This window comes from Columba livia, chromosome 3 (assembly GCF_036013475.1).
Source record: "Columba livia isolate bColLiv1 breed racing homer chromosome 3, bColLiv1.pat.W.v2, whole genome shotgun sequence".
NCBI classification, from domain to species: Eukaryota; Metazoa; Chordata; class Aves; order Columbiformes; family Columbidae; genus Columba; species Columba livia.
In genome coordinates, this window is record NC_088604.1 from 3936045 (window position 1) to 4076553 (window position 140509).

The 140509-nt window shown below is 48.9% G+C and overlaps 5 protein-coding genes, 1 long non-coding RNA gene and 1 other non-coding gene across 13 annotated transcripts; 3 read left to right on the forward strand and 4 right to left on the reverse strand.

The window, feature by feature from the left end:
- Positions 1–38502: 38502 nt before the first annotated feature.
- Positions 38503–42884, reverse strand: LOC110362397 (uncharacterized). Its single transcript, XR_010471074.1, has 2 exons — positions 42731–42884; positions 38503–39567 (listed from the first exon to the last, which is right to left on the reverse strand). It is a non-coding gene; the product is annotated as an uncharacterized LOC110362397 (long non-coding RNA).
- A 140-nt stretch (positions 42885–43024) lies between these two features.
- Positions 43025–75746, forward strand: GATA4 (GATA binding protein 4). 6 transcript variants are annotated; one of them, XM_065055631.1, is made up of 7 exons: positions 43025–43159; positions 43664–43905; positions 64203–64372; positions 67984–68109; positions 69308–69395; positions 69629–69774; positions 71121–75746. In XM_065055631.1, the coding sequence occupies exons 2-7, from the start codon at positions 43797–43799 to the stop codon at positions 71301–71303; spliced, it is 822 nt and encodes a 273-aa protein (XP_064911703.1). In that variant the 5' UTR covers positions 43025–43159; positions 43664–43796; the 3' UTR covers positions 71304–75746. The 6 variants fall into 6 exon arrangements, with proteins under 6 accessions (XP_064911703.1, XP_064911702.1, XP_064911701.1 ...); XM_065055630.1 differs by having other exon boundaries at positions 43034–43159; positions 43530–43905; XM_065055629.1 differs by having other exon boundaries at positions 43037–43159; positions 43438–43905.
- A 648-nt stretch (positions 75747–76394) lies between these two features.
- Positions 76395–85094, forward strand: NEIL2 (nei like DNA glycosylase 2). The gene is made up of 5 exons (XM_065055633.1): positions 76395–77240; positions 79143–79323; positions 80599–80927; positions 82747–82943; positions 83705–85094. Exons 2-5 carry the CDS (start codon positions 79186–79188, stop codon positions 84019–84021), a joined length of 981 nt encoding a protein of 326 aa, XP_064911705.1. The 5' UTR covers positions 76395–77240; positions 79143–79185; the 3' UTR covers positions 84022–85094.
- A 1518-nt stretch (positions 85095–86612) lies between these two features.
- On the forward strand, positions 86613–101750 carry FDFT1 (farnesyl-diphosphate farnesyltransferase 1). Its single transcript, XM_005513640.4, has 8 exons — positions 86613–86822; positions 87980–88077; positions 92954–93137; positions 94560–94688; positions 95693–95884; positions 96863–97039; positions 97725–97877; positions 100128–101750. Exons 1-8 carry the CDS (start codon positions 86721–86723, stop codon positions 100347–100349), a joined length of 1257 nt encoding a protein of 418 aa, XP_005513697.3. The 5' UTR covers positions 86613–86720; the 3' UTR covers positions 100350–101750.
- Positions 101751–102287: 537 nt separating this feature from the next.
- CTSB (cathepsin B) lies at positions 102288–115676 on the reverse strand. 2 transcript variants are annotated; one of them, XM_065055634.1, is made up of 10 exons: positions 115548–115676; positions 109539–109690; positions 108906–108991; positions 108383–108497; positions 107951–108069; positions 107201–107286; positions 105742–105888; positions 104802–104918; positions 103820–103948; positions 102288–103733 (listed from the first exon to the last, which is right to left on the reverse strand). In XM_065055634.1, the coding sequence occupies exons 2-10, from the start codon at positions 109662–109664 to the stop codon at positions 103636–103638; spliced, it is 1023 nt and encodes a 340-aa protein (XP_064911706.1). In that variant the 5' UTR covers positions 109665–109690; positions 115548–115676; the 3' UTR covers positions 102288–103635. The 2 variants fall into 2 exon arrangements, with proteins under 2 accessions (XP_064911706.1, XP_064911707.1); XM_065055635.1 differs by having other exon boundaries at positions 115465–115603.
- A 9942-nt stretch (positions 115677–125618) lies between these two features.
- TRNAW-CCA (transfer RNA tryptophan (anticodon CCA)) lies at positions 125619–125690 on the reverse strand. Its single transcript has one exon. It is a non-coding gene; the product is annotated as a tRNA-Trp (tRNA).
- Positions 125691–138228: 12538 nt separating this feature from the next.
- LOC102084620 (gallinacin-13) lies at positions 138229–139830 on the reverse strand. The gene is made up of 2 exons (XM_065055636.1): positions 139713–139830; positions 138229–138506 (listed from the first exon to the last, which is right to left on the reverse strand). Exons 1-2 carry the CDS (start codon positions 139771–139773, stop codon positions 138385–138387), a joined length of 183 nt encoding a protein of 60 aa, XP_064911708.1. The 5' UTR covers positions 139774–139830; the 3' UTR covers positions 138229–138384.
- Between the last annotated feature and the right edge of the window lie 679 nt (positions 139831–140509).

A 140509-nucleotide genomic window follows, 5' to 3' on the forward strand; every position in this document is an offset into this window, starting at 1 on the left:
CAACTGTCCAGTTGCTTTTCTGAACCCACATGAACTTCTAGCTGGGCTGGAGTTCAGCTTGCCGGGTTTGATCCCTCACCCTGGTGTCACCGGGCCAAGCTTCTTGCAGACATTCTTTTTGAGGATGCACTGGGGGCCAGAGGAGCCCTATCAGCCTTACCGGGCACTGAACTCCCGCTGACACCAAAAGGAGCCAGCCAGACTCCCCGGGATGCTGAGCACAGGGGAACTGCGCCCGTCACATCCCAAACAAACAGGAGGGAAAAGGCAGAAATTGGTCGCTGTAAAAAATGAGAGGGGGAAGTAAGGGGGCAAAGTGAGAAGGGAAACGTCTGATTCATTATGCGCTTGTTTTGCTTTTGTCTTCTCCAAGGAGGAAGAGGATGGAGCGCCGTTGAAGACAGAGACAGAAGGATGTTTCCGGGCTCGGCCTGGGAGAGGATCAGATAATGGGCAGATAACAATAGAAATGATGACTGAGACAAAATCACAGCCACTCGCTGGGCAGAGAGATCAGCCAGCCCCATTGCAGGCAGCCAGAGTCTGAGGAGGAAGAGGTGAGAGCACAAACAGTTTCAGACCATGAGCTGGTTGGTCCAGGTAGGACCTCTGTGAGCCGAGACACCCCCAGGACTGCTGCACAACATTGCATGAGTGCTTCCAACTTTTTATTTGGAGTCTGAGGACACAACAGTAAATTCAAACCACAGATGTGGAGAGGGTCCTGTTGGAGAGGGGCGAGAGGAGCCCCAGAAATGATCCAAGGCTGGAACAGCTCTGCTGGGAGGACAGGCTGAGAGAATAGGGCTGTTCAACCTGGAGAAGAGAAGGCTCCAGGGAGACCTTATTGAGGCTTTTCAGTACCTAAAGGGAGCCGATAAGAAAGATGGGGATAGACTTTTGAGCAGGGTCTGTTGTGATAGGACAAGGGGTGATGGTTTTAAACTAAAGAAGGGAGATTCAGGCCAGACATGAGGAAGAAATTGTTTAAAATGAGGGTGGTGAGAACCTGTCTCAGGTTGGGCAGAGAGGTGGTGGATGAATGATCCCTGGAGACATTCCAGGCCAGGCTGGACGGGGCTCTGAGCAACCTGAGCTGGTGAAGATGTCCCTGCTCATGGCAGGGGTTGTACTGGATGAGCTTTGAAGGTCCCTTCCAACACAAACTATTCTAATGATTCATTCTGTGACTCCAGGATTCATTGTGGTTGGGGATGTGCAGTAAGCATTTACCATGAATGCTTCTGCTCACCATGATTCATGTTTCTACTCTTGCTTTCTCTTTATTATACTTCAGAACTGCCACCTAAACACTCTATTGGAACCCAGGCCTGTCAAGCTTCCATCACAGTGGGTTTTCTATTAATAGGAGCAATAAATCAAACCAACTGTGAAGGTCTTCTCAGAAAGATCTGTTTTGGTTTCTCCATTGCAAGTAAAACATGCTGTGGTCTTCACACATCTCCAGGGGTCAACATGCAAACACAGTCATCCAGGGTATGCAAACACAGATGTAAAAGTACTGATAGGCAAATTCCAAAGTCCCAGTCTGAAGCCTGTTGGGTATGGATGAAATGTGCTGTTGTTCGTGTCTGAATGAGTGTCAGACAGGACACACTGCCATGTATGAGGCAATTTCTAACATCAGACCTCTATGGAAACTGCTGCAAGATGTGTATGTACGTACCGTTAATCTTGTCCAGGGAAAGCATGTTGTGTGTGAGTCCTCCTGCAGCTGGAGAGCCATGTCCCCCACACTCTAGACAATGGCCCAGAGGATGATAATCACAGGTGTGCACAGAGTTTGCCTGGGGTTAGTGTTTGCAATTCATTGCAAGTTCCTTTTGTCTCAAGGACAAACTCTGAAGGGATGCAAACGCGTCCCAAGCAGCTTTTCGGAGCTCCAGACTCTTCCTAAGTACCACTGAAATGCCTGAGTCTGACTGTAGCTATTAAATGAGAGTTTAGGGGTCTGTAGCAAGACACATGATTGCTTATCCTTCCACACCAAACAAGCCTGCTGACCTGACACCAAAGCTGCTGAGCCGCTGGAGTGATGGAGGTGCAACAGAGACCTATCTAGAGCCACACAACACAGCCCTACATCTGAGGTGAGTCAGCCAGTGGTTGAACCCAAAGTCCAAAATCAATACTGTCCTCTGCTTGGTCACACTGTGAACCCGACACTGGTGAAACAGTCAAAGTGTGAGTCATATCAGGTTCTTATAAATTACATATTAATTATTGTAGGGCTTCCACAAGCGGCTACTGGATATACGTACTTTATGAGGACATATCCCAGCTGCAGGTTCTTTAAGAGCCTACTGGGCTTGAGTGAAGCAAAATAGGAACAGAACAATTTCATTATAAGCAGTGGAAATGCAAGCTGGTGTGTGTATCCGCAAGTATCTTCTGTTTCTACCTTCGTTCATGGAGTCAGGGAGAAAAGATAGGTACGAAATCTCTCCAAGGAAGGAGGAAAAAGCACCTGAAGTGGCCCACCCCTCTCACATCAGAGACTGCTCCAAGAGGAACTTACAGTGAGTGGTCTGGAACATCCTGGTCCTGCTGACCTTGGCCAAAGGATGGTCACACAGCAGGGCTGCCATGTCGGATGGGGTAGCTGTGAGAAACCAGACCGCAACATAGAATCATACGGAATCATACAGAATTATTTCAATTGGAAGAGACCCTCAAGATAATAAAGTCCAACCATTAACCTCACACTGGCACTAAACCATGTCCCTAAGGACCTAATCTACATGTCTTTCAAACCCCTCCAGGGATGGTGACTCCACCACTGCCCTGGGCAGCCTGTTCCAATGCCCAGCAACCCTTTGAGGAAGAAGTTGTTCCTAATATCCAATCTAAACTTCCCCTGTTGCAACTTGAGGCCATTTCTTCTTGTTCTATCACTTGTTACTTAGAAGAAACCAACACCCTCCATGCTCCAAGCTCCTTTCAGGCAGTTCAGAGATCAGAAGGTCTCCCCTCAGCTCCTGTTCTCCAGCTGAACCCCCCAGGTCTCTCAGCCGCTCCCATCACACTTGTGCTCCAGACTCTTCACCAGTTCTCAAAGGTGATGCTTAGGTATGGTTCCAGATGGCTTGTGCCCTGAGTTGACAACCTCGTTGCTGCTCCTACTACCGATGGGTAGGCTAAACCTAACACACTTAATCCTACCTGCCCATACACCTCTTGTTTCTGTATTAACATAAATTAAATGTGCTTCTCTGTTCCCATGCAGCAACTGAAGTGATTGTGTCCCGGTTGCTGTAATGGAGATGGATCCTGAGGGTTTGTTTAAACCTCATGAAGCAAAACCTATGAGGCCACCTTGCAATGTTATTACTTCATGCAGGTAGCTTCATCTGTCCTTCCCATTCAACCCCAGAATTTTTTAAGCCATTGACCAGCTAAGGATGCCAATTTGATGGCTGGTTTTTGAGAACAGATGTCTAAAGATGTGAAGAAAACTGGGAGAAAACCCACAATGGAACTCAACTAGTGTATCAGTCAGTGAAAAAGTCACCAAGAAAGTGCTGTTAGGTATGACACACACAGTGGGACAACTCTGTGCTCCCCTACCACCAGCAGCTGGGCCAGTCCAGCTGCAGAAAGACATGTCTGCATTTTCTGGGGCTCACAGAAGAAACCAGAGAACCATAGAATCACAGAATATTTTGGGTTGAAGGGACTTCCAAAGCTCCCCCAGTGCCACCCCTGCCATGAGCAGGGACATCTTCACCAGCTCAGGTTGCTCAGAGCCCCGTCCAGCCTGGCCTGGGATGTCTCCAAGGATGGTTCATCCACCACCTCTCTAGCCAACCTGGGCCAGGCTCTCACCACACTTAGTGCCAAAAATTTCTTCCTCACATCTGGCCTGAATCTCCCCTCTTTTAACTTGAAACCGTTACCCCTTGTCCTATCACAACAGGTCATCATGACAAGCAAGCACTTTGGTTAAAAATATTGTTTGGAGGGGGGTGTGGGATCAAAAATTATTTTTCTTAAATTGCAAATATTCTGCTCAGCTGGGTCTGGTATCCCCCTCTCCACCACCCTCCCTGCTCCGTGCAGGAGAAGGGCTCCTATCTCCTGAGAATCCTGATAAATCCTCCTCTCGCGCCCTCCCCTTCCCCCCCCCCCCACCGAAATAAAAGTGAGCTGTCTTAGTGCTAGGATGCAGAAACCACTTCCAAGCCAGCATTACATCAACATTGCAGCTGATAAAGGGATGCACAATGGAGTGTTAGACTAATAGAAAAACACAGCTCAGATAAGGCAGGCTCCTGATAGCCTGGGCTGATGTAAAATGCCATTGTCTCCCTTTCTGTCAGCTGAGTCACTGAGCGATAGGGAATTCCAGTGGCAATGGGCAAGTCAGGGGTCAGAAACCACAAACCATGGGCAATGCGGTTCCCCCGGCGTGGGCACCGGTGGGCACACAGAGATGGGGTGGGAGGATGTGGCTGAGGGTGCAGGTGGTGGCAAATGCCCCATGGCTGCAGGGATAGGGAGCAAGGATGGCAAGGGTCCAGCATCCAAATGGGGGACATGGTTTAGTGTCAGAGTTAGGTTAATGGTTGGACTCGATGATCTTGAGGGTCTTCTCCAGCCAAAATGATTCTATGATTCTATGACACTGTGTGAAGATGTACCCAGCGCATGTCCCTCAGCAGCACCAGTCCTGGCATGAGACTCATCAATTTTAGCATTTTTCCCTTGCTTTTTCGCCCCCCTCCCACTACCTCATCCATCTCCTGTATTTTCCCCAGGTACTCCAAGTCAGGGAGGCTGGGAAATCAGCTGGAGAAATTCAGAGGAGGGGATACTGCTGGCACTGCCCTGGGTAACTGCAGTCTCACCAGCTCTTTTGGGTCAAGATTGTCTCCTCCGTCAGGCTTGAACAGCATCAGGCACAAGAGGGCCAGTTCTCATCTCGAGCTGTCATCTCACACTAGTCCGAACGATAAGGTGGGAGAGGTATGGAGAAAGACACCATGCCCACACCCAGACCCAGCGGAGGATGTCTGTCTCCATCCCTCCTGTGAATGGGAACTCCCCAAACCCTCCCAGGGCTGCCACCAGTCCCCCAGCCAGGGGGTGAGGGTGTTTTTCCCTCTGTGGGCTCTGCTCTCCTTTTCCTGTGCTGCCCTTTGATCTCCTCTCACACGGCCCCAACCCGTTAGGCTGCCCCAAAGGAGGAACTCCAGATTACGTGACAGGGTTATGTCATTTTTCCAGCGGACGTACTGGCCTGGCTTTTAAGTCGAGAGGGTTTTTTTTTAGTGCCGGCGCTGTGCTCATTGGTCAGACAGGTCCCAGAGAAACCCTGCGGTGGGGATGCTGCAAAGGCCCTGGGCCCCAGTGAAAATCTGGAGCAGCCAGATGAGACCAAGGACAGGCTCAGGATCCAGCCCTGGTCCTTATGTTCATGTTTTCTCACACTTCCATGGGAATACAAGGAGTTGAGAGCCTGCAACGACCTAGCTGGTGCACGACCAGACCTGGCCAAAGCCCTAGTCTAAGGGCAGTTTTGTGCTGTGAAATGGATCCTCCCTCCCATCCAAGTTCTTGGAGGTGGAGCAGAGCTACAAGGATGTTGCACATCAAAGGGCTAGAAACTCCAGTGATGGAGAATCTTAAAAATCTTTAAAATCTTTCTCTTCTCCCCAAACTAGTGGGCTCTCTTAGCAGTCTGAACACTTGGAGACCGCTTCATCATTATCCAGAGGTAGAAGCAAAACTCAAAATGTTGAAGAGTGCAAAAAGAAGTGGATGGAGGCCCATCAGCCATGCAGTTGTGAAGAAGCCAAGATGGCCAGGCAAAGGTGGAAGATTGTGTAGGAGACCTTGTCATGTAAGGAGCTCTGACTCTTGTATCTTGATCCTACCTATACTTTCTTTGTTTCAATACACTGACCAGCTGAAGGATCCCCCCATGTCAGTACCACTGCAAACTCTTGAGAGTGTGGAAAGACCCAACCTGAACCTAGATTCTGATACCAGCTAGATGGATGGAGGGTACCTTCTTGTAATATTGTCTCACCTTAGTACTAAGGTATACAAGGAAGGACAGAAGGTCCCCTCTATTTGGAAGAAGAAAGGGATGTTGGCTCAAGCTCCTCTTGCTCTTCAGGGTGACTGGGGATACGGTTTGTGGCCTGGTTGCACTGGTTTGTAGAGGTGTGTTTGTGAAGGACCAAGACGATTTTCCAGAAAGTGCTCCAGAAATGCTAAAGGCTTCTTCTGAGTCAATCAAGATGAAGTGGTGTTTCAGAAGTTGACCCATGCTCCCTCAAAATTCAATATCCTCCTGAAGGTTCCCATCCCCTGGCGATTCCTTCCTCTTGTCTGTCATTGACTGAGGCAAACATGGGCCACAGTCCACATGCATTGCTGTGGATCAGGGCTTGTGGTTTGCCAGCACTGATTACCTCCAGAACAGAGCGGTAGAAGAGGTCTGGCTTTGTATGGAAGCTCCAGGGAGATGTTCACAGGAGTAATTAATTATCTGCTCTGGAACACCCCCAGCGCAACTGCCACCTCTGTTCATATTGGGAAAACTTCAATGACCACATATGTTGCAGGAAATTTTCCATGAAGAAAGGACAACTCCACACAATTAAAATCATCACCCCTTCAGGAATGAAAAGGTACCTGGAATAGCCGCTCTCTTCCAAAAGAAACCATGCCACCTTTGACTCAGGACTACTTGAACAAGAGGGGCTCTTCAGGGCTGAACTGCGGCCCAGAAGAGGAAGGTGTTTGCTGTGACACATTTATTTGTTGAAAAGAAAAAAGCTGCCCAAGGGCTCAAACTACAGTTGAAATTACTTCAGTGTTGTGCTCTTTCCCTTCCCTGACCTCACCAATTCTTAGATCTGTCTTTGGAAGGTCAACGCTGTGTTGTGTTAGCTCCAGATGTGCTGGAGGACTGGGGAACAGGCTTCAGAGACCCAGAGACAGGGAATGAGGGGTAGATTTTGGATTTCAGGCAACAGAACAGCCTGAGTCTGGTTTCCAAATTCTTGCAGATGCCCAGAGCTGTGTTTTGGAAATGCTTCAGTAGGAATAGTTATGAAACACAAGAGCTTCCAGACTAGTTCCTCAAAGACCTTTTGAAAACAATGGTATTTTCTTATTGATATGACTGCAGGGGTATTGTGCTCTCCTGAAAATTCCTTTACCTCCCACAGCACAAAACCCATGGAGGGATCTTCTTTACCTGCAGAGAAATGCACAGAGCTTACCCTCCTGCAAAAATCTTGCATGGGATTCAACCAAAAGATTCAGGAACCTAAATTCAGGGCTTAAGATGGTTGTCCTTACTGGAGATGCATTAGAGCAGCTTTATCCCTTTCCTGTTTTCCCTCCAGATGTGTAGCTGCAGAACCACATCAGCTCAAAGCTTGCAGGCCACAAAAGAGCTCCAACCACAGTGGCGACCTACTGGTCACCTACTCCCACTGTAGGTCTGTTTACATGGAAGAAACCCACTACTGGGCCTTATTTTCAAGTCATCTCCAAAACTGTTTAACTCATGCATGGTTTTGGAGAGGAGCTATGAGGATAAACCCTGGAAAGCGCAGCTGGGCTGTTGCAGATGGTTTAAATCCTGAGAGACAGGATCCCACCCATCATCTCTGTTTTCAGGAGAGACAGGCACTGCTGGGTTTCTGCTGGGGAAGAAAAATACAGTCTGGCACTCAACCCTTGAAAGGCTTCCGGCCCTTGGATTAGATGACCTCGGTTTGCCTTTTTTATATCTACTACTGCAGATATAGGACTAACTTGAGCCTGCTGGGAATTTTTGGACAAAATTACTCTTTTACTTATTTTTTAATGGAGAAATTTTATTTAGCATTATTATTATTATTATCATTCCACTTTTTTTTTGTGGAAAAATGCTTGTTCCAGTGAATCCTGCAAAAGCTGTCAGTGTTGTATGGAATTTCTGCTCAAAATTATCACATTCCTTACCCTACAGATTTGAAGACCTCTAGAGTCCAAATCAGGCATTTCTCAGTTTCTCTGTGCAGGGATCAGCTTTTACTCTTTGGACATCTCATTTTAATGTTTCCCCATGACAATCCAGGGCTAGGCACAAGGGCCTACTCCTTGTCAAATAAATGGCCAGAGAACGGCTTTCCCACTTGAAAATGGTCTCTGGATTTCAGAGTTCTGCACAAACCCTTTTTCTTTTATTTGCCTGTCCTGAAATAAAATTGAAAGAAAATTCACACTCTGTGAAAAAGCAGCAGCTCATATTGGGTCTCATATCCCAAAGCTCTTGATGATAGTGTTGTTTTCTCATTTTTCTTCCTTTTTTCAATGTTTTTTGGGGAACAGAGGAACCAAATGACTCCAGTCCTCCACTTGCCTGCAAGACAGGTTGTGGCTTGCTGCTTATGACCAAATGTTAAAGCATCTTGGCTCCTTTCCCCAAACCCCTCATAGCTCAGTGGTCCTGGCATCCTGTGCAATACCAAGTCCTCTGGAGGAGCCACGGAAAGGGAGGACATTGGTGGCTTGGAGCAAACTGTGGTGTGATCCCAGCTTCTGTCCTCAAGGATTAAAAATGGCTCAGACATGAACATTTAGGACACCTGTCAGCTTTGCAGTGCTGTCCTCAGCTTGGTGTAACTCAGCACCTTTTCACCTGCATCCTTTTCTGTATCCTCAGACAGTTGGTCCAGTCTCTATCAAAGTCAATGGAAAGTCTTCTACAGAGCACAGCTACTGTTGCTTGCAGATGGTGCCTTTCCATGATGTCACCTGCATAAGTGTGAATACAGCATCCATTATGATGCTCTATAACACAAGATTTCTATATTATTTATTATGCAATCTGAAATTACCTTCCTTATGGAAAACAGGTTGACTTTAAAAGCTGACTTCAAAAGCTGACTTCTTTTGCAAAGTCATCATCTTGGTATGCCTTAAAAACATCTTGTTGCCATACAGTACCAAACATATTCTCCTGCCCTGAGAGGAAATTGTGAAGTGGCTGGAGTCAAACCTCCCCAATGTCATTACTGAAAGCCTTGATCCATTTCCAGAAATTGATTTTCCTGAAGAAGACACCTCCCAGCCTGAGTACCACCACAATCAGCCTCCTGAGAGCACCCGTGGGGTTAGGAGTGACGTCAGCAACCAGAAATCCACTTTTTGACCAGACACATAAAAAAAGAGCTAGTAAAAATCCTCCACGTGGCAATCACTGCCCCTAAAAACACACCCTTATGAAAACCTGTCCGTGTGACAATGTCCTATCTGAACCCAGGCAAGTCGAAAAGTCCAGGTTGTATCAGTTTGTTTTGCTTTTCAGAGAGGGAAAAGAGTTTCATTTTCAATCAATATCTTTATGTCAAAGTTTGGAGTCAAAAAGTCAACTTGTGGTTCAAATCAATTTGAAACTGCCCTGAGAGAAAAAGCACAAGGCAGATACACTCTTTGGAGATATTGCTGTTGAATTGCCCTTTTCTGGTTCCTTCCCCAACATGCCAAGACCCACGGGGGTCATGGTGGGACAGGACAGATATAACATCGGTTTGGGTACTGGGAGTTGTTCCCATCACCCCAATGGGAATATCATAGAACCACAGAATAGTTTGAGTGGGAATAGACCTTCAAAGCTCCCCCAGTGCCACCCCTGCCATGAGCAGGGACATCTTCACCAGCTCAGGTTGCTCAGAGCCCCGTCCAGCCTGGCCTGGGATGTCTCCAGGGATGGTTCATTCACGACCTCTCTGGCCAACCTGGGACAGGTTCTCACCACCCTCATTTTAAACAATTTTTTCCTCATGTCTGACCTGAATCTCTCCTCTTCTAATTTAAAACCATCATCATCTCCTTCCCGTGCAGCCAAGGGGAAAGCATCCCAAAGCTGGAGGTCATGGCCCAGAAAGAGCATATTAAAGGGGGGATATTAGGATGGAGAGAGCAAGGGGAGAGGTGAGCTGTATCGATTGGTGTGTGAAAGGCCTCCCGGGAGCCCCGTTGCTGAGAGACAACCCTGGGAGATGCAAGGCTGGAATTAATAACTGCTCCATTGGGGCCCTGTTTGCTCTCCTTGCTCAGAGCCAGGGGACTTTGGTCCCGGCTTATCGCCCAGCCGAAAGCCCCAGGAATGCAGTCACAGGCAAATGTGCATGTTCACACGACATCTATTAATCAAGAGGCTCCCCCACCCTTTAACCCTTTGCAGGTCAGGGAGAGGGGGGAGGTGAGCACAGCTCTGCTTTGTCTAAAATCAGGGTCCTGGGAGTCTCTTTAGAGCAACCAGAGATAAGAGTAAGTCTCCTCTGAACTTCAGTTAAGATACCATCCCCCTGTTTTGTATCCAGGGGTTTCCTAAAACAATATCCCCCACTACCTTCAAAATTCCTGGGGAACTGATTTTGGTACCTGCATCTGAAGATATCCCTTTTTGGTGGGAGCTAGGCATCTAACTGCTTCAGAATGCCTTGAAAGTCACAATCATTGGCTCTGAAAATTTATCACAGACTTTTCTTCCTCTTCACTCTGTTTCAAATTTCAGGTGCTGTTTTCCCTTTACACCATGGTGGTTGTTGTACAGCATCTTGGAGCTGCCTGTGGTTACGGTTCCTCTGCTGCTGTACACATCCATAATGGGACAATCTCTACTCTAAATAGCACAAAGCTAATCAGACACACTCTTTCTCCCCATATTTCAGCTGGGGATACAAAACATCACAGGCAAATGGCTCTGCTGCAGCCTACAGCCATCAGAATTTGCCTCAATTTGGTATCTCTATGGCAAGACCAACCACCTTCTTCCATTACTGTTGAGCATTTTAGTCTCAGCAGTGTGCAGCAGAGTGTCTTCTTGCCTTAACATGTGAAGTTGAGGAAGATTTTCAGGCTGTTGACTTGTTAGCAGTTATTTAACCAGCTGTAGACCCTCCATGGAGAAAGAAGAGACAGTGGCACCTCCTGAGGGCAACTGAGCACATCAAGGTTGGGTTCCTGCTCCGTGATATCCCCTGGAAGACCCTGATGACAGAGACCCCAGGAAAGCGTCACCTGCTGAATTAAATATTGCAAGCTGGCCAGGATGGACATTGCTTCATTGGTTACACTGAAAAGTCACCTCCTCTTTGCCAACATCCTGACACCCACAGTTTGGATCAACAAGTCAATTGAACATAGGCTGACAGCAAATAGACCCTTCAGGAAGGCACCAGGCATGCTCCAGTGCTGTGAGGTAGAGATGAGCCCTGGAGACGTCAGTGGGGCATTAGAAGATGGATCCTCCTCTGTAGAGGAGTGAGGCTCTGGGATGGCCTCCCAGGAGGAACAAATGGGACAAGAAGCCCATCCAACTTACAGATGGACCCTGAGCAGCTTCTGGTGCGGTGACCTAGAGTGGAGGCTGATGCTGCTCCTCCCTGTCCTCTGTCCCCTGTTCCTGGATAAACACTGCCCATTGATAAGGTGCCCATTTGTAAAAGGGGTGGGGACTGAGCAGCCACAGAGAGCATGGTCAGTTCTCCATCATCTGAAGATTTCCACCCACATTGGCATGTCCACCCCCAATGCCACCAGAAACAGTCATGGGTTCATGCTGGGTGACAGGGTGAGGCTGTGGCTTTTGCCACTGGTTAATGGGGTGGGTCACTTTCAGCCTTCCCAAACCAGGAAGGAAAAGGGACATTTTTTTGTGCATCATGTCTTGAGAAGCCTTCAGCCCTGGATCCTGTCCTGTTTATCTCATGTGAAGAGGAGCAGCATGAGCTGAAGAAGAGGCTTGAATGAAGACAGAAGGCATCATCTCAGAGGTGGGATTTGGGGTGTTTTTACCAGCATTAGAGATCCTAGCCTAAGTTGTGAAATTTCTCAGGCTAGGCTCTCACAAGCCAAGGGTGCCAGGACAACAGGCCCCTTCTCATCAGGGCAGGTTTCACCTGTAAAAGACAGTGGTGGAGACAAAGCAGACTGTTACTAGCTAGCATTTTTAGGAGTGCAGAATTTTGGGTTCTTCTAGCTACCAAACAACCGAGCACATCTTTTGGGGTTGAATCAGTTCATTTCTGAAGCATCACCATTTTGCACTTTCTTGTTTAGGTCTCAAAAAATTCCCCATCAGATAAAGCTGTACCTAAAAACCTGGATTCCTTCTGAATGAAACTAACCCAAAAGATACACTACAGCTGTTAATGGATCTTTCTGTCTATGGGACCAGAGCAGGGCTGGCCTAGATTAAAACTCTGCAGAAATAATGGAATCATAGAATAGTTTGAAGGTCCCTTCCAACCCATCCAGTCCAAGCCCCTGCCATGAGTAGGGTCATCTTCATCCAGATCAGAGCCCTGTCCAGCCTGGCCTGGGATGTCTCCAGGGATGGTTCATCCACCACCTCTCTGGCCAACCTGGGACAGGCTCTCACCATCCTCACTGTAAACAATTTCTTCCTCATGTCTGGCCTGAATCTCCCTCCTTTAGTTTAGAACCATCACCCCCTGTCCTGTTACAACAGGCCCTGCTAAAAAGTCTGTCCCCATCTTTCTTACCAGCCCCTTTTAAGTGTAGAAAGGCTGTCATAAGGTCACCCCAGAGCTTCTCTTCTCCAGGCTGAACAAAAACTGTGTGCAGTATGGACATTTTGTGCTCAAAGCCAACCATTTGGCTACGCTGACCCACTTCTAGATGGCCACCCCACTGGCTGATGCAAGTGTTTCTTCTTGCTATTTCATAATGTATTACACAGGACTTGCCACGTGTCTATGCAGCACCCAAAACAGTGGGACCTAATAGGGCCAGAGCATGAAAGACAAGCACTAATAAGGAATAATCGTATTATAGAATCCTGTTCCTCACACAGTGCACAGAGAGAAAGAGCTATGAACGGAAAAAATTCATTATGAATTCTGCAGTCTAACCAACAGCCAGTATATGAGCCATTAAGGAAGGGAAGGGTGGAAAACAACAACAAAAAACTCCAAGAAATTTGACACTTTTACCTGTAATTAATTATTCATCCAAACCCTAGCAATAAGCACATGACACTGTCCATGCAGATTAGGTGCCCAGAGGAGAAGAAAACCCTGCTTGCTTTCCCTCTTCCCATCAAAGGCTGTATTGTTCCCAAAGAGTTAACAGAAAAGCAGGACTGCAATTACCCGGGAATAATGGGGTGTGATCGGGGCACTAAAGGGTTGGAATTGATTTTTTTTTCAGGCTTTCAGCCCTAGAAGCCCCTCCCTGACTTCTTGGTAACTCATGACCAGCAGGGTCAATAGAGCAGAAATCCTTCTAAAGGGCCAATCTGTATTTGAATTATTTAAACAATGTAGTACAGCCAAGTTAAATGGGGCTTATCAAATGTTACACCTCTTAAAGCACAATTGGAGACAGAAGGATATTAACTGCTCAATGCTCCACCAATGGCCCCAGAGAGGGGAGGTGAGAAAACAGGGGGGAGAAAAAAAGAAAAAAAGAGGGACAAAGCAGACCGGTTTGTACAAGGGTGGAACAAGTGTCTTGCCTAGGGATGATCTCTACTTCCCTTTTGATATCCTCCATGCTTACCCAAACAGTGGTTGAATTTACCATCCTGATTCAAAGGTATTAAAAACCTAAACTTGGGATACCTGAAAGCTTCATAGAGTCATAGAATAGCTTGGGTTAGAAGGGACCCTCAAAGCTGATCCAGTGCCACCTCTGCCATGAGCAGGGACATCTTCACCAGCTCAGGTTGCTCAGAGCCCCGTCCAGCCTGCCCTGGGATGTCCCCAGGGATGGTTCATCCACCACCTCTCTGGGCAACCTGGGACAGGCTCTTGCCACCCTCAGGGACAACAATTTCTTCCTCATGTCTGGCTTGAATCTCCCCTCCTCTAGTTTAAAACCATCACCTCTTGTCCTATCTGCACAGTCTCCCTCCACCCAGTTGCTAGAGGATATGGGTCTTTTCTTCACCTTTCCTGGAGGAAGTGCAGGCAGAGGTTGTTTCCATGTCATGATAAGCTGTGGGTTATTATCCCCATGCACAACTTTGCCCTGAGTGGGTTGGGACACAGACCCGTCTACAGGGCACAGTGGAAAACACAAAAGCAAGCTAAAAATTTTCCTCCAAATTTGGGATCCAAACAAAAAAAATCTTATATATTGAGGGGGGCTAAGGACAACTAGGGAAACCTCAGCTTACCAAAAGATGTCTGTGAGTATTTTTGCCCATAAAAGCAATGAGTTTTCCTAGGTTTGAGAGCTGGGAATTTGTCCAGGAAAACAGCTAGTTATTTTCTCACAAAGGTGAAAGCAAACAGGAATCCACCTGGTCATTTTTCTGGCCATTTATCCTGCATTATCCCAACCCTTTTGGGTTGTTTCAGGTGACCAGCTGTGCACCAGGAAGCTTGGTGGGTCCTTGGTGGGACGCAGTGGGGTTAAATAGTTCACAGGTAATTTAGGCACTGACATTTTCACATGATTTATTTGACCTGGAGAGAAAACAAATACGTTTGCAACTAAGAAAGCGTGATCTGCCAACAAACTGCAAACAGGCCCCAAAGGAGCCCAAATTCACTAGATGATGTATGGACTGGTGAGAAATAATTCAGCCACATACAACCATGCAGTCAGGATACAGGGTTTGTAAATTATTTGCCCACCAAAAATGTATAAATACTAGTTAACTGACCTGCAAAGTTTTTACTAGAAAGCCATGAGTCTAAAGCAACAGAGAAAAGCGGGAAAAATGTAAATTAACAATGCTGCCTTAATTACACACATCCCTTCATTAATATAGTTACTGTGCTAATCAATGGGGATTCAGGCTGTTTTCTCTGTGTTGTGTGCACAGAGGTAGCAGCACCCCAATAGCTGATTTTGCGGGGGGGGGGGGCTTTTCCCACTCCTGAGCTTAACTGCTGTGTCCAGGCTGAACCCTCAGCAGGTTGGGGACATGCAGAACCGGCCAGGAAAACGGGTAGGGAAAGGTTTCCTGCTGCGGAAAGCTCTCCCATCCAAAGTGGAACATTTCAGGAGACGTTACTGACTTCACCGTGTATTTAAAATAAAAAAGAGGGGAAGGAGAGGAAAGTTTTCCTGACTCTTTTCCGTCTTCTTTATCAGAAGTTAGGAATATAAGAAGGTGCCTCGTGGCTCAAATCCAGCCCAATGCTATCTCACTATTTGACATTATTTGTCATTTGGAGAAGAATTTAAAAATGTTTAGATTTCATTACAGTTCAAAATGAAGCCTCAAATTCAACCCTTCCTCCCCCTCCTTGCCAAGCAGCATTTGCCATCCTTCCCCATTCGCAATTATAGGACCATTGTCTGCTGCAAACCCGAATGGGTTTTTGGGTCAATGTCTGTAACTTCCAGCTCAAACAAAACCGGGTGCTGGGTTTGCTCATTCGACTGTGACAGATCCAGCCCCAGGATCCCTCTGTACACAGGGGGTTCCTGTCCTCATGGGCTCTGGACGTCACATCTCCAACGGGTTCTTCCACCTTGAACATCTCTCTGAAGGTCACCACCACCAGCAGACCCTGCTTTCACGCACTGCTTTCTCACCCCACGGCACCGCTCGACGTTGGAAAGGGACGGGATGATCACAATATTGAGAAAGCTCAGCCCAAGCAAATGGAGGATTTATAAACTCCCGGCCGAGCCCACGGGCTGCAAGGTCGTCCCTTATCTGGGTTTGCAGAGGGTTTGCAAAGTGCTGGCAGCCCTCCAAATATGTTTGGGAGTTTTTACTCTAAACCTAAGGCTGCCGGACTCCCACATTTGACATTTTCCAAGTGCTGTTAAATGACAAGGCAGCGACCGGGAACAATGTGTGATTATAACAGCTGGCTGAGGCTTTCCAAGAGCCGTAGCAAGTGTGAAGGCTCAGCAGTCTGTCTGTCTGCCCCGTGGGAGCCATCTTCACCAGGGATGCTATGGGCTGGAGGAAGGGGTCACGGGCAAAGCAGGTGCTTACCCCTTGAAAACCTTTCAGTCCTGGCCCAAAGGTGGAATAATGAAGTTTTGTGATGGGGGAAAATTTGGGGGAGCTTTGCCAGGGAGCATCCCTGCCTGGTTGTCTTTGCTTGGCCTGCAGACACCCTGTAGGATGCACCATTGTGGTGCAAGACCCTGCAAGTGATCCGTTGCGCTGCTTTCTGCACAAGCCAAGGGGTCTGGGCTGCCACCCCATTTTCACAGAATCACAGAATCACTTGGGTTGGAAGACACCCTCAAGATCATTGAGTCCAACCATTAACCCACCCCTGACACTAACCCATGGGCCTTATAAACCTCATCTACACATCTGCTCAACCCCTCCAGGGATGGTGACTCCAACACTGCCCTGGGCAGCCTGTTCCAATGCCCAACAGCCCTTTCCTGGAAGAAATTGTTCCTAATATACAATTTAAACCTCGCCTGGCACAACCTGAGGCCATTTTCTCTTGTCCTATCATTTGTTACTTGGGAGAAGAGGCTGACCTCCACCTCACTGTGACCTCCTTTCAGGTAGTTGTAGGAAGTGAGAAGGTCTCCCCTCAGCCCTTTGCAAGGAAAATAGATGAAAAGGAATGATACAGATGATTCAGAGTCAGTAAAGGAGCTTGTGGACTTGAACGTGTGATTTTCAATATCTGCACTAATACCCACATAAACCATCCTTCCCCTTTGTGCCTTAATTAATTAGCAAGGGCTAATAACCATTAGAGAGCTGTATTCATTAACAGATATGTTCTGTATTGCACAATAATTTAAAGGAGTCTTAATCCTCAGCTGGGAATATTTCTGTTATTTGGTGGAAAGAAGGGGAACAGAGGAAAACCACACTGAAGACAGATAATAAAATAAACAGGCTTGTTGTTTTATTTACCCTTTTTCTTCCTTTTATCTGTATTGGAAACTGACTGTGCAGGACAGGGAGTTAAAGAAAACAAAAAAAAAGAGGAAGGAAAAACAAAAAACAAAAGTGCTGTGTCTCCTTTCTTCCTCAAGAAAACAAGTTCAGAAAATTTCTTCCAAAACATATTTTTGAGAGGGGAAATGATGAAAGGAGAAGAATGGATGAGGAGAAGGGGGATGTGCTTGAATATAAATTGGATTGGAATTGCAAAGGGGGTTATTAGTCAGATAGGGAGGATTATTTTACATCTCCACCATGTATACAACCAAGCATGCCACCGCCTAAATGAAATGTTAGCTTAATCATCCTGGTCAAAGTCCCCTGGCTACAAGTAAGGCTTGTTGTATTAGAGATTAACAGGAAGGGAAAAAAAAATTAAGGGATACTATATATACAGTTTTTCTAGCTTTGGTTAAAAGCCCCAGGGTCAGAGCAAATCTCTGATTTCAAACAACTGTATTTTGAGTGATCCTGTTTATTCTGAGTGTCGGCTGAGGCTCTGACTCCGAGCTATTAATACAAAATAAATAATTTTCACACAAGCTAGTTTTGCCTCTGTTGCCAGAAAAATAAAGCCAGGCAGCCACAGAAGTGACATAGGAGTGAGACGCAGAGAGGGGCTGTGGGCTGCTGTGATTTTCTCGGCTGCTGAACGACACATGGAGCACCACTGGCAAAGGATGCTGAGCGAGACCGCCTCGGCCAGCACAATGAAGGATGCTTTTGTGACACATATGGGAGACTCCCAGGGAGTGTTAAACCATGGGTTTTATGGCGTCTAAATCCACTGTTGTTTGAGAGGGTGTGTGACCTGCAATAAAGGCAGCTTAGCCCCCGTGAGCGGTAGCTTCGAAAGCTGCCTGTTGCGGATCCTGCCAGGCAGATGTGAGCCTAGATGATGCAGATGTGAGCCCAGATGATCCAGATGTGCTGACACAACACCCTGCCATGGGTGCAGATGCCTCCAGAGGATGTTATTTATGTGTGGCTGGGTGTAAATATGTTTTTTTGGGAAGCAGCGTCCCACCACAGTGACCCCAAGTAGGGATCCAAGAGATCCCTCAAGAAATCTCATTCCCCACAGTGTGGGACCCAACCAGGCTGGCTGGGATGCACTTGGACCCACATCATTCACATCTCCAGGGCAAGGGAGCAAAAGGTCAGGAGATAAAGGCAGCAGGTCCCTGCTCGGCTGTGTTCCCAGCAGATGCCAGGGACGAGCTGTATTTGCACACCTGCAGCCAAGCCCCCTCCCATGCCGATGGTCGTACACTCACAGTCCGGTTACCTTCTCCGCCAGCTGCTTTCCTGGTCCCCTTTTTGGAGTTAGATGACCTGAGTTCACCAGGTCTCTGCACCTTGGTACCAGATTTTGGATCTAGTGATGGAATGAAATGGGAGGGAGGGAAAATCTCCAACAGATGAGGTCCTCAGTGATGGGAAATGGTTCTACAAAGCCACCACAGAGGCCACCTGGACTCCTTCTCTGGTTTAGATAAGGACAGCCTTGCTATTTGTCTTTAGGAACAGCTTTAAAGTCTACAACACTTGCTTGTTGTGCGTCCCATAATAAAGGGGCTTCACTGGGGTTCAGAGGTTCAGAAATTATGGCAGCCTTGGGTGGCATCAGCAAGGCAAGGAGAAGGCAGCTATTGAAAGTGCAAAGTGATTCCCTCTCAAAAATCACAGTTCTTAACCTACACCCATGCCAGGCATTCAAGTCTGCTTGGGGAAATTGAGATCTCTGCTCTCTGTTAATGTCATGGCCTCTCTGTCAAAATAAGCACCAGCTGGACCAGGAAAGGTTCTCCCATCTCTGTTGTGTAGGAATCATGGAAAGATTCAACCTGACCCTGAGGTATTTTACCACTTCCCAACCTGATCTGGGTGAAGATGTTCCTGTTCATTGCAGGAGGGTTGGACTAGATGAGCTTTGAAGGTCCCTTCCAACCCAAACTATTCTATGATTTCCCAGGGCAGTGGTGGAGTCACCATCCCTGGATGTGTTCAAAAGATGCATAGAGGAGGTTCTTAGGGACGTGGTTCAATGACAGTGTTGGGTTAGCTGTTGGACTCGATGCCGTTGAGAGTCTCTTCCAACCAAAATGATTCCATGATTCTATACTCAGACTCACACAGGCACAAGAAAAGACCTTCAAAGATGCCAGACACGGGACCTGGTGCCACAGGTTCCCTTGGGAGCAGGTGGGGGAATTGTTGTTGCTGAGATGTGGGGGGCGTTCACTGGAGTTTGAGAGTCTGCAGGGAGAGCAGGCGGCTGGAAAACTCTACCTGCCATCCACATCTGAGTCCTGGAGTTTAGGTGCTGTCTTTCAAGGATCTGATAAACTATTTATTCATCAATTTAGCTAGTTAGCTTAAATTATCAGGTTATGAAAAAAAAAAAAAAAACCCATACATTAATTTAAGCTGTAAGATCTCCAGGATAGAACTGTGTCTTACAAAGGGCAAGCATCACAGTGAGGTCTAACAGCCCTGTTAAACTACTGGGATGTAGAAGAAGCAGAGAAGGCTTTAGATCTGCAGGTGTTTCTTAAGAAAAAGAAAAAAAGATAAGGATTTAAATATATTTACATCAATTCTGGTTCTGGACATCCATCACCTGCAATTTTCTAGAGGCAGGAGGAGCTTACCAGGGGAAAATCACTACAAGTTCACTTCGGTCTCATCTTTTTCCACAGTTATCTGCCAACAGCCACTATTTTCAGTTTGGAGAAAGGAGGTATAAACACAGTCCATCACTGTCACAAATTATACATTTCAGTTTTCCATGTTTGGCAAAACCAGGGCTCAGAATCCCCTTGTGCAAAGCACCAACCGGATTTTACTGTCACTGTTGGAGATCCCAGGTGGCTGGACCACCGTTGTGTTAATAAGGTCTTGATCTCAAACAGAGCCCCTGTACACCCCATAATATGACTAAATACCAATCAAATGTTATGTTTTCTGCCCATCATTCCCAGTGGATCTCGGGGTCTGCAGCGTCCCAAAGGAAATCTGTGAATTTTGTCAAGCACTGGAACAGGCTGCCCAGGGCAGTGGTGGAGTCACCATCCCTGGAGGGTTGAACAGATGCAGAGATGAGGTTCTCAGGGACATGGGGTAGTGTCAGTGTTGCGTTAATGGTTGGACTTGATGATCTTGAGGTTATCTTCCAACCAAAATGATTCTATGGTTCTATGAATTACCCGAATCTGATGTCCCACCAGCACAAAGGCAGGAGAGCAGAGGGGGCCAGCTGCCTTTCCCAAGCCATGAGCTGCAGGCATCTATTAACAATTAGCTTTTTGGCTCCACTAAGTGCACTCAGCCTGACTTGGTTTTATTGGCATCACCCATCTCCCAGTAAAAGTGATAAGAGAGTCTGATTAGCTGCAGCGTTCAGACGGGGCTCTGAGTTGGTCTCCGGCACAGCTGTTTGAAGGCTTCTTACCACATCTGCTTTCCATGCCATGCTTCCAGGCCCAGAAGGGTCTAATGAAGATTGTCCCTGAACCTCATTATTTACTGTCAAGCAAACATCAGAATTAAGACTGATTTAGCTGCCCCTCTTCTTTTCTTTTCCTTTCTTTTCTTTTCTTTTCTTTTCTTTTCTTTTCTTTTCTTTTCTTTTCTTTTCTTTTCTTTTCTTTTCTTTTCTTTTCTTTTCTTTTCTTTTCTTTTCTTTTCTTTTCTTTTCTTTTCTTTTCTTTTCTTTTCTTTTCTTTTCTTTTCTTTTCTTTTCTTTTCTTTTCTTTTCTTTTCTTTTCTTTCTTTTTTCTTTATTTCTCCAGGCTCAGTCTAAACATGCATCTCAAGAAAGACACTTTTTTATTGCCAAGACAACGCGTGATAAGGAAAGATCATCTGTCTGCGAGAAAATTACTTCTGTGTGGTTCGGAAAGTGGTCCCAAGGGTCTGATTCCAGCACAGGCACAGCCCCTGGAGAACATTAAAGAATTATAACCCACATGATAAGGCACTTTCTTTAACAGTTGTGATTTTTTTTTTCTATTTCATAGCAATAGTCACAACTTAAAGATAAGAACAACATACATTTTGTTTAAATAGGCTCTTGTTCCTTGGTGTAGGGCTCACTGTGGACTGGCATCCATCAAACTCTTTTGTGATTTACATGAATACCTGATGCTTCTGATAAGGGAAAGTGTAAGTCAACACAGTTCTGTTGTAATTGGGTGTTACCTGTTTAGATACTGAACTGCTATCTCAGCATCAGTTCACAGGCAAGCTCGACTTCACCTTTCCTTGCTAGGTGCAGAGAGAATGTCTCTTGGTTTTACATTGGCCCCCAGGTGCTGCAATAAGCTGCTTGGAAGCATCTTTCTCTTCAGTCTAGTAGAGGTGGCCACAAGATGTTGTGGATGCTGAAAGTCGACGTGAATTCAAACAATGATGGGAAAAAAATTACAAAAGAAAACTCTCTAGTTAAACCCGAAGTCCCCACTTCAGATTTAGTATAATCCGTGGCCACAGACTGGTGGAGACCATGTAGTCTAGCAAAAAGCTACTACCATATCCTTATTTTGCTGATATAATTTTTTACCTTAGTGAGCAGCATTTCATGTTTATAGTATAAAAAACATGTTACTAATGTGTGTGTGACAGGAACAATCTTTGACCCTCAGCATAACCAGACTTCTTCGCACTTGATGATAGAGATACTAAGACATCTCAAAGCCTATAAGTTTGCAACCTAAAACCAGATCAGCAAAGGAGCCTAATAAAGGATTTGATGGCTGCCATGAAGCGCAACTTCTCAGAAGAGAGACCGGAGTTCCTGCCTTGGACCATTTCACCTTTAATTAGATGCCAGTGTCCCGGAAGAAAACTGCTTTTCTTCTAACAAAAATAAGAAAGCTTAAACTTCCATAACAAGTATAACTAGAAACAAAAAAAGAAAGGAGGCAAGATTACAAACAGCCTGAATCTCCTACCTATAGTCTCTGAGGGACAGAGGACTGAAGAAATGAAATGCAAATCCCTAATCAAAATGCTCATTTTGGGTAAGGAATACCTCAGAAGCTGCCCTGTGTTTGCTCTCTCTCTGCCTGATGTCTTTAGCAGAGCCAAGCTCAGGAGCCTGAAGTGGAGAAGCAGTGTGGAAGTTGGCCATTGGCAGGAACGCCACCTCTTCTGCTTCCATCCCAAGTTTTAATATCAGCCTACAACAGTTCATGACTTCTCTGACCTAATCCAGGACTCCACCAAACCCCATGGAGCAGCAGAGCTGTTGGCAGTAGCACAGGACTGCAGGGATTTATCAGGAGTTGCTGGTGGAAGAACCAGGAGACCATCGGTCGGTGGGATGCAGACTAGGAAGATCCCATACAAGGGCTGTGAAGAGCTGTTTGGGTGTATCTTCTTCCCAAAATAGAAGGTGAATCTAGGTGACTTGCCAGTTCCTGGCTGAGATGATACAGGAATGCCCAAAGGTCTTTTATTAGGCCAGATTCTCCTCTTGGTGTGAACCCACCTGATTGAAGTGAAGGTGAAGCAATGCTTTGCCATGAAAAGGGCTGTTCATGGCAGATCTCACTAAACCACAATGATATCCCACCACTGCCTAGATGGGAAGAATATTGCTTTCTGCCAAATACTCAGGATTGGATGAATTAGAGGAGCATCAGGGTAGATAGGAGCTTCTTCCCAGAAGTGAGATCCAGGTCTTCAAAAGGAGTAGGGCTCAAAGCCTGGTCCCTCCTCAGCCTCTGCAAAAGCTTCTGCTCTATGCAGAGTCTTGGCTGAGCCCCCTCGTCCAAGTGTTGTGCTCCAGGGTGCAGTAGGTCATGCAGCATCTAAACCATCACTTGGCCACGTTTGGCCGAGGCCCCTCTCTGTGGAGCTGGGTATAGGTTATGTGGGCACCTCCTGGCAAGCAGAGGCCCTGGCTCTATTGGCCTCAGGTGTCCTCAGAGGCTGGAATATTGGGAGAGACCTGAAAAAAATGTTCCAGGTTACATAGTTGAAAAGATAGCATTATATGGCCTTGTTTTTATTAGTTTAAAGGAATTTCTTGGCCAGTATACAGTCAGAAGGCAGGGATTTTATAGTGGCATAAAGACAGATATATAGATGTGTACATATATAAAATGCTAAATATACTTCTAGCACAGGAGAGCTGAGGTTTAAGAGGCTATTTCCTGGCTTAGTCTAATTCTCTCACTAGACGTTTTCCTTCACACTAAGTGAAATTCTGGCTGAATTAAAGAACCACTTTTCCTCTTATCTGCTGTTCCTGTTATCTAACTCCAAAGCAAAGGCTGGGAGCTGAGAGACAGAGCCAGGGCATAACCATTTTACAGCTCGCCTTCCCACCGGTCCCCTGGGTTTGCATCAGATGCCAGGAAGATTTGTTAAAAAACAGCCTGTCATTCTCAACCCAACCATACAAGGGGAACAGCAATTGGAAAGCCACAAAATAGGTGTCTTTGCTGGATATGTTGATTTTTTTTTAGGGTGAAGGCTCCCAAAATCTTCTACAGACCCCAATGAAGTGGTTGCAAGTCCCCGTGGAGCAGGGAGCACCCTTTCCATCAAGGGGTCCAGATCCATTCGCATGTGCAAATTTCTGAGGGTGTAGTGAAAAGAGAAACAATAAAAAGCATCAATCCTGATCATTATTTATTGTCACTACTTGTTTCTGGCTCATGGGCCAGGTTGGTGCAACCAGCAGGAACCAAGAGACCTCAGCTCCCTCCCTAACTCCACCACCAACTTCCTGCTTAGTCCTGGACAAGTCTCTCCACTTCTTTGCATCTCTTTCTCCACCTTCTTCTCTATGTTGGTTGCAGAAGTCACCAGTTTTGGGGGAGCTTTTATGTTTGTCCAGCACCAAATACAACTGAGGTTCCTACTTCCACTTGATCCCCTTCGTGCCATGATGAGAACTCATACCTAATTAGGGTAGTCCTAAAGTAAGAAACATCTTTTATCTTTGTATTTTTCATTAGTGTCTTGCCCTAAAGTTATTCACACACCTTTGAATAGGTTTCCTTCCAAATCCTCCCTTGTCTCAAGGTATCATCAGCCTCTTCCATGCTTTGCATTTGTGCATCCAAGACTTTGCAACTGAATTAAGTGTGACAAGAGCTGCACTTCTCCCTAAGGCCAGGTTTATTAATTTTGCATTGTTGTTGTGTGATATGTCTGTTTCCTAAATTAAGAACACACTACTAGACACAGGTGTTTAGTCCCCTTGAAACCAAAATAGCTACGATCCATTTTGCTCACATGCAGGTTCCTTAGATATGTCCTTAATTCAGGGTTCTTGAAGCCCACCTCCTTGCAGCATCTTCTTGTCTCTGGTGAAATCAAGTAAGAAAACAAAACAAAACAAAACAACCCCAACAAGGTCCTTCCTTGCAGGACCCAGATATCCTTCCAAGAAGTTTCCTGCTCCACAGACAGTGCGAAGTGCAGATGCCTCAATTTCAAAGGGGTATGGATGCTGAATCTCAGGAGAAGCTGCTATTTCCAAGGTTTTCCAGACCCAGACAGGACATTATATGCACAGGTCTACAGCAGACCACACGAGCTGCAGTTATGCACCGTGAAGTGCTGCCTATAGAGAAGTGTCTAAATAAATATTGCCACAGGTGAAACATGGCTGTGGTTGGACAGCTACTGGGGGACACTGTGGTGGGCTGAGATGGTGATGAGTGCCCAGATGTTTATCACCTCTCTTTTTCTTCTTTTTTTTTTCACCATCCTGTTGCACAGTGAGTGTTCCGTAGACCAGGAAGCCAATAAATCTCAAGAAGTGGAAACTGGCAGATCTACCTCTGAGGGAGCCAAGAGAATCATAGAATCACAGAATAGTTTGGGTTGAAGGGACCTTCAAAGCTCACCCAGTGCCACCCCTGCCATGAGCAGGGACATCTTCACCAGATCAGGTTGCTCAGAGCCTCGTCCAGCCTGGCCTGGGATGTCTCCAGGGATGGTTCATCCACCACCTCTCTGCCCAACCTGGGACAGGCTCTCACCACCCTTAATGTCAAAAATTTCTTCTTTGTGCCTAACCTAAATCTCCCCTCCTTTATTTTAAAACCATCACCCTCTGTCCTATTGCAACAGGCCCTGCTAAAAGGTCTGTCTTGGTCTGGATTAGAAGCACGACCTCATGTCCAGAGCCGTGAAGAGGCACAGATTCCTGCTTGTCTGCTCAGCTGTTTCCCTCCCCTCCTGGGGAAATTTAGGAAAGTCTCCTGCTTTGATTTCCTCTTCTGTAAACCAGGGGTGAAATCTGCTTCCTCTGAGATCAGCTAGTGAAAAGAGATGTACAGCACCATAAAATTATGGTGGTTAGAATGACATGCCTCTTCCCATTTGAAACAGATACAGATCTGGGCCAATAATTCCACAAAAAAAATCTCAGTCTGAATACCTTTAATACTCTGATCTGATGTAAAAAGAAGCAGAAACCTGGAGTTAAAAAGCAGGTGGGTTTTATCGCCTCTTTTATTATTTAATTTAGGTGGAATGTCTTTCTTTTAAGATGAATTAACCTTCTGCTGACAGCAACTCCCTTACTTTTTGCTTTCAAATCAAAATTGACGGGATTCTAGGGAATTTTCTGTTAAAAAAAAAAAAAATAAAAACCCCTTCCTCATAGCTGGAAGTGTGTTTAGCTGCTGTCATTAAAAATTCTGGCTAAAACTACAATATTCCTCTTAAATTCCACATAAATTCAGTCTGCAGTAAGGACAATGTTAAGTTGCCTGGGACCAGGTCAGCATCCCTGCACTTACCCACCACAATGTACTAATCAAGGCTTGGATATCTTCAAAGTTACACTGAATCAGATGGTGTGCACCTTGACCAATGCCACCAAAGCATGGTTTATCACCTAAGCTACAGGAAACTCTGTCTCTAAGACACACAGAACTTAGCACAAGGAAGCGTGCCATGGTGTGTGTCTTCCTAAGGCTGAGCAGTTGCTTGCACATTTCCAGAAAATGAGTGTATAACAGCACCACGTAGAATCACAGGATCATAGAATCATTTTTGTTGGAAGAGACTCTCAAAATCATCAAGCGAAACTGTTAACACTATCACTAAATCATATCCATAAGAACCTCATCTCCACAACTTTTAAACCCCTCCAGGGATGGTGACTCCACCACTGACCTGGGCAGCCTGTTCCAATGCCCAACAGCCCTTTGGGGAAGAAATTGCTCCCCACATCCAACCTCAACCTCCCCTGGTGCAACTTGAGGCCATTTCCTCTGCTCCTGGCGCTTGTTCCTGGGGAGCAGAGCCCGACCCCCCTGGCTCCAAGCTCCTTTCAGGCAGTTCAGAGATCAGAAGGTCTCCCCTCAGCTCCTGTTCTCCAGCTTAAACCCCCCAGGTCCCTCAGCTGCTCCCATCACACTTGTGCTCCAGCCCCTCACCAGCTCCGTTCCCTTCTCTCAACTCGCTTCAGCACCTCAAGGCCTTTCTTGACATGGGGAGCCCAAAACTGACCACAAAATTCAAGGTTTGACCTCCCCAGTGCCCAGCACAGCGATAGTCACTGCCCTGGTCCTGCTGGCCACACCAGTGCTGATACAAGCCAGGATGCTGGTGGTCTTTTTGACCACCTGAGCACAAGTTGGCTCATATTCATCTGTGGTCAGCCAACACCCCCAGGCAGATTTCAGCCACTCTTCCTCAAGCCTGTAGCACTGTATCACTATTTGGTGATACCTCCCTAACAACAGGCTCTGCCCTATCAACCTATCACTCTATGAAGTCTTCCCATATGAATCTGTGTGGCTAGGCACCTGGATAAGACAAATTAGCCATAAATTCAGCTCTAAGCCAAGTCTCACAGAGGTGTGGGCAATGTGACTTGCACAGATATGTACCACAGAGAGGTCGGCTGGTGTTTTTGCTGTCCAGCTTCCCAAGAGGTAACATTGCCAGTAAGACATCATGATTAACTTTGCTTATCATAGAATAGTTTGGGTTGGAAGGGACATCCAAAGCTCATCCAGTGCCACCCCTGCCATGAGCAGGGACATCTTCACCAGCTCAGGTTGCTCAGAGCCCCGTCCAGCCTGGCCTGGGATGTCTCCAGGGATGGGGCATCCACCACCTCTCTGGCCAACCTGGGACAGGCTCTCACCACCCTCATTGTAAAAAATTCCTTCCTCATGTCTACCCTGTTTTGACGAAGGTGTAAGCAAATGATCATCAGCAACAGTGAAGCAGGGCTAAACCTGTGGATCTCCAGTATTTGCTATATAATAAAATTATTTTTAAGCAGGAAGGATGTGGCTTCACCTCTAGACAGATAACCTGCTAAGCAGCAATGTGAGAGCTCAAAGCCTTTCATCTAGCAGAGCACAAGCTGGAGACATCAGAAACTTTTCTGAGCAACCTTGGATTTTCCCATTAAAAAATGATACAGTCACTTCTTCACATTTCTTCTAGCTCATCACATGGACTTGTCCAATCATCCATTGTCAATGCCTTTATCTCTGTCCTCACGCCCTTGGGGGATGCCAGAGCTTGGCCCAGCAGAGGAGAACCTCAGTTGACCCAGGAACTGTGTAAAGCAGAGCAGCAACCTGACAACCCCCAAAAAATACAACAGGCAGCTAAATATTTTCTTTAGACAAGGCATATCAGGGACAATTGGAGCACGGACTTTGCTTCTTCACACTGTGTGGAATATGGAGGTTTTTCTCTCTGCAGCAATAACCCGTGCTCACTAGAAGTAACCTCTGCATCTTTAAGTGCATAATTTGTGGGCTCTGCCAAGTGGGCAGGAAATTAATGAAGTTTAAATGAAGAGCTCTGCTCCCTTTTTTAGCCGTCTGATTATTTCTTTTGATTTAGTATAATCCTGGCAAGGCGCTCCTGATCTAATCACAGGAGCTTGCACTTCGTGATCCAATTACTGCCAAGTTTCTGGATGTTCGTTTTGCTTTGATGGGAACATTTAAATGTGTGAACATCGCAGGGGCTGGTTGACAGCGCTCAGAACTGGGATCTCATTTTAATTATAGACCCAGTGGAAACGGGTGCAAATTGGTTGTCCCAAAGCATAACACTATGAGAGCAGGTTTCTTTTCATGGGAAAGATAGAATACTTATGACTGAAGGAAAAGAAAATGAAATAATGTGATTTTCCACAGAACAGAACATCTACTTCACTTTTAGCCAGTCTCACAGCCTGTCCATAGCTCAGAGATGCAAACAGCTCCTGACTCAGCTTTGCTTCTAGAAAGAGTCCACAAATCCTGATACCTGGTACCTATTCCTACTCTTACCTACAAGTCTTCACTCCTCTGCCAAGTCTGGCTTGAATGAATCAGTAAATTTAAATACTATCTGGACAAGTGTGAAGCCAGCCCACTCACATAGTTTCTTTATTTTTTGTAAAAAAAAAAGATACAGACACAGAGATAACACTGAGCCTGTTCTCCAACAGCCTTCCCTAGTCCAAACTTGCATAAACTTGGGCTGAGAACACATGATTTCCGTGCACTGTGTGAGACAGTACAAGGCATTTGCTTTGCACGCTGATTTTACAGCCCTGTCACCCCAACACCATCATGTTGTAGCTTCAGTCTTTCATGACCTAAGGTTGTCGCTGTCACCAAATCCCTCCCAATGTTCCCAGATGGAGAAAGCAGCTTTGGGGGTCTACCTTGTGAAACAGTATCACCCCACCGGCTCCCAAAACCCTCCTTGTGATGCCACCGCCCAGTGTTTGCTCATGTCCTCGCATTGTCCCCAACCCTGATAACTCCTCTAGTCAACGTTATTGTCTTATCACCACTGAGTCTTGGGCTCTCCACATTTTGCAGGGAAGGCACCAAGCTCTAGATGCAGATAGACCTATCTATAATCCCATTCAGGGCTGTTTTGATCAATGGCTTAATCTCTGTTTGTACAGTCAAATCCCTCCTTCCCTTGTCTGCAAGCTGGGTGATGAGATGAACACCCCCTTGGCTCGTGCCATCTCAAAACCTGGCTACGTGGAGAGCACGTCACAGTCAAATATTCACCATTTTCACCCTGTGGGGCTTTATTAGCCTTGTTCTAACAGATGGGCAACTGAGGTCCCAAGAGGCCTCTCCAAAGTCTCAGGACAACTGAGAATTGAGCTAGGGTTTCCCAAGCCATTGGGACATTCTTCTCCTCCAACAGTGTTTTAAAGGACTGGCCAAGTATGGACATTATTGTGCTGGCAACTGAATGCAGGAGCCTTGGCCAGAGACAGTTTCCCATCTAAAGTCCCGATATCTTTTGAAGACGTGACCATTTGCTTAGCTTTATTTACCAAGCAACCCTCTTCCAGTCAATGGAGCGGAGATAAGCATGATCTTGATGAGATCAGGATTTATCTGAGAGGATGAGAACAGGGTGGAGAAGAAGAAAGAAAAAACAATAGTAATAGTAAAAGTAAAAGCTCATTGATGATCCAGGCTCCAAACCAGCCCAAATTTGAAGAGCAGAGTTGTCCCTCAATTACTTTTTCAAAAAATGGCAATGTCAGGTGTTTGGACTTCAGCATTGAACCAGCAGCAGAGAGAGAAAACATGAGAGCAGGGAAAAGAGAAACCAGGAAAAATGGAGAAAAATGGGGAAAAGCTCTTTATATTTTCACCTTTTTTTTTTTTTTTTCTTTTTCAAACAAGAAAAATGTGAAATTGGCCAAGAACTCTGAAAAAAAAAAAAAATCACCAAGCCTAGATGGCCTCACCCTCCAGTGTATGTTTAACATTGGTGGCCAACTTTATACAAGAAAAGGAAATGAAGTCCATTTTGCAGGAGAACGTGGCCTGGGGGCCCAGCTGGACCAAATTCAGATGTTTCTTAATGGTGTCTAAATTATTGTCAGTAACCAATGGAGATGAACAGTTCCTCTCCCTGAGAAGCATCCACCTCTCTGGAGTAACTGCGGAGGGACATTAATTCCGACAGTTCCCAAAGGCTCCTGGGCAGCTTGCAGCAGGGCTAAGGGAATTGGCCACATCATCCTCAGCTACACCAAGTAAATCAGGCTGGGTTTTTGGACAGGTGGCCACAGCCATCCTGTCAAACTCCAGCTCCCAATTCAGAGCAGCAACAGCAAAACTACCTCATGGGAACGGTCCTGACATGTTCCCACAAAGAGTTTGAGATCATGTAGAATCATAGAATAGTTTAAGTTGAAGGGACTTCCAAAGCTCCCCCAGTTCCCCCTTGCCATGAGCAGGGACATCTTCACCAGCTCAGGTTGCTCAGAGCCCCGTCCAGCCTGGCCTGGGATGTCTCCAGGGATGGTTCATCCACCACCTCTCTGGCCAACCTGGGACAGGCTCTCACCACCCTCATTGTCAACAATTTCTTCCTCATGTCTGGCCTGAATCTCCCCTCTTTTAGTTTAAAACCATCACCCCTTGTCCTATCACAGCAGGCCCTGCTCAAAAGTCTGTCCCTATCTTTCTTACTAGCCCCTGTTAAGTACAGAAAGGCCACAATAAGGTACTTCTCTTCTCCAGGCTGAGATTTGCTCATTAAACAGGTGAGTAGAAGAAACATCTGCAAGGACAGAGGATAGAAAAGTGCATCCAATGCAAACACATGAAGAAAAAACAAAACAAAACAAAATGCATTGGATCATTCTCTCTTTTATTAGTGTTTGTGGTGGGGAGCTGTGACTCCCTCATATAATATTTTTAATAGCATTTTCCATGGAAGATGAAAAGCCAGGACATAAACAGTTAAACAACAAAGGCTCTTTTGTTGTTTTTTTCTGTTACTGTGGGGGTTTTTTTGCCTGCAACAACACAAAATGTAACATCTTTTGCCCATTCTGTGTTTTTCCCACTGTATGCTGTTAACAGCCAAGGCTTTTCAGACTTGCAAGTATGCAATAAGAAGACAGAATTTTGAAAATGTTATTTATTCTCTATGCAATCCCCCCCCCAAAAAAAAGGACTCTTGAAAGGAGTACTTTTTTGCTGCAAGCTAAGGAAACCATTTCAGAAGTTTTACAGCTAAAACTACTAAAGCCCATGTGAATTTGTGCTCGTGTTATATTGTCCTTTCAAGAACAAAACCTCAACCCTAAACGTTGCTGAAAACATTTAGAAACATTTAAACTTCTTGCTTATAGCAGTTCAAGCCTAGCTTCTCTCGATAGTGAGTTTAAACAGCAATTCATCCAGAAATGTCTTCAAATCTTAAAAAAGGCAAACCAATGAAAATGAAATCAAAAATCCAAAAATGGAAGTGAAATTCAGTTAAATAATAATTTAAAAACACAAAAGAAACAAAACAAAAACAGAAACAAATACAACACCCCCCACCGCCACTATCTATTATACTTTGGAGCTTTGTTCAGCCAGAAACAAAAAACACTGAACCTTCCAGTTTGCTGGTTTTGTGTTTCTGCCTCTTCCAGATGAAAGACAAATGACATTTTCCATTATTTGGGGGAGATTTTCTACCAAACCAAAAAAATCCATTTCCTAATCAGTTTTATTTCTGACGTGTGTTTTTCTGGAGTGAACTTAGGATGTAAAGCTCTACCACAGTCTGTATGGAAAGGTACTAAAAATCACATTTTTTTTTCATCTTAGAAGAAGAAGACAGTAAATCAAAAATATATATTTTGCACAGGAACCTTCCACCATTTCTCCATGGTGGTTTGCATATCTTTGGGTGTTAAAAACTAGAATACGCTGCGATGCCTCCCATGTCCTACTGGCATTTACAGTGAGATTTCACAGCTGTTCTGCCAAAAATCCATAATCCTGTGTTAAGACCTAGGACTAAGTGCTTGGTGAGAGAGGGGTCCTGTCCTGGATCTGTGATCCCCAGAAAGCCTTTTAATCTTCCTTTCCCTTGTCTTCCCAGATAATAAGATCTACCTACCCCGCAGTGTTGTGATGAGGCTTAACTTGGTAATCTTTAGAAAGTGCCCAGGGGTCCTTTGCAAAAGAGAAAAGAAAAAGAAAAGAAAAAGGAAAATGGATGATCCAGCCCAATTTTGCTTTCACATGTCCAAGGAGCGACTCCCGGGGAGCTACGGCTGATGGACATTTGGAAACCCAAGATCGGCTGTCTCTCTTGGAGGTATCATGGAGTCAAAAGACCCTCAAGATCATTGAGTCTAACCATTAACGCAAGACTGACGCTACCCCATGTCCCTGAGAACCTCATCTCCGTCTGTTCAACCCCTCCAGGGATGGTGACTCCACTACTGCCCTGGGCAGCCTGTTCCAATGCCGACACCCCTTTTTGGGAATCAATTTTTCCCTAATATCCAATCTAAACGTCCCCTGTGAAAACTTGAGGCCACTTCCTCTCATCCTATCATTCCGGAGCACAGGACCCATCCTTCATTTAGCCTCTTGGGTACCACCAAAGGTGATGCAGCAGTGACACGTTTTTCCAGCACACGTGAAGACCTGTGCTTTCGCAACGTCTTTGCTGTTATGTGATAAATCAAAGTCTGCTTTGTCCCCACCTTGCTTGAAATGCTATCAGCACATCTTTACACCAGCGTAATATTCCCCTTAGGGTCAAAAATGAAGACAGTGACCATCTGGATGGTGGAGAAATGGAAGATCTCTGCCTCCATCCAGGACCTCTGGAGGGTCAAGGAATCTGCTCACCCTAAAAAATGGTGATGGCTCCCAGGCATTTTTTCCCCAAATATGTCAAGTGGTCTAATAAAAGCTATATCCTCCTCCTGCATTCCTCTTCCTCCTTTGTTACTGTTTTTATATTAGCAAGAATGTTAAGCCAAAGAACCCCCAGTCTGGTTATGGGGCAAGACCCCTTACAGCCTCCATCCAGCCCCTGGTACCTGGCCAGGGTAGGACAACAGGATCTGAGCCCAAGATGGTCTCTCCTGAAAGCCAAGAGCTTTATACCCCTATTTGAAGCACTGTCTGTTCAGCTAACAACACTACAAACTATGTAGCTGCATATACCAGTGCATCAGGCTTTATCTAAATCTATATTTATATTTTTTCCACCTGGAATGGTAGACAAGGTGATTGACGGATTGATGGACTGATTGACAGACGATAGCTAGCACTACAGAGAGATTCAAGTCCAGGTTCCTGTCACCTCTAACAGGTTTTTCTAATTTTTCCCAATAAAAACCTCCAAAATTCAAGCAATTCCTGGGAATCACTCTCACCCGCCTCCTCCACCACCAGGCACAGGATTCAGGGGGTTTCTCCTGATCTGTACAATGCACGAAAATTCAGAAGTGCATCTGTCTCCAAGCACAGATATTACTGTTTATTAATAGTATCAACACTGTATTAATGATCTAAGAATGAGGGCTAACTAGATATAAATTTGCCAACATACCTGAGTATTCTTTCCACAGTGTGCTGCACTGGAGTTTTGCTTAATGATAACAATATCATTTCATGATAAAATGCACTTTCATGTTATGGCACCTTTCATGATTACAACATGCTGTGTGTTTTCTTTGCTTTTTCCTCCCCAGAGATGACAAAATGCCACCTTCACCCAAGCTTTTCCACCCCGTCCAGCACTCCTAGGTTAGTGTGAAGCTTCATGCCGAATCTGTACGCCAAAGCCAGGCCAGATTTAAGGGATCACCAGCTCTGCTGCTCTCCAATAACACCAGCGCACCAGCAATATTAACACTAGTGATGTCTTCCTTTACAGCCCAAACCCAAAAGAGGAGAAGCAGAAGGGTGAGGAGGCTTTTCCCAATGGGAGAGGGAAGCTGGAAGCTTTATTTGTGCAGCCATAGGAATCTCGGCGGCATAGTCGGAATTCCTGCTGCCACGAGCGAGGACGGGGAAGAAGAACAGCAGCACCAGAGGTGCTTTGGGTGGATATTTGGTGGGATATTTCTGGAAAGCTGGCTGAACTCATAATTACGAAAGAAGAAAGAGCCCATGATGTCATCTCAACTCCAGAAATCGTTGTATAGATCACATGGAAATTAGATAAAATACAAAGCAGAAACTTGGAGATTAATGACTAATTATTTATTAGCACTAGCTCTGCTTTATCAAACCTCTGATTCTAAACATCCCCAGCACCCAAGGAGCTGAACCCTTCCCATGTGCAGTTGTCCCAACACCTCTGAGGCTTTTAGATCCCTCATTCCCATGGGAGTTCGGGTTCTCCTTTCCTTTGCAAAGCTGAGACCAGGGGATTCGGGGTGTGTGAGCATCCGCCGGGTCCCAGCCCAGTGTCCCAAGCACAGGGAATTCATCTGTGACAGATCCAGGTGAAGAGAGGAAGATGCCCAAAACACTCCCATCTGCCTGGAGGACACTGTCAGCCTGAGGTCACACACTCACCCTGTGCCTGAGGGTTTTTTCCGGGTTGAAAACAAACACTGGACATTTTTATGTTGGTTTGCTTCTTTTTTCCCAAGTTTTCCATTCTTCAAATTGTCAATATTTTGTGGTTTTTGACTGGCAATCTCATCCAAGGTCAAACCAACCTCCTGCCAGCAGTTGCCTTCACGTGGAACCCTTCTTGTCCTTTGCTGACGTGAGAGCATTTCACGTGGATTTGGCACTCGCAGCACTGAGCGTCAGTACGAAAAACTACCATTTGGCTTTGTGGTTTCGTTTTTATTTCTCTTTTTTATTTTAGTCTAACCAGAATAGGTGGATTAACTCAAACTCATTCAATCCCCCGATGTGTCAGCGCAGAGAGATAAAAGGGATTTTTTTCAGCGCATAAGGAAATCGGTGATGACGCCTCCATCCTGACACTGCATCTGCCACCCAGGGGTGGAGGATTTGGGTCAAGATTGGCCCTTTCTCATCACACCCAGCATCAGTTGCCACAGCCCAGTGCCCGGTGGGTGATGCTTGGAGGGGGAGCGGGGGCATCTCCTCCAGGTCCAGCCCTTCCCTTCCCGGCGGCGACGGGGCTGGCCGGGGCGCTGACCCCAGCGCCGGGGAGTCTGGAGCGGAGCTGGCGGACGCCGTTCCCCGCCATCAGCCCACACCTCATCAATAGGGGCTGACAGCCGCGGCCTCGCCGCCCCGACGGCACCGCTGACGGCACGGCACGGCTCGGCACGGCCGGGAGTCGGGGGTGCGAGCAGGCAGCCCCCCAGAGTCTGGGGTGCGGGCAGCCTCGTCAATGCGGACTTAGGGAGACCAGTGGTTTGGGGATACAGACAGCCCCATGCATCTGAGGTGCAGGCAGGGATGTGCGTCTGGATGGATGCAGCCCCATGGGTCAGAGATGCAGGCAGGGCTGTGGGTCTGGGTGGATGCAGCCCCACGGGTCAGAGATGCAGGCAGGGCTGTGGGTCTGGGTGGATGCAGCCTCATGGGTCAGAGATGCAGGCAGGGCTGTGGGTCTGGGTGGATGCAGCCCCATGGGTGTGAGGTGCAAGCAGGGGTGTGGGTCTGGGTGGATGCAGCCCCATGGGTCAGAGATGCAGGCAGGGCTGTGTGTCTGGGTGGATGCAGCCCCATGGGTCTGAGATGCAGGCAGAGCTGTGGGTCCAGGTGCAGGCAGGGCTGTGGGTCTGAGATGCAGGCAGAGCTGTGGGTACCAGTGCAAGCAGATCTGTGGGTCTGAGGTGCAGGCAGAGCTGTGGGTACCAGTGCAAGCAGATCTGTGGGTCTGAGGTGCAGGCAGAGCTGTGGGTACCAGTGCAGGCAGATCTGTGGGTCTGAGGTGCAGGCAGAGCTGTGGGTACCAGTGCAGGCAGATCTGCGGGTCTGAGATGCAGGCAGAGCTGTGGGTACCAGTGCAGGCAGATCTGCGGGTCTGAGATGCAGGCAGAGCTGTGGGTACCAGTGCAGGCAGATCTGTGGGTCTGAGGTGCAGGCAGAGCTCTGGGTACCAGTGCAGGCAGATCTGTGGGTCTGAGATGCAGGCAGAGCTGTGGGTACCAGTGCAAGCAGATCTGTGGGTCTGAGGTGCAGGCAGAGCTCTGGGTACCAGTGCAGGCAGATCTGTGGGTCTGAGGTGCAGGCAGGGATGTGGGTCTGGCTGGCTGCAGCCCCATGGGTCTGAGATGCAGACAGGGCTGTGGGTCCAGGTGCAGGCAGGGCTGTGTGTCCAAATAGAGGCAGTCCCGAGGGGCCCAGGGTACTGGCAGCAGCCCTGTAAGTCAGGGTACAGGCAGCCTTGTGGGTCAGGATGCAGGTAGCCTCATTGTTTTGGGGGGTAGGCCACCCTGTGGTTCAACATTCCCACAGGCAGCCCCATAGGTCTGGGGTAGCAGCAGCACCACTTGTCAGGGGGATGCAAACTGCCCTGTGGGGCTGGGAAAGACTCAGACCCAAGGGTCCAGGTAGCCCTGGATCTGGGGGGGTACAGGTAGCATCACTGGTCAGGGGGTGTGGGGAGCCCCACGGGCCTGGGGGGACAGAAAGCCCAGACACATAACAGACATCCACAGGCAGGGGTATACCAGTGCAGCCGCACACAGAGATGCGGGGACAGATAAGGACATATAGTGATTAGGTGTAGGCATGGAGACACATAAGCGTGACGTACACACACGGATAGTTATGTATAGGTAAATAAATAGGTACTTCCATCAGTAGATAGGCATAAACAGGCAAATAGACATAGGAATAACTAGAAAATTACATGGATATATGCATAAAGGAATATATGGATATATGGATGGAGGGATATATGGATAAAGGGATATATGGGTAAAGGGATAAAGAGACAGTGATATAACTGAGGTTCTGCCCTGCCAGGGCTCCAGCCCCTGCATTTCCAGGCAGCTCAGCCTTCTGCCTGGTGCAAGAGGCTTTTCCAGCCTCTCTGACACGGGAAGGCGTTTTCCATCACCGCTGCCGATACTGCCGGACACAAATGGCCGTGCCTGGGCCTGAGCTGCCGGCTGGTACCCAACAGCCAGGAAGGCGATTTCACAGCAGCGTGGTGACAGCACACTGCAAGCGTGCTCCATACGTGTGGTTTTATTGTCACCGCGGTGCTTTGACGTAATGACAATAAAAACACACGTGGATGGTGGTGCAAGTGCGTGATGGGAACCCTGGCAGTGATGTGCCCCCACTCATCCTGAGCTGGATGAAGATGTCCCTGCTCATTTCATTGGGGTTGGACTGGATGAGCTTTGAAGGTCCCTTCCAACCCAAACCATGCTATGATTCTATGATCCCCATGGGGCTCCCCTCATCCCCAGAGGCGATGCTCAGGAGCTGACCCATACTGTATTTTCAGTTCCCCCCACCGGGACTCCTCTGTCCCTGCAGCAGGGACCCGCCATGCACACACAGTGACACAGACACAGGTGGTGTCACACAATGACACGTGTGTCCACATCCTGCAGCCCACGTTTCCCTAAAGATCCCAGTTCCAAGTGGGTTTTGGATCCTGACTCTTCCCAAATCACCCCAGCACTGACCCTTATCCTCTCTCCCTTTTTGCTGCATCAGAGCACGAAACGCTGCTCCACGCACCTCTGCACCCACAGCTTTGTCCTTGAGGGAGTCGTTTGTATTTATTCCCATTGGGAGAAAACAAAACAAAACAAAACCAAAAGCAAACAAACAAAAAAAACCCCAACCAAATAAAACCAGAAAAAGCATTAACAAAATATTTGGAGGTGGGGCGAGGGCCAAAAAGGATTTAGAAATGGTCCTGGAGCATCGCTGAACAGTGATGCTCTTTGGATACCCTTCTCCCAAGCAGTAGTACCTTGCCTATGGGGGAGTATAGATTTTGGGGGGCCTCACATTTTAAGACTGCTGTCATCCTGTAAACAGATGTGACTTTTTTTAGGAAAGTGTCTCTGAAGGTGCGACAAGAGACTTTGATAATTTGAGGGGTGACAGCCAAAGCAGGGACCTCTCCAACTCTGACACCTGCCTGCCCACACTGTCCCCTGCTTGTGAGTGGGCGTATTGCCCCCTTGGTGCCCCCCCAGCTGTGGGGTCGGCTGCCCACAGTCTCCTGTGGGGTTTCCCTGGACCAGGACATCCTGACATGTGTCCAGGGGTGCAAGGGGTTCAAAGCTAACGGGTGGGGCACAGGATCAGTCCCCCAGGAGGTAAGACGGATTTACCCCCCCCAGCAGGGGTTTGGATGCTGGGGGGTCGCCCCCCTTGCTCCGTGTCCGCCAGATCGGGGGGGAGGGTAGGAGCGCGCGGGGAGGGGGTCAATGGTATCACCCCCCTCCCCATCCCAAACCCCCCTCCATCCCAACCCCCCCCCAAAGACGGTCAGGGGGGAGGCGGGTTCGTTCTGCCGCGGTGCCGCTCCGAGACGTCTCCTGGTTGGCCTCGTCCTCCCCCCACAACCCCCGGCCAGTTACCCCCACCCGGCCTCATCCTGCCCAAAAACCAGCGGGTGCAGCCGCATCCGGTCCCCTCGGCTTGGAAACACCCCTCCCGTTCCACACCTCCCACCCCCCAAATTACACTGGCTGCTCTAATGCAAGACAGTGCCGTGTAAACCCCACCGGCTGCACCTCCACAGCCCCGATACTTCTCTCCCTCTCTCTCTCTCTCTCTCTCTATATATATATATATGTATATATATGACATGGAGACGGGGGCACAGATATTTTTGGAGCCGAGTTGCTCACCCCGGGATGGTTCGGTCCCCCCCACCCCGCAGCCCATAAACCCCTCCAGACCCCTTCCCGTCTGACAGCCAAAGCATGGAACAAATATATTATATATATATTTTTTAAAGTTCAAAAATACCCATGCACGCTTGGCACAGCAGCAGTTTATCCCTTTTGCTCTGCTCAAAGCTGTTTCTTTTTAATTATTATTTTTTAAACCGTTTTTCCGTGATTTTTTAAAAAAATTCAATTTTCAGCACAATCCCGCGGATAAATCCCGCGGATAAAAACTCTCCCCCCCACAGCCCAAATTTCTCATGGCTTTACTGTCGCTGTTATTGTCGGTTTTTGTTGCTCTTTTTGGTGTCTTGTTGTTGTTGTTCGCTGCCACTCACGGACGCATCCATCAACACCCAGAGCTTTAACTCTAAAAGCGCCGCGGAATTAATTTCGATGCGTGAAATAAAATAAACGGTCATCGCATCGATTTATTTCGTCCCCGGGCGGGGAAGAAGAGTCTGGAAAGGAGAGCGAAAAGGCCGAGCTTTGCTCCGCAGGGTTATTTTCAGCCAAATTTCGTTAATCGCTTCTCTTTTCTGCCGGGAGCACTCGGTAATCGCAGAGAAAAGCAGCTCCTCGGAGTGCAAAGCGGGGATTTCTTTCTCTTGTCGCTGCTCTCTGCTGTGTCCCCATCCTCTGCTTTTTCGGGATAAAAAGTGTCCGAAATCCATCCTCACCCTCCCGGCTGTTGGTTTTCACCCGGCTGGGGCTCAGCTCAGCTCCTCACGGCGTTGATTTTTGGGGTGCGCACCCCACGGACCGATATTTCCCGGCTGAAGGAGGCTGGATGCGGCCACGCACACGCAAAACCGGCCGCGGGGTTATTTTTTTCTGTGTGTACGTGTTTTATTTTCCTGGAGGAGGCAACGCCGAGGCAGGTCCTTGAAATAGTCTCTGCTGCTGGTAGAGCTGCTCGGACGGTTTTAATTGGTTATAATTGGATTTTTGCCTTTTTTTTTCTTAAGGAAACGGTTGATCTTGAGTAGAAACTCAACGAAATTCAAGCAAAGCGCTGCTTTGGTAGAGAAAATCGAGAGAGGTTTTGCAGGGCGTGGAGAGGGAGATGTGTGTCCAAAACCCTGCACATCTGGATACACAGCTGCTTTGGGAAAAAATATATATAAATAAAAAGATAAAATCATCCATATATTTAATTCTCTCTTCTTTCGCTGCATAAACATATTTTTATATATACACACGCACACAACGTGGTATAAATTGCACTGCATATTTAGCTACGCATGTACATACATGTTTATACATAACTCACCTTCCTATAAACGTCTAATATACATTAAGTCCCATCTCTATGTATTATGTTTTCTATTTGTGTGCATACAATTACATATTTCTTATTACATGTCAGTTATTACCCCCGTATGCTTAAAGTATAAAAATCCGCAGCTCACACAGAGCCGATATTTCTCTGTGCTGTATATACGCGCTTATAATTTTATTTCCATACTCTCCTATAACCGCCTTCGTGTCCGTATTTTGTGCATTTGCCCGAATTTAGTTCTGTTTTTTGGCATCTGTCGGTGCACACACGCAGCCCCGCCGGGCTGGAACCCCCTTTTTGGGGGTTTCCCTGCCAGTGTCCCTGTGTCCTTTATCAATCCCCCCGGAGTAACGGGGCGGGGGGGATGCGGGAGGCTCTGGAGCGGAAGGATGGAGCCAATTCGCCATCCCCGGGACCCGCTCCCGGCTCCGGGGAACCCCCGAGCGCTCCCTTCGCCTTCCGACCCCCCCCCCACACACGCACTTAATAAATCGCTTCCCCTTCCCACTCCTTTTTTTTGTTTTAATTATTATTATTTCCACCCCACACCCCCCCCCATGTCTGACTTTTTCATACGGAGATTTTTTAATTTGCTCCGAGATTTGTTTCGTTCCGAGCCCCAAAAAAGCTGCTACTAGTCACCCGCCTCCCCCCCCCGCCGCCCCCTCGGCTGGGTAGGAGCCCCAAATTTCCAAGGGGAACCGGGGTGTAGCCGGGGTGTAGGAAATATTAAGGGTCCGAGCGTTATTCCCGGGTCTGTGGGACCCACCCCCCGCGGCGGCTTTTACAGCCTGGAGCCGCCCCAGAGCGAAATAAGCCCCCGGGAGATGGGGTGGGGGTGCTGAGCCCCCCATGGGCTCACATGGTCCACATGGGCTCGGTGCCGGGTGGGACCCCGCGTTGCAATGGGGTGCAGCCCCACTGTGCTGCACCATTCACCTTTAGACCCAGCGCACAGGGAGGCAGTGCGGGGGCAAGAGATGGATGTTAATTTTTTTTTTTGGGGGGGGGCACCCCCAAACAGGCTGGGGTGTGGAGGGGAGAGCGTCTGCAACCTCTTCGCTGTGCTCAGACCATGAGGGATTTGGGACAGGGACTCGGAGAAAACGCCCTTTGCAACATCCCCACGGAAAGGGGGGTTGTTTCCAAAGGGATTGGGAAGCCGGCGGGGTGGCATGCCCCCTCCCCCGAAAATACCCCAAATTATCTCTATGTCCACGGGTGTCCCTCCGGGTGCACGGGGAGGTGCGGAGCGGGGCTGCCCGGCTGGACTTTGCCTGCAGCGTGGGGCCGTGTGGCCATGCCCGGGGTGGTGCTTTGATTTTATTATTTTATTCCTTTTTTTTTTTGCACGGCAATGAAACCTGGCGCCCGGCTGATGGTGCAACAGATACCAGCCACCCCCCTCCTTGCCTCCTCACCACCCCCCCGCCACCTCTTTCCTCCCATCACCGCCCATTTCCATGTGACGTGGGCAAACCAGCCAGTGGGACTGGGAAGTCTGGCCACACTGGGGAGCCAAGTCGGGGGGCAGACAGAGCCCCATCGCCCCCTAATTCCCCCTCCCACGAAGCAGGAGCAGGCAGGAATCTCATAGCCCTGTGCTTTCCCCACAGCGAGGGGGTGTCCTCGCCCCCTCCACCCCTTGTCCCCCCAGCACCGAAGGTGGGTAGTGCTTCTCTGTCCCCTCGCTCCTGTCCCTTCGCTGTCACACCTGGTGAGCCCCTTCCCACAGGTCTCCCCTAAAAACTTCCTCCTGTTGTCTCCTCGGGCTTGAAAATTGACTTGATTTTGCTTTTATTTAGCATTGATTATGATTATTATCATAATCATCATCGTTTCTGTTTTTAAGGCAGGAAGGGAATTCACTCCTCCTTCTTTGCCCGTGGATCCTGCTCCTCTTTGGAGCGTCCTGTGGAAACCCTCTATCCCAGGCTGGTCACACACACAGAAAACAGCCGTTCCTCCATCCCCTGGGTTTTGAGGGGAAGCAGAGCCCACTCAAACCCCTTTTTCCCGGCTCGCTTCTGTCCTTACCCCTTCCCAACGCTGCCTCCGGCTTCTCCCCCCTTTCCTCGGCTGCCTGCCGGTCTCCCGCTGCCCTCCCGGGTATCAGGCCTTATCTCCTGGTTATCTCCTCTGCTGCTAAATTCAGCCCAGCGGAGGGGTTCAGCCTGGGGAATCTGCTAGTTAAATCTAAATCAGTCCCAAGAGTTATTTCTCCAGCCATAATTCCCCTCCATCCAGCCCTTCCCCGGCTGTGAGATGATTTTCTAGGATTCCTCCATGATCCTAAGAGAAAACAGCGTTTCAGATCATTTCACACCCCCCCTGGACCCTCCTTGGGAAGGATATTTCATCCTGACCCCCCCCACAACACACAAGTATTTTTGGGGGGTCTCTCTATCACAAGGCACCGATGGCATCCCAGGGCCTATGCAGTGCCCAAAAACCAGCTCTTCCACCTCAAAAAAAAGGCACCCGAAAGAGCCAAAGTCAGAAACCAAACCGACGTGGGCAAAAGCACCCACTGCACCCACTCTGCCCCGGACCCGTGACATCCCCGGTCCCCAGTGGGTCCCCACTAGGTTTCCAGCTTCTCCCAGTTCCCCACGAGGGAGAAGTGTTGTGGCGGGGAGGGAGGGAATGAAAAAATCTCAGACAGGAAGTTTTGTGGGTGCTGTGCGGGGTCTGCTCCCCACTTGTAAGTGGGTCTGGGCAGCGCTGATGGGGGCGTGCAGTGGTTAATACCCCCCCCTCCACGAGTTGGTGCAGACACGCATGGGGCAGGGTGGGAGGTTCAAGCCAACCTTCTTCCCCAACTTTCCCCACCGTCTGCCTAATTTAATTCTTACCCCCCCAAACCCTCCGCAGTCTCAGACACCGGGTCACCCCGCCCTCCTTTCCCCCCCCAACCCCGCCGCCATCCCACATCAAACGCCGGCCCCGGGGGCCCATTAACAACTTAAAGCACCGATCGTACCTGCGGGACAAAGGTTTTTTTGCTCCAGGCTTTAAGAGAGAGCATCGCTGTCTCTCACCTTCCCGGCTGTGTAACCCCCCCCTTTTCATCTCCCCCCTTCCCCAGGACTGCTCTAACCTCCTTATCTCCTCCGCCCCGGGGGGGGTCCCGGCCCGGCCGCCGCCTCCTCCTGCATCCCCGGCAGCATCTCCCCCGGGGGGGGATTGTTGGACGGGGCTTTGTGGGGGGGAGAAAAGTGGGGAGGAGACTGACCGAGGGTTTTAAACAGCCCAGCCCCATCGTGGAGGGTGTGGGGGGGGTGGGGGGGGCGGGAGGTGATGGATGGAGCCCGGTGGGAGAAGCTAAATCCAGGCGGGAGCTAAATCTCTGCTCCGGAGGGACCTGGACTTCTTGCTTAGGGTGTCGAAGAGGCGGCCGGACCTGTTGAAGGTGGGGAAGGTGGGCGGCGGGGGGAAAAAGCTGGGGGGGAGGTGGAGGAAAATTGCATCGCTGGTGCGTGTTCTTTTTGGTTTTCTTGGCTGGAAGGTTGTACCCACGCGAGACCACTCCGGCCACCGCTCGCCGCAGGGGAAAGCGGATTCCTGGGGTTTTTCACCCGCTGGATTGTAGCCGGGGACCCGGCTAGGGTTTTGGGGGGGCCCATCGCGAGATGTACCAGAGTTTAGCCATGGCAGCTAACCCCGGCCCTCCGGCTTACGAGGGGGCAGGTGGCTTCATGCACAGCGCGGCCGCAGCGTCCCCAGTCTACGTCCCCACCACGAGGGTCACCTCCATGATCCCCAGCCTGCCTTACCTCCAGAGCAGCGGCTCTTCCCAGCAAGGCAGCCCCGTCTCCAGCCACTCCATCTGGACGCAACCCGGAGCCGAAAACGCCGCTTACAACCCCGGATCTTCTCACCCTCCTGTGTCACCTCGGTTCTCCTTCTCCACCAGCACCCCCATCCCCGCCACCTCTTCCCGGGAAGCCGCGGCGGCTTATAGCAGCTCCTTGAACCTTTCTGCCAACGGGAGGGAGCAGTACGGCAGGGGTTTCGGCAGCTCCTATTCCAGCCCGTACCCGGCTTATATGAGCCCCGAAATGGCCACAACTTGGACTTCTTCCCCCTTCGACAGCCCCATGCTGCACAACCTGCAGAGCCGAGGGACGCCCGCAGCCGCCCGCCACGCCAACATAGGTGAGCGCAGCCAGCGTTGGGATAACGGGGAGGGAGGGTTTCAATCCATCGCTGTCCTCCCCAAATTTTTGTGCACACACCACTCTTTGTGTACGGCGAGGAAGCGCGAAGGGCAGGAGGGAGAAATGTGGCGTATTCGGGGTGTTGCTCCCAAACACGGGGGTCCCCGCGGTGCTGTAGTTACCCCCGTGCACACGCAATTCCTCTGCAAAACCACCACTTCCAAATGTCCTCAAGGACCACAGTTTCAAAAAAAAATCCCAAAACAACATATATATATATATATATATATATATGTATATATAATTTAGGGTAGGCCTGAAATGATGTGCAAGGGCCTGTTGGCTCCACAAACAGCTCCAAGGGGATCCAGGGGCTGCAGTTGGGTGTGCAGGACCACGATGCTCTGGGGATGTGCAGGGACCCCCTTCCCAGGCTCGTTTTAGATGTAAAAATGGGGAAAATTGTTTGGAAAATGGAGAAATCAAAAGTTTGGCCTGTGAAGCCCAGATCTTCCCTTTGGGCTGTTTCATCTTATGCCTTTTTTTTTTAATTTTGAAAGGTTGATTAGGCTAGAAAAAGGGAAAGCAAAGGGAAATTTGGTGCCGATGGGGGAGATACCAGGATGAAGAAGAAAAATAAATGAGTTTGCATTTATTATCATGCCTTTTGGGGAACTCGCAGGCGCATATGAACGACTCAACCATGTATTTCATGGTCTTCCTGCTCCAAAAAATATCTCAGCTCCAATCTTGGAGTCTTTAATTTCATTAAGTAGCCCTGAGTCCTACGACCAGAACTTGGCCTGAATGGCCTAAAATATCACTATTTTATTTTATTTTATACAGCAGAAGAGGGAGAATTGGGGAGAGCAATGTGGGACACATCTTTGTATCGCGGTTGCGTAAACCCTTTTTTTCCTTCTCAACTTCTCTCCGTGAAGGTATTTCTATCGGCTTTGGGGTTGGGGTTAACAAAAAAAATTACTCAAATTTGTGTGCTGATACATTTTAAGATTGCGTTTTTTAGCCTGAATTTTGGAGGGCAATTTTCCCATCATGTCTAGCACGATTTGCTTTATCTTTAGCATAATTTTAAGATGTTAAAGAATGTAAAGTTGGGCATCGGTAAAGGCTCGGCCGTGCCAATGCCTCTTGCTTTTCTTTGGGTGTTATGAAATTGCTTAAAATAGGGAATAGTTTATCTCTAAGGATAAAGTTTTGGCCAAGCAGACAATGTTTTTGGGAAGCCCTGAGAAGGTAGAAAGTGTAGGAAAAAAGCAGAATGAATCAAATAATCAAATAACGATTGAATATTATAAACAAGGACATATCCACATTTGTGCTTGACTACCGTGCCGTCTCTTCTTGGGGAAAAAAATGTTGCCTTGTTGAAGTGGTCTCAAAAGGTTTCTTGGGAGTAAAAATAACTTAAAACCAACTTAACACAAATGAAGAGTTGCAGCTGTAGAAATACCCGGCAGTTTTTAACGTGCCGGAGACGGACCTCAGTGATTTTGGGGTTTCAAGCCCTGTGTTAAGCAGCAGTTTGTGTTGCAGGTCTCTGCCTTTCGGTGGCAAAAAGTGGTTTTTTATTTGGGCTCTTAAACAGCACCGGGAAGCCAGGATGTGTTGAGCCAGTCCAGAAGGTATTAGCGGTCACTAACGAAGGAGGAAGGAGCTGAGAGTCCCATTCCATCGCCAGGTTCCAATTCGAGTGCTGAATTCACGGTGTCGCTTCGCGGGGGATTTATTAGTGTGGGTCTGATTACACGTTTGCCTGAGTGTGGAGATGGCCCTTGGGTTTAAATAAAATATGTTAATATTTTTTATCATTTTTTTATTTTTTTAAAAAAAGAAAGAAACTGCCTAAAAGTTGGCGAATTTTAAATTCAGGATTAAAATGGCCGTGGGGATTTCAAGAGGTTTAATATCCAGACATTTCCTCTTCTCCCCACATTGGGATGCGGCCGCTGGGCTGTTCCCAGCCGGGTTCCTTCTCAACGATGCTTTGCACAGGCTGCGGGTATGGAGGGGGTTAGATGAAGCATTTCAAGCCTGGCTGGTGGTTTCTGAGCGGGTAGAAGGCAAGTTTTTGTTATATAGTGGGTGGAAAACACCATTGTGGACAGTACCCATCATAGACACATCCAAGCCCAGCTCAGCATCCGAGTGGCCACTGGCACAGTGGAGTCCAGATTCCTTTCCTTAAGTCTAAAGATATTTATATTCTCCGCACAATGTGGAACCTCAAGGTGGAAACACAATCCTTCGTGCAAGGCTTGATTTAATAAATCACTCGATTTAATAAATCAAGTGATTTTTGCAGCGCTCTCATTTCCCTACGGTGATTTTGCTTCCCGGAGAACCACCACCTTTGGATAGCGCTAATTGCACAGCACCCCCGGGGATCATTAGAATATTAATTATTATAATTTTTCAACAATGAAGATCAAGTCTACACAGGTGTAGCTGGTCTGCAGATAAAGATACGCACTTTGTGCAATTTGGCATGGCATTTTTTCCTACTGTAAAGCAATGTACTGGGGAAAGAAGTTTAGGGAAACTGTATACAAAGATGGTAAAAAATGGAAAAAGCAATAAGATATTTATTTCTACTAAAAAAATAAATAAATATCTTATTGTTTTTTTTCTAATGGGAGGAATTTTGGCCTGGGTTGAAATGTGCCAGTGAAGCTCTGAGGTATAAAGTGGGAAGGGTGGGTGCATAAATCACACGGGAATATTCAAAAAATTCTCACTGGTGTGAGTTCAAAATGACAAATTTGAGCTTTTCAGAGTCAGTTTGGTGAATTATTTCATTACCCCGAAGGGCAGGATCAGACCCTGCAGTCGAGGCCGTGAACTTGCTCCAGGCATTGCCCGGGATGGCGTTACAGTGAATTCCTGACTTAATGAGGCATGAAAAGGACCCGCTGCAATGTCCCCTTTCAGGAGGCTTCCCCGCCAGAGCCAAAAACCACTTGAAATCCGTCCTAAAATTAGCAGTTTGCCCCTTTCCCCTTCTCCCAGGCAGAGGGGAGCGAGGATGGAGGGTGGCAGAGAAGCCCAAACGCATCCAGCCCATTGCTGCTTCTGCCTCCTGGATGTTTCCAGGTTGAGGATGGGGGGGTCAGATCCTGGTTTGCCATCCCCAACCTCTGCAATTTTGCTTTTTTTTAAACAAAACAAAACAAAAAAACAGGAAAAATAAATAAAAGCAGCGAGGTTTGGGTTTTGTTTAGGGTTTTTTTTTTGCAGTGCCATCAGGGTGGTTGAAGTGGTTGTGAGTAAATCAGGACAAGTCACTGTGGGTATTTCTGCTGGGTGCTCACATTTTGTTTTAAATAAGTCAGAGTTCCTCGCTGTTTGAACACGGCAGCAGCATCTGGGAAGATCAAAGCCCGGAGCAGGCGTTGGGTTTGGAAAAATGTCTTCTCCACTGCTGGTGGGGGAGAGATTGTGAACCAGATTTTCAGCTTTCCCATAGGGATGCGAAAAGATCTGTCCCGTAGCATCCCCCCCGGGGCCCGGCATTTCCAGTGACTCCTCGGCATTTGTCACAACCCTCTGCCCCACAAGCAGCTCCTGACCTTCCCCACAAACCTAAGGACAAGGCGATATCTCCCTGTGGGGCAGCGGGTGATGGGGAGGGATGGGAGCACAGGATGGATGGAAGGGACCACAGGATGGGTGGAAGGGACCATGGGATGGATGGAAGGGACCTTAGGACGTGTCCGCATTTTGCACGGGATCCTACATCCCCCGTTTTGCAAGCGGCTGCATTTCTCACCTCGGGGGGGAAAACCTTTGGTCCCCACCATAGGTTTCAAGTCACCTTCTGTTTTCCAGCCTAATTTAATTGTCACCAACCAGTCTGGGATTTAGGATGAAACCCACAGAATTAGGAGATACCAGGTTGAGCTCAATCACACAGCTTTTTTACACCCCTCACCCAAATCCCCAGACAGTTTATTTTAAATTATAAATAACATAAAAATAACAAATAATTAAAAAAATCACCATCACGGGCACTATATCATCCTTATTAATGGAAAACTTCATTGAAAACTGCACTTTATGACCAAATACTAATGCATATGCTGCATAGAATAGCTATGGTGTGGTATATAACATGTTATAAATGAATTTATAACATTTATATATATATATATAACAATTATATATGTTATATATATATATATAACAATTATAAATGAATTTATAATTTTTGTAAAGCAGTAAAACTTAAGGCAGTGGCACTAAATCCAAGACTTTATTGAGTGAGGATTAATTATTATACTCCTCCATGCGTCTCTGTCCCTGTAATAATAACAGCATTTTTTTTTTTTTTAAGACACATCCAATATTTTGCTTTCTCCATGTATATATCCCCTAATTTTGGAGGAAAGAGGCAAAACCCTTAGAAACAGATGAGCGTTTATCAGGCGGTGTTACCCAAAGGAAATCGGGTCCGATCCTGCTGTCTCCGTCCTCTTCTGATGATGGAGAAACCTTTTCTCAGCACGCAGAAGGGCTCCCCAAAATCGGTCATTCCAAACATGGTTTGGTATTTTGAATGGGCAAAACACCTCGCTCTGAAAAATTAAGGGTAACCTCACAAAGAAGAAAAAAACCAAAGCACCAAATGGCAAATCAAATCCCAAAATGGGTGAAAAAGCTGCAGCGTAGGGAGTTGGGCAAGTTTTTGTGCTTGAAGGTCGGCAGCCCTGTGTTGAAAGGCAGCTAAAATAAAGGTGGGAAAATACAATTTTTAAGGAAAATTTAATTAAAAAAATTGATAGTGTAGTTGCAAAACCTGCAGAGACCCTGTTTCTCATCGGCACAGGGCTTTGGGGTGAAAGTTCTGCTCCTCCAACCCTGCAGAGCTTTGTGTGCGTAGGAAAGAGAGGTGAAAATACAATATATTATCTTTTGGAGGTTTTGTTCCCAAATTCCCGGTGTGTCCTTCGCTCACTACAATTCCCTTATAGAAAAGGAGGTGCAGAAATGGGTTATTCGGGGTTCTCCCCCCTGCTCGGCGATGTTCCCGGGAGGCACGAGGCAGAGGAGATTCAGGGGATGCAGCTGAATGTCTCGAGTCTTCGAGGCTTTTGTGTCTTTATTATAAAAGGACTTAACGAAGCGTCTGCCTCTCATTTCGGGCTCACCACTGCCTGCAAAACCAGGTGGGGAATTGTGGTGTGAGCTCCGATTTTGAGCTTAAAGTGGCCAGTTTTGCTCACGCCAGGAGGGCAGAAATGCAGATTTTTTGCTGTGCTCTCCCCGTGTTACCGCGATGTGTGATCACCAAATAAAGCAATTATGTTGCCCAAATCCCTCGGTCATAATGGCAAGGTTGGGTTGTTAGGGATATAGTTTGCATTTTTTGGGGGGGATGTGTGTAATTATGGCTGCAGAAAAGGAGGTTGGAAATGCCGAATATTCACTTTGTCGACGGATCCCGAATTCACGCTGCTGTCTGGCAGGAAGGTGTAAATACGCTTTTGGTGCCTCAGTGTGAAATGCTGCCCGAATAACCAGGAAAATACTTGAGAACGTGCTCTTACCTCCAAAATTAATTTGGATTATAGAAGCAAATTTCGTTATAAGGTTGCATTGAGGTTTTATTTTTTTGGGGGAAGCAATAAACCTCGCGGGGCAAAAACTTTGCAGCATTACGAAAAAACATTAAAATCTCCCTGGCCTTTACAAGTCTTCCCCACATCATCGGTCACGGTGACCGCTCCAAGCCGTAAATACATCCGTAATGACAAATTAAACCCAATTATCTGCCATGCCTGAGCAGTGAGGTCTTTAGACACGGGTGCTTACACGTGCGTGACAGCGCTTGAAAATAATTCGATCATCGTTGCCTCCGCGGCGGCTGGTACAAGTGGAATTAAATACTCTTTTGAAAACCTTCACGTTTCTGCCGCACTGAGCGATGCCGACGTAAGGTCTTGTATGGCAGAAATGTTATTAGTTTTCTTTGCATTTTTTCTCAAGGTCGCTATATTGCACCCTTTAAAAAACCCTCAGGGCGCTCGGTGCCGATTTTCTTTTTCAATATGATAAACTGGATTTTCTCATCTGCTGGGCACAGATTTTTCCAAGCTGGATGTAGATCTGACCCCGACATCAACGCTGAAATATTTCAGTCTTCAGATTTTGGCAAGGTCTGGATTTTAAAGCCAAATTTGGGACAGTGTCAACTGAAAGCAAAAACAATTATTTTCTTTTCCAAGAAGCGCTCGGTAATTATTTTTTCCTCAGTTATTTGCTGGCACAAAGGGGTTTTCTTTTGTTTAATTAAGTAGACACCTAAATGTAGGATGCACCCTCTGACTTGGGGTTGGCAAAGTTGGGTCCTTCCCATGTTTTTTTGCCCTTTTTCTGTCTTTCTAATGCAAATCCTTCTGTTTCATCCAGATCAGGCCGTCCTGGAAAAAAGGTTCAGTATGGGCTATGAAAATAAATACAACCCTAAAAACCCCACTTTGCTTGTCCAGAGGTGAAACCGTCCCTGTTCTAAAGCAAAGGGAGTTTCGCCTGGGGCTGGCACAGGATCAGGCCCATGCGAGAAGCTTCTATGAGGAAGAAATACAAATAATATGGGGACTTACAGGTTTACTTGGGGAGGTAAAGGCCCAAAATCGGTGGAATTTTTCTTTTTCCCTCCTGAAAAATGGGCTTTTGGTTTACATGTTGCAGGATGAAGGGATTTGTGCTTTTTTTAAGATTATTTTTAGTGACCTGTAAGGCCGGTGGTTCCCTTATCAGAGCCAGCTGGGTTTGAACAGCTCGCGTCAGCCTTGGGAGTGCGCTCGGAAACTTGGGTGGGTTTTTTTGTGAAAGAACAAAATAATTCATAGAAAGTCAAGGAAAAAACACCCAAGTTTTCCAGTGGCAGCAGAGGTGGGGTGAGGGCAGATCTCCTGTTTCCAGCAGGGACTGGTACGGGATGCTGCTGAATCTGGGATAGCAAAAATCACCGCCTGGAAAAGTTTCCTCTTAATCCCTGGGAATTAGGTCGGTGTCTGCCCAGGGGGAGCATTTCAGGAGAGGTCCCGCCGTGGGACGTCGCTGCCTGGTCTTGGTTTTTTTCCCAGAACTCAGGCATTTTCCTCCGGTTGATGTTTCCATCCCCATCGTCGCGTATTTACAGGGTGCTGGGGTAGGGCTGTTGCCGTCAGGCTCTCCTAAAAGGTTAAAACCAAGCCCAGTGGGGCAGAGCTGGAGCTGGAGGGAGAAGGAGGAGACCACACCATTCCCTCATAGCAAGATTTTGCCAGTTCTTCCTTTTTATATATATACTTTTTAATTGTTTTCACAGCTCCCGCTTGCACGGTGCTCTCTGGTTGCATCTATAATATTATAAGCAAATTCCAGGTTGTCCTCTGGCCTCGAGGACCACGGGACTGAGTTGTCTCCTTTGATTCTGCAAACGTCTCCGTACATTTTGGGAGACATTACCCTCTCGTCTGCTTCTCAGGCAAAAATTCTTCTCGCAAAGGGCTATCGGGCATTGGAACAGGCTGCCCAGGGCAGTGGTGGAGTCACCATCCCTGGAGAGGTTTAAAAGGCGTTTAGACGAGGTTCTTAGGCACATGGTTTAGTGCTAGAGTTAGGTTAGGTTAGGGTTGGACTCGATGATCCTGAGGGTCTCTTCCAACTGAAATGATTCCATGATTCTATGATTCTACGATTCTATGATTCTACGATTCTATGATTCTATGCTCATCTCTGGCTGTTGTGGCTCCATGCGCCTTGGTTTCCCTTCAAGTCATGTTATCGTACAGCAGGGTGCTGGTTTTACAGGGAGGGAAGGAGAAGCTTTTCTGGGCAAGATAAAAGCTGGGAAACCCTGATTCCTACATGCTGAAACCCTAGAACAGACAAAAAAAAAACCCCAAACAACCTGAATATTTATTATTTAAATTCCTATGAATTTCCAAGGCAGGCTGTTAGGTTTGCAAGCCAGGGAGCCATTATTATTTAATATTCAGGATCTGCAGTGCTGGAGCTGTAGAAAATGAGCGAGGTGGTGAGCCCCAGACATCAGGACTCCTCCGAATGACATGTTTGGCCCCAGATGTCTGAGGTTATTTTGGGAAGGGAGGCCTGGCCCCAGGGGCTGGCTGCTTGGGGCCGGGCTGCTGGGAAGGACACTGAGTTGAGACATGTCTTGGTGATGTGGAGTATGAGAGGGGCAGATGGCTTGGGGGATGTCACCTCCTCGTGGTCTCCTTGTCTGGGATGATGCCCTGCATCCTGGGTATGACTGAGGCTTTTCTTCAAGGGCTTCCCACATTTGGTTCTTCACTGCTTCGGTGGGGCAGATCATAGAGTCACAGAATAGTTTTGGTTGGAAGGGACCTTCAAAGCTCCCCCAGTTCCACCCCTGCCATGAGCAGGGACATCTTCACCAGCTCAGGTTGCTCAGAGCCCTGTCCAGCCTGGCCTGGGATGTCTCCAGGGATGGTTCATCCACCACCTCTCTGCCCAACCTGGGACAGGCTCTCATCATCTTCATTGTCAACAATTTCTTCCTCATGTCCAGCCTGAATCTTCCCCTCTTTAGTTTAAAACCATTATGCTGTGATTTACCTGGACCTTTTGGATGTGAAGATCTGGCCTCAAGGGCTTTCCCAGATCCCAGTAAAAGCAGGACCATAAGCTGGAGGGTGAAATCCCCCTTGTACCCCATTTCCCTTTGCCTCCAGATGGGGAACGGTCTCACCTCGGCAGGGATTTCTGCCTCCCCGGCTCAGCCATTTCTATCCCCAACCCAACATCCCAGTCAGACTCTGTCACCTCCCTCCCTTTGCTTGAAATCAATAACAACGGGTGAGCAGGTTAATTATAATCACAGAATAAACGCCACGGTCTCAAAGTTCACTCAACTTCAGCAGCATTTCAAAACGAGAGGACGACGCCAAGAAACTTTCATTGATTCCTCCAGGGCAGGTGTGGGAGTTTGAACCTGTCCCCGAGCTGATCTCGATTCAAGACCTACTCCATTTTCCTCCTTATCTCGACTTTCGCCTATCTTATAATGCCTGTTATTTTAGATAAAAAGTCCAATCAATTGAGTTAGAAAAACTGCAAGTTATATGCTGCCCTGATAAGTTCGGTACCTGCCGTTTTATTGGCCTGGGCTGCAGTTTCTGTGCGAAATGACCTTTGCAGATGCTTTATCGGCTCCATCCTCCCACCCTGACCGGGGGCTGAGTTGACTTAATGTTCAGAATAACTAATAAAAGAGGAAAAGAGAAGGGCCAGGGGTTAGACAAACTGACTCTCCCCTATAATGTGATGAACCGTAGTAAACACCTTTTTTGTTTGTCCCTGGCTGGTGTCCCGCAGGGAGGCTGGGATCTGGACTAACTTATTTAGGCGTAGCTCCTCTGAGTGGTATTTATCAGTGTAACACCTCCGGGTTGCAGTCAGAGCCTGTCTAAATTAGTGAGCTAAAGAAAACTGGGGTGGGGGGTTGAATACACACAGGATAATCAGTATTTGTGCCGTCACGCTCAGAGCTCAGACACGTGGAGCAGTATATGCTTTATATATTTCGTATATTCCTACATATGGTATATATATGTTTTGTATATACAAAGTAAGTGGGGTTTTTTATATACATGCATATGTGTGTCTGTGTGTGTTATATTTGTGCATGTATACCTATCTATCTCTATATATGTGCATACACACAATTCTATGTAGCTGTGTTGTATATGGCTACAGAATAATAATTACAATAGCAAAACCAGACAGAATTGCTTAGAGATGACTCCTAGCTTGCTAAAATGGTATTTTTAAGGAAATGCTATAAGTGTCTATATATAAAAATATATAACTTTTTATATATACACTTATATGTATGCACATTTATACATACCCATGTATAATACACACACATCTTAACAATAGTAATTAATTGTATTCCTACATGTAGGATTTTCCCCATTTGACTTGTATAAATATCTTTTCTTCTGATCTGCACCAGTCTGGGGAAACAAAACCAAACCAAAACAACAACAATAACAACAACAACAACAAAACAACACCTTTGATTTTCTGGAGTTGCAGGATTGTAGAAATGCAGGTTGGAAGAAACTCTAGTCCAGCCTCCTGTTTGAAGCAGGACAACCAGTGGCAGTAGCTGAGGTCAGCTGTGGATTTGCCTGGATGAGACTTGGAAATGCCCAGGGATGGAAATTCCACCATGTCTCTGGGTACTTTTTGCTCCTGACCCATGTGTCTTCTCCCACTGCTGAATCGAGCTTGGCTCTGTGGCCTTTGTACATCTGCCTGTCTTCTCCAGGTGTCTTTGGAATGATCCCAAACAGCACCAGTGTCCCTGGGCCCAGAACCAGCCCTGGCTTTGGTCCACCTGGGTGCTGGGAGTCACCTCTGCAGACAGACAGATGGTCACCATCAGACAGACAGATGCTGCACTAGGATGTATGACCACAAAGCACTGGGTTCCAGCAGTTTAAGGAGTTTCAGCACATAGAAGTGTCAAATCATAGAAACATTTTGGTTGGAAAAGACCTTTAAGATCACCGAGTCCAACTCTAAGCCTAACTCTGCCAACTCCACCACTAAACCATGTCCCTAAGTGCCACATCATCAGCTGCTCTGCATGAGCCCAAGCAAACCAAGCGCAGGTGAAGGCTGTGTCATGCTTGATGACAAACTAGGGCCAGATGGCAACAATGAGAACCCAACAGACCATTCTCTTCAGTCATTAGTACGGTCTCTGGCGTGGTCCAAGCACAGACCATCTCAGCCTGACACAAGCACCTCCTGGTGTGAGTCCTGGAAAGTAATTTGGGTGTGACCACTGTAGACTGGAGTCTCAGAGAATATTAATGTGGACAGAGTCTTGCTAGGCAGGCTCAGGGTCAAGGTCGAGCAGTTACCCAGTAGCCATAAGGCCAGTTCCCATGGCTCAGCCACGGAGAAGCAGCTTGGCATGTCTCCACAGCACACCTGCTTGTGGTCCCCCGTGGGGACATCACATCAGAGGTGATCCACTGCCTGTGCCCAAGTCACAAAGTCACCCAGGTGTGAACATGGCACTGCAATAGGACAAAGGGTGATGGTTTTAAACTAAAGGTGGGGAGATTCAGGCCAGATATGAGGAAGAAATTGTTGACAATGAGGGTGGTGAGAGCCTGGCCCAGGTTGGGCAGAGAGGTGGTGGTTGAACCATCCCTGGAGACATCCCAGGCCAGGCTGGACGGGGCTCTGAGCAACCTGAGCTGGTGAAGATGTCCCTGCTCATGGCAGGGGTGGCACTGGGGGAGCTTGGAAGGTCCTTTCCAACTCAAAACATTCTGTGTTTCTCTGCCTCTTCCTTCGTAGTCATCAAAAAAGAGTGTCTAGCCAGGGCATATCCATTTAGAAATGGAACATATTTCAAGGAGGATAATACTGTAGTTGTTTTTCCTTTGTCAAAAGAGAGAAAGACCATTTCCAGGTGCCTCCTGCCAAGCAGACCCCAGGCTGTGGATGGCCCCATCATGGCCATTCCCTGGGCTCTCCATGCTAATCTAAGATTTGTTAAAAAATATTTGGACAGCCGATAAGCAGAGGAATCTCCTGTTTATCAGAAGAGCCTCAGATATTTACAAGTGTAAGAACTGTAAGTAGTAGTAAGAAAGGGGAGGTCACTTTGGTGGGTGGGATCAGACTTGCAATGCAGCAAAAGAAAGCAGACCTTGAACCTTCACACATGCACAACTTGACAGTCAGCAGAAGTTGCTGTAGGACACCAGGTTGCTATCAAAGGGATGGCCAGCAATTACTCCAACCAAAAGCACCTCAGGGGGCTCTGCATAGAATCATATAATAGTTTGGGTTGGAAGGGACCTTCAAAACTCATCTAGTCCAGCCCCTGCCGTGAGCAAGGACATCTTCACCAGCTCAGGTTGCTCAGAGCCCCGTCCAGCCTGGCCTGGGATGTCTCCAGAGATGGGGCATCCACGACCTCTCTGGACAACCTGAGACAGGCTCTCACCACCCTCACTGTATACAACTTCTTCCTCATACCTGGCCTGAATCTCCCCTCCTTTAACTTAAAACCATCACCCCTTGTCCCCATGCCTGTCTCCTCTGTAGCAGACTCTGTGCCTGTTGGATGTGGGACACAGTACTTCAGCATGTGGGTCAACAGTCTCTCCACTCAGCTCTGGTAAAACCATTGGGTTTGATGTTTTAGGCCTGGTGGCTCTGGTGTGCTGAAGAGCTGTCAATGTTTTTTCAAGCAACCAGACTGGCCAGTCCCCCAGAAGCATCTCCTGTCCCTTCCCGAAACAGATTGTCTGAATCTGCTTCAGAGGCGTACAGCCCATTTCCACACACTTTTCTTTCATCCACTGGTTGTCTCCACATCTATGGCTGTGGCCTTTGAAAGTTGACCTGTTGTCTCCCTGCACTGCGGCAGGGAAGAGCCTTTCGACCTCCTCTCAAGGGAAGAACAGTATTGCAAGGAGATGAAAAGCCTTGCTCAAGGGAAGCCAACTGCAGGGCCAAGACTAAACTCAAATCCCAGCCCGGGGTTTGACCCACTTTCCCATCATGTCTGTCTTGCACATGATGTCAGCTGGTCCTTTGGCTGCTTCCACCTCCACTGTCCTTCAAACTGGGGAAAACACACCCATGAAGGAAAAGAGCATTCTTAGCTGTTGGCAATGGTGTGTGCCATAGACCTTGGCTTGCCGCAGGCAGAGGAGGGAGCTTTGCAGGGGAGGGACACGATGTTCCCTTTGCCTTGACGTGAAACATTTGGCCTGGGAAGGGTTGGACAAGAACAGTCTCAATGTGGCATTTCACAAAGCAAGGAGAAAACTGATTTTCTTTGCCTTTTCAAAAGCAGCATGTGGCTCAGCCAGACTGTAGATTCAATGTTTTCCTAAGCCATAAATTGGGTCTTTAGGTTTGCAGAGGGAAAGGTGTTCGGTCAGGGCAGCCAACTGAGCAACCAACCATTTTCTCCACTGTAGACATGTCAGATAAACCCCAAAACATTCTGAAACAGCATCAAGCCTTTTTTGTGAAGCTTCACAAATGATGCATTTTGCTCGAAACTGTGTTGCTGGTTAACAGTGAGGAATTTTGCCCCTTCTACATGCCCTGCAGATCAGCAATCACACAGATGATGCTCTGTGTCAATCCAGATCAGAGGAGAGCTGGGAGCCACATTCCCACCAACAACCAACCCAGTGATGGGCGCTATTCAAACAAGCACTGTCCTGCTCTCCCCATGTCTAAGTCCCATCAGTTTCTAAAATAGTGGGTTCTTTTATTTACAGTTGCTCCCTGTCCCTTCTACTTTTGTCTCTCCTTGGTTTTCACTGCTGTGTTCCTTCCCAGTTCAGCCCTGCTCTGCTATGATATTGGAACAACCAGCATTTTAACTTCTCAGTGGGATTTTACCCTTGAAGCTTCAGCTTCTGGAGTCATGCAGTTCATGGCAGCATCTCAACCCATTCAAAAGAAACAGAAGTTGTGACTTTCAGCTCCACTAGCTGCAGTAAAACATTTATTAAAATGGCTTCTAAAGGCTTGAACCGTAGGAAGTATTTCGATGCTGTCACTTTTTAACAGAAATAGTCTTGGGATTTGGGGACAAACCATCCTGGAAATGGTAAAACTTCTTTTGCCCTGCCATGCTGTCATGTCTGCCCCTTGAAGAAGGAGGTGAGGTTCTCTTGGGTGGGATCCCAGAGTGTCCATGTGTCCATGGGGCCAACATCCTTTGCTTCAGCTGTGAGTGGCTGAGACTCCATTAGAAATTCATGTATACACAGGACCATGGCTCTCACCCCTTATCATAACAAATTGTTTTAGGAAACTGCTTCTCTGCGGGGAAAACCGCTCTCAGGGTCTGTTTAGAGCCCGTAAGTGCCTGGCGGTGTTTGAAGGACAGCTTCTCCTTTGCCGAGTTGCTTCGCTGGGTTGAGAAGACACTTCTGCAGGGGGAAATGTTGATATTAAATATCCTTCCAGCTATAAACAAAACTCCAGTGCTGTATTAATGGAAGACTCTTTCCATTCTTCTTCGCCCAGAGGGGGTGAAAGGCAGAAAGGGGCTAGAGGGCAGAAGAAGGTAGACAACCTGGTTCATGTTTCTCATGCAGCAGGGTCTGATCCAAAACAGTGCAGGAAGGGCTCCTTGTCCCCTTCTGGAAGCTGGTTTGGGAACAGAAACTTAGAAACTGGTAGTTGGCTGTGCAGGATTCAAAGTCTCTCTATCAGAGGCGCTTTTACTGTTATTATTCTTTTGGGTCCTGATCCATCAGGTTTACATGTTCAGAATGATCTCTCCAATGTTAACAGGTTTAGGGTTGCTAAAGAAAAGCCCAAACAAAACCAGAAGGTCTGGACCTAGGAATGAGCATGCTGTCAGGCTAGAAGATCTAAGGTTTGCAGAAATGGTGGAAGGACTCAGAGTGGGGAGCAGAAGCCACCCTTCAGACTCAAGCCCTGGGCAACCTCCCTCTGATCGCCAGATGACATGGCTGTGAGACGGCATCTGAGGCTATCTAGACATGAGGAAGAAAATTTTTACAATGAGGATAGTGAAAGCCTGTCCCAGGTTGGCCAGAGAGGTGGTGGATGAACCATCCCTGGAGACATCCCAGGCCAGGCTGGACAGGGCTCTGAGCAACCTGAGCTGGTGAAGATGTCCCTCCTCATGGCCAGGATTGGACTAGATGAGCTTTGAAGGTCCCTTCCAACCCAAACTGTTCTATGATTCTCCTGGTTGGGAAGGCAAAAGTACTCAGACTTTGGGTGGGCCATGTCCTTGATCTGAGATGCTGTCATGTCCTAGCCAAGCTGGAAAAAGTGCCTGTAGGTGGGGGCTGGCTGGTGGTGCTCAGATCTGCTTTCTTGTTGAGCCATGCATCGTCCTTATCAGTTGACCTCTATGGACTTGGTGGTCAATGTGAATAACCACTCCCAATGACTAAGAACTATGATGGCCATATCCAAGAATGCTTTTTCCCTAGCAGACCCCACTTAGGAGTTGCTCCTGGCTCCCTGGCAACTGAATGTCCCATTGTGGAAAGTATTTTTGACATTACCATGCTCAAGGCCTCACCCAAGTTTAGGAGAATGTTGTGCAAGACACAAGCGACATTTGCTGCCCTGTGGACCTTGCAGGCCTCATAAAGTGTATGTGTGAGAGGAGAAAGACCTCCTTTTATACAGCAAGCTGATGACCAGCTTAGGGGCAGGACCTGGACCATCCTCTCCACCAGCCAAGTCACTAAGTGAGATTTTGTGATCTGCTCTCATGTGAGAAGCTCCTTCATGGACTAAAGGCAGAGTCTTACGAAGAATTAAGTAGAAGATCATTAGCATTAGCCAGCATCAGGGACCCAACCCATAAAAAGGACAGAATGATCCCAAGACTGATAGTATCCAAGATAAGGGCTAGTCAAAGGCACTTGGGACACCTGTACCTTCAAAGAGGAAGATGTGACCACTCAGCACACGAGGCCACTCCAGCCATGGGCTGGTGTCCTCCTGAGCCCAACCAGCACACGTTACCCTTTCCTAAACGCTGTTCCAGTGCTGGCCATACCTGGCTTTGGGAGAGGGAGTAAATCTCTCCAGCAGAAAGGCTATTACAGAGGTCACCGGATGGACCCATAAATCTCCATTATCAGGCAGGGGCTCCTGTGCCACAAAACGGAAACTATTGCCCTGAGTGTGACTGGGGGAGCTTTTCCTTCCCCCCGCATTGTTCTGAGCCGTCCAGGAGCCGCTCGGGCAATTTGCTGCCTGAATAAATGTTTCCTTTCCCGGCTGCTGAGTACAAGGAATAAGTGTCAGGGGATCTCATAATGCCAGGATTTAGAGCTCCAGCCCTGAGACAGAAGCCAAGAAAACACTTTGCTGCTTCACAGCACCTTAATCCCCATTATTAATTACAGTGGCAAATGAAACAATCACTGCACTCAAAGCCCAGTGACCCCTGTGCCCAATATAGCTCAGCCTGTTGGTGGATAACAGTTCCTGAGCCCTGGGAACATTTGGGTTTCCTAGCTCTTGGAGATCCATCCATGTCAAACTGCACAGCCTGTAACTTCTTTTTTAGATTGGGTATTAGGAAAAATTTCTTCATGGAAAGGGCTGTTGGGCATTGGAACAGGCTGCCCAGGGAAGCGGTGGAGTCACCATTCCTGGAGGAGTTTAAAAGATGTGTAGATGAGGTTCTTAGGGACACGGTTTAGTGATAGTAGGAGGTTAATGGTTGGACCTGATGATCTTGAGAGCGTCTTCCAACTAAAATGCTTCTATGATTCTCAGGTGATACTTTCTCATTATTTTGTAGACACTCTGGTTTTCAAGAGCAGCTGGGTTGTCTGAGATATGTGGACAGAAGGTTGCCTTAGAAAGCTCCCCTTGGTGACTTCACTCATGAGTTTAGTGATACTGGGAAATTACAGCACCCCTTATAGAAAGAAATCCAGTCCCTTGCCTTCCACTTCTCCACCGGTGTCAAAATGACCTTTTGTTCACTGGAAGATGTGCACTGCGCCTACGTTGTCTTCTCTGAGCCAGCATCCAGTAGTGCGCGATATATGTCCTTTGCCATCATCAAACACACTTTGAAGCAGGAGAGCATTTTTTTCCTCCAGGTGAGATGTCTCGAGGTCAAGGAGCTCCCTCTGCTCTGCCGGGTTCCAGGGGTGGTTTTAATGAGGTTGCACTGTTAGATGTCATCTTCCGAGTCAGCACCGGCTGGTGCACGCAGGGGACGCACCCATCTGATATTGCCCCACGAGGGCTGCGATTAGGGGGAGCCACCCATTGCGTGGAACCTCGGTGTGCCCTGGGAACAAAGTCTGGTCCTTCCCCATCTCCAGCACCAGTAACTCCTGCTTATTAACACTCGTAAACATCACCTTTGTCTGCAGCTGAGAGGGGGAAATCACACAAATGCCATTAATACAGAAGCAGAAGAGGATTTTTGGAAACTTAAAACCAGTAAAAGTCCCTCAAGAGAGAAGCTCCATTCCAAATCCCATGGAAACCTAAAAAGTAAATCCCAAACCACCAAACAAGTAGTGAAGAATATAGCTCAAACAAATAGGGATGAAAAAGCAGAGATCTCAAGACTGCTTTGTAGTGGTGTTTGATTACAAACCAACAGGGAAAATAATGTGGATGGTGGAGCTGGATGTCACACAAACTCTTAGGAAATAACACTCCAGATTCAGCAGCAAATTTGCTTTTTGTCAGAAAAGAAGAGATTTGCCATTTGCCTGGTTTCAACTCCACATCTACTGTTTGTTTGCTTGTTTGTTTTTTCTAAAACCAGAATTATACTTGACATTTCTTCTTATCACACCCCCTTTGAGGGACCTTCTTATTCAAGAGCTAGTCCAACTCTTCACAATTCTGAGGGACTGTTGGGAATTTTCTCCTTTTCTTTTGATTGAAAACTTTCAGATTTTGGCTCTCTGGTGGGAAAATCTCCAGGAAAGCTGGTATTTTGTAATTAGTCACAGACACAACTCAAATCGGTCAAGAGTTTTAATGGTTACCTTTGGACTACCTCTGCTCTGGATTATGTCAACAGCTTTGTACTGAGTTATTTTCAAAGAGAAAGGGATTTTTCTCATAGGACAAAAATCACTGTGAAAATAATTTGGCTTTTCTTTGGGAAGTGATAATCAAAAACCTCAACAACTTCTAAGATGAAAAAAAAAATATAGTGAAATGTTTTCTTTTCTTGAGATTTTTCAAGGAAATGAGTTCTTTCCTGACCAGCTGTTCCAATCCCTTCTCTTTTCAAAGGGAGTTTATTTGATCTAGATTTTGGCTGTGACTCAATGGTGATTTTAAAGGGGAAAGTGAGGTGTTATGGTTACGGTATCACTGAATCCACGTGTACAAAAAACACCTGGAGGGATTCTCATCTTTCCTAAACCACCAGAATTTCTCAAAAGTAATGAGATTTCCCTAAGCTGCTGAAAAGATACTGGATTCCTTCTTTGCTGGCTCCAGAGCCTCTTGGGTACATTCATTCACTGTTTTCTAGTATTTCCCCATGGCCACACAATGTAATCTCTTGCCATTTTTAGCCTGCTTTTCTAAAGAGAATTAGGTTCACGTGCATCTTTTTGTCTCTGTTTACTGGCGCCACTTTAGTAGTTTTTTTAATCCTTTGTCTCTTTCAGGGTTATGTAGTTTCCTGCAGATTTTCCAAAAATATTCTGGAGAAAAGAGAAAATGAGGCCGATGTTTGAACGTAACCCTTATTAGCTATCAGAGAATCCACACGGGATTGAGGCATAGAGTGGCAAGAAGCCAAATTTTGTTGGTTTGCTCTTTGGGGAACTATTGTTTTCCAGCAGAAAGCTAAGATACTTGTATAAAAAGCAGGTGGACAAGCAGAAAACATCGTGAGATGCATGATAACGTTTTAAAAGTTAATGTTATGCTTGTCTATAATGGTTAGAGGTCCTGATGCAAAGTTCTTACTGTCCTCCAAACATCTCCTGTGCGCTGCAGCATGTTGGGATTTTTTTCCACAGCCTGGTTTATTCCCAGCCTATGCTAAGTAATGGAGCCCTTTGCTGTAATTTGTCATTTCCTTTATCTCTACCAATTATTTTACCATCAGGAATACACACTTCGAAGGGCCACGCCAGCCGGATGCAGCTATAATTTACATCACAGCAAGACCTATAGCTGATGCTTATATTTTATTAGGTGAATTTCTTGGCTTCTTTAAAGCATTGTATCCAAGGGTGAGCTGACCTGTATCTTTCCAAATTATCATGCAGACGAGGTGTTTGCCTCTGTGCCACCTTGTAGATGATATGGACCTGTCACAGCCAGAGGTATGGTTGTCCTCACCCTCACATCACAGACACAGCTGGGCCACAGTGCAGGGTGAACCAGGAACACGGTGGGTGAATCAGGAATGTGGTAGGTGAATGCACCAAGCCCTGGAGAGTGACATCAAGCATGACAGAGTTTTGCGTCAAAAGCTGAGTCTCTGACATCCATGAATTCCTCAGGATGTCTGTCAGGTGGCAGCCTGAGCTGGGGTTGGACATGTGGATCCTTGCAGTTCAGGAGGTGCTTCTCATGCAGAGAACAGGGTGAAGGAACATGAACACCTCTCCTCCTTGGCTCTCTACAGCCATTCATAGAATCATAGAATGTCCTGAGTTGGAAGAGACCCACAAGGATCATTGAGTCCAACTCTTGTCCCTGCACAGGACAACCCCACAGGTCACACCGTGTGTCTGAGGACGTTGTCCAGTTTCTTCTTGAACACTGTCAGGCCATGACAGTGGGGCCATGAACACTGTGGGGCCATGACACCTCCCTGGGGAGCCTGTTCAGTGTCCAGCACCTCTGGGTGAAGAACCTTTTCCTAATGTCCAACCTAAACCTCCCCTGGCACATCTTCCTGCCATTCCCTGGGGTTCTGTCACTGGTCACCAGAGAGAAGAGCTCAGCCCTGCCCCTCCTGCTCCCCTTGTGATGAAGCTGTAGCCACCATGAGCTCTCCACTCAGTCTCCTCATCTCCAGGCTGAAAAAACCCCATGACTTCAGCTGCTCCTCATGAAGCTTCCCCTCCAAACCCTCCACCAACCTCATAGCCTCTTCTGGACACTCTCCTGTAGCTTTATATCCTTTTTATACTCTGGAGCCCAAAATTGCACAAAACTGCACACAATTTTGTGCCATCTTCCCCTCTGGAGAGGGGCCAGGGCAGGAGCTGGCGTGGGTTGGGTAGCAGGGTAGCAGGACACACAGGCAGCGCTTTCCCTGCCCTCACCTGCTTGAGCCCCATTGAAAGATGCTCAGGCAGCTCCTGGACCCCTGGGCAGTTCTGCTTTGTGGGTCTGTGTTTGTCCGTGGTCGCAGGCAATTTGTCTCAGTTGTAAGCGCGGCTGTTCGTCTGCCCCAATCTGTTTGTCCTGGTGATGTCCAGCCTCGAAAACTGGATAACGTCAGAGCAGAAGGGAAGGTTTCTATTTCTGTCTCCCAGTATCTGTGTCCCAGCACATCCCTGCTGCCACAGTAGTCCTGCAGCCAACTCCGCATAGCAGGGAAAGGGGTTCTTCTTCACAATAATCCCAGGGGCTTCCTTGAGAACAGAAAAGCTGTTTCTTGCATCCTGTAAAATCTGAATGCTGGTGATTTCTCGTAATGTCACTTCTGGGCTCAAATATTGAGAACCAGGCCAGAAATTAAATGTACGGCTGCCTAATTAACCAAGTCTTTTCCCTTCTCTCCCATCACGGCAGCAGATTTTTTTGACGATTACTCAGAGGGGCGAGAATGTGTCAACTGTGGGGCCATGTCCACCCCGCTCTGGAGGAGAGACGGCACGGGGCACTACCTCTGCAATGCCTGCGGGCTCTACCACAAGATGAATGGCATCAACCGGCCCTTGTTCAAACCTCAGAGGAGGCTGGTAAGTCAAGATCACAACAACGCATGTGGAGCACGGCTACAGGCAAGGATGAGCCAAAAAGACCACACCTATGTGGGGATGCCAGGGGTGTTTCAACTCCTTGGGTCCCCATGTGCCCAAAACTAAGTGGTGTTGATCCAGATTTCCAAAATAAGACAGGTTATCTTGTTCTTGGTGTGCTCCAACACCTTGTATTGTCCAGATTAGTTCTGAAAAGACATGCAGGCCAGGCGGTGGAAGGGAAGTACCACAGTTTTGGTTTAGCAAAAGCCACTCTTTGTTTTAGCACCCCTGTAGGCATATTAGGATGAATAGAAACACTTTGCTGCTCCACCAAACCACCAGTCCATCTTCTCCTTACCTTCAGGGTCCTTATTCACTGGTCATTTCATGGTGACTGGCCACCTTTTCTGGATACCCTGCTCCTGGCTCTGTTGGGTGAACTTGTGGGACAGGCCAGGGCATCCTGAAGCCTGTGGGATCAGGATGGGTATGGATGAGGAAGCTGCTGGGTGAGAACATCTCAGTGTTGATATCCTGCCTGTCCCTGTCCATTTTGCTGAGTGGTTTTGGGAAGATCTCTGCAGTGTGTGCCCCAAAGACACAAGGCCATCATGACCCTAGACATCAAGAACTCAGCAAGACATTCCTCAGGGCCATATTTCCATGAGGCTCCATCCCAAACCTGCCCTGCCCTTTGCTTCACCCAGATCTGTCTGCGCTCAAACCCAGACATCACCTGCAAGTGTCGAAAATGACACTGGCAGCTTGAGGGCTGCCACCAGCCACAGCCACCCAGCGCCCTCTTGTGAAAACCCCCTCCTAGACACCGCAGTGCTCGCACCCTGGCACCCAGGCCCTGGTCCTCATTCGTTTATGGGTCTACATGGGTAGGACAAGAGGAAATGGCCTCAATATGCACCAGGAGAGGTTTAGATCGGATATCAGGAAAAATTTCTTCCTGGAAAGGGCTGTCAGGCATTGGAACAGGCTGTCCAGGGCAGTGGTGGAGTCACCATCCATGGAGAGTTTTAAAAGATGCATATGTAAGGTTCTTATGGACATGGTTTAGCAACAGTGTGAGGTTAATGGTTGGATTTGATGATCTTGAGGTTCTCTTCCAATCAACATGATTCTATGGCTCTATGATTCTATGTTAGACTCGGGCACATCTGTGCAGTCAGGAATGGCCCATTGGGTACCAGGGTTGGTCCTTTGGAGCAAGCAGCAATGCAGGCTTTTAACTCTGCACAGCCTTGGGGTGAGGCTTGGAAAACCCTATGAGAAATATAAATGCATGGGCTGTGCGTACCCATATATGCACTTTTGTCACTTGGCTGGGCAGCTGGCAATCTGGAAATCTTGCAAGAGTGGCCAAATTTCTGCTTTTCCTTCTGGAAAAGAACTTCTGTGAAGAAAAGGAGGATATGTCTAGGGTTGCAATGTAGGGTGTGGTTAAAGTAATGACAATTGGTTGACCTGAATAAATACATTCAGCACAATTGATTTGGTTTAATCTGTCACTGTGTAACCCTTTTTTTGGAGACTGAGATATGCCAGAGAGCCCTGTGAAGGGAGATCTTTGCCTTTGCTGCAAGATCTCTTTTAAGCTCTCGGTCCGCTTGCAAAGGCTGATGATTGAAGCTAATACATGTTGAGGTTACAACTAAAGCAGTGTTTTGTTTCTCCGCACCAAAGGGGTTTACACTTTTCCAAGCCTTTAAGAAGTACTTGAATTTCACTTTTAATTGTCCTGCTGCTGTAGAGTAACTGATCCTGTTTTATAATGAGGGGGAAGATGCAGAGAAAAAGCTGTGGCAAGGATCACAAAGGAAATCCCTGGTAGATGCCAAGTCCTCATCTCCCTGGCTTTCACCCTATCACACAGCTGTTCAGGTTTGCAGAGCTGGGTAGATGTCCAAGACCACCAGATTCCCTCCTCTTCAGACATCTTCACATATCTCTGGCACTTCTGTTCAGTCCCCAATTTATCAGCAAGCAAAAAGGGAATTTGACCCCTGCCCATCTAGACTTTATCCTCAACCTCTTAAAACCTGAGCTTTGAAGGATGCTGGGAAGAGTCAGGCAGGTGAAGAGAATGTGACTTTTTCTTTCCCCATCTCCAACTCTGCTTTCAGGCATTTTATATGGTTTCAAGCTCATTGTCTTCCTACTGTGACCTTTTGAGCCCAGCTAAACCAGTTCAGCCAGAAAATTAAATTCAAAAGGCCTATTCCCTGCAAGTTTTCATTAGTGGGGATTCCTATTAACTATCTCTCTTTAAGAAGATGATGCTGTTGGAAGCACTCTTTTTCTTATATCCCCCTCAAGCCACATGAGCAACATCCTGCAAAGCCAGCAAGGAGTATGTAACATTCATGGCATTGGTAATGTCTTCTTGGGATATGCCATGATGCTTGGAAGGTGAAGGGCTTGGGAGCCTGAAAGGGCAGGACTGTCTGAGATCCAGACACCTCAGTGTGGGTGTCTTGCACATGCAGTGGGTCTTTAACTGCTACCAGACCTGCTGGAGATGTGGGACTCTGTTCAGGTGGTGTGTCTGGCACCATCTGAGATGCTCCACAACAGCTGAGATGTCTGTGTATCACTGGCAGGCAGAGGGCAGTGGAAAGGCAGAAGATAAAAGGCCAGAAGCTAAAACGCAGAAGCTAAAAGGCCAGAAGGGAAGAAAAAGACAGTTGCGATATTCAGTGCATCAAAGCGAGACGAGAAAAAAGCAGAGAAATCATAGAATAGTCTGGGCTGGAAGAGACCTTCACAGCTCCCCCAGTGCCACCCCTGCCATCTTCACCAGCTCAGGTTGCTCAGAGCCCCGTCCAGCCTGGCCTGGGATGTCTCCAGGGACGGTTCACCCACCACTTCTCTGCCCAACCTGGGACAGGCTCTCACCACCCTCAGTGCAAACAATTTCCTCCTCATGTCTGGCCTGAATCTCCCCTCCTTTAGTTTAAAACCATCACCCCTTGTCCTATCACAACCAGCCCTGCTCAAAAGTCTGTCCCCATCTTTCTTATCAGCCCCTTTTAAGTATGGAAAGGCCGCACTAAGGTCTCCCCAGAGCTTCTCTTCTCCAGCTGAACACCCCAACTCTCTCAGCCTGTCCTCCCAGCAGAGCTGTTCCAGCCTTGGATCATTTCTGTGGCTCCTCTGGCCCCTCTCCAGCAGCTCCATGTGTGTCCTGTGCTGAGGACCCAGAGCTGGACCAGCACTGCAGGGGGCTCTCACCAGAGCGGAGCAGAGGGGCAGAATCACCAACCTCAACCTGCTGCTCACGCTCCTTGTGATGCAGCCCAAGATACAATTGACCTTCTGGTCTGCAAGTGCACATTGCCGGCTCATGTCCAATCTTTCACCCCCCAGCACCCCAAGTCCTTCTCCTGGGGGCTGCTCTCCATCTCTCTATCCCCAGCCTGTGCTGATACCGAGGGCTGCCCCAACCCAGGTGCAGGACCTTGCACTTGGCCTTGTTGTGAGAAGTTGGGCAGAAGAGGAAAACCTGAGGTGTGGTGCAGCGAGCTTGTTGGGATCTGATGCTGCTGGCAGTAGCAGTGGAGGGCTGACGTGCTTTCTCCTTCTCTTTTTTCTCACAGTCGGCTTCTCGCCGCGTTGGCCTCTCTTGTGCCAATTGCCACACAACGACCACCACGCTCTGGCGCAGAAATGCCGAGGGAGAGCCCGTCTGCAACGCCTGCGGACTCTACATGAAGCTCCATGGGGTAACGTCTTCACTGATCTCTGCTCTATGTGGGGAGGGTATCGATAGCACCAAGTTGGGGATTGGGCTCATTGCACAACTCTGTGCTCTCCTGGAGCTGTTTTTCCTCTGCGATTTAGTCCCCCTCAACATTATATCATGGTTTTATTGCCAAGGGGTGATGCACGCAGGGAATTTCTCACATAGCAATTAGCTGCCCTTAGAATCCAAGTCTTGAAACCCCACAAAACTCGGCCCAGATTCTTCCCACCTAAATTCAGGCACTTTGGCAAGAAATTTGAGTCAGAACTACAAAGAAAGACTGAGTTCCTTCACATGGGGTGTCAGATTCCAGCCAAGACTTGGTTGTAGACTTGTCACGGGAGCAACCAATGGCTTTTCTTGCACATTTGCCTTTTCCTGCCAGTGGGTGCTTCATGAATCTGTGTCATTTCTGATACATTTAGAAGAGTCCAGTTGGGGTCCAAGATGTAGCAGGACTTCAGGGCACTTTGGGGATGCAAATCTCCAGTCCTTCTCCCATCAGTCAGTGGCAATGGGGCCACCCCCGTGGTAGAAGCAGAAGCATTCAACACCCTGGAAACTGGTTAATAGCAAACCCGAGTTCCACTTCTCATTGCTACTCCCATGGTTTTTATACACATCCATGCTCTCAAAGATGTCCAGAGCTTCAGCATAGATGGAAGAGCATTCACGAGGGACAGGTCAAAGCTTGAAGACCAGGTGGATGAGGGGAAGTCTTACCTAACCCAACAAATTATTCCTAGAAATCCCAGTGTTTCTGACCATGAGGGTGACTACCTCAGTGGGATCAGCTCCTAAGGGAGGCCTCCCCACATAGACTTGGTACCTTTCCAGAAAGCAGGTATTAGCCAGAAAAACATCTTCTCTGAAAGACTTACTTTCTCCTAAACAGGAAAGTAAATCACATGAGCTGTTATTTCCTTCTGGCCTTAAAACACTTTCTACCTATGATGTGAAAATTCAATATATTCCCATTTGGATGTATATCTTGTAGCTTTGAAATATCTCTTCACACAACAATGTTGATCAATGCCTTTGGGCTCCATTTTGTTGCTTTTAATTAAATCAACTGGCTTTTGTGGGGCCTACGAGGTCGAGCTGGAATCATGTTCTCCTAGATGGCCATGTTCTCACCATGGCCAGAAACTAATGTGCTTTTATATTTGGTTCTGTAGGTTCCAAGGCCTTTAGCAATGAGAAAAGAGGGTATTCAGACAAGGAAGCGCAAGCCAAAGAACCTTAGCAAAACAAAGACACCGGCAGGTAAGCGTTGAATGTAGGAGTTTATTGTATGTGTCCTGCAAGTCCAACACCCGACCACAAAATGGGCTGATTCTTCAAAAATGAGAGATGTCTGAATGCCTTTCAGCAGTAGCAAAGCAACTTCGGCTATTTATTTTTTTAATTTTTACCTGTACTAACTTTCTGTGGGTGGGCACAGCTCCGCATTGAAAGATCTTTGTAAAGAGCCTGGTTTACCATTTGCTTTCTCCAAGGTCCATCCAGCAGCGAGAGTCTTACCCCGACCACCAGCTCTGCCAGCAGCAGCAGCAGCAGCGCCACGACCACCGAGGAAATGCGCCCCATAAAAACAGAACCTGGGCTCTCATCTCATTACGGGCACCCCAGCCCAATTTCTCAGGTGCAGGGGGGGAGATGCTGGCAGTGGGACAAAAATGGGAGCTAAGACCGTAAATACAGTGAGAACATCCTCAAAACCTCTGTGGGAAGAGGCTGCCTCTTTTCAACCCAGGGGTCTAGGAGCTCACAGTAAGAGATCTGTCCTCTGGGATGCTGCAAAAACCCACATTCTTGTCACCATGTCTACAGCACTATATGGCTTTTTAATGACATGTAGCCATTCTGAATGGACAACAAGAGGTAGCAGCTTGGTTGAAAACACAAAATTCTTTCTGGCTGGACAGCTATATAGGTCCCATAGGAAGAAAATGACCATTTCCTTTTTATGATTTGATTTTATTTGTCTTGAGCAAGGATAACTTGGCAATATTACCCCACTTTCTCTGGCTGTGTGTTGAGCGTATGAGAAATGCAGTGTGAAGAGAATAAACTCACAAAGTCCAAATCTGAGTTGAATCCCTGCAAAGGTAAAGCAAGGCAGCATGATGGCAGAGAGCTGCAGGATGAAGTGGTGTGTTCTGTGCCATAACCACCTGAAAGCAGGTTGTAGCATGGAGGGTGTTGGTCTCCTTTCCCAAGTCACAAGTGACAGGAAGAAAGGAAATGGACCTAAGTTGTGCCAGGGGAGGTTTAGATTGGATATCAGGAAAAATTTCTTCCTGGAAGAATTTGTAAGCTAGGAGAGCATGAGGACAATGAAATCTCAAGCCTCCGGAGGTAAAATGATAATTTCTGACATTTAGAAGGGAACAAGTTGTCCCAGATGCAATTAGAGGAAAGAACAGGGTCTGGAACAAGATGGAAAGAGCCTGTCCAGGTCTTATGAGGAGCAGTTGAGGGACTTGGGGGTTCAGCTGGAGAAGAGTAGCTGAGGGGAGACCTTTTGATCTCTGAACTGCCTGAAAGGAGCTTGGAGCCAGGGGGGGTCGGGCTCTGTTCCCCAGGAACAAGCGCCAGGAGCAGAGGAAACGGCCTCAAGTTGCGCCAGGGGAGGTTGAGGTTGGATCTGGGGAACAATTTCTTCCCCAAAGGGCTGTGGGGCATTGGAACAGGCTGCCCAGGGCAGTGCTGGAGTCACCATCCCTGGAGGGTTGAACAGACATGGAGATGAGGTTCTCAGGGACATAGTTTAGTGGCAGATTTAGGTTATGGTTGGACTCGATGATCTTAAGGGTCTCTTCCAACTAAAATGACTCTGTGATTCTATGATCATGCATAAGCTGCAATCTGGAGCTCCACAGCAAGCCCACAGATGTGTTATTGCAATAGCACCAGCCCCCCATAAAGGGATTCATATGGTCCACTATGTTTTGAAGCTTTGTTCACGGGATTTTCCTTTATCCATAGGCATTCTCAGTCTCTGCCGTGTCCGGCCATGGATCATCTATTCACCCTGCAATTTCAGCTCTGAAGCTTTCCCCGCAGGCTTACCAGTCAGCAATCAGCCAGTCTCCCCAAACCAGCTCCAAACAGGACTCCTGGAACAGCCTGGTGTTAGCTGAAAACCATGGGGACATCATAACTGCATAAGCTGGTCTTCCACCCATGGACTTCAGGCTGATCCACTTGAGAGATGAAGAAGATGCCACGTAATCATCAAGTCAATGTTGTTTCCCACCTCCCCTGCTCTCCCATCTTCTCTCCCTTTGTGAGATGTTCCAGCAAAGAGGTAAAGAGGACTTATTTGAGGTGTAGGAGAGCTCTCACGAAACCAACAGAGAAGACTCAAATCTCAAAGTAATTGATGGACTTCAAGCCTTTTTCCCCCCACTTTAAATGAGCCTCTCCATTTGATTGCCACCATCCTCTACAGAACAGCCAGAAACACAAAGTTGGACACAATTCTTGAGCTTTGTTTATTTAAAAACATCTGGCATTTAAGACTCAGATGATGGTGGAACAGAGACACTTGGTTTTTTTTTAATCTGTCACCATCTGTTCTTTTCCTGACCAGAAGAAAATGTCACCATCTTCTCACTACCCAAATTCAGTGATCTTCCACCAAATGAAGCCAGTTCCAGAACAGTTTGTTGAATAGACTTCACTAGACATGCGGTGGTGGCTTTAGAGGATTTGATATGATGCAGGGCACAGAAAAAGGAGACCCTCCCTCACATACATCCTCAGCTCACACATCTAGAGCGTTGTCTTCATTTTCCTAGATAGTCTGAAAACCTAATGAATGTCCATATTTAATAGTAACTCCTTTCCTATTTATCATTACAAAATCATGGGACTGTGTTTCCAAAAGGTTGTTAGCTGAGCCTGGAGAAGGTCTGTCCAAAGTCAAAGGGGGATTTTGGAAGGAGGAACCTTCTGGAAGCAGGTAGAGGAGACCCACATTGGTCATCAAATGCTGGAGGAGACTGTTCCCTTATGGAAAGCAACAAGCCAGGCTTAGAAATCATTCAAGAGCACAGCATGTGAAAGACGCTCTTCTAACACTGCTGTGTCATCGCTTTTTGAGACAGCTAATTTAATTATTTTGCATACTTTTCTGCTGGTTTTGATGTCATTGATGAAATCTGACTGCCACTTCTTTTTGGCTGTACTGTGAGTGTCCGCTTTCCCCCTAACAGCTGGCTCATGACCATTTCACATGTCTAACCCTTTAGGACTTCACCTTTTGCCACAAGCAAAGGCTTCAGCCTCTAATGGATGTAGGCAGGGGCCGATTTCTTTACCAAGCATGTGCACAGACTTGCTTGCCTGCAAGAGAAGCATAACTCCATTCATGCACGAGTATTAAATGAGACTCGTATTTTTTCTCGCCCATAAGGCTCTCAGTAACCAGGGAACCCTAGCAAATGGGGTTGGAAGAGATGCTGAGAGCTCTACTGACTCATTCCCTTTTCCCAAAGGGATCACTTCTACCTACCAGCCCTAGCTGCTCTTTCTCCAGCATGTGCTTAACAAACTCCAGCATCGCAGATGCCACAGCTCCCCTGTGCAAAGTGCTTCACCAGATGCTTGCCATGATGTTTTCATCAACATTTCAAAGGAGGAAATTTCCATTTCCAGGCAGCGAATTTCTGGGAGACCTCATCCTACAAGATTCTCTGCCTTTATTTCTGTCTGCTCTCAAACTCTGTTATTCTTCTTGCCTTCCCAGCTTCTCTCTGTCCTCCCTGCACCCACAACTCGAGTACTGAACTACCAAGAGAAAAATCTAGAAGAGGGATTGTGCATCCCCCACCCAAAATGTGCCATCCTCCATCTCCCACTGTTTAACATTCCCACAAAGAGTGTTTCCACCAAGATACCCGGCTTGGCGAAGAGGAAAGCCGCATACACATCTGAATCAAAAGCATGGCATTGTATTGTCTTTGTTTGAACTCACCGTTTTCTTCCAGATGGGAGAAAAGCTTCTTTAAGGAGAAGGATTCAACTGGACTGGTCGCGATAAAGACTGGGACTGAAGTGACAGTAGAGACCTGGACCCTTTCACATTCCCTGTGCTCTGCGTAACTCATATCTGCAGGGTTTTGGGAAGGGGTGACAGAGCCTCTGCACTACCCGGAGAAAAATACCATGGCAGTGATGCCATGGAAATGGTTGGATGGTGTTTACACCACTTCCCACTTCGTGCGGCTGAGCAAATACATTAGCCTCATTAGTGCTAGTTTCGGACAAGGAAAACACATTCATGAAACATGGATAAAAATAAATGAAATTCCATGATTCTGCTCCAGCATGGTAGGCTGCAGAGAAGAGGCCAGAAATAGCATTTAAAAAATACAAATTTGGGGTGAAAACATAGAGTTGTTTCTTCCTGGGCATGCAGGTCTTTAGCCAGCATCCTCCTTGAACTATTAATATATTCCTTTGTCAATGGCAACTGAGCTCTCTTGAGACCTGGCTGTGAATTCCTGTCCGTAACGGAGAATCACGCACCACAAAGATGCCTCTTGGCTAACGCACACGTCTGAGACACCCAGAACCACCCTGGACAACCCGAGAGGGAGGGGAACAGGCGATCTCCTGCAGAGGAGCTAAAGTCCAGACCAATCACATGCCCCATTTCTCTTTTCATACGGATGCTCCCAGAGCTTCTGTCCACCTTGCCTTATTACTGCTCTCCTCCTCCTGCCCTCAAAGCTAAAATCCCTGGCTGAATTTTTCTCCTGCCCTTTAAAACACACTCTGAGATGCCATGAAGGAGTCTGCTTGCGATGCAGGAGGGGAAAAAAAACCCTGCAGGACATCAGACTGCCTGATGCTCCCTCAGGTTACCTGAATAATCATGGTAGAGATTCGTTAATTGGTTCTAAGCCTTCCTCAAAGCCTTAAAAATAATTCTTGAAACAGAGTGAGGAGCATTTACAAGGACCATGGTAACAAAACAAGATGTCTGCTTTCAAATGGTGAGGTTTTGGGGCTGGGAGGACAACTTGGTTCTCTTTAGTGGTAGAAATTACCTCTTTTGTCCCCCTTTTTCACCATGAGCAGTAGAAGTCCAGATACACCTGTTCTGCTGTTCTTCTCAATCATCCAGAACCGCTGTAGAACAGCATTTGCTGTATTCTGACCAACACTGATATCAAGCTGGTGAAATGTTGACTTTGGATGGAGCACCATTGTGCCAGGTGCTGTACAAACATACCATAAGAGATGGGTCCTGTTCGATGGAGCTTGTAACAATAGAATTATGGAATAATTAAATCAGAAGGGATTAGATCAGGTTTCTCAGGGCCCTGTTCAGTCAAGTGTTGAATATCCTCAAGAATAGAAATGCTGAAGCCTCTCTGGGTTCTTGCTCCAGTGTTTACCACCCTCATAGCGAAAATGTTTTTCCAAATAAAGGTTAGATTCTAATGAGAATCAAAATAATTGGTAAATTAATTGCTCAGACTTAGAGACTCACAAAAAAATGAGTCATTGCAGGAGGCTGAACATCATCTCCAAGCACTGGGGTCACACAGAGCCTCTTCTTGTAGGTAGGAAATGGGATGACCAATGCAGGTTGACAAACACCAGAAGTGACAGATGAAGGATACTCACAGGATGGGAGGATAAAAGTGCGACCAGCCTCAGGACACTCAGCTCACTCCAGCAGAAGGGGCAACTTACCAAATTCTGGGTTCAATCTGAGTTCTGCCTTCTTTCCCATGAAAGGGAAGGGGAGGTATTTAGAGCTTGATTTGTTAATGAAATAAGATACAATTATTACAAATCTGTTAAGGCAAAATAATTATTTCTATTATAATTGCTAGAGAACATAGTGAGGACAGTAGCAAGCCAGGTCCTACACAAATGCAGCACCAAGAACTATTCCTGCCCTGAGGAGTAAGAGGGAAGGGCCTAGTCCTGCAAAACATTTAAGCATGATAAAGGCATTTGCAGGATTTGTTCCCTTGGAGGTCACCATTAATCACACATGCAAATTTTGATGTCAAAGGGTTTTTAGCAGAAGGTTTGGTTGTGTCAAACCAGATCTTTGCAAGGGCTCAGTGGTCACCAGAGTGAGATGGGCAGATAAGAACCAGGAGCCAGAGCAGTGGAAAGGTCATTTAACCATGTCTAGATGTCTTTCCTCTTTGTGGAAGTGCAATATCTGGAATCACTTCAGTTATTTTGTAAATTGATCAGGCAAAATCTGTATTTCACTTGCAATGTTATGGGCTGGCTGGAGAGGGTGCAGTCAGGAGGAGCTCAGGAATATTGTAAGGGAGCTTTAAAACCAATCAACAACTCCTAATTTAACATTGAAGCTGTGACTATGTCAGGGGTGGTGTTTTGTTTTGCCTTATTTTTTTTCTCCCCATGTATAAAGTTAGAAGCTTCCCAGGTCTTCTGGGAAGGTCTCATGGAGACAGACACTTATTTGTAAGGGAGAGAGGGAAACCAACCAACTGAACAAGTTGTAATTATTTAAAAATGTAAAAAAAATATATATTATGAAGTAGTATGGCTACCAATCCACATAACTTCTACACCTTTAGGACTAATGGAAATAAAACAATGATAATAAAACCAGAAGGTTGCTGTTTGACTTTGACTACCCTCATGGGCTTCTCAGGGAGGGCTGGGGGTAAATGATCACCTATGAAGTGCACCTGGAGAAGACATGGTGCAATGGTTCCTGTCCTCATAATGACAGAATTACAGAGTAATTTAAATCAGAAGGGATTGGATCAGGCTTCTCAGGGCCCCGTTCAGTGACATGTTGAATATCCCCAAGGATGGAAAACCTAGAACCTCTCTGGGTTCCTCTTCCAATGTTTGAGCACCCTCACGGTGGAGATGTTTTTTCTGAATAAACATTAGATTCTAATGAGAAGCAGAATAATTGGTAAATTAATTGCTCAGACTTAGGGACTCCTAAGCAATGAGGCAGTGCAGGAGACAACGTCTCCAAGTCCTAGAGTCCCACAGAATCCCTTCTTGTAGGTAGGACCTGGGATGGGCAACACAGGATGACAAACACCAGAAGTAACACACCCAGCAATGGAGCAATTCAAGGCCAGGCTGGATGAGACTTTGAGCAGCCTGGTCTAGCAGAAGGTGGCCCTGCTTATGGCAGGTGGTTGGAATGAGGTGGTCTCTAAGATCCCTTCCAACCCAAACTAGTCTATGACTTTAATACAAACAGAGAAAAGCACCCAATATGTTTTCCATGCAGCAAATAATATCTTCTTAACACTGTGCAGAAGTGCAAAGCTTCTCGGGGCACTTTAATACTATTATGACTTATCTTTTTGGACTGCTCAATGACCTGGTTTGGCCTAATTGTTCAGCCTAATTGCTCTAATTGCTTCCAGCTCAACTGAGAGGCACCACCCTTAACCCAAAAACAACTAGTTTTCCAGCAAGCACACCCCTTCTACGAGCACCCAACCTTCTCCCCAGAGTACACAGTGTCACTCCTCGTCAAACCAGGCCCTGGATACCACTGCAACTCGTTGTGTGAGTGCAACCAGTGCCTGAAACCCCACCTTTTCCTCCCACACCAGCCAACCAGGGAGCTCCTCTGGTATTTGAGGGTGGAAGGCCCTCCTCCCCTATAAAAGTGGGTGGGTGGAAGGGTTTTGGGTGCAGAAGATAACATTAAGGGTGGGTAGTTTGGTTAGGGAGAGGGTGGAAAGGCTGTGGGAGATGTTGGGAGGCAAACTAGGTGGGGAGAGGAGGGGCTATGGAAGGTGTTGGTCTCTTCTTCTAAGTAAAAAGCAATAGGACAAGAGGAAATGGCCTCAAGTTGTGCCAGGGGAGGTTCAGATTGGATATTAGGAACAATTTCTTCATGGAAAGGATTGTTGAACATTGGAACAGGCTGCCCAGGGAAGTGGTGGAGTCACCATCCCTGGAGGAGTTTAAAAGATGTGTAGATGAGGTTCTTAAGGATGTGGTTTAGTGGCAGTGTTGCATTAATGGTTGGACTCAATGATCTTGAGGGTCTCTTCCAACCAAAATGATCCCATGATAAGGAGGGCAAGGCTGTGTGGTCTCTTCCCCAGCTGCAAGCACCAGGTAGGCCTGGGAAGGACTTGAGGGCTGGATGCAGAAATATGGCGTTTGGAGGGAATAGAATGGGTGTCTCCACTGCCCTGGGGAGACATGGGGTGGAATGAGGTGACAAGCATGGACTCAGTTGTTTTGCAAAACTATAAGTTGATACTTGGCTGAGTGTGAGAAGATGAGGAGCTCTTCCCTCCCTTAATTGCACGTGGAGAGTCAGGGCTGTTCCTCAGAATCCCTGTGGGAGCCTTGTGTGGGGGTGTGAGGCCATGGTGGGTCTTGCTCTGCAGCAAGATGTGGGTCTGCAACCCCTGGGTGCAGGCGAAGCTGGGTTGAGGCAGGTGAAGCTGGCAGCTTTGTCATGTCCCAGTGTGGGTGCTTGGCTTGTGTCTGAGCACAAGGACTGGAAATGAGCCCATGCATGGGGAGGGTTTCTCCTAGCTCCCTGCCCCAGATCTGTAATGGTACCAGCTCAGGTGTCTTGCTGGGACAGGCTCTGGAGTGCAGTGGTCATGCTCATGGCAAGATGGGTGTCATGGTCTGCAGAAGTTTGGGGCTTGTTATCCTCCTCCTTGGAGGAGAAAGCATTTTGAAAGAGACTGAAGTGGGTCTGGAGTAAAAAGGTGAAGCAGGGAGGTTCCTGGAGAGAAGAAGACCAGAGGCAGCTGATGCTGGTTCTTCTGATGTCCTGGGGGAAAGGGCAGGCTCTCCTCTTGAAGACGAGCATTACTCTGCTGCCCAGAGGGGCTGCAGCTGGGGGACCATGTGCATTAAAACTCTACAAAGTGCTCAGCACTTGCAGTCCCTCTCAACAAGCCTGCTGTGAACCAAACTGGCAGCAGCTGGATCTGCACAGCTCTGCAGGGGATGAGCTTCCTTGGAGCTTGAGTTGGGCTTTGTGAGTTGTCCTGCAGCTCATTTTGTGTTGCCTGACACAAAGCCAGTGCCTGGATGGTCAGGAGGGGAACCCAAAGGGCCCAGGACATGGGTAGAGCCCTTGGATGATGTGTGTCCAGTGGCCAAACGCTGCTCCCAGGGATCCAGCTTGCTGCTGGTGCCTTTGGCAGGAGGAACATCTCTTTAGCTGACTCTTGGTCTGAACACAATACGCAGCTGTTTTGGGGGAAACTGGAGCAGCCCTGTGAGTAATTATCCCATGCTCTAGGAGACACAGGAGTAATGCTCAGTGGTTTATTCCTGGTAAAGCTAGTTTGTGTGACCAGTTAATACCTTGAATTTCATGTCTTGGATCCAGGTGATGTTCCCTGATATGTTTTCCTCTTGAGCTCTTCCAAGAGGGCTTTGGTTTGTGCTCTGCAGCACATGGAGTGAAACACTGTCCCAGGTTGGCCAGAGAGGTGGTGGATGAACCATCCCTGGAGACATCCCAGGCCAGGCTGGACGGGGCTCTGAGCAACCTGAGCTGGTGAAGATGTCCCTGCTCATGGCACGGGTTGCACTGGGGGAGCTTTGAAGGTCCCTTCCAACCTAAACTATTTGATAATATTTATGTAAGGTTGCATTCTTCCTTTGTATTAGGACATCAATGCTGTGACTGAGGGAATAGTTGGAGTTAGGAGAGCTCTTGTTCCTGCTGAGGAGAGAGATGCTAAAAATAATTTAAGGTCCTCTGTGACTCTTGGAGAACTTGTGGTAGGAAATGTCTTATGGAGATTTCCAGGCCAAATCCCTGCTCGTGGAGTGAAAACTAACATTAAAAAAGGGTTGCTCAGGGCCTTTTTTTGAGTTATTATCTCCAAGGATGGAAATTCCTCCACTTCCCCGGGCCTGAAAGGAACCTATTTCTCTCCATTGACTTTGCCACAGGAACTTGAAGAGGAAAAAGGGGACGGGGAGTTTGAGTTCAGCCTCTGTCTGGTCTTGTGTATTTCTGAGTTGCAACTTTCCTTTAAGTCGAGGGCATCAAGTGTGAGAAGGTCCTCAACAGCTGCCGGAGATGCCGGAGGGTCCATCGGTGAGGAAGTTCCAGCTGCTGACCTCCCCTTTTGTGGGACAAGTGGTGGCCAAGGTGGGGGGAAGCAGCCGGAAGATCAATGTGAATGACCTGAATGCCCTGAGGCTCCAGGACTCCCAGGTGAGACATACTAAAGGTGAACTTATCGGTCCATGGCAAGTCTGAGACAAACGGCCACAGATAGTCCTGCATCTGGATCACAGAAGGTGCATGACTTGAGAATGACACCAAGCTTTTGGTTGAGGTGGAACATTGTCTTCATTTATAGCCACAAAATAGGTGCATGTGGCCAAAGAGATGTGAATGCCCATTTTGGAGTATTGTTCCTTGTTGCGAAGTTTGGAATCAAGGTTACTGTGAGGAGAGGCTGTTGCAGTGATATGGCTGGACGTGGAAATGCCCAGATTTATTTGCAGTTTTGGGCCAGTTGTGCTAATGTGCTGGTTCTGTGCCTCTCGAGGGATGAGGAGTTGGTGTTGGCAAGGGCTGTTTGTGCAAAGATGAGAGTTGATTTCCTCAGGATGTGGATGTCAGAAACAAAAGCTGCATTTCCCTCAGGTGTGAATGCGCACAGTGGAATCCCTCATACCAGAGGGCAGGGTTTCACCTGGCTGGGTTGAAATGTCTGTGCTGTGGGCACTTGTGAGATAGTCACATTGGGTCAGTCCTGTTGGGGTTTTCACTTGGCTGATCTCCTTCAGATGATGATTTGGACTTGACTGACCAAATGTTACTGCAGCCTCACCTCTAATTACATGATGGTCTCATCTCAGGGCACAGATGTGAGCTGCTCAACAGCCATTTGTGGCTTCAGAGCCACCCTTGAGTTAAGTCACCCTAGCCTGAGACACTTGAGGCCAGCACAAAGTGGGGAGAAATGAGAAGCAGAGATGACAGACTTTGAAACCCTGAGTGTCCATCCTGGTGCGTCTCTTTGGCATGACAGGAACATCTGGGAGGGCTTCACAGTGGAGTGGCATCTGAATACCTTGTGCTTCACGTAGATGAAAAGGGATGCTGAAAGGATAACTGCAGCTCTGACAGAAATGGCTCAGATGCCAATGAATCCCATGTTTTGGCCAGGCATGAGGAAGAAATTTTTTACAGTGAGGGTGGTGAGAGCCTGTTCCAGGTTGGCCAGAGAGGTGTTGGATGAACCATCCCTGGAGACATCCCAGGCCAGGCTGGACGGGGCTCTGAGCAACCTGAGCTGGTGAAGATGTCCCTGCTCATGGCAGGGGTGGCACTGGGGGAGCTTTGGAAGGTCATTTCCAACCCAAACTATTCTATGATTCTATGTATGTTCTGTCTAAAAGAGGTTGTAGACAATAATCACTTGTGTGAAAACAGCCAGAGGTTATGTGGATCCTAAATACATCCCACCTTTTTTCTCAGGTTCATGGGAAGAACTTGTACTTGGCCTTTGTGACAGCTGAAGGTCCCTTGGGGCCAACTGCAGAAGACACAGTGCTGCAAAGAGATGCTGCTGGAGGGGCGAGTTTTCCCTGGGGAGGGCAAGGACAGGTTTGTGCTCCACAGATATATCCCCAGGATGAGGAGCCGCAGGAACTCCTGCACTCCGTGTCTGAAGTCCCAGGTGCAGCAGGAGGTCCGGGCAGCTGGCTGCGCATCCACTTCGGCTTGTTTGGTAGCGTTCGGGCAAATGAATTTTCAAGAGCAAACAAAAGCAATAAGAGGGGGGACTGGAAGGACCCTACACCCAGGTATTTGGAATCCTCTTCTCACAAACTTTCTCCTTGCCTCTCATTTTGGAGAGGCATTCTTCTATCTCAAACTGGATTTGTGTGGGAATGCTCTTAGTGATTTCTTTCCTTTCTGATAAGTCTTAAGTAGGCAGGAGGGATGGCATGACTGGCTGTGGGGTATGTTCAACCAGGGAATCCACAGTAGACTGTTGCCTAAGTATTCCTATGTTGTAGGTGTCTTGCAGGCCTCCCAACAGTATCAGTTAATCATGATTTTCTTTAGACACACCTTATCTTGGTACTGCATGTTCTTCTACCCTTAGTAAGAAACTGAGATTTCTGCCCTTTGCTGCCTTCTGCCTCTTCCCAGCTACATAATTGATAATGCTTTACTTCTTTCTGCTGTCTCTGCGTTTCATCTCCTTTGTTTTATGTGATGAGGGAATTAAGTGATTGCACTTGTAGGATGCATATTACCTGCTAGCCTGGGGATCATAGTACCAGCTCATTTAAGATCTTTATTCAAAGAGAGAATTTTTTAGGATGTCAGACTGAATCATGCTCTGAAAATGCCAGTTTCTCCCAATTACATGGTTTAAAAGTCTCAGATGAGGCCACCAAGATGATCAGAGGGCTGGAACCACTCTGCTGTGAGGAAAGACTGAGAGAGTTGGGGTGTTCAGCCTGGAGAAGGCTCCAGGAGACCTTATTGAGGCCTTTCTGGACTTAAAAAGGGTTGAGAACAAAGATGGGGACAGACTTTTGAGCAGGGCCTGTTGTGGTAGGACAAGGGCTGATGGTTTTAAAATAAAGGAGGGGAGATTCAGGACAGATATGAGGAAGAAATTGTTTGTGCTGAGGGTGTTGAGAGCCTGGCCCAGGTTGGGCGGAGAGGTGGTGGATGAACCATCCCTGGAGACATCCCAGGCCAGGCTGGACGGGGCTCTGAGCAACCTGAGCTGGTGAAGATGTCCCTGCTCATGGCAGGGGTGGCACTGGAGGAGCTTGGAAGGTCCCTTCCAACCCAAACTATTCTATGGTTCTATGAAATAACATATGTCTAGGGCAGCTGGAATCACAGGTCAGAGTGATGCTGTTCAAGGCAGCAGTGTGTGTCCTAAGTCCCATTGCAAATGTACTTAACAAGGAGAAGGTAAATACAGGAAAATTCTTTGGTCTCAGTTCTTGGAAGCTGTTTAACCTGAGTGCTTAATAATGTAGAAGGTAGGCCTGGCCCCTCTGTACGTGGTGTCCTTGGTAGGGACACGCTCCCTGTTCCTCCATCCTGAAATCTTTTGGAGGATTGCTTTATTTCTACACAAATAATTTCAGACATAGTCAGTTTTGTGTGCTACTTAGATGTTGATGCATCTCCCTGCCTGCTGCTGTTTCTCATCTGGGTACCACAGGGCAGCAGAAGGAGCAGTTATCCACAAGCTGTGTGGGTTCACAATGAGTTTTTTTTTTTTTTGGCTGAAATCATAAAAGAGACCACTTTGCGCTAAGGTGGTGCCCTGGTGTGTTGGAGTGCCTGCTGTCACCCTGTGCACATGAGCAAGTGTGGTGATGAACTGTGGGGAAAGAATAGCTGGGCTTGGGGAACTGGTACTTGAAGGTGTCTCCCTGGCTCTCATGAGATGTCCTTACCATGGGCTGATGCCTTGCTCTGTGCTTTTCCCCGAGCTTATGTCATGTGCAGGCTCTTTCTCACTTCCCAGTGCTTTTTGCTGCACCGCTACCTCTTTCTGCTCGGTCTGTGCAAGTCTCTTCAGCAGAGCAGAATATGGTTCAGGGATGTCTCTGGAACAAGACTTTTTAACTTGTCTGCTTCTCCCAGGCTGGTCCTGCACTTTGAGAGCGGAGGCTTCCTTGTTTTCTACAACTGCCGAATGCACTGGTGCTCCGCTCCAAGCGCTGATCCTGCCTCTGACATCCTGTCTGTGGAATTCCACCGTGGCCGGGCGCTGGATGCTCTCCGCACATCCAATCCCATCTGCTACACCCTCTTAGACCAAAGATATTTTTCAGGGCTGGGTGAGTTCCAGGATATGGTGGCAGAGCAAGAAATGGAGGAAGGTAGGGTGGGATGTCTACAGATCCAGTGCTGTGTGTCTAAGCATTTAACTCCTTAGTCTTATGGCTTCTGGTTGGTGCAGCTTGTGGGTATGTGGTCATCTCACCTGTGGGAGATGCGCCCAAGTAAAGGAGCTGCTCAGCCTGGTGACAGAGCTTTGGGAGGTGGTGTCCAGCCTGAGGAGTATCAGGGAGTTAAAGACATTTGTGGCATTGTATTGTACTATCCCTGACACAGATCATAGAATCATAGTCATTTCAGTTGGAAGAGACCCTCAAGATTATAGAGTCCAACCGTAACTGAACTCTAGCACTAAACCATTGTCCCTAAGAAGCTCATCTACATGTCTTTTAAACCCCTCCAGGGATGGTGACTCCACCACTGCCCTGGGCAGCCTGTTCCAATGCCTGACAACCCCTTCTGGGAAGACTTTTTTCCTAATATCCAATCTAAACTTCCCCTGGCACAATTTCTGTGAGTGAGTATGGATTGGCTCATACTTGAGAACAAAAGGAAAGTCCTCTTCGGAGTAGTGGAAGAGAACATATTCCATTCCAATCCCAGTTATAAGTCTACTCTTTGTATGCCACGTCAGATACGGGGAATGACATTGCTGTAATAGCTGTGATCCTTGAGGCAGAAGTCACAGACTGGGGCCGCAGGTCTGCATCATCTTGATAAGAAACATTCTTATTGTCTCCCTATTTCTGGTTCTTTCCAGGGAACATCATTAAGAATGAGGTCTTGTACCTGGCCAAGATCCATCCATTAACACAAGGCTCTCTCTTGCCTCTCTCGGATCTGGAGCATCTGCTTGACTGTGCCATTCGGTTCAGCTCAGACTGGCTGCACAGCAAGCTGCAGGGCAAAGGGCTGCACCCTCAGATCTACCAGAAGGAGCAGTGTCCCCTTGGACACGCAGTGATGAAGGGAACCTTTGGACCCTCAGGTAGCTACAAGAGACTTACATGGTGGTGTCCTCAGTGCCAGCCTGTGGTACTGTCAGGGGATGGGGATCCTTCCCCAGTCACCGAGTGACCTGGCTTTGTGTCCCTGCTTTCCTGGACTTGTCTAGGTGGCCTCTGAACTACGTTCTTAGTTGCCCTGGAAAGGTCTTCATGGTTTCTTTGAGGCTGTTGAGTTTGCTCCTTGAGGACAGCGAGTTGGCGGAGTTCAGTGCTCAGTGGAGGCTACAGGACTCACTGCAGTGCTGTGTGCCTCTGGATGCAAAAAGGAAAGTGCTTGTACATGTTACATCTCAGGTTTTTTTTTGTCACAGTGACACAACAGTGTAAATAGTTTGACCATTTCCAGGGTGTTTTGGTCCCCCTGTTCTGACTGTGAGGAAGGGAAAATGTACAGTGTTGAGAGGGCGATCATTGTGGTCTGAAGTGATCCTGTCCCTTGATGCCTTATGGTGGAGTTAGTGGAGTAGGTGTATTCCTCTGTCTAAACAGCTTGATTGAGTATTGGATAATTCTGCCTCTGCTTGTACCTGTGCGATGGGCTGCAATTAGGTGTAGTTAAAAGTGAGCGGCTGTTCCATGTGTCAGATCTCACAGGGACAGTTGCCTCCTTCTGAGGGGAGAAAATCACCCTCAGCAGTTCTTGGTGGAGCTTGTTTCTGCCTGCCGGGCATGGCGTCTGCACCCACAGGATGGATTTCTGTGGCAAACTGCCAATTAAAAAAAAAAAAAATATATATAGTTCTTCTTTGACAGATTATAGGGGTGGCCCCTAAGGAAGGGACTGTGAGGCTCAGTCAAGTCACCAGTTGCAACTGGGTTCACAAGCCAGACAGATCTGGGGGGTGTCTAACAATGTTTGTGATAAGGGGTTATATAAAACTCATGATCTCCAAGGTAACCTGAAAGTGCAAAGATCTGGAAACGGAGATGATGTGGTCCCTCCTTTGTTGATCTGTGTATCTCTGTGCAGTAGCCAGAAGCTGTTGCTGTCCTGTGTCCCTGGGTCTGGGGCTACTTTAACAATAGATTGTTGATTTGAACAAAAAATAAAAGCTGGAGTTAGAACCAGTGATGCTCAGCTTAAGTTCAGCGTGTCTTTTCTGGTAGGGTCTTGGTTAAAAACTGAGATGTACAGGGAAACTCCAGTGTTTGCTGCTGCCCTTCAGAGGATGGTACGAGCAGCTTTCCACAGCCACATAAGGGTGGCTCAGGGGGGAAACTATTTTCATATCCATATTTTCATATGGATTTTCATATGGAAATGGATTTAAAGGTGGGCTGCAGATCCACCTGGAGTCACAACACCTCAGTAGTCGCAAACAAGACTTGCGCAACCTCTCTCCTGTGAACTGAAGTGCCCTCGAGTTGGTTGCAGGTTATGGGGTTGTTGAATAACAAAATTAACGGGGTTACAGTGCCAAAGAAGATGGTTGATGTCACTCGTGCATGTCCTGCAGCATGTTGGTGAAGGCCTAGAAATGATCTATGGTATTTTCCATGACCTTATAAAAGAGGGGGGGGGGGAACCCAACCCAAACCAAAAAAACACAACACAAAACAAACACACACACACAAAGAGAGAAAGAACAACTGCAAAACCACCAAAACCTCAACCTCACACCTTGAAGCATGAGATTGCAGCTGGGTATCTGTAGCAGAGAGACAGCTGAGTCAATTGCAGGGAGATCGCGGGGTGAGGTCTCATGTTCTGATTTGCAGCAACTCGGGGTGCTCTGGTGAGACCCCCCTGCAACTCCAGGGTCCTCAGCACAGGACACACATGGAGCTGCTGGAGAGGGGCCAGAGGAGCCCCAGAAATGATCTGAGGCTGGAACAGCTCTGCTGGGAGGACAGGCTGAGAGAGTTGGGTGTTCAGCTGGAGAAGAGAAGCTCCGGGGAGACCTTAGTGAGGCCTTTGTGGACTTAAAAGGGGCCGATGAGGAAAAATGGGGATAGACTTTTTAGTGGGACCTGTTGCACTAGGACAAAGGGTGATGGTTTTCAACTAAAGGAGAGGAGATTCAGGCTGGACATGAGGAAGAAATTTTGTACCCTGAGGGTGGTGAGAGCCTGTCCCAGGTTGTCCAGAGGTGGTGGATGAACCATTCCTGGAGACATCCCAGGCCAGGCTGGACGGGGCTCTGAGCAACCTGAGCTGGTGAAGATGTCCCTGCTCATGGCAGGGGTGCCACTGGGGGAGCTTTGGAAGGTCCCTTCAACCCAAACCATTATGCGTTCCTGGTGATCCAAAGGTGACCCCAGGTGCCACTCTAGGCGGGTGGTGACGTAAATCAAATAAATAAACGTCCCTGAGGCCTGACGCAGGGGGGCCGCGGCCGCACGCCGGGGGCTGCCTGAGGAAAAACAGGCGGTGGAGGGGGCTGGTGACGGCGGGGCAGGGTGTTGTGCCTTCCCCAGGGGCCCGAGCGGGAGGGGCTCCGTGGCAACGGGGCCACGCGTGGGCCTCCGGTTCCCCCGCCGCCGCCTTCCCGCTCCGCCGGCGTGTGGCGACGGGCGCCGCTACCCAGTCAGCGCCGGCCGGCGGCCGTCACACCAGCCCCGCCGCCTTCCGATTGGCTGACGCTCCTCTGGTACGAGCGCCCTTCAGCCAATAGGTGCCCCGCCGGCCCACCGAGCGATGTACTGAGTGAGCTGATTGGCGGGGGGGCGGGGCAAAGGCGGCCCCGCCTGACTCCAGTTAACCACCGGGTGGGGAAGGGGGGGCCCGGCGGGAACGCTTGGTATCGGCGGGGGATCAGCGGGGGCCCCATGGAGCTGCTGAGGAAATGGCTGGGCCACCCAGAGGACATCTACCACCTGCTGCGGTTCAAGATGGGCGGCTACCGGGCCGTCATGCCGCGGATGGACCCGGTGAGCGGGACGGGATGTGATGCCGGGGCAGGGGGGAGGGAATGCGCTTCTCTATCTCCATCGATCGGATGGTGCCCGAGAGGGTGGCGGTGGTGCGGGGGCCGGGAGGAAGAAGAGGAAGAGGAGGAGGGAGCTGTCATCTCCCTGCGCGGCTGCGGCGTTGCCGTGGGTGAGCGTTCCACGGCCGGTGCCCCCGCCCGGTGTTACCCGTGGGCTCGGCTCGGTGGGATTCGCACCGTCTCGGTGCTTCCCGGGCGTTGCACCGACTCGGGGCTCTCAGTCATTGCACAGGCTCGGCGAGCACCGCACCGGCTCTGGGCATCGCACCGGCTGTTGGCTTTCGGTGCGCCGGAGCGGACCAGCCCTTACCGCGCGTTGTCCGGGCCCGGTGCTTTGCATCGGCTGCAGGTTTTCCACGCATTGCACAGGTGCTTGACACTGGTCCTAGTGCATCGCAAACCTGATGCCACCGGCTTGATGTTTTCTGTGCATCGCGCCGGCTCCGAGCGTTGCACTGTCACGATGCTTCGTTTGCATCGCACTGACTCAGGGTATTGCTCGTCCCGGCTGCTTTGCAACGGATTCATGCATGCCGTGCGTTGCACGGTCCCGGTGCTTTCCGAGCATGGCAGCAGCTCCGTGCGTTGCACGGCCCCGGTGCTTTCCGTGCATGGCAGCAGCTCCGTGCGTTGCACGGCCCCGGTGCTTTCCGTGCATGGCAGCAGCTCCGTGCGTTGCACGGTCCCGGTGCTTTCCGTGCATGGCAGCAGCTCCGTGCGTTGCACGGCCCCGGTGCTTTCCGTGCATGGCAGCAGCTCCGTGCGTTGCACGGCCCCGGTGCTTTCCGTGCACGCCGCCGCCGCTCAGACAGGGCGGGCACCGAGCGGGTTAAGGGGGCGGGCGGTCCGGGGGGGGCGGAGCGGGCGGCAGCCCCCCGCCGCCGCGCCCCCATGGCGGCCAGCACCAAAGCTGTGTCCCTCTTCAAGCGGACACTGACCCTGTCCCCACCCCGGGGACCCCCACGGGCGCTGGGGCGGCTGCGGGGCGGCGGTGGGAGGGGGGTGCAGCAGCAACGCGGTGTGCCCGCCGCCCTCCCGGCCCCGCCGCCGGCCGCCCCCCGACTCCAACCGGCCCCTTGTGCCCCGCTCTGTCCGCAGGACTCGCTGGGACGCGGCCTCCGCACCTGCTACCGCTACCTCAACCAGACCAGCCGCAGCTTTGCCGCTGTCATCCAGGCTCTGGACGGAGAGCTAAGGTGAGGGGGGGGCAGAGGTGTTTAGGAGTTGGGGGGTGCAATGTCCCCCCTGACACTGGGGGTCTCTGGGCGGTGGTGGGTGCAATGTCCCCCCAACACTGGCACTCCCCAGGAGGTGGTGAGTGCGATGTTCCCCCGACATGGGGGCTCCTTGGAAAGTGGTGAGTGCAATGGTGCAATGTCCCCCTGACACTGGGGGTCTCCAGGAGGTGGGGGGTGCAATGTCCCCCAAACACCAGTGCTTTTCAGGAGGTGGTGGGTGCAATGTCCCCCCAACAATAGGGCTCCCCAGGAGGTGGTGGGTGCAATGTCCCCCTGACACTGTGGGTCTCCAGGAGCTGGTGGGTGCAATATCCCCCCAACACCAGGGCTCCCCAGGGGGTGGTGGGTGCAATGTCCCTGCAACACTAGGGCTCCCTGCAAGGTGGAGGGTGCAGTGGTCAATGCCCCCCTGGCACTGGTGGTCTCCAGGAGGTGATGGTTGTAATATCCCCAAACACCAGTGCTTTCAAGAGGTGGTGAGTGCAATGTCCCCCCAATACCAGGGCTTCCCAAGAGGTAGTGGGTTCAATGCCTGCCGCTCTGACACCAGGGCTGTTGGTGGGTGCAACTTGCCATATTTCTTTAGCTATGCTGCTGGGAAAAGCTCCTTTCACCCCCTCCCAGTGCAGCAGATCGCCCACTGGGCTGGACTGGCTGGCAGACTCACCGTACAGCCCGACGTGGGATTTCTCACGTCCGAGCTGGCTGCGTGCAATTCATCCTCCCCCAAAACTGGTTTCTGAGCAGGCCTGTGGACGGGCACTACAGCTGCTTGGCCAGCAGGCGGTTAAACACGCCGCCTGGCCGTGTGCTGTTTGTGACACCCCGGGAATGTGTCCTGGCAGTGCCAAGGCTGGCGATGGCCTTCGGGATGGCCCCGGGGAGGTGTCACCGCTGCTTGGAGGAGGTGAGCAAAAAACCCGGGGCTGACCGAGGCTTCGGACCCTGCCAGAAAGGTGCATTTGGAAACAGCCACCTCAAATACTGTGGAAGTGTTGGAGGTAGCTTGCTGCACACCCTTTTTTTTTGCTGTGCAAGTTTTGCTGAGCCGTGCAGGAAAGTTTCAGATGGTAATAGTAACAGAGGATGCAAAGCTCAGCTGGCCCAGAGTCTCATGCATATATATATATATATATATATATATATATATATATATATATATATATGCTCTATATATTATATTCACACAGAAATAACTGATATCATCATGCAGATCTCTCTCCAGTTAATCCCAAAATGGATTAATCACCAAAATCAGGGGTTCCTACGAGTGGCACTAGACATGTCTAATGCCACGGTTGTGACCCTGCTGAGCGGCTGCAGGCGCCAGCCCGAACACTGGGTCATTTATTGGGTTTCTGAGCCCTGGTTTGGTGTTTTGGATGGTGCCCCGTGGTTGTCGTCCAGCATTTATGAAACTGGTCATCTGCAGCCTGTTTTATGGGAAACGCAAAGAAATTCAGCAGCTTGGCTGGGGTTGTCTGGAAAGGTATGAGTCGAGCCAAGAATTAAGCTTTTTTTTTCCATGCTTGGTATATTAGCTAATGTAGAAATTAAGAAAAAAAATAGGCCAATTAATAAAACACCTTGAAGTGTGTTAGCAGTGTCTGTATGGGGCATGTTTGCCTTGATCTTCCTGCAGTTTTCCTTCTTGTTTGTCTATTTTGTTCTTCAATCCTCGAATTGCAGCTTGCTCAGATCAGGAAGGCTCCCCACCCTCAGGGCACAGAATCTTTTGCCTGGCATCTTAAAAATGTTTTTGCTGGATCTTTGCAACCTGGGGCTGTGAAGGGGTTGCTGCTGAGTTACAGATTGCTGCTGAATTACAGCTGGCTCTGTAGCGGATCAGAAGAAGCTCATTTTCAAAGCCCAGTAGCTCGGCTGGAGAGTTTAGGGACAAAAGAGGGAAATGCAAAATAGGCAGAATATAGGAATAGGCAGCCAGCTTACAGAGGGAGTTAGTTTTGCTGGATTGCGTTGCAGAAGTGCTTTTATTGATGCTGTAATGGGGGTTAAGCTGATCTGTGGTTACACACTGCTTAATATTTGCCGCTGTTCTTGCTGGTTGGAGGAGCTTGGTGTGAGCTGGGGTCTGCGCCACAGCCCAGTCCCCTCCCCGGCCACAACTTTGTTTGCAGCCTCTATGGAGTGAAACCTCCTTGTTTGAAGGCTGGGAGAAGTGTGAAGCTCTTGCTCCTTGGTTCACATCCCTGCTCCTGGGAGAGTTTCCACACGCCCCCCCCCAAGGACTGCTGGAAAATGGAGTGCTCAGAGCGATGCTCGCCAGCTTTATGCACAGGACTTCAGCTAAAATGTTTGCTTTCTTCATGCTTATTATTTTTGGCCCCATAAAACATGTGTCTTGCTGCCCAGCACTGTGTCCAGCTCCATGGTTTGGGCATTTTCTTGGAAGGTGGATGGCGCAAAACTGTGGTTTCATTGGCGGCTGAGCCAACATCATAACTCCTGGTGTTGGAGAGGGGAGGGATGGTGCTGGAGCCCCATGGTCCTGCCTGTCCCTGGGACCCTTTGGGATCAATTCCTGCAGGTTCAGCTGTTTTGTGAAGAGGACCAGCCTCGTAGTGGCAAGGAGAAAGTCCAACCTCTGCCATGAGCAGGGACATCTTCACCAGCTCAGGTTGCTCAGAGCCCCGTCCAGCCTGGCCTGGGATGTCTCCAGGGATGGTTCATCCACCACCTCTCTGCCCAACCTGGGACAGGCTCTCACCACCTTTCTGGTGGCACCAGAGTGACTGTGGTGGCAAAGAGACAAGAGACCTTCTCGCCTGGGAAGAGGGGAGCTGCACCTAGGACAGGGCTGGAGCTTGAGCCCTGAGATGGAACCAGGTTTGCTCTTTGGAAGTAGGCACTCCCAGTTGTGCAGAGAGGAGGTAATGATGGGATGTCCTCTTCCTAGCGCAGTCATGCATGTTTTCTGGTGGAGATTGTGGTTTTGGTTGGCCTTTATCATCCCCATGGATCTCAGGTTGGCGCCCAGCTGGGACTGTGGTGCCTTGGAACCCTGCAGAGAAATGGGGAGCTGGAGCAGACCTCGCTCACTGCAGAGTTGTTTTTATGATATTTCATGGAATCATAGAATAGTTTGGGTTGGAAGGGATCTTCAAAGCTCATCCAGTGCCACCCCTGCCATGAACAGGGACATCTTCACCAGCTCAGGTTGCTCAGAGCCCCATCCAGCCTGGCCTGGGATGTCTCCAGGGGTGGGACATCTACCATTTCTCTGGGCAACCTGGACCAGTGTTTCACCACCTTTGTTGTAAAGAAAAAAAATATTATTCCTTTGGTTTGCCCAAATCACCATAGAGCTAAATCCAGGATATGACAGAATCTAGGGATGCAGATGTGGAAGTGGGTTAAATAAGTGTTTTTAACCATTCTGGGCTCTGGAGGTGTTTCTAGCTCTTCCCTTGGCACAGTGTAGTTGCAGGAGATGCTTCTGGGATGGCATCTCAGGTTCTGCTCTGCCTTTTCTTGGTTGCTGCTGGTGGAAGTTGCTGCTGGAGGGGAGTGGGAGTCCTGGGCACTTGCATCGTGTGGGGTGAACCTTTGCAACCCATTTGAAATGGAATAACTCAGTCGTGCAAAGGGACAGGAGAGCACGAGGAATCTGGTCTGAGCACTCAGATGTGTGATTTGACGGACAGAGGTATTAAATATCCTTCAATTAAGCAAAAAACGCCAAATTTAACAGTACTGACTCTATGAGCCAGTTGGTTTTCCCTGGCTGCTTAATTACCGCTTGCATGTTGTCATCCCAGGATAGCAACGCTTTCGTCTAGTAATTAACACTTAAGCAGTCCAAGCTAGTTACCATTTGTCAAACAATTAATAAATGCATCATCTCCTTGAAGTATCACTGTGCTTATTTAGAGCTCAGGGATTTTTTTATATAAATCCTGGAGTCTAAGCTGGTATTTTTCGCCATCAGGACTTCTGTTTTTCCTTCAGCTGCAGAATTATGGACCCCGGATGGGGAAGTTGATCCCCTTATTCCCCCCAAACAGGATAAAAGGATGCTGGGTGCAGAGGAAGGAAGTGATGGTACAAGTACACCCGTTTTTTTTTTCTCTTCCTTATTTTGCATTAATTTTTTCCAATCAGTTTTGGCCTCAGGCTCTGTCCTGTGGGTCCTGGTGAGCTCTGGCTTTGCTTGCAGGGTTGGATTTGGCAGTTCCCAGGGAGACCTTACAGGTCCATCCATTCCCCAATGCACATCTTAGAAAGCCAAAAGCTGTGCCATAGTTCTCTGCATGAAGGGAAAAAACTGGGTTTTCCCATCCCAGCTCAGTCGTGCTGCGGCTTTCGCCGCGCTCAGCCCATGAGGAGTTTGTGTGGAGGCACCTCTGGTCCTCAGGTTCAAGGAGATGCTGAGCCAAGGTAGGTTGGGAGGTGTTGCTGGTGGTGCTTTCCATCCCTAACCTGCTCCTGTGACCTGAGCAGCACATTTCTAACGCATTTATTTTATGTTCCCTGGGAAGGTGACACCCTGGATCTAGTCGAAGATGTCCCTGCACATTGCAGGGTTGGACTAGGCAAGTTTTGAAGGTCCCTTCCAACCCAAACCATTCTATGGTTTGATGGAAGAGGGATTGGACATGGACATCTTTTGACCAAAGATGGTTTCCACACTGTAGGAGACACTGGGATACAATGGTGTGGGCTGGGAAGGTTTTCATATCACCACTTTCCATTCTGAAGTACTGTATTGCTTGAAACGCGAAAGTGAATCGTTCTGAAAGTGCCTGTATCTTCCAAGGCATCAATGACAAGCAACCCCAAGTAAGGGATGATTGTCCTTTTCTCTCCTCCCCAGACATGCCGTCTGTATATTCTACCTGGTTCTCCGTGCCCTGGACACCATAGAGGATGACATGACCATCAGCTTAGATGTCAAAGTCCCGATGCTGCACGAGTTTCACTCCTATCTGTACCAACCAGAGTGGAAATACATGGAGAGCAAGGAGAAGGACCGGCAGGTGCTCGAGGACTTCCCCACGGTGAGATGTCCACCTCCTTGCTTCAGCTGCCTTGTGTCACCTTGTTTGTCTCTGTGTCACACCCGAGCTTGTTCAGTCCCCACTGAGCCCATAGCTCTTGGGGCTGGACACAGAGCTGGAGTGAGAAACCCAAGTATTGTGCAATTCCCTGTATGAACCAGCCTTGATCTGGCTGTGGAGAGTGGCAGCTCTGAGAAGTGGCTTTTTGCCTCTGCTGTTGGAAGAATAAACGACTTTCTCCTTGTGGAGAGATGGATTTGTGCCCCACCACTGAGCTGGGTATCACACCTAATAAAGAGGGAGAGGACAAAGCTTGTCTGGCGTTGGCTTATGGATGGACCAGCGTTTGCGGCGGTCCTGAGGCATCTGCTCTAGAGCTACAGGGGTCTGTGTGCAGATCTTTAACCTGATTATGGGATAAAACTCACCTGCTTTCTGCAGCGGTAGGAATGGGGTAATTATTTGGAAAACTGAGATGTGCTGTAAATTTTGATGCTCAGCCCTGGGGTAACAGTGGCCGTGCCTTATCTGGGTGGGTTGTTCTCTATAGGAGGTGCCTGTGTCATGGGATTCTCAATGTATAGGTAGGTGTGCAATTAGAAAAGCTTTAGAGAAGGTGTTTTTGGCACTTTGTTCTTTCTTGGTGTGTTTGTGTTACTCAGGCAATCTGAGATCATATCCAGGGATGATTTTAATAGTATTTGTTAGAGGTGTACTGGCAGATCGTGCTCCCTCTGTACTGAATTCAAGCCGTTGAGACAGAAGCAGAGCCGATACGTTTATTTTACAGAGTGACTGAGACATGGGCTGGCTGTACTTACCCACTGATGGAAAATGAAGCTCAGCACAATAAAATGTGATGTTCCACAGTTTCGGGAAGGGGAGGACACGCTCTTAAGTTATTTTTTCAGTGTGAGAGCGACTGAGTCACTGAATCATGTTATTGGACACGCAGAAGAAAGATTTCATGCTTTCTCTTGTCGCTTGATGCTTTTCCAGTTGTGCAAAATGTGCCTTGAGGAGAACAGAGCTCCAGAATCCTCCCATCTTTTCCCATGGTTGGCGTGGTGGGGATGCTCTCACAAATTACAAAAACAAATAGCAACTCTGTGCACCAAGCGTAGGTAGTTTTGTCCCGCGACTCCCAGATGATACCGCTCCAAGGCCACAGAGCCTTCCCAAAGATATTGCTGTGTCTGATCTGCCGCCAGAGACCGAGAACAGACTGAGCTTGTGCTTTAGGGGCCTTGAAACAACCCTGGTTGTGGGAGTTGTCCTAGATCTCCAGCCAGGGCAGGATAACAGCTTGGTAAACAGTCCTTTTTAAAAATTATTATTATTTCTTAATAAATCTTGATCTCTGCTGTTTATTCCTGACGCTGTCTGTTTTTTTGTTTCCCCTCGTGGTGGTTTGTGCTGCAGATCTCCATGGAGTTCAGGAACCTGTCAAAGGTCTACCAGGACGTGATTTCGGACATCTGCCACAAGATGGGTGTGGGCATGGCGGAGTTCTTGGAGAAGAAGGTGGACTCCCAGCACGAGTGGGATAGGGTAAGTCAGCCCACAGGAGTGAACTGAACACGAGCAGGGTCCACATTGTCTATGGGGACAGAGGAGGCAGAGCAACTCTGTAGGGAAGAGGGTTCAGCTGGATGAATGAGGCTTGGGAAGGCTTTGGGAGGCTGCTGGTCCTGTGGGTAATGGGAGGATGGCGTGGGTTGTTGGTGTTGCCCACCAGCACCTGTGTTGGGTGACCCATCACATCAGCTGTTCCCTTGTGGATGATTAATTCGGCTGCTGGAAGCAAAGCAGCACCTTGGTGGGACGTAGTTGGTGAGGTGTTTGCTGGGGGTGGGAAAGCTGAGATGTCCCAGAGAGGGATGTGAGAATGCAGGGCTTGAGACCCCCTGCAGTGCTGGTCCAGCTCTGGGTCCTCAGCACAGGACACACATGGAGCTGCTGGAGAAGGGCCAGAGGAGCCCCAGAAATGATGTGAGGCTGGAACAGCTCTGCTGGGAGGACAGGCTGAGAGAGTTGGGTGTTCATCTGGAGAAAAGAAGCTCTGGGGAGACCTTATTGTGGCCTTTTTATACTTAAAAGGGGCTGATAAGAAAGATGGGGACAGACTTTTGAGCAGGGCTGGTTGTGATAGGACAAGGGGTGATGGTTTTAAACTAAAGGAGGGGAGATTCAGGCCAGACATTGAGGAAGAAATTGTTTGTACTGAGGGTGGTGAGAGCCTGTCCCAGGTTGGGCAGAGAGGTGGTGGATGAACCGTCCCTGGAGACATCCCAGGCCAGGCTGGATGGGGCTCTGAGCAACCTGAGCTGGTGAAGATGTCCCTGCTCATGGCAGGGGTGGCACTGGGGGAGCTCTGAAGGTCCCTTCAACCCAAACTGTTCTGTGATTCTATGAACTTGCAGAAAATGTACTGTAAATTGCATCTGAGCATCATTTTTGTCAAACCCACTGTGGCAAACCAGCAGCTGTTTGTAACTTCTCCTTTATTTTTCTTGTTTTTCTTTGGTGCCCCTTACCCTCTCGGTGCCTCGCAGTATTGTCACTACGTTGCTGGGCTGGTGGGGATCGGCCTTTCCCGTCTCTTCTCTGCATCAGATCTAGAAGATCCCATCGTTGGGCAGGACACAGAACTGGCAAACTCCATGGGCCTCTTCCTGCAGAAAACCAACATAATCCGTGACTACCTGGAGGACCAGCAGGAGGGAAGGGAGTTCTGGCCCAGAGAGGTGAGGGGAAACGCTGCCCGTTCTGTCCCTTTGGAAAATGCTGTAAGACTGAAGGTGCCGTTGTTGCTGCCCTGACACAGGGAGTCGCATGCTCTCATTAGAAAGGTTCCTGCTGGAATTTTCTTTGAAATCCCCAAAGTCAGAGGTTTTGTTGGTGTCCGTTGATGGTCTTCCATAATTCTGTGCAAGACCTGGAATGGATGAAGTGAACCATCCACGCTTCCCATCTCAGGAATGTTATAGGGTGTGGAAGGTGCACAGCTATGATTGTATTGTCTCTCATGTACCTCTAAATCCAAGTTGATTAAGACTTGAAGGTCTGCTGTAATTTTAAGACCCTGCAGTCAAGCAGGCCTGCAGAAGCTCACTGCTGTTGGTTGTGCATCTTCTTGATCATAACAGTTCTAAAGCCAGCAGGCTGATGAGTCCCACATCTATCTACAGCTGTCTGTGGGGACAAGGTGATGTCTCCCCACACTGCCAAGGACTTGTTGGGCAGCTTCTTCCCCTCTCTGTTACGCTGTCTCAAGGAATGAGGGAATATAAGACAGGGTGAGATCTCTAGATTGAGCTTAGTCTGTTCCCAAAGGCAGGAGCTGCTCTGCCTGTGCCTGACAGGTGCTTCTCTGCTTGTCTTAAGGCTATCCAGAAATTTCTCTCTCCATTTTCCACGTGGCTCACGTGTCTCATAGAGCATTTCTTGATGTCAGCCCAACGTGTGACATGTCTTTTCCTCACCCTGCCTAGAGAAGATGTGGAGATGTGTTGCATCCTTCCTATTTATAATCCCTCATTATATACAAAGGCCACTGTCATGTCTCCACAGCCTGTCCTTCCTTTCTTTAGCCTTTTAAGCTTCAAGGCCTTTGTGGGTCTCTGGTAGCTCTTGTTGCTCTCCCAGACCTCAGACTGTTGTTGCTGTCTCTATTATGGCATGAATGTACCCTCCAACTTGTGCATTCTTATTTTGATGTCTAGGTTTGGAGCAGATACGCAAAGAAGCTCTCAGATCTTACCAAACCAGAGAACATCGATATGGCTGTCCAGTGTCTGAATGAGCTTGTCACCAACGCCCTCCACCACGTCCCTGATGTCCTTAAGTACTTATCCCGCCTGAAAAACCAAAGCGTCTTCAACTTCTGCGCTATCCCCCAGGTGAGTTACGTTTTTCAAGTGGTTCTTCACTGTCTGCAGCCCACCTAAGGAGAAGCTGGAGGTGAAGCAGGTTATGGTAAAGGGTCTAGAGAACAAGTCTTATGAGGAGCTGCTGAGGGACCTAGGGGTTCAGCCTGAAGAAGAGTAGCTGAGGGGAGACCTTCTGATCTCTGAACTGCCTGAAAGGAGCTTGGAGCCAGGGGGGGTTGGGCTCTGCTCCCCAGGAACAAGCGCCAGGAGCAGAGGAAATGGCCTCAAGTTGCGCCAGGGGGGGCTTAGATTGGATGTTAGGGAAAATATCTTAACAGAAAGGGCAGTTGGGCATTGGAACAGGCTGCCCAGGGCAGTGGTGGAGTCACCATCCCTGAAGGGGTTTAAAAGGCATTTAGATGAGGTTCTTAGGGGCGTGGTTTAGTGATGGGCTTGGCAGGGTGAGGTTAACAATTGGACTCGAGCTTAGAGGTCTTTTCCAGCCCAATGATTCTATGATTCTGTGCATCATGTTGGTATTAGCCTGTTTTATTCTCCCTCTCTATGATCTCTTCTTTCCTGGTACCGGGTGTTTCTGCTGTCGGTGAGATTATGGCTTTGCTCCAGTGTCTTGCCCTCGATTTCTCAAGGACTGAGGTTACTCCCTTGGCAAACTCCTTGCGATGCAGTAAGGACTCTTGGTGTTTCTCCATAGGTGATGGCCATTGCCACGTTGGCTGCCTGCTATAACAACAAGCAAGTGTTCAGGGGTGTTGTGAAGATCCGGAAGGGACAAGCTGTGACTCTCATGATGGATGCCACCAACATACAAGCTGTCAAATCCATCATGTACCAGTATGTGGAAGAGGTAGGTTGAGCAGCTTCTCACAGGTCATTTCTGGTTGTTCCAGTTTTCATTCCTGGGGTGGAATTGGGGACACATGTGAATTTGTTAATCCTTTCCTTACATCTTTCCTTACATCTTAGTTAGTAGATCAAGAGAGGTCCTCCTTCCCCTCTACTCCACCCTGGTGAGACCCCATCTAGAATATTGTGTCCAGTTCTGGGCCCCTCAGTTCCAGAAGGACAGGGAACTGCTGGAGATGGTCCAGTGTAGGGCAACAAAGATGATTAAGGGAGTGGAGCATCTCCCTTTATGAAGAAAGGCTGAGGGAGCTGGGTCTCTTTAGTTTGGAGAAGAGGAGACTGAGGGGTGACCTTATCAATGTTTATAAATATATAAAGGGTGAGAGTCACAAGGATGGAGCCAGGCTCTTCTCGGTGGCAAACAATGATAGGACAAGGGGCAATGGGTTCAAACTGGAACAGAAGACGTTCCACTTGAATTTGAGGAAAAACTTGTTCTCAGTAAGGGTGACAGAACACTGGACCAGGCTGCCCAGGGGGTTTGTGGAGTCTCCTTCCCTGGAGACATTCAAAACCCGCCTGGACATGTTCCTGTGCGACCTCACCTAGGCGTTCCTGCTCCAGCAGGGGGATTGGACTAGATGATCTTTTGAGGTCCCTTCCAATCCCAAACATACTGTGATACTGTGATCTGTCAGTTCAGTGGCGGCAGGGCATGGTGACCCTGATGTGGTTTTGGCCTGGACCAGACTGACTGCTTGATGTGTTCCTTTGAATGCACTCTTGGCCCGTGTTGAGAGGTAGAGACTGAGGTCCTGCCGTCCTTCTGGTAGAGAACAGAGTGAATTTTAGAGTTGTCCTGTGCAGGGACAGGAGTTGGACTCAATGATCCTTGTGTGGGTCCCTTCCAACTCAAGACATTGAGCAGACACAGAGGACCTTTCCCACAACACACCTCTGCACATGTTGCATCATCTCCCCATGGGCTGCTCCAGTGAGCAGTCCTATTTTCTCTGTGTCTGTAGCTGCAGCATGATCTGGTGGTGGTTTCTTTCTGCTCCGTGGCCAACAGTAAACATGGTGATTCAAGCAGTGAGACTCCCAACTTCAGGGAACTGCAGAGGTTAAACGTTCATGTGGAGGAACATCTGGGGGATAGATTCATGGGAAAAAAAAAAAGCCCCCAAACCAACTCCATTGAGGGTTGTTAAATAAAAAGATGTTACTTCTACACCAGGGAGACCCCAAAACATATGTTTTTAGAGCTCACTTTGCAGGTTGGCCAACCCCATGACAAGGGACAGTGACACGTTAGCCCAGAGGAGGATCTCTGCTAGTGCACGCCTCTCTGGGACTTGTGCAGACAAGTATCGTAAAGGCCATGGGGTTTGCACACCGTGAAGAGAAGATCCCAAAAGACCATGGGGTTATCTGGAGAATCATAGAATCATTTCAGTTGGATGAGACCATCAGGATCAATTACAACCATAACTTAACTGTAGCAGAAACCCATGTCCCTAAGAACCTCGTCTAAACGCCTTTTAAACCCCTCCAGGGATGGTGACTCCACTGTTTCCTGGCAGTCATTGTCTGCTGGTCACACTGGGCTGTCCTCCCTGGTTTGGGGTGGGCTGCAGTGCGCCGCAGTGAGCCAGGATTGCCGGGCAAGAGATGGTGGTCCCAGCAACACCAGTTGTGATTGAGGGACTGTGGCTGGTGCCGTGTGTTCCATCTCCCATTGCGGGGTGCCCTCAAGAGGCTGCTGGGCTTAGTGCACTTCTCAAGGGAAATGGCATCCCTGGCAGCCCCATGGTGCTCCACCACCGAGCTTCCTCTTAGAATCATAGAATCATTTCAGTTGGAAGAGACCTTCAGGATCATCAAGTCCAACCATAACCTAACCGAACTCTAGCACTAAACCATGTCCCTAAGAACCTCATCTAAATGCCTTTTAAACCCCTCCAGGGATGGTGACTCCACCACTGCCCTGGGCAGCCTGTTCCAATGCCCCACAGCCCTTTCCGTTAAGAAAATTTTCCTAATACCAAATCTAAACCTTCCCTGGCACAACTTGAGGCCATTTCCTCTTGTCATGTTACTTGGGAGAAGAGACCAACACCCTCCATCCTCCTTTCAGTCAGCTGTAGACAGTTGAGGACATGGTAGCACTTAAGGCATCCTCTTCCACTCCATGATCCCATTTGTCTCCTTAACCTTGGGTGGGAAGCATAACTCCTTCTCCCATCCCCAGATCTACCAGAAGATCCCAAGCACGGACCCATCGTCCAACAAGACGCAGCAGGTCATCGCCTCCATCCGCGCCATGAGCTCCCCCGGCGGTCCCATGGTGTCACGCCACCACTACTCGCCCATCTACCTGTCCTGCGCCATGCTCCTGGCCGCCCTGAGCTGGCAGTACCTCAGCACCATCTCCAAGGCCACCGAGGAGTACGTCCAGGCGGGAGAGAACTGATGGAGCGTGGGGGGCAGATGTGGTTGGTGGATGGACAAGAGGTAGGAGGCTCCTGGTCCCCTGCCAGAGGGGACAGCGGGGCAGCGGGTGCCATGGGGCCGGGGACAGTGATGAGGATGTGACACCGGGGAGCTGCATCCTGAGGGGGACAGCGCGGCATTGCCAGACCCTGCTCCTTGCTGTCTGCTTGGATTGTTACAAAAACTAATCAGAGTCTTATTGAGGTTTTTTTTCCCTTCCTTCCTGCTGGATGATTTACCTGAAATTTGATTTTTTTTGTTGTTGTTGTTAGGATGGTTTTAAGTGGAAACTCCCATTACCTCTTTTCTTGCTTGAGATTTGAGACACTTTTCCAGCTCAGAGCTGAGCAAAACCTTCTGGGTTTTGCCTCCCTTTTGTTGTTTGTTTTTGGTTTTTTTAAGCAGCCTCTCCCCCATGGCCTCCAGTGCCTGTTGCCCACTGGAAAGATGCTGCTTCAGCCAGGAGAGGAACACGCTTCCTTACGCAGGGAGAAAGTTCTGGCCACCTTCTGGCCCTCAGCCTGGGCTGGCTGACTTGCTCCAGCTTAGCAAGAGGCCGAGGCGATCCACATTTGTGTTGTGCTGGAGGCTGCTAGGCTTGAAACAAGCCCTTTTAATGTTAAATTTGTAGGAGGTGGGATGCTCTGTCCGCTGTGATGCCCCCCCCAGCTGAACATCACCTATTGTAGCTCCCTGTCTTCTACCAAGTGCCACACTGCACTTGCACAGCTGCAGATTTTAGCAGCTGGGGAGGTGGTGAGATGAAGACAGGAGCTGTTTGCACGGCACTGAGGTGATAACCCCAATATATGGCACCCCTGTGGGGTCTCAACCCCTTCTGCAGCCCAAGGGGACAGGTGGCCATGGCAGCAGCTCCAGGGGAATGAGGGTCTGCACCATACTGTCCCCCAAGAGGTGGTTTTGGCCACCAAAAAGGCACCAGTGGTCCCTGCTGTGGGGATGACCCACCGAGGGGGTGGCCAGGACCGGTTTCCTTGGCTCCAGCTCGAGATGATGCTTTGGGTTAGACCAGCATGAACTGGAAGAGGCTTCCGCTGCTGTTTTGAAACTGGACTTACTTCGAGAAGGAAGCGACACTTTAAAGGCAAGCCCTGTTTTCTGAGGGTGGATGTGTGGTTTTGTGGTCCCTGTCACCCCTAAATGCTGCTCCTTTGTGAAGGGAGGACAGACACACAGACAGCCCCTGTCCTGGAGCTCGGTTTGGTGGCCTTGGCAAGGCCAAGCTGTGTCCAGACTGCTCCTCAGAGGCAGGACTCCTACTCCACAAGTACCCCTGTAGATAGTTTTAAGCTGTTGTTCAAACAAACTTTGTGCAGCTTCCTGTCTTGTTTAAATTAAAGTTTCCTTTGGGAAAAAAAAACAACACCTGTTTAATTTTATTTTTTTTTTTAAATCACTTCTTCTACATTCATAATTCCCCACCCTGCCACAAGTTACAAAGCCTTCAGTCGAAATGCAGTCACTTCCTTGCTGCTAATGGGAGCATCTCATTAAAGCAAAAGAATAATCATAACCAGGATGAGTGACATCTAAAGGTCAGTAAGCTAACTTTTAATGGACCCTGCACTGTAGGCACTGGGGGTGGTGGCACAGGCCTGAACTGCAGGTGTTCTCCAGCGCTTTTGTGCATCTTCCTCCCCACAAACCCTCTGTGCAGAGATGCCCTGGTCCATGTTGAAGCCCCTTCCCCACCATCAGGAGTGGGCAATGCCCTGGGACGCCCCAGGAAACAACACAAGTCCCACTGTCCCCAGTATGGCCAGAGCACAGGGCTGGGACTGACCACCCTTGCACGAACACAGAAGGGTCTCACCTGGCTTCCACAACACCCTGAGCAACAGGACAACAGTTTGAGGTGGTTGGAAGGAGAAGCAACCAGGGGTCAGGAGACAAGACATTGGAGAAATCATTTATTGGCACAGTTGTTCCATTCACATACACCACAGCTCTGTCTCACTGGGGACAGTAAGCAGAGGTAAGGGGCTATTTTACAGTGCAAGCGAGAGCTTGTTCGCATGGCTCAGGCCCGTAGCCTCAGCTCAGCAACATACTTTGTGCTTTAAAAGTAAAAAAGAAAGCTCTTTCACTATATTAGTGTTGGCAAATCACATGATTCCTCCTACACAGCTATTATACCTCCCCCCATAATAAAAATAAAGTTTTTTTTCTTCTTTCTTAATGCCTGTGGCTAAAAATAAAAAAGAAGAAAAAAGCTTCAACAGTGTGCAAGTTAGCAAAATACCCCCAAGCACCTGCAGCTGACACGGGGAACATCCCTTATCTCTGCTCAGCGTTCAGCCCCAAAGCCCCACACTTATTTTGGATGCATGACCCGCTGCACACACCGAGCTCCCCATCCCTAGAGACATCCCAGGCCAGGCTGGACGGGGCTCTGAGCAACCTGAGCTGGTGAAGATGTCCCTGCTCATGGCAGGGGTTGGGCTGGATGAGCTTCAAAGGTCCCTTCCAACCCAAATTATTTCATGATTCTATGGATAAGTGTCTTCCTCTTTCCAGCATGCTCCTAAGATGCTTGCAGGACATCTGCTCAAAGGCTCATGGAGCTCCAGCCAGGCCCTTCTCTAGGATCAATTACCCCAGACTACAGCAGAGAAAGAAAAACAACTAATAACCAGCAGAGAAACAAGTGGTTTAAAAAGCAGCTGAGAGGATGGAGCAGAGCAAGCGATGCACAAAGGACTTGCTGCAGGCAGGAGGGGCCTCAACACAGCTCAGGCCAGAGCCAGCCCCGCATCAAGTTTGTCAGTATTTTGTCATTAAAAGGTCTAAGTTTAGCCAATTCAAGGCACACGCTAACATCCCCTGCCTTAACAGTCTGACCAACCCAGCCAGGGCTGCACAAATCACCCTGGGTCCATCTCCACTGCCCCATCAAGTCCCCGGTACCAGCACAAACCTACTGCTTCTTCCCAGTAACAAACTGGGCTGGAAGGGGTCTGGGCTACCCAAATACCATGGGCTAACCAAATACTACAGTGCAAGAGGCCAGTGAGCCCTCAAGCAGTCCTTTAAGCCCCATAGCTGTGACCCACCAGGAGCTTGCAGAAAGCAGCTCCAGCTCCACCATACAATTAAAAATAAAATTAAAAATAAAAAGATAAAAAGCTTTAATAAAGTAACCTCAACTATAGTCTCTTGGGGGGAGGTAAGGAGGGGGTTCTGTACCCAACCTGCTATCAGTTAAAAGCATTGAGGACTCAGGATTATTTGTGGTTTGATCAAGGTTACACCCTCTTCCAGTACTGCTCCGTGCTGGGGATGCCGGCCACGATCTCAGACTCAATGCCGCAGTGGTCCTCTCCTCGGAGGATTTTGAAAAAGCCTGGAAGAACATCAAGGGCAAAAAGTCAACCTCCCCGCCACACCACGAAGAAGAGGGAAGGGGAGCAGCGTCTCGGGGTTCCTCACCGTTGTCCCCCCAGTCGGTGTTCCAGGAGTTGGCCGCCAGCCAGTACGGAGTGCCGTTGTCCACCCCCCAGCCCAGGAGCCGGATTGCGTGGCCACCAACCTGCTCGCCGGTCACGTGCTGGTAGACACCTGCACGGCAACACCGCAACATGTCAACGCTGCAACGGGCACCACATCTCCCCCCCGCTTCAGACCATGGGCAGCTTGGGAGATAATCGATAGCAAAGCCCAGAGGCCACCTGAGATGGTGGTTTTGGTTAAACACAAACCTGAAGCTTAGTGGAAGAAAGGCTGATGCTAAGTACCTAAGACGGGCCAATAAGAAAGATGGGAACAAAGTTTTAGCAGGGCCTGTTGTGATAGGACAAGGGGTGATGGTTTTAAACTAAAGGAGGGGAGATTCAGACCAGATGTGAGGAAGAAATTGTTTACAGTGAGGGTGGTGAGAGCCTGGCCCAGGTTGGGCAGAGAGGTGGTGGATGAACCATCCCTGGAGACATCCCAGGCCAGGCTGGACGGGGCTCTGAGCAACCTGAGCTGGTGAAGATGTCCCTGCTCATGGCAGGGGGGGCACTGGGGGAGCTGTGAATGTCTCTTCCAACCCAAACTATTCTGTGATTCTAAGTGTCAGCTCAGCACCCAGCACACCCAGAGACACTTGGCAAAGGTCCCAAAGGTGGCACATTCAAAGCAGTTCAGAACAAGGAACTGGGGACACACCAGGAGAACCACCTGCCAGGATTTTACCTAAAATCCTAGCTGTTGTTCTCAGCTGCATTTCTGGTCCCAAGCACCTGTTCCACTTATTATAAACCGTTAGATACTGGAGATGGCATCTGCCCATGTTCTTCTAACACCAGATACTTAAGTGTGAACATGAGATGTCCTTTGAAACTTGAGTAGAGCGACAAGGGCCACGCAAGAGAGACCCTATGGATGAAGTATAAACAGGACTCCCTGCACCCTTCATGCTGATGCTCACCAGACTTGTACATCAGAAAGTCCTCATAGACAATAAAGGCTCCTTCCACTGGGCCGTTCTTGTAGATCTCAGCCATGATTTCCTTCTCGCTGCGAGGGACACCGTAGGATGTGATGCCTAGGAAGGAAAACAACTCACACCATTAGTACAGCATTGTCAGGCCACAGAGGTCTTGGGACAGCTGGACAGCAACTGCTTGGCTTGCCCATGCAAGAAGCCTTCTCCACTTGAAGGCTGAATTCAAACCCAGCTGTTCAGAGGCAACAGCACAACCAGGCAGGGCAAGTGGGCTCCAACCATTCCTCTCCTATTTAACTGAAGAGGTTTATTCTGTACCCAAAACCCTATTACCAGGCAGCTTCAGCAGGAAGTTTTCCCCTTATACTTCCTCAATTCCAAACCAAACCAAATTACTCCAGGCTAAGACAAATCTCCAAGAAGCAGCCAGACTAGCCTACATGTATAGGGCTGGCTACCACCAAGGAGTGGGAAGAACATGGCTTTGACACCAGAATCCCCCAGGACTCAGCACCATGCTCTTCAACCCAGGCAGGTGTTGGGCATTGGAACAGGCTGCGCAGGGCAGTGGTGGAGCCACCATCCCTGGAGATGGTTACAAGATGCGTAGATGAGGTTCTTAGGGACATGGGTTAGTGGTGGACTTGGCAGCGTGAGGTTAATGGTTGGACTCAATGATCTCCAAGGTCTTTCCAACCAAAATGTTTCTATGACTCAAATCAGTTCTCCCATCTCAACTGAGTCTCAGCAAATACTGAGCATCTGCCAGGCTTACGTTTGCTCCAGGACCACCCACCCAGAGAAAATGGAACATAATCACCATAAAACAGCTTTGGAAGAGGTCTAACCCTGCCAACCCCACCGAGCTTCCACCAGGAGCAGCTCTGGAGCACTGAGCAGTGCTGGAGGCCGCCTCCCTTACCGTAGTGCTTGTCCTCCTTGTACGAGGGCGAGTAGCCGGGTTCGCAGTGGCGGCTGCACCGAGGGGTTTCTCCCCCCTCCCCAGTGCAGGGTGGCCGGGAGCCGTTGACATGGTGCTCACAGGGTGGGATGGAGTAGGGACGGCAGCCTGTCAAGGACAGAAGTGACATGAAGTGGCTATCCCCAAACACCCCTGACCCCAAAAGCCACTCTGGAGAAGGCACCAGATACCCCAAGAAAGGGTATGACCTTTCCAACCCCAAAGCCCCACAGATCAGTGGGGTGCATGCAAGAGTAGGTCTGCCAGATGAGCAATCCCTGCATCAGCAATGTGCTTCCCCTCTGGACCTGCTTCCCACCACCTCCCTCTTGACAAGGTGATGGAAAAGATGGAAACATGAACCAGCTCATGACCATGCTGGGAAGAAGCAGAGGTTTCCAGTCTGGAAGTTGCTTTTTGAGTGGGCAACATCAGGAAGACTCCTGTCTTCATCCAAAGTGTAATGAACTGGTCCAAAACCAGCAACAACAAACAAAAATCCATAGCATGATTCATTCAGGCCAGACATGAATAAGAAATTTTATTACACTGAGGATGGTGAGAGCCTGTCCCAGGTTGGGCAGAGAGGTGGTGGATGAACCATCCCTGGAGACATCCCAGGCCAGGCTGGACGGGGCTCTGAGCAACCTGAGCTGGGTGAAGATGTTCCTGCTTATGGCAGGGGTGGAACTGGGTGAGCTCTGAATGTTCCTTCCAACCCAAACTATTCTATGATTTTAAGCAGAAACCTTGAATGGTTAAGTCTGGACACTCTGCTCCCTTCCTGGACGTGTCTCCTGCCACTAGGTGCTGCTCAGGGACCTTTGTCCCAAAGGGGTGACCAGGTGCCATGGGAACAAGAGCAGCCAGCTGGGATAGCAGAGGTGTCTGAAATTATCAGAGGGCTGGAACAGCTCTGCTGGGAGGACACACTGAGAGCTGGGGTGTTCAACTGAAGAAGAGAAGCTCCACGGAAACCTTATTGCAGCCTTTCCGGACTTAAAAGGGGCCGAGAAGAAAGATGGGGACAGATTTTTGAGCAGGGTTTGTTGCAACAGGACAAGGGGTGATGGTTTTAAACTAATGGAGGGAGATTCAGGCCATTGTTTACCCCGATAGTGGTGAGAGCCTGTCCCAGGTTGGCCAGAGAGGTGGTGGATGAACCATCCCTGGATACATCTCAGGCCAGGCTGGACAGGGCTCTGAGCACCCTGAGCTGGTGAAGATGTCCCTGCTCATGGCAGGGGGGGCACTGGGGGAGCTTTGAAGGTCCCTTCCAACCCAAATTATACTATGATTCTACAAGCCCAGCCCCAAAGGAGGAGCAGCCACAAGGATGCAGACCAGAAAGAAGCACCCTGAAGGACACAGACCTCTAACTGAGCAGAGCTGCTCCTCTTTGCTTTCACAAGGGACTTACCCACATGGGAATCATAGAGTCCTCCAGACACAAGCCCCTTCTCTGTCCAGTACCTCCATGCGCCGGAGGGGTAACCACCATTGCACCTGGAGAAAGAGGCACCAGTTCCAGCCCCAGCCTGTCCAGAGCCATCCCCTTTTGGGGGATGCGAGGGACATGAAGCCAGCTGAGAATGGCTGAAGTGAAGCTTTCAGCAGGTTGAAACTTTATAAGTCTGTCCCTGTCTTCCCCAGAATTTATAGGCCTCAAGACACCAAAGCCTCAGGGCAAGAAGGATCTAAAAGCATCCATGCCTTCATCCCAAAGCAGCAGTGCCTCCTTACCAGGTCTCTGTCACCAGTAGCAGCAAAAGTCACACAACTTGGTGACTCAACCCCACACCCTGCTCTCAACAACTGCAAAAGCCACAGGTAAAAAAAACAACTTGTGCCTGAAAACCAACGCTTTGAGGCTATTAAAAGATCCTTCCTTTGGCTTAGGTTGCTGTCAACTCTATAGGGAAAAGCATCACTACATGCTTGCTCTCCCTCCACCATCCATCATCATCCAGCTCTTGCTGGCAGCAGGATGTGACCCCGAGGGACGTTCAGTCCATGCAGTCACCTTTATGTTCCCAGCTAACTCGAGCATCTACAGCACAAAGCACCTAAAGAGACTAGGAAACTAGGGCTGAAATTATCAGCACCCTTGTTTTCTGTCCCCATTCCTCCCACCCATCTTTTAAGCGCACAAGAACCAAGAGCAGCTCACCCCATCCCGCACTCGAAGCCGCAGCATGACAGCAAGTCCTCCGCCGAGACCTCCACGCTCACCTTGGCGTTCGTGTGAACGCAGATTCTGTCCGAAATCGCTTCTACAGCACCGAAAGCCTGCAGACAACCCCCAAAGTCCAAGGGAAGACCATTAAAGCTGGTGAGGAGAGAGAAACCGGGCAACCTGCTCATGGCAGGGGGTTGGACTAGATGAGCTTTGAAGGTCCTTTCCAACCCAAACCATTCTATGAACCTTTGGCAATGAGTGCAGCAAGCATGAGCCTGGCTAGGAGAAGCCCACTAAGAAACTCCAACACCACTGGATCCCTCATGTCCCCCCCATTTATGCAATTCAATGTTGAACTCAACAGCAGTTATTTTGGCCAGTAAACTCTGTACTGACACAATCTTAAACCACCCATGCTCTTACCCAGCAAGAGCCACAAGAGCCCTGGTCTCTTATCTCACTGATGGTAGGACAGTTGGGCCACTGTGTCCGTGAGTCAAAGCTATCAGGCAGCTCCATATCTCCAGCAAAATCTACCCTGCAAGCAAGAAGAGGGAAGTCCTGCTATAAAAACAGCAGTGTGACAACAGGACTGGGTGCACAGGTCTCTCCAACCTCCTCTGAAGGTGACCTGGAGGAGAAGAGCTCTTGCTGTTTGCTTACTGAAGGAGAACAAATACTTCTGAAGGCCTCAGACCAGGTCAGCAGTTCCTCAGTGTTTTTCAGTTCTAAGGAGTACAAATTACACAACTGGTCAAATATCTGGCGGGACGGAGACTGGATGTTCCAGCCATGCGTGATCCTGTGCTTAACTCCAAGCAAGATGTCCAGGAAGCTGCACCCAGGGGAACCCCAACTTGCAGCCTGCCAGGGGAGACCCTCATGCACCCCAGACACACCAGGAGCATCCACACAAGTTTTTACAGGGCTTTCATCATCATCTCACCTCTCTGGGAGCTTGGGTCCACCCAAGAAGGTGCCACAGAGCTGCTTCACATAGCTCATGTCGGTGTTGTAGAAGTTGTGCCCTGCCTGGGAAGAGACACAGAGCAATGGGACGTGACTCTCCACAGCCACCAAGTATGTTGCTGGGACCAGCATAGTGCTCCAGATCTCCACCAAACCCACCCGGGGTCTGATACCTGTTTTAAAATCAATGGGCCAAGAGCCAAAGTGCATGTGGACACAGAGCAACACAGCTCCTTCCAGGATCAGTACTTGATGACCACTGAGCTAAGGTCCAACTCTAGGCTTTGGCTGCAGCAGCCTCATCAAGGAGGTTTTGGCCAGGTCACCAATGCAGCTGGACACTTGCTGCTTGTTTCCAACCTCCCACAAAGTCTCAGCATTGCTCCTAGTCTATGAATTCATCAGTGTTCTCCTCCAAGGAGAAGCTGCACAGTTACTGTCACCACAAGAATCCCTGATGGCATCAACTCATTGGAGAAGTCAACCGGGACCAAGGCTGGTTTGATGCAACCACAGTGATGCAACTCCCAAAGCTCAGCTATTAAATCCCACAAAGAGACTCTCAAGCAATGCATCAAAAAACCCAAAACAAAAGCAACCTGGTACTCACCTTCCAGGTGGTGTTGAGCTTGTTTATGTGGTTGACCAAGTCACTGGAGAGAGGACGGTAGTAAGGAACGCTGCGAGCATTGGCGAAGGCTACCAGGATACACAGGATGGACACGGACGGCCACATCTTGGCGACAAAACAGGACACTCCACCTGCAGCCAGATTTGGGCATCGTTGGAAACCTTCCCAAGGCACGAGGGCTTGGCAGGAGGAATGTCACAGAAACACGTGGGAGGATAAAACACGTGGCTGTGTGAAGTCCCTCCTGATCCCAATTTACCCCAAAGGTCAGGAGAGACACAGGAGCCGGCTAATAATCCCCCCTCCTTGGAAGAAACCAGACAAAGCAACCCTGTTTATCAACCACTTAAGGATTAGTAGCAGCAGGAAAATATCTTTTGAAGCAGATCCAAGGGATTTGGAGGGTATTAAAAGCAGTGTTTACTTCCACAACGCTGGAGAATAAGGACCAGGAGAAGGAACAGGTGACTCCCCCACCATGGCAAACTGCAGGCAGGACTTGCTTGTGCCTGCTCTAGTGCAGTGCTCTTCCCTTTGAAGACATCACTCCAAATCACATTTTTGGGGCTTCACAGCATCATTTTGGCCAGCCCATTGCCATGGGGCCCCCGACTGGGGTCACAACCCTGAAGCAGAGAACTCCTGCCCATGCAGAGGGGGTCTGTGCACATTGGAGTTGTCGGAGCTGCCTTCCCACACAGGGTTTTTCATGAGAGAGGCTGTGAAGCCCCAGCCCTTGGTGCAGGGCACCAGAAAAATCTCAATTTACGGAACAGAGATGCAGGGGAATCCCAGGAGCACAGCAAGAGAGGATCAGAGCATCACCCTGCCCAAAGATGCTCCATGGCTCGGGCGTTTCTCTGTTCTCCTGCCTCCTTTAACCTAATTCACTTTAAATTGCCCAGCTGCAGTTTAATCCCCGACACCAGCATCCCCACGCCTGACTCGGATGTGCAGATGGACCATGGGCTGCTCAGCCTTATCAGCACAGGACACACATGGAGCTGCTGGAGAGGGGCCAGAGGAGCCCCAGAAATTATCCGAGGCTGGAACAGCTCTGCTGGGAGGACAGGCTGAGAGAGTTGGGGTGTTCAGCTGGAGAAGAGAAGCTCCGGGGAGATCTTAGTGCAGCCTTTCTGTACTTAAAAGGGGCTGAGAAGAAAGATGGGGACAGACTTTGAGCAGGGCCTGTTGCAATATAACAAGGGGTGATAGTCTTGAAGTAAAGGAAGGGAGATTCAGGCCAGACATGAGAAAGAAATTGTTTACACTGAGGGTGGTGACAGCCTGTCCCAGGTTGGGCAGAGAGGTGGTGGATGAACCATCCCTGGAGACATCCCAGGCCAGGCTGGACGGGGCTCTGAGCAACCTGAGCTGGTGCAGATGTCCCTGCTCATGGCAGGGGTGGCACTGGATGAGCTTTGAAGGTCCCTTCAACCCAAACTATTCTATGATTGTATAACCTCTGCAAACACACCAATCCATCCTCCTCCTCCTCCAAAACCTCCTAGTTCCCCTTCCATCCAACCCGATGAGCACCAACCTGGTGAATGACCCAAGACCACAAATACTCCACAGCAGCCTGAACAGCAGAGATATTTAAGCTTTAATTCCTACTCATCTCAGCAAGCTGAACGTGTAATCACCTTTGCAAGCCTGGGCTTAAACCCTTCTGGACAAATACACCCAAAGGACTGGACACACAGCTCCTGCCAGCAGCTCTCCAGCCCCGCGGCAGCAGAACTTGCTGAGCAGGGGATGGGGAGATGCACAGATTCCCATGCAGGCTGCTTCCACCCACTCACAGCCAAGTTTAGCCTTTCCAGAGAAGAAAACCCAGCAGGAGTGTCCTACTTTCTGCCAGCAACAAGCCCAGGCGGCTGCAGCTAACTAACTGTATTTGTTTTTTCCTTTCCTGCTCTTCCTTCCACCGTTTATTTTTCTTCCCACTCTCCAGGCTTTTAACACAACGCTCAGCACAACAGTCAGTTGAGTTGCAGCAGCATGTGGAACCTCCTACCTCATATCTCACCTCTTTGAAGGTATTTCATGTGTATGTGCTCGCTTAGAGGTTTCCCCCTAGACAAGGGACTCGCTGGCATTGCTGGTGTCCCCACCACAGTCTGCTGCTTACCCAGCAGGAAAGAGGTTATACCCACAGACACAAATATACATTTCTAAGTCTAGTGTGATTTTTCACTTTCAACATGGCCAAAGGAAAGTGACAGACCTAAGCTTATTAAAAATCTTAACAAAAAAAAAAAATCACAAACACCAAGCCAAAATAACCACCCCAAAAACCTCTGTGCTTCCTGCAGTCTGCTTTATATTTTCTGTAGCACAGAAAGGAGGCAGTTTTGAGGCCAGAAGCTGCCTGACACACTTTTTTTTTTTCAGCAGGATGCTTGTATACTTGCTGACACGCTAAAACCGCCCCGCAAAGCCTCCCACACGGACACGGCTGCTTGCACCGCGCTCTGGCTGGGACGGATACGGGACTTCTCCCATCCTCAGGTTACCCGACCACACCGGCTGCAGCCTGCGAACTCCAGGCAACCCGAGACCAAAATGAAAGGAGATACCAGGCAGTTTCCATTCCGACAGGCGCTCGTCTTTTAAGCTCTGCCACGCTGCATCTGCCCTGTGACGTGGTCACCCAAATAACGACCGACTGGCTCCTGTTTGCAGCAAAGAGCATCTCGCCAAGTCTCCTACAGGCATGGGGTTTTGGGGGGCACAGATTATCCCAGAATCTGGGTGGAGAATGAAGGGGAAATACTTTATCTCATACAGACAGATATTTTAGCAGGGCCTGTTGCAATTGGACAATGGTGATGGGTTTAAACTGAAGGAGGGGAGATTCAGGCCAGATAGAAGGAAGAAATTGTTTATAAGGTGGTGAGAGCCTGGCCCAGGTTGGGCAGAGAGGTGGTGGATGAAACATCCCTGGAGACATCCCAGGCCAGGCTGGACGGGGCTCTGAGCAACCTGAGCTGGTGCAGATGTCCCTGCTCATGGCAGGGGTGGCACTGGATGAGCTTTGAAGGTCCCTTCCAACCCAAACTATTCTATGAAGTCTCCCCTGGGTATGAATTTGGGGGACGATATCTCAACCAGCTGGCACAAAGTATCCCACGACCTGGGTGGAGAAGGAAGGGGAAACCCTCAATCTCATGCCATTTCTTCCTCCCCCGGCTTTCACAAGTGCCCTGTGTACAGCAAACCTATATTTAGAAAGCACAGGCACGGGACTCGCAGGGTGAATTTCAGCAGACAGGGAGTCACGTGCAGCCAGAGGCACATCGACCCCAGCGGCAATGCAGGGAGTCAGAAAGAGCTGCCGGTTCCCAACATCACCCCCTTTTCCCCACAGATACCAGCAAAAAGACGCTTCCCATAGCAGTGTTATCGCACCCATGCTTCCCCCATGGCCGCTATCTCCTCTGCACACACAGACGTTTTAAACACCACCAAAAGAGCAGCACCAAAAACTGAACTTGCACAGCAGCTGCTGCACCTGGCAGATATCTGCTCTTCTTTCTGCAGGGTGAACAGGCCAGAGGGGCTTCTCCAGCAACCCCAGCAGATCCCTTTGCATCCTCCATGACCCTGGAGGTGCCTTGTAGCTTTAGGATAACCCTGGCAAAGGCTATCTGCACAGGTCATATCCCATCACAGCCTGTTAGCTTGAAAACAAGAAGCAAAACTCAGCTGTTGGACTACAGACACAGCAGCTTCACCCTGGCAAACTCTCCAGATGGCAGGAAGTTGTTTGGGGTTTGCAAATAAATCCGCCCCCCACACAAGCTGCTGCACCTCCTCTTGAGCTGTGGACAAGTCCCCTGCCCCCTGCTTTGGGATCCAAAGTATCCAGTAATGTGATTTTTTGAAGGATGAACAAAAACTGACTCGCCAGCACACCTAACCCTGGGCGGGACTGTCACAATTCAGACAGCTGGTTGCTAAGAAAGAGGAAATTTGGGCCATCTGAGTGCAGCCCTTGCCCCCACCCTCCACTTCCCCCCCACACACCCTCCCAGCTGAGCAAGGAGGAAGCACTGAGGCTCTTCAACATGAGCTGCTCGGAGCAGCTGCAGTGTGCAAGGGAGGAGAGAATCCGAAGAGATGCTGCACCACGCACCCGCACTCCCTGCGGTCCCTCTGCGCGGATGGAGGTGACATCACCCAGGTGCCTCCTCCATCCCTCCTGACCAGGAGATCTTGGCGCCAGAGGCAGTTTCCTGGCTGTTTTCCCAAGGAAAACTGTTTGGACCGCATTACGGTGAGGATGAGCAGGATCGCGCAGCCTCCTCGCAGCGGCCGAGGGAGATGCGCAGATATAGTACAACAAACCCCTCTGCAGTGACTTGCGGTGAAGGTCTTCTTGTTACTCAGAAATCAAAGCCTACAAGTCCTATTTTTCTGGCCAGTTCTCTGCATCAAAAAAAAAAAAAAAATCAAAGAACCCCAAACCTGGCTATGCAAAGCCCAGCTCACATGACTCCACTTAGGCAGGTCAGGCCAGGAGATAAGCCACAGCCCTGGAGCACCTTCGTTGTCTGGGCCAAACCCCTCCAGGCACAGACAGAAGCACCTACACACCCTTTTCCAAGGATCTGGTGAAGATAAAAGCTGTCTCAGCCTCATAGCTACGACACCCCCACCCCTCAGGGTGAGAAGTACCCAGCAAAGCCCAAGTCATGTGTCCTCCTCCAGCAAACAGCCCTTCATCCAAGCTGAGCTTTGTCCTTTGTTCTGGCTGCCAATATTTGTGTGTGACTCTAAGCCACAATAAAGCAAGTGCATAAACAAAGCCATCCAGCTTAGCTTGCTGTGCCACCAAGGCTAGTAGCTTGGTGGCCCCACCGGCACACACCAAACTCATGGCCTGGTGACTTCACTACAGCCATTACTGCGTTATCCACCAAACTCATGGCCTGGTGACTCCATTACGGCCATTACTGCGTTATCCAAGCTTGACATTTTTTTTGTCTTATGAAGAAAAAAAGAAAAAAGCACAAGCCACTCTTCCCCACTTCCTTTACAGGAAAGCAAAACCATTATCACAAGTCAGATAAATGCATTTTGAGGCAAGTTGCAGTGCTCCCCTCTGCAGCTTGCATTCACAGAAAGTGCAAACTGCACTGATTTTTAAATTATGATTATTTCTTTTTTCCTCTTACAGACCAATCTACAAACCAGAGTCTTGCACAAGCGCCCCGCTGCTGCCGCAGACACCCTGCGCCACTGAAACTACTCGCCCTCAACCTTCCAACCTGGAGGTAAATACGAGAAGCAAACGATCTTTACTGTATCACGCCTGCAGAACAACCCTGAGAACGAGATATATGGACGACTGATACATTGCGCATCAGACAGATGTGAGGCAGCTTTTATCCATCGCCACCTCCAAGACATGGTCCTAGTGCCAGACCCCAGCTTGGCCACACGTCACGGGATATTCCCAGAAATACTTCAGTGCCAAACCGACCTCCCTGGCGTCAGCTGATAAGCAGGGCTGCGGATATTTTTTTTCCAGTCTTCATTATGAAAACAAGGTTTCCGCTCTGCTCCCCCGCCGCTTACGGGAAGATTTGCTGTTTCTCAAGCGCACTAAGGGTTAATGGCATCACCCCCGCAACAAACCTTGCCCGCAGCTGAGCTGCAGAGCATCCTCCCTAGACCCACCGCTGCCAAAAAATACCCCAAAATGCAGCCGGAAACCGCGGGAGACGCTTCTGCTGCGTGTTCCGCCGCACCCCGCGGGCGCAGGGCTGGGGTCCCACGCGGGTGCGGAGCTCCCTAAAAGCCCCACTGCTCCACATCCTCATCCGCACCCCCCTACACGTGTCCCCCTGCCCCAAACCGGGCCGAGCACCGCAGCATCGCCCCGACACCCCCTTACCTGCCCCCGCTGCAGCGCCCGCACCCGCGCCCCGCTGCGCTCCTTATGGCCCCGACCCGGCCCGCCCCCCCGCCGGGACTCACCGCCCCGCACAGCCCGGCCGGCCCCGCGGTTCCTATGCGGCCGCGGAAGGGGCAGCGCCCGGCGGCTGAGTCATCCCGGCCCGCCCCCGCCGTGACTGCATCCTGCCCGCTCCCCGCCTCCCGCCCGCCCGCTGCCCGCCCCCAGGCTGCATGCTCCTGCCGGCTTCCCGGCTCCTGCCTGCATCCCGGCTCCTGCCTGCATCCCGGCGCCTGCCTGCATCCCTGCTCCTGCCGGCATCCCGGCTCCTGCCTGCATCCCTGCATCCCTGCTCCTGCCGGCATCCTGGCCCCTGCCGGCTTCCCTGCTCCTGCCTGCACCCCTGCGCCTGCCTGCATCCCGGCTCCTGCCTGCATCCCGGCTCCTGCCTGCATCCCGGCTCCTGCCTGCATCCCTGCTCCCGCCGGCACCCCTGCTCCCGCCGGCACCCCTGCGCCTGCCTGCATCCCGGCTCCTGCCTGCATCCCTGCTCCTGCCTGCATCCTGGCTCCTGCCTGCATCCCTGCTCCCGCCGGCATCCCTGCTCCCGCCTGCACCCCTGCGCCTGCCTGCATCCCGGCTCCTGCCGGCATCCCAGCTCCATCCTGCCTGCATCCCTGCTCCTGCCTGCATCCCTGCTCCTGCCTGCATCCCGACTCCTGCCTGCATCCCTGCTCCCGCTGGCATCCCTGCTCCCGTCTGCACCCCTGCGCCTGCCTGCATCCCGGCTCCTGCCTGCATCCCTGCTCCTGCCGGCATCCCAGCTCCATCCTGCCTGCATCCCTGCTCCTGCCGGCTTCCCTGCTCCCGCCTGCATCCCTGCTCCTGCCTGCATCCCGACTCCTGCCTGCATCCCGGCTCCCGCCGGCATCCCGGTTCCCGCCTGCATCCCAGCTCCTGCCTGCATCCCAGCTCCTGCCTGCATCTCGGCTCCTGCCGGCTTCCCTGCTCCTGCCTGCATCCCTGCTCCATCCTGCCCACATCCCTTCTCCAGCCCACCTGCATCCCTCTGCCATCCTTCCTCCAACCCACCTGTATTCCTCTGCCACCCTTGACATGCCTGAGGGACGGGAGGCCACCCAGAGGGACCTGTGCAAGTTCAACAGCTGGGGCCATGTGGAACTCGTGAGGTTCAACAAGGCCAAGTGCAAGGTCCTGCACCTGGGTCAGGGTAACCACTGGTTTCAATCCAAGCTGGGGATGGAGCAGCCCTACAGAGAAGGACTTGGGGTGCTGGGGAGTGAAAGATTGAACATGAGCCAGCAACGTACGCTTGCAGCCCAGAGGCCAATTGTATCTCTGGCTGCATCACAAGGAGCGTGAGCAGCAGGTTGAGGTTGGTGATTCTGCCCCTCTGCTCCACTCTGGTAAGACCCCCCTGCAGTGCTGGTCCAGCTCTGGGTCCTCAGCACAGGACACACATGGAGCTGCTGGAGAGGGGCCAGAGGAGCCACAGAAATGACCCGAGGCTGGAACAGCTCTGCTGGGAGGACAGGCTGAGAGAGTTGGGTGTTCAGATGGAGAAGAGAAGCTCCGTGAGACCTTAGTGCGGCCTTTCAGTGCTAAAAAGGGGCCGAGAAGAAAGATGGGGACAGACTTCTTAGCAGGGCCTGTTGCAATAGGACAAGGGGTGAAGGTTTTAAAGTAAAGGAGGGAGATTCAGGCCAGACATGAGGAAGAAATTGTTTAAAATGAGGGTGGTGAGAGCCTGTCCCAGGTTGGGCAGAGAGGTGGTGAATGCCCCATCCCTGGAGACATCCCAGGCCAGGCTGAACGGGGCTCTGAGCAACCTGAGCTGGTGCAGATGTCCCTGCTCATGGCAGGGGTGCCACTGGGGGAGCTTTGAAGGCCCCTTCCCACCCAAACTGTTCTATGATTCTGTGAAAATGCCTCTATCCCACCTGCATCCCATCTCCACCTTTCTAGATTTCCTCCTCAAACCTGCCAACATCCTTTCTCAATCCCACCAGCTTTCCACCTTTCCACCTCCATCCCACCTGCTTCCCTTCTCCAGCCTTCAGCATCCTGCCTGCATCCCATCAACTTCCTGCCCATATCCCACCTCCATCCTGCTTGCTTCCCTCCTGCATCCCCCCTCCATCCCCTGACCATCCCACCTCCATCCCAACAGCATCCTCTGAAGTTTCCACCAGGAAGTCCAGCAAGTTTTTACCTTTTTACTTTTTTTCTTTTTACTGTGTTATTGTGATGTTATATATATATATATGTATATATAATTATTCTTTCCCCCATTTTGGTCAAATTTTGCAGAGTCAACAGCACAGAAAGGTCATCTTAAGACAGAGTTTCAAGTTCTGTTCTGCACCACAATGATGCTAAAGCTTCTCTTTAATGCAAATAAAACATCATTTTCTTTTCTCACATTTCTCTGGGAGAAGATAGGGATAATATATATTCTGCACCACCCTTGGAAATGGAGGAACCGTTTGGCCTGGAATAGAAAATAATTAATCTGTGAGCAAAATCTGTGAAATCCAGCAAAGCTTGGTAAGGGGATCACCTGGGACTCATTTCAGATATCAAAAAGGGGACCCTGGGGCCTTTTTAGTGGGGATGGAGCAGAAGGTCCCTCTCTCTCTGCTGGGTTTTCATAAGCATTGTGCCTTATATATGTATTTTTACATGCATTTTAGTATTTTTTTTTAGAAGGTTTGTAATGTATTTTCTCTAGAAAACCTGTGAGTACACTTTCTCCACCTGTTGCCATTTATATCTAATAATAATTTTTGGTCACATTCACATTTTAAAGATTGATTTCAGCTTAGAAGGCTTCCTAGTGAAGCGATCAGAAAAATAAATCAGAAACATCATATTTAATACACTTAACTGTAAACCTTAGTATTTATGCAGTAAAACTGGAGATGTTGTTACTGTGTGAAGATTAATCCTTAGATACAATCTGTGCAAAGGCCCTTGCATCATTGCCTGCCTATAATATAATTTTTAACCAACAAAGAGTAAAGTCCTTCGCTATGTTTTTATTTATACTTTGGCAGTTAAAATAATAATGAAGTGCATAAGCCACTTGTAACCTGCAATTAAAACAACAATAATAAAAAAGTAAATAAATCACTTGTAACCTGCATAACCTCCCTCTGACTCACACAGGATTGTGTCGCTCTGCTCATTGCTGTTTGGTTTTTGCAGTTTTCTGTGTTGCCTGTGATGTGGTTTTGGTGTAAAATACAGACAAAATAATCTGATTTTTGTCCTGACCTTTTACTGAACTGGCTCAAAGTTCCCAAGCACGTGTGACACTGGGGACCTGGGGTTGGGACATCACTAATGCTCATTTTTCCCAGCAATTGCAGCATGTCCCTGTTTATTCCCAATACCTCCCTCTTTCCAAAGAGGTTTTTTAAACCTTTAAAGTCTTATAAAACACCTTTTAGTTTATTATGGGGCATCGCAAAGCCCATTCTTTGGGCTATGCCAAAGTCTTCCGCTCTTTGTTTGCGGGAGGGAGCATCCGCCTGTTTTTCTGCAAATGCGATTTCTTTCAAGAATCGAAAGTATGAAGTAAAACTTTGCATGAAGTTCTGGCCTTTCTACCCTTTTTGTGGAAGTGATGGCGTTTCTCTCCCTTTTTCAGTCAATTTGGGCCAAAACCACACCAATTTTTGAGATAAATTGGTTTTATATATTAAGCTGGGTGCAGGCAGGAAGGTTTCCCTGTTAGACACGCTCCCCAGGGAGCCTGTTAATCCCTTGTGTGCCCAAGCCAGGCACGAAACAACCCCCTTTTTTGCTTTTGTAGGATTTTAAGAGAAATAAATGGCATTTTTCAGCCTTTGGGGCAAAATCCACCAGACAGTACTGAGATAAGGAAAACAGCCAGGAGGTCTTGGGCTCTTATCAGTTGCTAAATCACTGCTGATTGACTCATGGTGGCCTTGCTTGAACATTAGGCAGCAAATAACTCCTTCTGCAAGACCAATAGTTCTAAGTTTAAGAAAAAAAGTTTCTATGCATACCTACCTGCCACCAAAAAAATGAGAAAATAAATACTAAATAACATGGGTAAGTTATTGTTGTTTTGTTGTGTTTTTTTTTTTTTTTTTTTTTTTTTTTTAATTTTCAGGGTTTAAAATAATTGTTGCTTATGCCGAACACATGAAATGTAGATGTATTTATTTAATAAGCAAATAGCTTGGCTTAGGATAGAAGTAAAGTGTGGTCCTTGAACCCAAAACCTGTGCTTCACAGTTGGGCTGTCATCTCCTTCTGGGTGTATCTACCCAAATTATTCCTAATTCACATTTATCACCCACTTTTAAACGCTAACATTTTACTACCAAACCAACACTATGGAATTTGGGGGACTGGACTGGATGATCTCCTGAGGTCCCTTCCAATCCCAAACATACTGTGAATATGCTCTTAAAGATCTATAATATTCTTGCCCTCTCTTTGTCCCTTAACATTTTTGTTCTTTACTTCAAGCATCATGGTTCATCCTCAAAAGTCAACACTTCCCTTCTCAATGCCACTTTTCCTCTTCCCAGCTGTCTTATATTTGGGTGTTGAATCACCTAAACCACATGATATTGCAGGTTATCCAAAACGAGGCATTTGGGAAATAAATTAAATAAATTGAATTTATGAAATAAAAATTCGTTTTGGCCCAAAAGACATTACTTCAGGGGTGTGTATCAGCATTTATTCCTTTACACTGAGACTTAGACAGCCTTAGATTGGTCACGTATGTCATTTTAGACAACATATCTGGGGTTTTCATCTGTAAAACAGAAAACCGGTGTCTCAGCAATTTGAAAGGTTACATCAGATGTAGATTTTTGCACCCAAATTTGCAAAAAAAATTATCCGAATGTGAGTTATATCTGCATCCCTAACAGTTATCTGTCCCTTCTGCAGATTTTGCAGCTGACTGGCATGCCCTCGCAGCGGCAGAACATCTCCATGACTTGTTGGTTGGGTTTTGATGGGGATTATAACGGTTATTAGGGTTGGATCAGCTGCCAAAGTAAATAACTCACCCAGGGCAACTGGTAAGCAGGACTTCATAAACCAGGACCCTCTCTGGAAGGGTTAGGCACTGATGTAATTCTCACCTCTACGGGGGAGCTGGGATACCCTGAGTTCACAGAATAGTTTGGTTTGGGAGGGACCTTCAAAGTAGGGACCATGAGCAGGGACATCTTCACCAGCTCAGGTTGCTCAGAGCCCCGTCCAGCCTGGCCTGGGATGTCTCCAGGGATGGTTCATCCACCACCTCTCTGCCCAACCTGGGACAGACTCTCGTGGCCAAGCAGGAAGCAGAAGTGCTTGGCCATGGCTGAAAGAAATTGGCAGAGCTAAATCCAACACCCAGCCTGGATTTCCATCCACACAGCAAGGCAGGTAGAAACTGAGGGTCTTGGTGTCCTCCAACCCCTGTGCACCCCTTTTGCCTTACACTGCCAATGCTCCCTAGGAGGCTCAAAGTCCTTTCTGGATCTGGAGGACCCTGCAGCATTCTTCCCTTTCTGCTCCCTGCAAATCCCTGCGAACAGGGAACTCCTGGTTCTGTGTAAATCCTTGCAAACAGGCAATTCTGGTTATGCAACCTCAGCAGTGCCTGGTGACTCAGCCGAGCTCACGAGGAAGCAGATGACTTTGCCAGGAGGTGACTCAGCAATGGGTGACATAAGCAAAAAAAGCGTCTTCCCACCATCGCTGGGAGAAATCAAATCCAGATGTGGGTGAGCAGAGACATGGAGAGGGGAGAGCCCACAGGCCCTGGCTGGGTTTGGGAACACAATGGCAAGGCTGTGACTTGCTCCTGGAAATTTATGTCCCTTTGCACAGCACTGGCTATGGGCAGGAGGGAAGAAGAAGGGAGAACCTCCCTTCCCAGTTTATTCCAGCGTCTGCTGCCAGGATTGGGGTTTGGGCCAAGGGGAATGCGGGACAAAGCTGATCCTTGGCTCTAACACAGGGTCCTTGTTTGAATTAACCATTAATAGCATTTTCCCTATTTTCTATCAAAAAGCTCTTCTTGGTTGCCTCGCTTGATCCATCTTGTCTTCCTGGGGTGTCTCCCCTCCTTTGACTTCAAGCAAACACCATTAGCTGTGCTAAGTCTGCATTGCACCAAAGAAGATGCCCAGCTGCTCCCATCCAAAGGTGGAAATGCCTTTCTTCATGTCTGGCATGTAAGATAAGGCGAGAACAAAACTCGTCCTGCATCTGTTTTGAGACAGACCTTCATGGTCAGCATCCATTTCTGTACTTAAAAGGGGTTGATAAGAAAGATGGGGACAGGCTTTTTAGCAGGGCCTGTTGCAATAGGACAAAGGGTTATGGTTTTAAACTAAAGGAGGGAGATTCAGGCCAGACATGAGGAAGAAATTGTTTGCACTGAGGGTGGTGAGAACCTGTCCCAGGCTGGCCAGAGAGGTGGTGGATGAACCATCCCTGGAGACATCCCAGGCCAGGCTGGACGGGGCTCTGAGCAACCTGAGCTGGTGAAGATGTCCCTGCTCATGGCAGGGGTGGGACTGGGGGAGCTTTGAAGGTCCCTTCCAACCCAAACTATTGTATGTTCCTATGATTCTAAGATTCTACAATCCAGGTGTGTCACTGCTCAGCTGTTTGGTGTGGCCAGACCTTTCTTGCCAGCTCTTCCAGCAACTTTTGGCTGCAATACCCTTGAAGCCAGAGATGGACCTTTGTGTTTAGCAGTCCAGAACTGAATTTCCTCTATGACTCTGGCAGATATTTGAATTTATGGGAACTTTTTCCATCTACTCTGTTCCCTGGCAAAGAATCTTCCTCCCCAGCAATTCGGGCTGGGCCAGCTCCCCACTCCTGTCTCTCCATCAGTCTCAGGCTGGTTGGGACAGCTGCAATGCTCCCAGGTAGACCAAGATGTTTCTCTTGGGAAACACCTTACCCTCAGGGCACCTTTACCATGGGTTTTCTGTAAGAGGTTTCAGGCAGGTTCAGACACTTTGGGGCAGATTCTATGGCCTCATTTCCCTTTGTGGTACATGTCCAACTTTGGTCTTGCTCCTACCATACCCCAGCCTCCAGGAAATTCAAGAGTGGTGGAAAATGCTCAGATCTCATCTGGTGTCCCTGGGTACCTGATCCTGGCCTCTTCCATCCGTCACTTGTTGAGCTCGTGCTTTTAAGCCACCCAGCTGCAATCTCTGTCCATCTGTCCCGGCTGGTGATGGAAAGCAGGAGCTGACTTCCCCTCTGTGGTCACCTCCCGTCTCAGATGACAGGTTTGCGTAAGAAAAGCCAAGGATGGGGACAGCTCTTGTGCTTCAAAAAGAAACCTCCAGCTGGCCTCAGAGGAGGAAATCCACTGAAAAGAAGAAGTGAGAGAGAAGCTGGTACACTGACACACACCACAAAAATTTGCATCCAGAGCGTTTCTCTGTGGGTGCTGAACAAAGGGGACAAATACAACAATCCATGCCCCTCCTTTCATGTTCTTCTCTCTTCTCCAGAATCAGCGTGTTGGTGCCTTCCAACAAGAACAACTTTGACAACCTGACTTTGGGCACAGCTTTTTAGGGGAGCGTTGAAGAATTTTGCCTTCTTCTGCAGGCACAAAGGTTGGGCATGGCCAACACAAGACCCTGAGCAAGGTGGGGACCTGGGCTTTTAGCTGATGGGGCTTGTTCATACACTGACATGAGTCTTCACTCCTGATAAAACATTGGGGAGATGCTTTCCTGGAGGGACCAACTAGGGCGGGGGGCTGTACTTGCTCTTGTCTAAAGAGACCTCAGACTCCTATCTGTGTCACTGCATTTATTTCCATCTCTCGGTCCTCCTGCTCACAGCATGAAACACACATTGTGGGGGTGGTTCCTTAGGCCAAAATATTTGTCTGGTGTTGTGTTTGGGTTTGATGGATGATGAAGGGATGGAGGCTGTTTCTTATACATGCAGAATTCAGGTTTAGGGAGATATTGGCCCTCTTAGAGAGGGGCCAAAGGAGCCCCAGAAATGATCCGAGGCTGGAACAGCTCTGCTGGGAGGACAGGCTGAGAGAGTTGGGTGTTCAGCTGGAGAAGAGAAGCTCCAGGGACACCCTAGTGCAGCCTTTCCGTGCTTAAAAGGGGCCAATAAGAAAGACGAGGACAGACTTTTGAGTGGGGCCTGTTGTGATAGGACAAGGGGTGGTGGTTTTAAACTAAAGGAGGGGAGATTTAGGACAGACATGAGAAAGAAATTTTTTACAGTGAGGGTGGTGAGAGCCTGTCCCAGGTTGGCCAGAGAGGTGGTGGATGAACCATCCCTGGAGACATCCCAGGCCAGGCTGGACGGGGCTCTGAGCAACCTGAGCTGGTGAAGATGTCCCTGCTCATGGCAGGGGGTTGTACTAAAAGAGCTTTGAAGGTCCCTACCAACCCACAGTATTCTATGATTCTATGACTGGTTTGTCTGCAGAGCCATTATGTGTCTGCTTTGCAGAAGGGAAACTGAGGCACAAAAGTTCCATCCCATGGTGAGCCCAGATGGAGAAACCAGCAGTCCTGGCCCATGGGAAGCCTGGCCATGCTGCCTGCACCCTTCTGCTGCCTGCAAAGCTGGGAGAGTTGCAGGCTTCTGTCAGGAAGGGAAACCTCCCAAGATCCCTCAGAAATGGGTGTTTTTGGTGCTCCGGTGAAAGGTTATCTCATCAGGCTCCATGCCAGGCTCTCAGTGACGTGTGAGGGCCTGTCACATGCTGCCGGCCACCCGAGACCCATTTTCTCCTGGTAGCCCTGTTTTTCCCCTGTTCTTTGCTTTGTTTATACATGAACCTCAGGGGGGAAATGGGAACATGAGGAGAACTGGTGGGACTGGAAATCAAGGCCATTTGTAAGGAGCTGAAGCAGGAAGTGCAAAGCACTGGGAGCTTTTTCTGAGGTCAGTGGCGAGTGACTGTGGACCGGGTGAGACCGATACCTAAAAGCGTGTTTTACATGTGGGGGAAGCTGGAAGCACATCTCATTTTAATTTATTTACATAAAATTGTGCAGGATGAGGAAGATGACGGGGAGTTTCCCACGGGCAGAAGGGACGTCCTTACACTGATGGACAATGAGCTTCATCCATCCCAGCAGGATCCTACTCGGGACATCTGAGTTTGCTGGATGAGGCCAGAATGGAGAGGAAACCAATCTGTTTCAGGCTGCACTGGTTTTGGATGCCATCTCGTGGTCCAGGGAGGCTTTTACACAAAGGGATGTGTGTAGAGTATTTCCTTGTCTGGGCAGAAAAACTGCGGAGTGAAGCAGCTCCTGCTGCTGCTTCCCAGGGCATTGTGAAATCTGGCCCTGGCCCCATCGCTTCCAACAGGTCTCATTCCTAAAGGATGAGTTCCACCACCTCATCCCGCCTCTGTTTGGGAATTGCCAACCTGATTAAGTTTAGTGAGCTGGGCTGTCTCATCCCACCTCATTTTAAGCTCCTTTGTGGGGAAGTCCTTCACACCAGCCTCCCTCCAAGGGTGTGGGGGAGAGATGAGCACGGAGGGTTCGCCTCGCCTTCAGCCCTAACCCTTTCCAGATGTGGCCATTGCCTTCTGTCCCCACTTCTTTCTGCCCCTTCCTAAATGAAAAAAAGGCAGATCCACTTCAGAGGTGAGGAGAATCAGAAGCTGATAAGATACTGGAGCTGCAGCACCCTTATCTGTGTCTACAGGAGAGATTGAATCAACTCCCAGCCCAATGACACCATTGTTCAGGGCAGACATGAGAAAGAAATTGTTTGCACTTAGGGTGGTGAGAGCCTGTCCCAGGTTGGGCAGGGAGGTGGTGGATGAACCATCCCTGAAGACATCCCAGGCCAGGCTGGACGGGGCTCTGAGCAACCTGAGCTGGTGAAGATGTCACTGCTCATGGCAGGGGTGCCACTGGGGGATCTGGGAAGGTCCCTTCAACCCAAATTATTCTGTGATTCTGTGATTGTCAGCTGCTCAGGCTGGAAACAGCGTCTTTGTGGAGCATTTAGCAAGTATCAGCCCTCACAGAATTTGGTGAGAGGATTTAAGTGTTTGCTGTCAGCTAAATAAAACACAGAATCCCACAATGTCAGGGGTTGCAAAGGTGAGCATGGTGGCCCAAGGCTGACCCCGGTGTGATTTGAACACACAACCTTCTGATCTGGAGTCAGATGCGCTGCCCTTGCGCCACGAGGTCAGGGTGGGAGGATAAAACTCCCCAGTATGGAGCCTGGCCTGGGTGGTGGGGATGTCTTCTCCATGGGGAGCATCCCAGGGGTGTCCAGGGACCACAAGAGAATCCCAGAATGTCAGGGGTTGGAAGGGACCTGGAAAGCTCATCCAGTGCAATCCCCCCATGGAGCAGGAACACCCAGATGAGGTTACACAGGAAGGTGTCCAGGCGGGTTGGGATGTCTGCACAGAAGGAGACTCCACAACCTCCCTGGGCAGCCTGGGCCAGGCTCTGCCACCCTCACCCCCAACAAGTTTCTTCTCAAATTTAAGCGGAACCTCCTGTGTTCCAGTTTGTACCCATTACCCCTTGTCCTGACACTGGTTGTCACCAAGAAGAGCCTGGCTCCATCCTCCTGACACTCACCCGTTATATATTGATAACCATGAATGAGTCACCCCTCAGTCTCCTCCAGCTCCAGAGCCCCAGCTCCCTCAGCCTTTCAAGTGCAGATCCCTGCTTCATCACAGCACAGAAATAAAAAAACAAAACAAAACAACACATCAGAGACCAAAATCCAAAGAGTGTGTGCATCAGGAATGAAAAGGAAGATGAACACCATAAAATCTCCACGTCAAAGAGGATTGAACCTCTGCTGCTGCAAGCCTGGTTGCTCAACAGGAGCCCATGTGCTGTGGTTTACAGCAGAAATCGCTTGTGAAGCTTGCTCAACCTCTATAGCTGAGGAGATTTGTGCAAATACCTCCTGGCTGGCACGGGCAGGGCTTCCAGCTTGGAACAGGTCTTGCCAAGGGATGCTAAAAAGTGAGGAGTAAAAGGCAGTTGCACCCTGTGCTTTATCACTGGGGGGTTTTGGGGAGTTTTTGCATGTTATTCTCTGGTCTCACTGCCATAGGAGAGCACTAAGCTATCAAAAGTTTTTTTAGGTACTTAAATGCACCGATCTCATTTGCATCAGTAAGAAATCACATTTTAGTCTGACTGTTCCTGTGGGTTCAGAGGGGCAGTACTGAGGGACAGGAGGAGAACAAATTGCTTTGGACCATCTCCTGAGCAGAAAACAAAAAAATATTATCACCAGCTCATCCTGGAAATCTCCATTTGGCAATGAGGATTGTGAGGGTTTGGGAGCCAAGCAGTTCTCCAGCACAGGGGTGCTAAATACTTCAAAATTTACCTGTAAAGCGTGAGCAATTTGACAAATGATCAGCAGCCTCATAGCTTTTCCTTGGAATTACCCTGAGGGAGATGTGAGAGCATCTTGCAACAGCCACATGAGGATGGAGGCAGCTGCAGGTTTTCTCCCATGGCTGATTTCCAAGGTCGCTCCACCCCAGCTGCCTCCCCAGGCACTTTCCAAGCATCTAAATCATTCTGATAAATATAGCAGGAGGAAGGCAGTAGGTTTGGCTTGGGAAAAGCAGATGGAGCTGGCTCTGAGAGAGTGAGCGTGCTTCGTACTCATTGCAACAGAGTCATGTGCATGTATTTAAACTGAGACCTAAGTGAAAAATTATGCTGTTCTGGGACTTTGGAGAAGTCTTGAGTTTTGGAGAGGAAGTTGGCAGCTGAGTTGTTTCCTAGCTGATGAGGTAGCATGTCAGACAGATCGAAAAGTGTCTTCTTTAGCTATGAGGTGGCCTTCTTCATCCAGGGAAAGGGAGGCAGATATCCCCACACATAGCCCTTGTCATAGTCCTGTTGGCATCTGCAACTGTGCCTGTGCAGTGGGGGCCCAGTGGCTGTTCCCTAGGTCCTTGTCCATATTCCCCATCCCAGGGCATCTCTTGGCTGCAGGAATTTCCTGGGATGGAGAGACTCTGGGATGGGGAAAGAAATGGTGGTGACTTCTGGCTGCAGCCTCCACCATCCTGAGGTACCTGGTGACCCACCAGCAGATGGACCTCAGCATCTGAGGGCTGACGAAACACCACAGGGTCTTCCCAGAGGGGCTTCACTGCATGACCTAAGTGCAGCAAGCACCTGCAACCTCTCTAAGGACTTGCGGCTAACAAGTACCGTGTAGTGGTGTTTGCAAGAGTGATAGGCTCCTGAGACTGGCCCACCAAGGTGGGATTGTGTAGCCTGGAGAGCAGGAGGTTAAGGGGAGACCTTCTCACTTTCTATGACTGCCTGAAAGGAGGTTGGAGCCAGGAGGGTGTTGGTGTCTTCTCCCAAGTAACAAGTGAAAGGATGAGAGGACATGGCCTCTAGTTGTGCCAGGAGAGGTTTAGGTTGGATATTAGGAACAATTTCTTAATGCAAAGGGTTGTGAAGCACTTGGAACAGGCTGCCCAGGGCAGTGGTGGAGTCACCATCCCTGGAGGGGTTTAAAGATACGTAGATGATTTTCTCTGGGACATGGGGCAGTGCCAGTGTGAGGTTAATGGTTGGACTCAATGATCTTAAGGGTCTTTTCCAACCAAAACAATTCTATAAATCTATGACTGTCGACATCATCTATGGTAGTCCTTATGAGGCAGGCATCTGTCCCACGGGATGGGCTGTGCCACCATGCATGCACCGAGTACTTGTAGATCCCACCTGAGGGGCAAGGGGTGGCCCTGAGCCCACAGTGAGGTCCTAACCCTGAACTGGCACCCGCCCAAGGCAAAAAGCCCTGAAAAAGGGGAGACCCTCTCCTGGGAACTGCTGTGTCAGGGCTTGGCCCTCCTCATGTCACCTCCCTGTGGCCTTGAGCATCTTCCTTGCCATCACGGTGCTGAGATGCAGGTCCCAAGGTGAGCAGAGGCTGAATAAGCAGTTGCCCCCACTCCAAAAAGGATACTGGCCTCCGCTGAGAAAGCCCAGAACGGTGTTTATGCCAGAAGACGTGCAAACATCTCAGATGAACAGCCCTGACCTCCTCCTCCACCCCCCCCAAATGAAGCTTTTTCTGCTTATCTCTGCATCCCTGGGGTAGCCCTTTCCAGAGATATTCTGGGAGCCCAGTGCCGTCGTTTCCTCCCAGCCCTGTTTCCTTCGGCACGGGGTCAGCACCACCACCCTCTCCTGATGGGCCCTGTGGGATGCCCGTGGTCCTCCGGGATGCTGGGGGCTATCGCTGGGAGGACATCGTCCGGAGGAGGAGGAGGAAGCACTTCGACAGGAGACGATGGGTCCAGGAGCCGGGGAGGCTGGACGGTGCTGGGTGAGGAAGAAAAACAGGAAGGTGGTGGCAGATAAGGAAAATACCCTGGAAGAGGAATATAGAGGAATAATGGAGGGCAGGAGGGAAATTAAGATCCTGGCTTCTTCTGCAGCAGACGTCGTGCCGCGAGAGGAAGCTGCCGAGACAAAGACAGCCCAGAAAAATCCTTCTTGTTGTGTTAGGAGCCAGCTCTCAGCCTGACAGCAAGGTGGGAGCTAGGGATGCTCTGGCAGGTGTGCAAGAGGTTGTCACACACCTGCACGGTTTTATCTGACCAGAAGACTCCAAGCACAGCCCTATGGAAACTGTTAATTAGCCTGTTGTGAACCCCTGCTAATTAATGTTAGTGACACACTTTCCATAGTGGTGAGACTGAGTTACTGCCTTGTGCACAGACAGCTCTAGAGAGGGGGTGTCCTGGGGACAGGAATTATGTGACCCCAACACCTTGCTAACCTGCTGGGATGAATCATATCAGAGATGATGGTTTGTGACCATGTACCAGGTCTGTCCTGCCTCAGGGTTCCCTGTGCAGGTGTCTCAGTGTTTAATCCTAATGCGGTTGAATGTAACGATTGTGATTCCCAACTGATTTCTGCAGACACCGCTACTCTCACACAATCACAGACCGGTTGGGGTTGGAAGTGAACTCTGGAGATCATCTGGTCCAACCCACCTGCTAAAGCAGGTTCACCATAGCAGATCGCACAGGATCACATCCAGGTTGGTTTTGAATGTCTCCAGAGAAGGAGACTCCACAGCCTTTCTGGGCAAAACTTTGCTGCTGATCACTCAGGTCTGTACACTGGGTATCACCTTTGGAGACAGCCTCAGCTGTGGCACATGAAAATCTTGTTCTTTTGCATAGTTTCTCCAAGACACAGCCTTTCTTCTGCACCTGCATTGGTAAAACCCCAGTCCAAGTGTTTACCATTTTTGACCCTTATTATGGCTGTCCTTTGGAGCAGCCCTCCCCAAAATGTGTGACTCACTGAGCCCACTGTTCTTTCACTAAGTAGATACAGTTTAGGATCATGGTTCTCCCTTGTCATGGCCCATCCCAGGTACCACCTTCTCATAGCCTACTCTCCATGTCATGCCCATGATGTGATCCCATGCCCATCTCCAGACCTGTCTGAGGAGGGCACATGGTATCCATCTCTAGAGTGTGCTTGGAAACATCCAGATAAGCAGTAGGATGCTGAAGGACATATCACACAGCCCCTGGGGTTCCTCTCATTGCCTTTTCCACAAGACCTGGTTGGCCTTCACCACCAAGTGTTTGTGGTCCAACCCTGCCTGCTGATGCCACCTGCCAGTGGCACCATGAGCACAGGCTTCAGCGTATTTGGTGTTGGTGGTAGGATGAGATGGACTGGTTGTGGAGAAGTCTTGTGGTCAAGCTGTTTCTTTGTCCCCTCTTCTCAAGGCCACCCAAGCCATGCCTGGAAATGCTAGAGGAGTGTGGCTGCCCTTATCACCTCATGATGTCCCACCCTGTGCCAGAGAGATGAGGACCCCAGGGGAAACACAAGGAGAGAAATGGAAGACAACCCCATGGCACAGATGGAGAGATTCAGCCCACAGATATTTCACCTCCTTTCCTTTTGTCCCATGTCCCACATCCTAGGTGTTAGAGGAACTGGTTCTGCCTTTTGTGGACACCAGCCAAGTCAACCAGTTCCTGTGCACTCGTGGTTGTCACTCTCAGGCTGGGATTTTGGTTTCCATCCCTAGCACCATCACCGACGGCTCCTGGATCAGGCTACCGAAATGATTCTCCTTGGGCTCTGCCCACCTCCCTTGTCTGGCAGCATAAGCAGGTGTGCTGCATCCCACCTTATCACTGGGGAGGTAGTCACCCTGTAGGTCTCTCCAACCTCTGGTGTTTCTGAATGACTGACCTCTTTCCTTCTGGGGTTATCATCTACCAGACCCTCACTGCTGGTGGGGTACCTTGGCAGGACATGGATAATCCCTCCTATCAAAGAGGGAATTAAATAAGTGCCTTTGTCTACACTTTTACTAGGTCCCTCCTTTTAACATTGATGAGTGTGCACTTTGCTGAACAAACCCTGGGCACAGTTAGGCCCTCAGTACATTCCCAACAAGTCCTCCTGCAGTGAAGAAGTCTCAGACCTGCTGTGGTCCCAGGAGGCTGTACCTAGAGAAATGATTCTGAAGGGCCAGCAAGGTATCTGTGCTTCAGTTTTATATCAGGATGGTCCATCTGGTGGCTTGAGGGCTGGCAATGGCTGGTGGGATGATTCTGCCCGTCTCTGAAGGCATTTTGAAGGCTTTCACCCTGTGACGATGGTGAGTGAGCGGGCTCTTGTGGGGGCTGACAGCTGGATTAGCTCAAGCCAAAATTGCTTCTGCCTCCACTCAGCAGGACCTTGGTTCATCCCACACCGTGTCAGCTCACAAAAAGCAAGGGACCCTTTTCCAGCCTGAGTGTAACCCACCGCAGTCGGTCACCCCCCAGGGGACCCTGCTAACGAACTGTGCTTGAAGACCATCATCTCCAAGCAGATAACAGCTCCCCAAGGAACAGGCAGCCTGGGAGTGACGATGTTGATGGTGAAACCTCCCATTAATCACAGAAGTGCAGCTGCCACCTCCCCACAGCAGCTACCGGAATTAATCACACCACTGAGCAGACAGAACTTGCACATTTTTCCCCTGCCATGTGCTCCCATGTGTTTTTTCTCCCATGTGCTCAGTGTCAGGAGATGTCTGGTGCTCAGATATGTCTGCCCCTTGACTGTGGACCATACATTAAAAGATCGTGTCGTCATCCAGCCGCATCCTTGGGGTTGTTCAGCCTGGAGAAGAGAAGGCACTGGGGAGACCTTATTGTGGCCTTTCTGTACTTAAAAGGGGTTGATAAGAAAGATGGGGACAGACTTTTGAGCAGGGCCTGTTGCGATAGGACAAGGGGTGATGGTTTGAAACTAAAGGAGGGAGATTCAGGCCAGACATGAGGAAGAAATTGCTTACACTGAGATTGCCCAGAGGGGTGGTGGATGCCCCATCCCTGGAGACATCCCAGGCCAGGCTGGATGGGGCTCTGAGCAACCTGAGCTGGTGAAGATGTCCCTGCTCATGGCAGGGGTGGCACTGGATGAGCTTTGAAGCTTCCTTCTGATGCAAACTATTCTATGATTCTATGAAACACCAGCCTGGAGACTCTATAATGCACTTAATGGGCAAATCCATAACTATCTTCCTTTGGGGAGATAACCTATCCACATACCAGCAAGGCAGACCTCAGCTTCACGTCAGCTTTTAGAGATGTCTTCTTTGGGCAATTACCTCCCCATGGTCCCAAGATAGCATTGGCAACCTTTTACCTTGAAGCAAAACCAAGGCAGCGTTGTCTTGGATTTTCCTTGCAAGCAGCAGCTTGGTGGGAGAGGTTATTTAATCTTTGGTTTTTTTTGTTTCTTTTTTTTTTTTCCTCATCCTAGGAGGCATGTTTTATTTGTGGTGGCTTCTTCAAAGGGCTGCTGTGGGAGAAGCAGAAACCTGGTACCTGGGAGGAAAGGGGCTAATGGCAAACTTAGGGTACGCTTGAACTTGCCCACCCTGGAATAAACCTAGTGGTTTTCAGAACAAATGGACAGACTCTTTGAAATCACACCTATATCCTTAGCTCCTTGTCCTGCAGACCTCACTAAGATGTATTGCCATTACAAGTGCTGCCAACTCCAGACATCTATCAGAAGACTCACAAAGTCTTGCAGGTCCCTAAAGCCTTCCCACCATCCAGCTGCAGGTTTGGTTTAGTCCCCACGGCTCCTGTAGCTGTGCAAACCTTGATGTTTTGTGGTGCCCCATGACCATGGCATTACGTCATCCAGGCTAGGGATGGACTTCCAGGGTTGAAGAACCATGCGTTACTTCCACTCCCCCTGTCTTCTCCAGATAAAGACTGAGAAAGCCATGTTTTGGGTTCTGCTCTGCACAACAGGGTTGTGGGCCAAGACCTTGCCTTCCCAGGACTTGATTAAAGTGACCACTGCAAAAACCCAGCGAGATGCAATGCATAGTTCACAACTGCAGCCACAGTGATGGTGTCCCAATTGCTTTGTCCCTATCTGATACATCTCAGCTTTTTGTTGGATTCAGATCTTTCCTGCTGGCTGGACCTTCCCTCAGTCCTGGGAAGGATCAGTCTGACACTGAGGAGGGGTCATACCCCTTGGGGTCTTGCTAGCCCAGCCAACATCCTTGTAGGCCTCTCCATTTGTCTGTACACATATGAATGAAGAGATATGTTTTCAGAAAGAGTTTTTTAGGATCTTTCCCAAGGAATTTAGGACTGTCCCTACAGGGCCAGGAGGCTCTAGGTCTGACAAAACTACTTTGCCAACACATTCCTCCAAAACCTCATTTTTCCTGTCCTTTTTTTCATAGATTTGGGGAGTGTGGAGTGGGGGAAGGATGGAGTGGGTGGGCATTCATACCCATTCACCTCCCCTCCTTCCCCTGTCCTCCCCATCACCCTCCCCAGCCCCTTCTCCTCTTCTCAGCAACGATAAGCTCGCTGATGGAAAAAATGTTGTCACACATATCTCACTTCCAGTGTGTGGGAGTCGCTGATAGCGGCATGAAGATCTGGACAATAAAGCCTTCTGACAGCTTTCGTGTCTGTCCCAGGAGTCAGGACCTAATCCTGGAGGAAGAGCTGATTGCTCACGGGGTTTGGAAAAGGGTCCTGCAAGTGGTGGCTCTGGAGAGGATGATGGAAAGGAGAAAGGCCTCCTTCACCCTCCCTTATCTGGGGTGCAAAGCCTTTTTCTTGTCCTTTCCCCAAATTCAGCATCGTGTCTCATTCCTGGGGCGTCTCCGAAACAAGAGCCACAAGATTTTGGCTGCAAGTGACTTTGCTGTTGTGCTGGGGATCAGCCCAACAGCTGCTCACCGTGGTGTTTGTTTTGGAGCATCCCCACCATCCAACACTCCCACTCTGGGGACAGTAGGGCTGTGTTGTTCCAGAGCTGCTGTTCTTCCACGTGCAGCTGCCGAAAGAGCCAGGAGCACCTCGCCAGGAGGGTGAAGTCATTTATTTATGCCTAGCAAAAAAATGTACTTTATTACACAGCCTCTGAGACATTAAGGTTTTCGCTCTGACGTGTACAGCTGAGGTCAGCATGAGCCAGTCCTAGTGGCTGCGTCTTCTCTTAGCCCTATGGTAGGGGTTATCTAAACAGGACATTGATTTTTTCATGTAAAAAATGCGCCAGGGTTTTGCTGGCAGAGGTTCATTTGACCAACAGAAGTGTCTCCACAGTGGCGGGTTACCCTGGGCTCCCTTCACCATCCGTAAAGATAAGAAAACCCGTGTAAGACATAATTTCTGGCTGCACAGGGCCTGGTTCTCAAGGCAGCTGTGGAGGACAAGGAGATGGAGACCTTCACTCCGCAGATCTTCATGTCGTTTACCCGATGCAAGGGCTTGGTTCTGCCTGAGATGAGAAGGGCTCTTCTGAAACAGTGCTGAGGTACGAAAGAGTCCCTGAAGGTGACCCTGGTTTTATAGCATTCCTAGTTTCTTAAGTATCTAGTTTCTCACTGTAGTTACAACAAGTGAGAATGAATTTTATAGATTTTATAGATTTTTTATTTCCAAGCAAAAATGTTGTAAATTCTCCAGCTGTAAAGGGAACCACCCAGTGTTTACTCTTCTGTCCCATGCCTTAGGGCCTATAGTTCCTCTCCCCAAAGTCTCAGTTTTCCTCAAGAGCACTGATTTCCAAAGTGGGGTGTGAGCAAGACAATCCATTTGGTTGGGAGAAGAAAATATTCTTTGTACCATTCATAAATAAAATAAAATAAAAACATTACAAGACCACTATTGCAGGGAACTGTCTCTCTCCTTGGGCTGCAGCTCCTATGTTCCACAAGGCTTTTGCCTCCCAAGGGCTGTGTTGCAGGGCTGTGTCTGGGTTTAGCCAAAAATATTTCATTCTTTTCTGATCAAATTGTGTTTCTGGGGGAGTCAAGGAAAGAGGGGGTAGTGTTAGGTGTTATTGCTGTTTTATAGAGAATGAAAGTTTATCATTCAAACTCAGGGGAAAACTACCAAAGAACATTTAGATCTTTTGGAATGGGGGTAGTGAGACAGTGGCCCAGGTTGGCCAGAGAGATGGTGGATGAACCACCCCTGGAGACATCCCAGGCCAGGCTGGACGGGGCTCTGAGCAACCTGAGCTGGTGAAGATGTCCCTGCTCATGGCAGGGGTGGCACTGGATGAATGTCAGAGGCCCCTTCCAACCCAAACTATTCTATGGTTCTATGATTCTATGATTCTGTGAGTAGTACCTGGTGCTCCATCTCAAAACCATTTCCCTGATAAATTTGTAGCCAGCTCTACTTGAGATCATTCCCAGCCCCAAGCTTTGGGTAAAGGGCAGATGGATACACCTCTCTCCCTCTGCCCTGGCCCCATCCTTTGATGACCAGGGGGTTTTTTTACCCCTTTGTAGACAGTCACACGGGATTTTCATAGAATTGCAGAACGTCCTGAGTTGGAAGGGACTCGCAAGGATCATTGAATCCAACTCCTATCCCTGCCTACGACAACCCCAAAATTCACCCCATGATTTTCCAGGTTTCCTCACCAGGATGTGAGCGGTTAAAGTCTCGCAGGCTTTAGCAGGAGGAAAGCTGTGTGACAGCATCGCTGGGCTGTAGCACAGAGATGCTTTTGAGGGCTGATAGCCGGCTCCATCCTGCCGGCAGCGATTTCCCTCTACGCAGACACACAGACACACACAGACACACATCCATGTGCACACCCAGGCGTGAATGCTGCTCACAAGGCTCACATTCAGGGGCTCTCCAACCTCCTTTTCCTTTGCAACCCCGAGATGTCATCCTGCCCTTGATAAGGCGCAGAGGCGACTGCGAAAGGAAGGCTCCCAGTTGTTCCCGGCGCCAGGCTGGGTAAAGGCAGACATGTCTAACCCTCGGCTTCTCCAGTAGCGGCCAAAAACAGATGACATCACCCCTTCATCCCTCCATTCCTCCCCCAGCATCCCTATCAGCCCCACGGAGAGGCGCGTGCGTGGAGGAGCGAGGAGGAAGGGGGAAGAAAAGGGGGAGGAGGTCGGAAAAAAGGAGGGAAGATGAAGACTGGAGCTGCGAGTTGGTTACTTTGGCAAAAAGACAAAGTTCTGCAAACCTTCACCGTCCAGACTTCAAAAAGGTGGAAAAACTGGAGGCTCGTTTCTGGCAGGTCTTGTTATCAAGGAAAGCCTTATCTGCTGGATGGGACTGATGGCTTGAGCGAGCCAGAGTGGCTGCTAACCTCTGGCTGAGCTTTCTGAGGTCCCCGAGGACTGGACTGTCACTCAGCAGAGAGGAGAAGCATCCAGGAGAGGGGACTGCATGAAGGCACTGCTGCTGTGTTTGCATGAGAGGGAAAGGACAGAGGTCTCCCCAGCCTGGGACCCCATGGAAGCCCAGTTCTTTGCTGCTTTACTTCAAAGAATCATAGAATCACAGAATAGTTTGGGTTGAAGGGACCTTCAAAGCTCATCTAGTGCCACCCCTGCCATGAGCCGGGACATCTTCACCAGCTCAGGTTGCTCAGAGCCCCGTCCAGCCTGGCCTGGGATGTCTCCAGGGATGGCTCATCCACCACCTCTCTGGGCAACCTGGAAGAGGCTCTCATCACCCCCAGTGTAAACAGTTTCTTCCTCATGTTTGGCCTGAATACCCCCTCCTTTAGTTTAAACCCATCACCCTTGTCCTATCACAACAGGCCCCGCTCAAAAGTCTGTCCCCATCTGTCTTATGGGTCCCCTTTAAGCACAGAAAGGCTGCACTAGGGTGTCCCTGGAGCTTCTCTTCTCCAGCTGAACACCCCAACTCTCTCAGCCTGTCCTCCCAGCAGAGCTGTTCCAGCCTCGGATCATTTCTGGGGCTCCTCTGGCCCCTCTCCAACAGCTCCATGTGTGTCCTGTGCTGAGGACCCAGACCTGGACCAGCACTGCAGGGGGGTCTCACCAGAGCGAAGCAGAGGGGCAGAATCAACTCCCTTCACCTGCTTCCCACGCTCCTTGTGATGCAGCCCAAGATACAATTGGCCTCTGGGCTGCAAGTGCACATTGCCGACTCATGTCCCATCTTTCATCCCCCAGCACCCCAAGTTCTTCTCCTGGGGGCTGCTCTCCATCCCTTCATCCCCAGCTTGTACTGATATCAGGGGCTGCCTCGACCCAGGTGCAGGATCTTGCACTTGGCCTTGTTGAACCTCATGAGGTTCACATGACCCCACTTCTCATGCTTGTTCAGATCCCTCTGGATGGCATCCCATCCCTCAGATATGTCAACTGCACCACTCAGCTTGATGTCATCTGCAAACTTGCTGAGGGAGCACTCAATCCCACTGTCTATGTCATTGATGAAGATATGAAATAGTACTGGTCCCGATACGGATCCATTTAATTCCTGGTGAGGAGCGTCTGCAAATGAGCTTGGTCCTGGTCCATTTCCACTCAAAAGATCAATATGTGGAGGAAGTGAGACAGTGATGCCCCTCACGTGATGTTGGGATATGGTCTGAAACATGAGGATTTATTCTCTTTAGCTGTCAAAACACTCTGCATGGATAAAGCATGAGGGAAATCATCTCCAGGTCTTTGGTCTTTACGAGCTGTCCCCTTTTCAAACACAACCCTGGCGTGTCTCAGGGAACAGCATGGTCCAAAAGGTCTTTCCACCATGCAGTTTCCATGCAAGCATCAACTCCTTTTGCTTCCATCATCAGCCTTATGAGCACTTGATCTTTTTATTTAAACCTCACACTAGGCAAGCAAGGTTGCATGTGAGAATAACTCCACACAGAGTGGAGCAGATACAGAACCACCACACTCTCTGTGCAACCACCTTGTTAATCATTCTGCCCATGGGCGTGAGATTTCTCTATTTCACCCACCTTTACCTTGTCTTGGGTGTGAATAACCTGAGCAATCTGCCCCTGTTCACCTTGTTGTTGTCATGGAGGAGAAAGAGGCACTTCTGGAGGACAGATCATACCTCTGACTTGGATCTATCTCCTTGAAGAGGATAGACCCTGCTGTGGTCTCTTCTGTAGACAGATGAGGCAAGAGATAGAGGTTGATAAAGGCTGTAACAGTGACAGAAATAGAGGTATGGGCTAGAAGAGAAGCTTCATAATTGCTTGGAGAAGCCCAGCAGAGCCCTGTTTTGCTGCCACTCTGGAAGGGCACAGGTGTCCCTTCAGTTCTGTGCCACAACTTCCAGCCCTCTGCAGATGTTTCAGGTACCCCAGTGCATCTCAAACACCGTCAAACCCAAAGCGTGAGGCAGGATGTTCCATCTCAGAGGGAAACACTGCTGCACTCTGAACCCAGAAGGACACACAAACCCAACAGTTTTATTGGCAATGGGCAAACTGAGCTGCAGGTGTAGGTCCGGAGGTTTCGGAGAACAGATCCTACGTACAGCTGTGGTTGCAGGATCGCTGGGCTGGTCCCCTCGGGGTGCTGGGGTCCATCCCAGCATGGCCAGTCTCATCGACAGCAGCGCAGGCGGCCGTTGCTGCAGCTCCCTTCCCATCGCTCCATGTGGAAGCAAAGTCTCCGGCAGTGGCCGTGGTTGCTTCTGCACTGCTGGCTGTCCGAAAGGCCTCTTGCTTCTGGGGAAAAGGGGGTGACAGATCTTCTCAGGGGACTTGGGAACCCACCTGGAGCCCTGCTGGTGCCACTGGCTGAGCAATGAAACACTTGCTGTTGGCAACAGGGAAATCCAGCTGGCTTTGTGGTGAAGGTCAGATGCTCTTGGGAGGAGCATCTCCCTCCAGCAAGCATTGGGACCCTCTTAAAAAGCCTAGATGAGGCAGCCAGTTTTGGTTTGGCTAAGTTAGGTTAGATGAGTTGGGCAACAGCAAAAGTCAGAGAAGCATCTTTTTGGAACAAATGTTTTATCTAGTGGTTTGTTCGGCTGTTTTGGGGTATTTTTTTTTAATTGTTGGCTTCGTGGGTATATTTTTTTGATTGTTCATTCTAAATCATCCTGTTTTGATTAAAAGGGTATGTCCTGCTTCTCTTTACACACAGCAGGAACTCCAAGTTTGGGGTTTCTGGAGGGATGCACTGATGGGTATCCACCATCAGTGGAGAGGGCAAACTCTTCTCTCTCCTCCCTCTATCCCTAGGACTTAAATTAGCTAAATGAGAGCATAAACAGGCTAAGCAAGTAAATCTACTCTTCTTGGTTATCAGGTTTGTTTTCTGTGGAAGTTATACCACCATAGGCCTAGTAACACCATAGTAACATTACAGCTGAATGAAACCTGAATTCCTAATATCTATCTATCTGTCTGTCTGGCTATCTATCTGTCTATCTATCTATCTATCTATCTATCTATCTATCTATCTATAAAAGCAACCAATGAAAAAATCCAGCCAAGGAAGATTTTTCTATTAAAACAGAATCCCAGAAGAAAACAGACAGACAAAAAAAAATACCTAACAGTCTTTCCTCCCACCTTTTCCCCTGAAAGATTTCATGGGTTTCTCCTTATTTTGTGAAGGTTGAGGCTTATATCCTGGCCAGGAGCAAAACTCAGGCTACTGTCTCAAGCTCAGCATTTCTGGGTGGGTTTTAAGGGGATGGAGAGGAAGGGGCATACAACCTATGAACCTGAGATACCTGCATGCAGGAACTTCAGAGACCTTTTCAGAAGACATTTGTTCCTTGGAAGCAAGAGTCAAGTCAGCCTTGGCTTGCCTTGGTTTGACTTGAGGGCCCTGTCTTGTCCTTGTCTATCTTGGGGTAGGAGCTCAACTTTTATCCCTCCACAGTCCTGCAGAAACCCCTATTAGTATGTTGTCCTTACCGGGAACATCCTGGAGCAGGAGAATGACAATGACTTCAAAGAGCAGCTGGAGGATCCTCATGGCTGAACGTGGGTGGAAGTTCCACCACGAGGAGGAGTGAAGGGCCGTAAAGACATGGAGAAGGGAGAAATGCTGGATTTATAGTGCTAGGCGGTTGTGTAATGCTCCTGGAGTGCGGGGAACTTTGTCAATCTCAGAAGAATTTCAACACGACAGCAAACAGTTGCATTGGGATGTGCTCACTCTTGGATACACCATGTTGCAGCCAAGAAAAAAAAAAAAAAAAAAATAATAATTAGAAAGAAATAAAAAAGCAGGGTTTTGTCAACAAATTGCACTGAGCACTGGGGAGTCTGGTTGCTGCTGGATAGAGGATGTTGGGGCTCACCCAGTCTGGCTCTTTTTGTGTTTGTATGCTTAAGCATGTGATGTTAAAATCCTGTCCAAGTTTTTGGAGGCTCAACTTTTTTTATTTTTTTTTAATTTTATTTCCACCTCCCCGTCTCTGTGTTTAGCACCGACACAGTCAAGCGTGAAAAAATCCAGAGTCTCCTCCTCAACACTCCCCAACACACAAAGTTGGCTTGAAAAGCATGGGATCCTTAAAAATCAAACTTCTGTTTGTATTTCCCAACTTCTAGGCTGCAAAGTGATGGTTTGCCAAGGTTTTGTATACAACTGTCCAGAAAAATGGCTATTTAGCATCTTATTCATTTATGCATTTATTAAATGGGAAAGCTGGGACAGGTCCCTGTAATTATCAGGACCAGGAGTGTTAGGAAAAAATGTGTATTAC

Coding starts and splice junctions, on each gene's coding strand:
- GATA4 (XM_065055627.1), top strand. CDS start 43,380: ATGTACCAGAGTTTAGCCATGGCAGCTAACCCCGGCCCTCCGGCTTAC. Junction 64,373..67,983: donor TCAAACCTCAGAGGAGGCTG/GTAAGTCAAGAT, acceptor TTTTTCTCACAG/TCGGCTTCTCGCCGCGTTGG. Junction 69,396..69,628: donor CAAAACAAAGACACCGGCAG/GTAAGCGTTGAA, acceptor GCTTTCTCCAAG/GTCCATCCAGCAGCGAGAGT.
- FDFT1 (XM_005513640.4), top strand. CDS start 86,721: ATGGAGCTGCTGAGGAAATGGCTGGGCCACCCAGAGGACATCTACCAC. Junction 93,138..94,559: donor TGCTCGAGGACTTCCCCACG/GTGAGATGTCCA, acceptor TTTGTGCTGCAG/ATCTCCATGGAGTTCAGGAA. Junction 97,878..100,127: donor TGTACCAGTATGTGGAAGAG/GTAGGTTGAGCA, acceptor TCCCATCCCCAG/ATCTACCAGAAGATCCCAAG.
- NEIL2 (XM_065055633.1), top strand. CDS start 79,186: ATGCCGGAGGGTCCATCGGTGAGGAAGTTCCAGCTGCTGACCTCCCCT. Junction 80,928..82,746: donor TGGAAGGACCCTACACCCAG/GTATTTGGAATC, acceptor TGCTTCTCCCAG/GCTGGTCCTGCACTTTGAGA. Junction 82,944..83,704: donor AAGATATTTTTCAGGGCTGG/GTGAGTTCCAGG, acceptor GGTTCTTTCCAG/GGAACATCATTAAGAATGAG.
- CTSB (XM_065055634.1), bottom strand. CDS start 109,664: ATGTGGCCGTCCGTGTCCATCCTGTGTATCCTGGTAGCCTTCGCCAAT. Junction 108,498..108,905: donor GGACCCAAGCTCCCAGAGAG/GTGAGATGATGA, acceptor TCTTGCTTGCAG/GGTAGATTTTGCTGGAGATA. Junction 103,734..103,819: donor CACCGACTGGGGGGACAACG/GTGAGGAACCCC, acceptor ATGTTCTTCCAG/GCTTTTTCAAAATCCTCCGA.
- LOC102084620 (XM_065055636.1), bottom strand. CDS start 139,773: ATGAGGATCCTCCAGCTGCTCTTTGAAGTCATTGTCATTCTCCTGCTC. Junction 138,507..139,712: donor CCTGCTCCAGGATGTTCCCG/GTAAGGACAACA, acceptor TTTCCCCAGAAG/CAAGAGGCCTTTCGGACAGC.